This window comes from Anser cygnoides, chromosome 22 (assembly GCF_040182565.1).
Source record: "Anser cygnoides isolate HZ-2024a breed goose chromosome 22, Taihu_goose_T2T_genome, whole genome shotgun sequence".
Taxonomy (NCBI): domain Eukaryota; kingdom Metazoa; phylum Chordata; class Aves; order Anseriformes; family Anatidae; genus Anser; species Anser cygnoides.
Window position 1 is genome coordinate 6,057,107 of NC_089894.1, and position 134,570 is coordinate 6,191,676.

The 134,570-nt window shown below is 61.1% G+C and overlaps 8 protein-coding genes and 1 long non-coding RNA gene across 14 annotated transcripts; 4 read left to right on the forward strand and 5 right to left on the reverse strand.

Annotated features, from left to right (window-relative positions):
* Window positions 1-639: 639 nt before the first annotated feature.
* On the reverse strand, window positions 640-14,231 carry LOC136786843 (uncharacterized). The gene is made up of 2 exons (XR_010826297.1): window positions 14,100-14,231; window positions 640-2,504 (listed from the first exon to the last, which is right to left on the reverse strand). It is a non-coding gene; the product is annotated as an uncharacterized lncRNA (long non-coding RNA).
* Window positions 2,268-17,514, forward strand: COL1A1 (collagen type I alpha 1 chain). Its single transcript, XM_066981778.1, has 51 exons — window positions 2,268-2,409; window positions 3,902-4,096; window positions 4,180-4,214; window positions 4,313-4,348; window positions 4,437-4,529; window positions 4,630-4,698; window positions 5,720-5,764; window positions 6,059-6,112; window positions 6,272-6,325; window positions 6,452-6,505; window positions 6,640-6,693; window positions 6,889-6,942; window positions 7,036-7,080; window positions 7,317-7,370; window positions 7,455-7,499; window positions 7,671-7,724; window positions 8,173-8,271; window positions 8,360-8,404; window positions 8,485-8,583; window positions 8,890-8,943; window positions 9,033-9,140; window positions 9,424-9,477; window positions 9,704-9,802; window positions 9,977-10,030; window positions 10,115-10,213; window positions 10,457-10,510; window positions 10,833-10,886; window positions 10,990-11,043; window positions 11,165-11,218; window positions 11,330-11,374; window positions 11,464-11,562; window positions 11,669-11,776; window positions 12,122-12,229; window positions 12,342-12,395; window positions 12,527-12,580; window positions 12,697-12,804; window positions 12,890-12,943; window positions 13,352-13,405; window positions 13,645-13,806; window positions 13,948-14,055; window positions 14,172-14,279; window positions 14,451-14,504; window positions 14,602-14,709; window positions 14,985-15,038; window positions 15,147-15,254; window positions 15,354-15,407; window positions 15,535-15,642; window positions 15,720-16,002; window positions 16,499-16,689; window positions 16,781-17,023; window positions 17,125-17,514. Exons 1-51 carry the CDS (start codon window positions 2,328-2,330, stop codon window positions 17,269-17,271), a joined length of 4,362 nt encoding a protein of 1,453 aa, XP_066837879.1. The 5' UTR covers window positions 2,268-2,327; the 3' UTR covers window positions 17,272-17,514.
* A 216-nt stretch (window positions 17,515-17,730) lies between these two features.
* Window positions 17,731-24,434, reverse strand: SGCA (sarcoglycan alpha). Its single transcript, XM_066981811.1, has 10 exons — window positions 24,280-24,434; window positions 23,710-23,847; window positions 23,145-23,287; window positions 22,949-23,021; window positions 22,662-22,860; window positions 22,371-22,533; window positions 22,084-22,289; window positions 21,862-21,888; window positions 21,333-21,518; window positions 17,731-21,015 (listed from the first exon to the last, which is right to left on the reverse strand). Exons 1-10 carry the CDS (start codon window positions 24,422-24,424, stop codon window positions 21,012-21,014), a joined length of 1,284 nt encoding a protein of 427 aa, XP_066837912.1. The 5' UTR covers window positions 24,425-24,434; the 3' UTR covers window positions 17,731-21,011.
* Window positions 24,435-26,533: 2,099 nt separating this feature from the next.
* PPP1R9B (protein phosphatase 1 regulatory subunit 9B) lies at window positions 26,534-34,856 on the forward strand. The gene is made up of 10 exons (XM_066981785.1): window positions 26,534-28,167; window positions 30,779-30,911; window positions 31,033-31,153; window positions 31,308-31,412; window positions 31,718-31,853; window positions 31,985-32,137; window positions 32,245-32,298; window positions 32,543-32,772; window positions 33,191-33,287; window positions 34,510-34,856. The coding sequence occupies exons 1-10, from the start codon at window positions 26,875-26,877 to the stop codon at window positions 34,561-34,563; spliced, it is 2,376 nt and encodes a 791-aa protein (XP_066837886.1). The 5' UTR covers window positions 26,534-26,874; the 3' UTR covers window positions 34,564-34,856.
* A 2,535-nt stretch (window positions 34,857-37,391) lies between these two features.
* Window positions 37,392-43,857, forward strand: SAMD14 (sterile alpha motif domain containing 14). Of its 4 annotated transcripts, none has more exons than XM_066981812.1 (10): window positions 37,392-37,547; window positions 38,220-38,274; window positions 39,656-39,813; window positions 40,037-40,331; window positions 40,422-40,509; window positions 41,235-41,309; window positions 41,402-41,558; window positions 42,158-42,271; window positions 42,354-42,509; window positions 43,209-43,857. In XM_066981812.1, the coding sequence occupies exons 2-10, from the start codon at window positions 38,232-38,234 to the stop codon at window positions 43,362-43,364; spliced, it is 1,242 nt and encodes a 413-aa protein (XP_066837913.1). In that variant the 5' UTR covers window positions 37,392-37,547; window positions 38,220-38,231; the 3' UTR covers window positions 43,365-43,857. The 4 variants fall into 4 exon arrangements, with proteins under 4 accessions (XP_066837913.1, XP_066837914.1, XP_066837916.1 ...); XM_066981813.1 differs by having other exon boundaries at window positions 39,677-39,813; XM_066981815.1 differs by having other exon boundaries at window positions 37,393-37,547; window positions 40,232-40,331; window positions 43,209-43,853.
* Window positions 43,858-44,164: 307 nt separating this feature from the next.
* On the reverse strand, window positions 44,165-51,043 carry PDK2 (pyruvate dehydrogenase kinase 2). Of its 2 annotated transcripts, none has more exons than XM_066981818.1 (11): window positions 50,855-51,043; window positions 49,482-49,623; window positions 48,063-48,134; window positions 47,679-47,863; window positions 46,897-46,986; window positions 46,490-46,567; window positions 46,303-46,379; window positions 46,119-46,217; window positions 45,930-46,037; window positions 44,825-44,938; window positions 44,165-44,728 (listed from the first exon to the last, which is right to left on the reverse strand). In XM_066981818.1, exons 1-11 carry the CDS (start codon window positions 50,970-50,972, stop codon window positions 44,588-44,590), a joined length of 1,224 nt encoding a protein of 407 aa, XP_066837919.1. In that variant the 5' UTR covers window positions 50,973-51,043; the 3' UTR covers window positions 44,165-44,587. The 2 variants fall into 2 exon arrangements, with proteins under 2 accessions (XP_066837919.1, XP_066837918.1); XM_066981817.1 differs by having other exon boundaries at window positions 45,915-46,037; window positions 50,855-51,042.
* Window positions 51,044-51,839: 796 nt separating this feature from the next.
* ITGA3 (integrin subunit alpha 3) lies at window positions 51,840-66,157 on the reverse strand. Of its 2 annotated transcripts, XM_066981783.1 has the most exons (26): window positions 65,840-66,156; window positions 60,951-61,072; window positions 60,758-60,840; window positions 59,829-60,078; window positions 59,430-59,513; window positions 58,980-59,187; window positions 58,519-58,712; window positions 58,131-58,219; window positions 57,849-57,985; window positions 57,655-57,741; window positions 57,501-57,568; window positions 57,104-57,240; window positions 56,741-56,887; window positions 56,563-56,660; window positions 56,224-56,389; window positions 56,053-56,124; window positions 55,866-55,945; window positions 55,527-55,604; window positions 55,319-55,421; window positions 55,060-55,230; window positions 54,835-54,948; window positions 54,000-54,113; window positions 53,771-53,869; window positions 53,538-53,663; window positions 53,047-53,222; window positions 52,584-52,723 (listed from the first exon to the last, which is right to left on the reverse strand). In XM_066981783.1, the coding sequence occupies exons 1-25, from the start codon at window positions 66,013-66,015 to the stop codon at window positions 53,112-53,114; spliced, it is 3,114 nt and encodes a 1,037-aa protein (XP_066837884.1). In that variant the 5' UTR covers window positions 66,016-66,156; the 3' UTR covers window positions 52,584-52,723; window positions 53,047-53,111. The 2 variants fall into 2 exon arrangements, with proteins under 2 accessions (XP_066837883.1, XP_066837884.1); XM_066981782.1 differs by lacking the exon at window positions 53,047-53,222 and having other exon boundaries at window positions 51,840-52,723; window positions 65,840-66,157.
* A 6,087-nt stretch (window positions 66,158-72,244) lies between these two features.
* DLX3 (distal-less homeobox 3) lies at window positions 72,245-76,520 on the forward strand. Its single transcript, XM_048051796.2, has 3 exons — window positions 72,245-72,713; window positions 73,021-73,211; window positions 75,097-76,520. Exons 1-3 carry the CDS (start codon window positions 72,395-72,397, stop codon window positions 75,436-75,438), a joined length of 852 nt encoding a protein of 283 aa, XP_047907753.1. The 5' UTR covers window positions 72,245-72,394; the 3' UTR covers window positions 75,439-76,520.
* A 4,852-nt stretch (window positions 76,521-81,372) lies between these two features.
* On the reverse strand, window positions 81,373-84,797 carry DLX4 (distal-less homeobox 4). Its single transcript, XM_048051811.2, has 3 exons — window positions 84,346-84,797; window positions 82,972-83,165; window positions 81,373-82,082 (listed from the first exon to the last, which is right to left on the reverse strand). The coding sequence occupies exons 1-3, from the start codon at window positions 84,635-84,637 to the stop codon at window positions 81,831-81,833; spliced, it is 738 nt and encodes a 245-aa protein (XP_047907768.2). The 5' UTR covers window positions 84,638-84,797; the 3' UTR covers window positions 81,373-81,830.
* Between the last annotated feature and the right edge of the window lie 49,773 nt (window positions 84,798-134,570).

The following is a 134,570-nucleotide window of genomic DNA, read 5'->3' on the forward strand; positions in this document are numbered from 1 at the left end:
CCTTTCGGCGCAGGCAAACAAACCCCACCGCCCTCCTCCCCGCCGGCGCCCCCGGCCCCATCAGCTGTGTTTTTCGCTAGGTCCTACCCCAAAACGCAGCGCCGACCCTCCGACCCCCGCCCGTGCCCCCCTCTGCTGGGTGACACCGCGGCTGCCGAGGTTTTGGGGGTGGAAAAGTGACTTTTGGGGGCGTCTGCCTCCCTTCTCGCAGACAGGAGCTGCAGGCCCAGTTGGCACCAGTGCAACCAGTCTGGAAAGGGTCAGGGCTGGGGCTGGCGGGAGGGGGCTGCGACCCCCCCAGCAGGGCCAGCCCCCGCTCCCAGCTGTCCCCAAGGCGAAGGTCCCGGGCGGGTGTCACCGTCCCGTGCAGGACGTCCCGCAGCTGGGAGCCACAGCAGGCCTCCGCCTGCATCTCCCATCCCGCTTCCTAGGATCCTAATGGCTTTTCCAGGCTTTTATTATTATTATTCTAATTTTTTTTTTTTTCAAAAAGCGGGATTTCTGCCCTTTCCCTCCCCCAGCCCCCAGCCCCTGCACCAAACCCTGCATTCCTGGGGCGGGCGGCCCGGGGCTGATGAGGTGGCACCGTCTCCCCCCCTCCTCCCCTCCCGCTCTACATGCATATAAAAAACGATGACATTCTTTTCTTTTCTGTCATGCTGCAAAAATTAAAGACACATCTTCAGCCTGGAGCCCGGCCAGGGGTTTTCGAGTCGCCGAGGCATGATTGGAGGAGCCTTCGCCTGCAACGTGTCTCGGATGCATAGATACAGGCTTGAACGCCGGCCAGCTGCTCCGCGCGCGCGCCCGGCTGTGCAGCTCGCGCAGATAACTCCTGCTGCTGGCTTTTTTTTTTTTTCTTTGCATTTAATTGCAGCCTGGAAAAAAAGACCTGGAGAGGTCACCGGCGCAGGGTGGTTTTTTTTTTTTTGCTCGCCAGTTCGACGTGTCTCTTCCCCCCCCCCCCCCCCAACCTCCTCCCAGCCCCGCTCGCCTTCGTTGCGTTGTGGAATTGTGGAATTGCTTTCGTGCCCCCTGCAAGAAAAGTCACCGAGGGACTCGCTCGGAAGCGGGTGTCCCCAGCGGGTGGCTTGGCTTTGCAACGAGCCACCCAAAACCCAACGGCCCAGCAGCTTGCAAACCCACACCCAAACAGAGAAGCTGGTGGGACAGCCCCCCCCCAAAAACCAAAACACCAGCCCCCAGCCCCATTTCCCCTAAAAACAGCCCCTGCAAAAAAGGGGGTGTCCCCCGCCCTGTGCCACATTGCTTGGGGTGCTCGCTTGGGTCTTCTTCCCCCTCTGTCCCGGAGACCCAAGCGGCTGCCCCGGCCCTGGTGAAGCCGTATATTTTTTGGCGTGTAATTATAACCTCCCCAAATTGCACGGTGTATTGTGGATTATTGTCAGCGAGCATTTTCTTTTTCCAACCAACGTGGCTCTTCAAATGTGGAAACAGCCATGGAGGCGTGCCAGAGGGGAGGAAGAAAGGGGAGAGGGAAAGAAAGGAGGGAAAGAATAGGCGAAAAGAAAGTAAAAGATGGAAATAAAGCAAAAAAAAACACCAAGTTTGGGGCGCCCTGATGAGTTTCTTGGGGGGTTGGTGTTCCCCTGTCCCGCGCGGGGCTCATGGCATGGGTGCTGCTGGTGCAGCCCGTGCTGCTCGGCCTGTGGGGCTTGGTGGGCTCTGGGCACCGAGGGTCCTCATGGGGACAGCCCTGGGGTGTGGGTGGGGGGCACGGTGTGGGGGCGCAGCCAGGAGTGGGTACTTGCACCCCAAATTCCGCACCCCAGCATCCGGCGTCGCACCGGGACCGCGTGGCACTGGGGTCCCCAAGGCAGCCACCTCGCCGTCCCCACCCTATCCAGCCACATCCTCACCCCGTAACTTCGGGACACCCCCAAAAAAACAACCCCAAAACCCAAAAAAACCCACCCCAATTCCCCCCAGACCCCCTCCCCGACACTCCCCATCCCCACATCCCAACCACGCTGGGGTCCCCATCCCAGCGCCCCGCTTCGGGGTGCCGTGTGTGCGTGTGCGAGGAGGGGGGGGGAGAAAGGGGGGGGTGCGGGTGCCCCCGACACGCAGGGCCCCGCTGATTGGCCGAGGGGCTGTCCAAAATTCCCCGTGCGCTCCCGCGCAGGCTGCGATGGGTCCCACCTCTCCCCGCCGCTGCACCGTATATAAGGGGAGGCGAAGGAGTGGGAAAGGCAGTAGGAAGTTTCTGCTGGGGTCTGGATTGGAGCTACAGAGTGAGACCGGCCCTGAATGACCCGAACCTAAGACAAAGAGGCCCAAAGAGTCTACATGTCTAATATTTAGACATGTTCAGCTTTGTGGATTCTCGGTTACTGCTGTTGATAGCAGCGACTGTACTACTCACCCGCGGGCAAGGAGAAGAGGACAGTAAGTAGCCGCGGGGTCTCGCGCCCTCCACGCCGGCGGGGACGGGTGGGCTTCGACGCCTTGGCCTCGGGACGGGGCGAAAAGCGGTTTGCATCCTGCAAAAAAAAAATATTAAAAAATAATTAAAAAGTATCTGGAGATAGAAAAGAGAGGGCTGGGTCGGCGAAAGGAAAGGCGAAGGGACGCTGAGGGGAGCGGGGCGCCGTGGGGTGCCGGGGCAGCCGGCCAAGAGGGAGGGAGAGGAGGGTGGAGGGAGAAGGGGCGGAGGAGACGGGAAAGGGGGGAAAAGAGCGAGGGGGGAGAGCAAGGGGAGGGGGGGGCCCGGCCGCCGGCTCTGCAAAAGCCATCAGGAAAGAATTAGAAAAGTCTCAGATGATTCATAAGGAAAATGTTTCGGCAGCCCGTAAAGTCGGGGCTGTCTAGACAGCACTTCGTGGGCTGGGGGACGCCACGCTGCTGTCCCCCCCCCCCCAGTCCTGCCCCTGCTGGGGACACCTCGGCGGGGCTGGGGGTGCGGGGTGGGCTGGGGGACATGGCTGGGGTCACCCCCCCCCCCCCCCCGCTGGCGTGTCCCCCCCGCACCCCGCTGGCGTGCCTTCGCCTGCCTGCGCCTGCCACCTGCAGGCATGGGGACACGGGGGACCCTGGGACAGCGCCAGGCCTGGGGCACAGCAGCCACGGCCCTTTGCATTTTTCCCGATTTTGTCATTTTGGGGGGTTTTGGGTAGTTTTCTTTTTTTTTTTCTTTTTTTTTTCTTTTGGGTCCTTTTCTTCCTGCATTTTGCATCGCGTTTTGCAAGGCGCCTTTTGCGTTTGGCAACGTCCATTTTGCAACGCGCGTTTTGCATTTTTTGGTTTTCTTTTTTTTTTTTTTTTTTTTTTGGTGGAGGGGGAGCGTTTTGCATTTTTCTAAACATTTGCTGCATTTTTACCCTTTCCTCTTGGCCACCGGCGGGGTGGAGCAGGGGGGAGAATCCCTGGCACGAGGCAACCCCGCATCCCCTCCCCGGCCCCCCCAGCCCCGCTGCGAGGCCGCCCCAAGCCCTGGCACCCCGCCCTGCGCGCCGCAGCCCCCCTCTGCCTGCAGCCTCTGGACGCTGCTCATTCTGGCCTGATCCAGCCCCATCCTGGCTCTGATTTCAGCCCAGATGTGGGGGCCAGCCCGCCAGCCTCGCCTCGCCCCCCCCGCTTTGCACCGAGCCTTTCCCCAGGCATCGCCTGCACGAAGCCCCCCGAGCCCCCCGGTATTTTCCTTGGCCCCCGCGGGCCAGAACGCAGCAACTGGCTGGGGGTTTTGTTTAAATTCCAGAGTAAGTGGGAAGAGTTTATTGTGGCGGTGCTTTTCCTGTGTCACCGAGACGGGCTGATGAGAACCAGATGAAGGGAGCGAAGCTGCAGAAGCAGGAGGCGGAGAAGGGGGGGGGGATCCCGGGGAAGGGGGGAGCGCGGACCCGTGCCCCTGACGCCCCCGCACCCTGCCCCGTTCTCCCAGTCCAGACTGGAAGCTGCGTACAGGATGGGCTCACGTACAACGACAAGGATGTGTGGAAACCCGAGCCCTGCCAGATCTGCGTCTGTGACAGCGGCAACATCCTCTGCGACGAGGTGATCTGCGAGGACACCTCCGACTGCCCCAACGCTGAGATCCCCTTCGGAGAGTGCTGCCCCATCTGTCCCGACACCGACGGTACCGTGCCCCTCTCAGCCCCCCCCGGGGATGGGCGCTGGGTGGGTGCTCAGCCCCTCTAAACGCCCTCCTTTCTCCCGCAGCCTCCCCAGTCTACCCAGAAAGCACTGGAGTAGAGGTAATCACCCCCACCCCCCTAAAAAAAAAAAACATATCCTTGATGTTTCCCCATTTTTTGGACGAACCCAACCACCCCTCTCGCCTCTCCCCCCACAGGGTCCTAAGGGAGACACCGGCCCCAAAGGAGACAGGGTGGGTACCGCCGCCAGCACCCCACTCCCTGGGCACCCCCTGCCTGGGGCACCCCGCTGGAGCTCAACCTCTCGTTCCTCCCCCCCAGGGACTCCCCGGCCCCCCTGGCAGAGATGGCATCCCTGGACAGCCTGGCCTCCCGGGACCCCCAGGCCCTCCAGGACCTCCAGGCCTCGGCGGAGTGAGTATGGGGGGGTCCCCCCAGCCGTGAACCCCCCCCGTATACTCTAAGGATGCTCGTGCCCTGCTCAGCCCCTTCTCTTCCTTCCCCCCCCCTGCAGAACTTCGCTCCTCAAATGTCCTACGGCTATGACGAGAAGGCCGGTGGCATGGCTGTGCCCGGTCCCATGGTGAGCACCGGGATGGCACGCGGCACCCATGGGTGGGGAGGGGTCGTGGGGGGGGGGGGGAAGCTGGGTGAAATGAGGGGATGGGGAGGGTGAGATGTGGTGGTGGTGCCCAGGGTGCTGCCAAGGGGTGGGGGGTGTTGGGAGTGGGACTGGGGAGATGGGGAGAGCAAAGAGTGGGGAAGGGGACAGGGATGGGGATGGGGGGTGATGGGGACTGGGATGGGGTGGGGATGGGGGCTAGGATGGGGATGGGGGGTGATGGGGACTGGGATGGGGACGGGGTGGCAATGGGGACTGGGATAGGGTGGGGATGTGGATAGCAAGAGATGGTGAAAGGGACTGGGATGGGTTGGCAACAGGGACAGCAAGAGGTGGTCATGAGGACAGAGATGGGGATGGGTGCCAGTGGGGACTGGGATGGGGTGGTGATTGGGATAGGGATGGTTTGGCAGTGTGGACTTCAATGGGGTAGCAATGGGGGCATCAGTAGGGTAGCAATGGGGACATGGATGTTATAGTGATGGGACAGAGATGGGGTGGTGATGGGGACATCAGTGAGGTAGCAATGGGTACATAAATAGGGTGGCTATAGGGCAGGGAGGGGGAAATCAGTTGGTTAGCAATGGGACAGGGATGGAGTGACAATGGGGACATCAGTAGGGTAGCAATGGGGACGTCAATATGGCAGCAACAGGGACATCAGTAGGGCAGCAATGGGACAGGGGTGGGGTGGTGATGGAGACATGCACTGCTGATGGAGGACAGAGATGGGTGGCAGTGGGGACATCAAGGGGGTAGCAATGGGACAGGGGTGGGGTGGTGATGGGGACATCAATGGGGTAGCAATGGGGACATAAATAGGGTAGTGACAGGGATGGGGTGGTGGTGGGGACAGGAATAGTGTGGTGATGGGGTCAGGGATGGGGTGACAAGAGGGACATCAGTGGGACAGGGATGGGGACAGGGATGGGGATGGGGTGCCTGGCACCCACTCAGCACCTCTTCCCTTTCTCCCTTCCAGGGTCCAGCTGGTCCCCGCGGTCTCCCTGGCCCTCCTGGCGCTCCCGTGAGTATCTCATCCTCCTCGTCCTCTTCCTCCTCCTCCTCCTCCCCCACCACCAGCTCCTTTCTGGGGACGAGCAGCCCCAGGGACCCTCCTGGCACGGGGCCCTGCGGTGGCGGTGGGGGGACTGGGTGGGTGAGGAAGCAGCATCCATGTGGATGCGTCAGGGAACACACAACGATACGAGTCCATGTGGGGGGGTCCAGCACTGCCGGTGGGGTCTTCGGTCCCATCTTTCGCCTTTTCTAACCCATTTTTTCCTTTTTTTTTTTTTTTTCTTTCCCCACAAAACCTTAGGGTCCTCAAGGTTTCCAAGGTCCCCCCGGTGAACCCGGAGAGCCCGGTGCATCTGTAAGTCTGGCTGATGTGCTGCAGCAGCACGTCCCGTGGGGCTGGGGGGCTGAGGCACCCCCGTGTGTCCCCCCCCCGGCATGGCCAGGAGCCACGGGAGGGGGCAACGGGGTGCCCTGCACCCACAGCACCCTCACCCCCACCTCACCTCTCTCCTAGGGTCCCATGGGCCCCCGTGGTCCAGCCGGCCCCCCTGGCAAGAACGGCGATGATGTAAGTGGCATGGGGATGGGGTCACCCCCCCACACCCCGAGTTTGGGGCCTGGTGGCACTGCCACCCCCCCAGGGCTCGATGCCTGCCCTGGGTACGTGTCACCTACCAGGCGTCCTTCTCCATAGGGTGAAGCTGGCAAGCCTGGTCGTCCCGGGGAGCGCGGCCCCCCTGGCCCCCAGGTGAGCTGCTCCCACGAGGAGACCCCATGCAGGGTGGCAAAGCCGAGGCCGTGCCACTTCCCTGGGGACAAGGGCGTGGGGACACCCCCATGCCCCCCCGAGCATCTTCGTCACCCCCCCTCCTTTTCCCCTAGGGTGCCCGTGGTCTGCCAGGAACCGCTGGCCTGCCGGGCATGAAGGGACACAGAGTGAGTCCTTCCCCCACCAGACACCTGATATAGGGAGCTGCGGGTGACCCAAATTTGGGATGAACCCTGAGGGACCTCAGCCTCGAGGCTGGGGATGAGGCTGGGGACGAGTGTCCCTGACAGCTTCGTCCCCAAGGGGCTGGGGACATGGCGAGGTCCCCTCCTGACCCCGCTCTTCTCTCTCCTGCTCCCCAGGGCTTCAGCGGTCTGGATGGTGCCAAGGGTGAGCCCGGTCCTGCTGGACCCAAGGTGAGGAGGCTGGGGAGGCCCAGCCCTGCTCGGGGTCTTGCTTCTCCCCTTTTGGTGCAGAAAACCCATTTTTATGCCTTTTTCTTTTCCTAGGGTGAGCCTGGCAGCCCCGGTGAGAATGGTGCTCCTGGGCAGATGGTGAGTGCTGGATGGGAAATACAGTGGGGGGGGGCGCACACACAGAGCCTCCACCAGCAAAGGAGGCTGGGGTGGGGGGCACGGCGCATCCCCAGGGGTGCAGAGCCAGGGATGCCTGGGGGAGGGGGGGCATCCCCTTGCTGCGGGCATGGGGAGCTGGGGGGGCGCACAGAGAGGTTACGGGAGGGGAAGGCGGCTGCATTGCTGATAAAAACATCTCCTCTTGTCCTCCCCAGGGTCCTCGAGGTCTTCCCGGCGAGAGAGGCCGTCCCGGTCCCTCCGGCCCTGCTGTGAGTACGCGCTCGGGGCAGGGCTGAGCACCCCTCCTGCCCTCCTGCCGGTGGGCAACGCTCAGGGGTCCCTCTGTCCCGCAGGGTGCTCGCGGTAACGACGGTGCTCCCGGTGCTGCTGGTCCTCCCGTGAGTAACCTCAATCCCCCCCCGACCCCGAGAACCCCCGTGGAGGGGTCCTGCACGGGAGATCTCCTCCTAAATCTGCTGTCGGCGAATCCTGGCCGGGCTCCAGGGCTCTGGAAAAGCCAGATGTGAGGTGTGTGATTGCTTCTGATGCGTGCCCCCTCTCCCATCTAGGGTCCAACTGGTCCCGCTGGCCCCCCTGGCTTCCCCGGTGCTGCTGGTGCTAAGGTAGGACCTATATACGATCCTATAGGTGGGGCTCCCAGCTCCTGGCTGGGAGATGCTGGGGAATATGGGGCAGGGAAATGGAGAACTGAGCGTCAAGCGGGCTTCACGTGGCCCGAACGGTGCCCAGAGGCGGCCAGGGCCAAGGTGGATGGTGCCAAGGTGGTCAGTGCCAAGGTGGCCAGTGCCAAGGTGGCCAATGCCAAGGTGGCCCATGTCAAGGTGGCGATTGCCAAGGTGGCCAATGCCAACGTGTCCAGTGCCGAGGTGGCTGCTCTTCCCATCATCGGGACAGAGGTGGCCCTTTGCCCCATCTCCGACGCCTCTCCAGGCTGCGGGGTGTTGCTTTCGTGAGAAACTAGGCCAAGGATGGAGAAGAAAATCGTCCGCTTCTGGGTTTTCATAGCAGCCCCCACGCTCACGGCTCTTCCTCTCTCCTCTTCCTCCCCAGGGTGAAACCGGTCCCCAAGGTGCTCGTGGCAGCGAAGGTCCTCAGGGTGCCCGTGGTGAGCCCGGTCCCCCCGGCCCCGCTGGCGCTGCTGGTCCTGCTGTAAGTGGCCCTCGACGGTGCCCTGCCCTTTGGCCTCACGTCCCCCTGGCCCCAGCGTAACCCTCCTCTTCCTCTTTCTCTCTGGCAGGGCAACCCCGGTGCTGATGGTCAACCTGGTGCCAAGGGTGCAACCGTGAGTGTCCCACCCCTGCCTCACCGCCTGGCTCAGGGACCTCCCTGCAGCACCCTCACCACCTCTTCTGCCTCTCCTAGGGCGCCCCCGGCATCGCTGGCGCTCCCGGCTTCCCCGGTGCCCGCGGTCCCTCCGGACCCCAGGGTCCCAGCGGTGCCCCCGGTCCCAAGGGTAACAGCGTGAGTATCCCCCGCTGCCTCCGTCCTCTTCTGCCCCTTGCCAGGAGCTTGGCCCTTTGCTCTGGGGCTGGATCCTCGTCCCTTTGCTCCCGGGGGACGGCTCCAGGGCTGCATCCATCCTTTGACTCCATCACATCGCTGTCCCACCTCCTCTGCATCCCTCCTTGCCAGCCCTGCTGGCAGCCCCCTGGGAGGCACTGAGCATCTCTCCCCCTGCAGAGGGTCGGGGCAGGATCAGGCTCACGGTTCCCTTTGCTCATCGGCCTGGTGCTAACCATCTTTCTTTCCTTTTCCTTCCACATCCAGGGCGAACCCGGTGCCCCAGGCAACAAGGGAGACACTGGTGCCAAAGGCGAACCCGTAAGTACCCCCCCCAGCAGCGCCAGGACTCGGTGCCTCCCTGGCTGGCTGCACCCTGCAGGCGCTCACCCCTCTGCCTCCTTCTCCAGGGTCCTGCTGGCGTCCAGGGTCCCCCCGGCCCCGCTGGTGAGGAAGGCAAGAGAGGAGCCCGCGGTGAGCCCGGCCCCGCTGGGCTTCCCGGTCCTGCTGGCGAAAGAGTGAGTGGGAGCCATCCCCGGCTTGTCCCCATCCCCACCCCCGTCCTCTCCCCGTCTCTGCACACCACATCCAGTGTCTGAGCCTGGGGGGCTCTCCCCAGGGGGTCTGGTGCTGTCCCCAGCGGCGCCCAGCCCATTTTGAGACCCCCCCGAGACCCCTGGTGGAGCATCTCACGAGCCACCGGGGCTGCTCCCGCTGCAGGCTCAGCCCCACATCGTCACCCCCTTCCCCGAGCCCCCGCACCCCCCACGACCACCCTGACCCCTCTCCCTTCCCTCGCAGGGTGCTCCCGGCAGCCGCGGCTTCCCCGGCGCTGACGGCATCGCTGGTCCCAAGGTAGGTGCCCCCCCCCCCCCCTCCTTCCTGCACAGGGACCGGTGCCGTGTCCCCAACGGGGTGGTGGGGACATGGTGCACTTGTCACCCCCCCCCCCCCCCCCCCCAATTTGGGCCACGCGGTGGTGAAGCCGGTGCTGTGCCACCGCCTCGCCCTGTAGCACGGCTCCTGTCCCTGTCCCCGCTGATGCCCTGCAGCCGGGGTGACTGCTGTCCCTTCCCTCCAGGGTCCCCCCGGCGAGCGCGGCTCCCCCGGCCCCGTTGGCCCCAAGGGCTCTCCTGGTGAAGCTGGCCGCCCCGGTGAACCCGGTCTCCCTGGTGCCAAGGTGAGCGCCGCAGGGGCATGGTGTGGAGGGGTTGGGGACAGCCTGGTGGCCCCCTTCCAGGGTCACTGGGCTATGGGGGAGGCTGCTCTCCGGGACGCTCGCTTGCTGGAGCATCTCCCACGGCCAGCAGCGACCTGGTGCCTGACGTCCTAACCCCCCCTTGCTCCTTTTTAGGGTCTGACTGGGAGCCCTGGCAGCCCCGGTCCCGATGGCAAGACTGGTCCCCCTGTAAGTAGCACCCACCACCTACTCTGCTCCCCCCTTCGCTCCCCGTGCCCTTTGCTAACGGGGTCTTTGCTCCCCCCACCATAGGGCCCCGCTGGTCAAGACGGCCGCCCCGGCCCCCCAGGCCCACCCGGAGCCAGAGGCCAAGCCGGCGTGATGGGTTTCCCTGGTCCCAAAGGTGCTGCGGTGAGTACGGATGGGAGCTGCATCCCTCGTGGGGCTGCTCGAGCCTGGGGTGCCTGCCCCATGGACACAGGGGTGCTCCATAAGGGCTCCCCACCCAGGACCGTGGCTGCGGGTGGGCACCCAGGGAGGGGTGGCTCAGGGGACATGTCCCCCCTGTCCCCATGGGGTTTGTGCATCCCGCAGGCTTGATCCCATGGGTGCTGTGTTCTCAGCGTGGGTCTCATCCTGCTCTTTTGTTTTTAGGGTGAGCCCGGCAAACCCGGTGAGAGAGGTGCTCCCGGCCCCCCTGGCGCTGTTGTGAGTATCCCCAGGGGCTGGGTATGCGTGGGGCTGGGGTCGTGTGGGGCTGGGAATGGCTCCAAGGGGGGAACTTGCCACGAGCCGTGATGGCTGGGAGTTGGGGCTGGCAGCTGCCAGCGCCCCTGGAGCGGGGACAGCGGGAAGGTGACGTGGCTGCGGGCAGCTCGCTGTAGCTCCTCTGCTCCTTGGAAGGATGCTATGGCCAAATCCAGCTCCAAACATCAGCCAGGGTGCAGAGCGCGGCGGGTTCATCTCTCTAAAATCACCTGGAGGTGGCGGGCGAGCTCTGAGCGCCCTCTTTCTTCCCTCCCCTCCGCAGGGTGCTGCTGGCAAAGACGGTGAAGCTGGTGCCCAAGGTCCCCCCGGCCCTACTGTGAGTACTGGGGTGCCCGATGCCACCCAGGGCAGGGCTCGGCTGCTGGAGCGGGAGCTCTGGAGCCCCCTGCCCGGCCTCACGCTTCTGCCCTCTCCCCCAGGGTCCCGCTGGAGAAAGAGGTGAACAAGGTCCTGCTGGTGCCCCCGGCTTCCAGGTGAGGGGGTCCCCTCTCCCTAAAAGGGGACGACTGCCGTGTGGCGGTGGCGGTGCCACCTCCATCCCTTGGTGGCTCACCTCACCACGTCTCACCTCCTCCTCTTCCTCTTCCTCCACAGGGTCTGCCAGGCCCCGCTGGCCCCCCCGGTGAGGCTGGCAAGCCCGGTGAGCAGGTGAGTGCGGGTAACACCATGCCCCCCCCCCCCCCATTCCCCCTGTCCCCAGGGTCACCTTGCGTGTCCCCATCCTCGCGCTAACTCCTGCAACCTCTGCCTCCATCACAGGGTGTCCCCGGAGATGCTGGTGCCCCCGGTCCTGCTGGTGCCAGGGTGAGTTGACGCCCGCTCGTCCCCCAGATGTTTTTTGGCCCCCAAGTGCCCTGCTGATGGGCTCAGCTCCTTTTCTTCCCCTCCTGCAGGGTGAGAGAGGTTTCCCTGGTGAACGCGGTGTCCAAGGCCCCCCTGGTCCCCAGGGTCCTCGTGGTGCTAACGGTGCTCCTGGTAACGATGGTGCTAAGGTAGGTGCGAGGTCTCTGCCCTGCAAGACATCTCCAAGGAGGAATTTTCTCCACCAAAGCAGTGCCAACTTCTCACTAATTTCCCTTTTCCATCTCTTTTGCCCAGGGTGATGCTGGTGCTCCCGGTGCCCCCGGAAACCAAGGGCCCCCCGGTCTGCAGGGGATGCCCGGAGAACGTGGTGCTGCCGGCCTGCCAGGTGCCAAGGGTGACAGAGTACGTGTCCCTGAGATCCCGACGTGTCCTCTCCATCCTCTGCTTGCAGCCTCTTCACCTCCTGCAGCCGCTTGGCTACCCGGCTGCTGGGGCTCCCCCGAGCAAAGTCAGAGCCACGGGGATGGGATGCTCGGGGACGCTTGTGTCCCTTGGGGACAGCCCCTTGCTGTGAGCTGTGAGCTGAGCCCCGCTCTTCTGCATGGCCAGGGAGGAGGAGAAGGATGATCCCAGCCCCTCTGGGGATGATGAAGACCCTGGGGTGCAGAGCAGTGTGATGCAGGGCAATGGGGTGCCCCCCCTGGGTTGGAGCTCCACAGGTAACCCCGCTGTGTCTTCTCCTCCCAGGGCGACCCCGGTCCCAAAGGTGCTGATGGCGCTCCTGGCAAAGACGGTCTCCGAGGCTTGACTGGCCCCATTGGCCCCCCCGGCCCCGCTGGTGCTCCTGGTGACAAGGTAGGGACGTCTCTTGGCTGGACCCTGCACCGGGAAGGTGGCCCCGCGCCCCCTGTGCCACCTCCTCGCCACGGCTTTAACCTCGGGGTCTTTCCTTGTGTCCCTCTGCCAGGGTGAAGCTGGTCCCCCCGGTCCTGCTGGTCCCACTGGTGCCCGTGGTGCTCCCGTAAGTGTCCCGGCACCCTGAGGGATAGCCTGCCATCAAGTGGCCACCCCTTGCCATCAAGTGGCCACCCCTCGCTGGCGGTGGCCGTCCAGTGCCCGGCGTGACGGCTGCTCTCTTGCCTTCTCCCCTAGGGTGACCGTGGCGAGCCCGGCCCCCCCGGTCCTGCTGGATTTGCTGGCCCTCCCGTAAGTGCTTCTCCCTCCCCCGTGGGCCTGATCCTGCACCACCACCACCGCCGTGAGCGGGGATGATGCTGCGCCCCCCCCCCCACTCCAGCTCACCGCGCTGCGCTCTCCCGCAGGGTGCCGACGGCCAGCCTGGTGCTAAAGGTGAAACTGGCGATGCTGGAGCCAAGGGTGACGCTGGCCCCCCCGGCCCCGCTGGCCCCACTGGTGCTCCTGGCCCTGCCGTAAGTCGTGCCCCCCCCCACCCCATGTCCCCCCTGGATCCGGCCCTACGTTGTGGCTCACCCTCCTCTTCTTCCTCTTCCTCAGGGTGCTGTTGGTGCTCCCGGTCCCAAAGGTGCTCGCGGTAGCGCTGGACCCCCTGTAAGTACCAGCCTGGCTCTTGTATGGGGGGGACGGGGCTGCGCGGCCCCCAGGGGATGGGATTGGGTGTGTGGACCCATGGGTGGCTCAGCCCTTCCTGCCTCTTGCTCCCCAAAACGTGCGTGAGTGCCGCTCTGCACACCGAAGCCCTTTGGGAAGATGGTGCCTGAAGAAGGGGGGGTGTCGTCTTATAGGGGATGGAATGGATGGAAAAAGGCGGGGGTTACTTTCACCCCCCCCAAACCAGCAGCCACTCCTCACCCCTGGGCGTGAGCCCTCTCCTCCTCGCCACCGGCCCCGGGGCTCCCTGTAGTGGCCCTCAGCCAGGGGATGGTCCCCTGGCCCCGGACCCCACGGGAGGTGCCAGGACGCAGCCCCAAGCCTGACTCCAGCATCTCTCCCTTGCAGGGTGCTACTGGTTTCCCTGGTGCTGCTGGAAGAGTTGGACCCCCTGGCCCCTCCGTGAGTACCGTGTCCCTGCCCGTGTCCCCCCCCCCGAAGGGGTGAGACGTGTGGTGGGAGGGGGGGGGCAGGAGGGTGCTGGCACCGTGGGGATGCCAGGCACGGCTCCAGCCGGCTCCACGCGGCCGCCTTGGCCCACTTGGCACCGGGACGCCCTTGGCCGCCCTTCAGCCAGCGGCGGCGGCGGGGGGGGGGCCTGGGCTGAGGCCTGATGGTGTTGCCCCCCCCCTCCTATCCAGGGTAACATCGGCCTTCCCGGCCCCCCCGGCCCCAGCGGCAAGGAAGGTGGCAAAGGACCCCGCGGTGAGACCGGCCCCGCTGGCCGCCCCGGTGAGCCCGGACCTGCCGGCCCCCCTGGACCCCCCGGTGAAAAAGGCTCCCCCGGCGCTGATGGCCCCATCGTAAGTCACCCCCCCTCAAGCGGTGTGACCCCTTCACGGATACCAGGCAGCATCACACCCGACCTCCCTTGGTTGTCCCCTCCATCGGGAGGGAGGTGACAGCCGCTGCCACCCCCCTGAGGTGCTGTTTGTCCCCCCCAGGGCGCTCCTGGCACCCCCGGACCCCAAGGTATCGCTGGCCAACGCGGTGTTGTCGGCCTCCCCGGACAGAGAGGCGAGAGAGGCTTCCCTGGGCTGCCTGGCCCCTCTGTGAGTACCCCCCTGCGGGACCCCCACCCCAGTCCCCGGCTCACCGGTGTGGCCCCCCAAGGTGGGGAGATGCTCCCCGGCGTCCGACGCATCCCCGTGTGCTCGGCCTTCCGCAGGGCGAACCCGGCAAGCAAGGTCCCTCTGGTTCTCCTGGCGAGCGCGGTCCTCCCGGCCCCATGGGCCCCCCCGGCCTGGCTGGCCCCCCTGGTGAAGCTGGACGTGAGGTGAGCATCGGTGTCATGCTGGGGGGTGAAGGGGAGGGGGGGAGGCGGGGGTTTGCTGCGCCGAGCACGTGCCGGCTCATGGCACCCATGGGTGCTGAGGTCAGTGTCGGTGCCACCCAGGACCTCCTTAGCGCCTGCCTGCCCTAACGAGGGGTCTCTGCTCTTCCACAGGGTGCTCCCGGTGCTGAAGGTGCTCCCGGTCGCGATGGTGCTGCTGGTCCCAAGGTGAGTGACCACGGCTGGGGTGCTGGGACGGGGTGATGGGGCTGCGCTCGCCCATGTTGAGCTCTCATCTTCCTCCTCTTCCTCCTCCTCCTTGCAGGGTGACCGTGGTGAGACCGGCCCCGCTGGCCCCCCTGGTGCTCCTGGTGCCCCCGGTGCCCCCGGCCCTGTCGGTCCTGCTGGCAAGAACGGAGATCGCGGTGAGACCGTAAGTGATGCTCAGCCCAAGGAGACCCCCAGCCACGTTCCCCACCCCGGGCTCTGATCCCCCCGGTGCAGCAGGGTCTGGCCGCTCGGTCCTGTTACAGAGCAAGGGCTCCTCTTGCAAGTCCATGGCGGGGCAGAATCCGGCCCTGGGCTCTGCTCCCACCGCTAGAGGGAGATTCCCAGCCGGGGAAGGGATCGCGGGCATCCTGCTCAGGGTGATGCTCCTCCACCAAAGGTGGGGAACGCTCTGATCCGTCCCCTTCTCTCCCGTCCCAGGGCCCCGCTGGTCCCGCTGGCCCCCCTGGTCCTGCTGGTGCTCGTGGTCCTGCTGTAAGTTGATGTCCTCCTGCATACTCCTTCATGCTTCTGCATCCCCTTGGATGCGGGGGCAGTGGCTGGCCTGGCCCCCGCTCAGCCCATCTCCTCCTCCTCCAACAGGGTCCCCAAGGTCCCCGTGGTGACAAAGGTGAAACTGGTGAGCAGGGTGACAGAGGCATGAAGGGTCACAGAGGCTTCTCCGGTCTCCAGGGCCCACCTGGTCCTCCTGTAAGTACCACGGGGTGATGGCGGCCGCGGGTGCTGCCCCACGTCCCGGAGCAGAATGAGGTGCCAACGGGCCCTTTCCTTGTCTCTCGCTTTGCACAGGGCGCTCCTGGTGAACAAGGTCCTTCTGGTGCTTCTGGTCCCGCTGGTCCACGAGTAAGTCCCCTCCTGAGCCACGACCCCCAGCCAGGGTTGGAGCATCCTCCTGGGGGCTGCACGGGGACATGGTCCCCGATGTGATGCTGGGGACACCTCCATGCTCATGGCCTCTCTGCTCCCGTAGGGTCCTCCTGGCTCCGCTGGTGCCGCCGGCAAAGACGGTCTCAATGGGCTTCCCGGCCCCATCGGTCCCCCCGGCCCCCGCGGTCGCACCGGCGACGTCGGCCCTGTTGTATGTATCCACCCTGCTGCTGCTCGCCCAGAACTGCCTGTCTTCGCCTCATGCTCACCATCCTCCTCCTCCCGCAGGGTCCCCCCGGCCCACCTGGCCCCCCTGGTCCTCCTGGTCCCCCCAGCGGTGGCTTCGACTTCAGCTTCCTGCCCCAGCCGCCCCAGGAGAAGGCCCACGACGGCGGACGCTACTACCGAGCCGACGACGCCAACGTGATGCGTGACCGCGACCTGGAGGTGGACACCACCCTCAAGAGCCTGAGCCAGCAGATCGAGAACATCCGCAGCCCCGAGGGCACCCGCAAGAACCCAGCCCGGACCTGCCGCGACCTCAAGATGTGCCACGGAGACTGGAAGAGCGGTCAGTGTCCCGCATCGCCCCGGGGGTGCTCTCACCGCTGTCTTTCCTACCTGCTCCTCACCTCCGTCCTCCATCTCTCATGGCTGCTCTCACCTCCACCTCTCATGGGTCATCCTCACCTTCCTCACCTCCATCCCCCTGACCTGCTCCTCACCTCCATCCCCTGTGCCCTCTACCTGCTCCTCTCCATCCCCTATACTGTCTACCTCCTCAACTCCATCCCTCCATCCCCTGCACCCTCTACCTCCTCACCTCCATCCCCTGCACCCTCTACCACCTCACCTCCATCCCTTGTACCCTTTACCTGCTCCTCACCTCCATCCCCAGCGCCCTCTCCCTGCTCCCCTCCATCCCCTGCGCCCTCCACCTCTCAAGGCTGCTCCTCACCTCCATCCCCTGCCCCTCACCTCCATTCCTCGCCTCCATCCTTCCACCTACGGTGGCTGCTCCGCGCTTACCCTCCCTCGCCCCCCCTGACCCCGTCCCTTCCCCGCAGGCGAGTACTGGATCGACCCCAACCAAGGCTGCAACCTGGACGCCATCAAGGTCTACTGCAACATGGAGACGGGCGAGACCTGCGTCTACCCAACCCAGGCCACCATCGCCCAGAAGAACTGGTACCTCAGCAAGAACCCCAAGGAGAAGAAGCACGTCTGGTTCGGCGAGACAATGAGCGACGGCTTCCAGGTGAGATGGGGGGCGCCGGGGGGGACACACAGACACCCACATGGGGTGGGGATGATGAGCATTGCGATGCCTAACGCCTCTTCCCCGGCAGTTCGAGTACGGCGGCGAGGGCTCCAACCCGGCCGACGTGGCCATCCAGCTGACCTTCCTGCGCCTGATGTCCACCGAGGCTGCCCAGAACATCACCTACCACTGCAAGAACAGCGTCGCCTACATGGACCAGGACACGGGCAACCTGAAGAAGGCCCTGCTCCTCCAGGGCGCCAACGAAATCGAGATCAGGGCCGAGGGCAACAGCCGCTTCACCTACGGCGTCACCGAGGACGGCTGCACGGTGAGCGGGGACGGGGGATCTGGGGAGGATTTAGGGGGGATTTGGAGGGGCTTCAGGGGGATTCGGGGGGATTTGGGGGTCCTGACTGCCCCTTCCTGCAGAGTCACACCGGCGCCTGGGGCAAGACAGTCATCGAGTACAAGACGACAAAGACATCCCGCCTGCCCATCATCGACTTGGCCCCCATGGACGTTGGCGCTCCGGACCAGGAATTCGGCATCGACATCGGCCCCGTCTGCTTCTTGTAAACCGGACCCCCACCCCACGCGTAACAGGAGAGAGTAATAATAATAATAATAATAATAAAAAAAAAAAAAACAGCCAAAAAAGGAGAAAATTTCACATGGACTTGAATTCGTGTCGGTTTCTATTCCAGCGTCTCTAAAATTATTTGCGTTTCCATAAAAAAAAAAAAACTAAAAAAAAACACCAAAAAAAGCATTAAACCAAAAAAAAAATAAAAAAAATAAATGACTTTTCAAACAAAATAACCAGGAAGTGGGTTCGCTTGCTTGCCCTCCTCTCCTCCTCCTCCTCGGCGTCGGTCTGCCCTAAGCCCCGCGGACGGCACTGCTCAGGCTCTCCGACAGCGCCGAGCCCGCGATGCTCACACCCCGCGGGGCCGCCCGTGCCGAGCCCCGGAGCCGGGGAGCACCCGAACGCAAACTTGGGCCGACCTTTCTCCACTGGGCTCTTTGCTACTTGCATTTCATTTTTTTCTCCTTTTTTTTTTTTTTTTTTTTTTCTGAAAGGAAGATGTTTAACTCTTGGTTATAATCTGCTTCTTGTCATTGTTGGTTTTTTCCCTCTCTCTTCCCCCCCTCCTTGTTTTTTTCTTTTTTTTTTCCTTTTTTTTTTTTTTTTTTTTTTGTTCAGGCAGCAAAAATAACACAACCCCGAGCAACCCACGGGGACCTGGGAGCCCGGAGCCGCCACCACCCCGCTTTTTGCAGCCGAGCCCCGGTTCCGCAGGGGGGAGCTCCCCGAGTCCACCCCGACAGCCAAAGCCCTGGAGCGGAGCAAACCGGACCCATCAGTGCATATTCTCCTTTTCTGGAAGGCTACCTCACAGCTGTGGTTTTGGTTAATATTTTTAAAATTTTTTTTTCAAGTAGTTTTAGTAATTTTTTTATTTTTTTTCAGCCGTGCCGGGACTTTCCTGCCAGGTTCAGAGCAAAGGTGCTAAGTTTTGTCTATTTTTTTTTTCCCTCTCCATTTTTGCTGTTCTCTTTTTTTTTTTTTTTCCCTCCGTTCAAGGTCCCCTTGGAGTTCTGGGGTTTCCCCCCCCCGGGACTTTTGTCCTGATTATCGCTCTTTTATTTCGGTCCCATTTCAGAGGCTCAAGTGGCACAAAGCCACCGAGCCAGGGACTGCGTGGTGCTACAGACATGGGGCTGCCCGAACGGATGCAAGTCTTGCGTTGATTTTTGAATTTCCCTCTATTTTTATTTTTTAATTCCCCCTCATCCTTTTGCTGCCCGGGTCGACTTGTGAATTTTCTAAAGGTGCTATTTAACCCCACACCCCCACGCATCCTGACAGCGAGGCACGGAGGCAAATGCAAGGTCGAGCCAAAAAGCCTTGGAAGGGAAAGGAAAGCACGGGGAAAGCAGCCCTGGCTCCCGGGCTTCGCAGGTGGACTCCATCTCTGCTCTCATCTTCCAGCAGCTCTTTCTCCATCCATCCATCCATCCACACATCCATCCATCCATCCATCCATCATCATCTCCCCCCGCTTCTCTGCCCCCCGCACCCCCCAAGCCTCTCTCCTCCTCTCTTGCCGCACGGAGGGGCCGAACCCACCCCGACTGCCGGCCCATCTCCCGGCGAGGCGGATGCTCCAGGAGTCTGTACCTAGTTTGTATATGTATAATAATTTGAGATGTTTTTAATTATTTTGACTGCTGAAATAAAGCATGTGAAATGATCCGACAAACCTGTGCTGCTCGCGCCCTCGTCTCTCCCGCGCCGCCGGGGATGCTCGGTGATGGGGTTTGGGGACGGGGTTGGGGACGGGAGCCCCTCGCCGTGTCCTCGCCGCTCTCCTCCTGCCACGCTTCTGCGCTCCCGTCCTCATCGCCCGCCCCTGAGCAGCCCCCGCCGCCCCCCCCACTCTTCCTCCTCCTCCTCCCTGCTCAGCCCAACAGGCTGGGAGAGGGGTGGGGGGACAGTGGGAGCCACCCCCAGAGAGCAGGGGGCTGGGATGGGTTTGGGGTGCACCCGTGGCCAAGGGGGCTTTGTGCTGTGCCCCCTCCTTCAGGATGGGAGGAAGGGAGGGGCGAGGGGGAGCGCAGAGAAAGCTGGGGGGCTGCTGGCACAAGGTGGGGTCCCACAGCTCAAGGTGCCCCCACCCCACACACCCAGGAGTGCTCAGCAGAGCTGGGGGGGGTGGGGGGGGGGGCACAAGGACACAAAGATGCTGTGAGCAGGGATGGGAAATGGGTGCGGGGGCTCTGTGCTCGCTGTGGGGTGCAGGCACACCATGGGGTGCAGGAAACGTGCTGTGGGGTGCAGGCAATGTGCCATGGGGTGCGAGCACACTGTGGGGTGCAGGCAACATGCCATAGGGTGCGGGCACACCATGGGGTGCAGAAAATGTGCCATGGGGTGCAAGCAACATGCTGTGGGTTGAGAGCACACTGTAGGGTGCAGGTAATGTGCCATGGGGTGCAGGAAACGTACTGTAGGGTGCAGGAAACGCACCATGGGATGTGAGCACACTGTAGGGCGCAGGCAACGTGCCGTGGGGTGCAGGAAACGTGCCATGGGGTGCAGGCAAGAGGTGCCCCCATTTGCAACAGGAGCTGGGTGCACGCTCCAGCTTGCAACAGGAGCCGGCCACCCACGAGCTGTGCATGCACGGGGTGCCATGCGCCTCTGGAGGAAGAACTGGGGGGGGGACGGGACACCCCCAGTCCGGGTGCAAGTGAGAGCAGCACGCGCCGCAGCCTGAACACCGCCTTCCTCCCTGCCTGCCCCAGCCCATCAATGGCTCCTCTTGTTCCGCCGTGGGGCCCCCGTGTTTTCCTAACCCCCACCCTGGCGCCTGCCCCGGCTGCCGTGAATGAGGCTCTGTCTTCGGGCAGGGCTGCGGGGCCGGGGCACCCATCAGGGGGGTGGGCAGGGGGGGGGGTTAAACCGGCTGGCGGGTGCTGAGCAGGATGCGTGCCGAGCAGGATGCCTGGGGGAGAGCGGTGGAAGAAGCGAGCAGAGAGAGCGGCGAGGGCTCTGGGGTGCTGCAGGTGAGCCGGGGGATGTCGGGGTCCTACGACAAGGCCACGGGGCTGCAGCCACCCAGTGGGGTCCCTGTGCCCCCATACTGGCTTTCTGTGAGCCCCCCACCCTGCTTGTGGGGTCACTGTGCGCCCTGGGGTGCAAGGCTTTGGGAGGGGGGAGCATGGATGGAGGAGGGTGGGGGGTGGGTGCCCCCTGTGAGCAGATGGGGCAAAGCAGCTGAGGAGGGGGCAGAAGGGAGCAAGGACCCCCAACCCCATGGTCAGCGACCAGGACCCCAGCCCCACAGCACCCAGTGTGTCCCCCCTCCAGCCCCGGGGGGCAGCCAGCACAGAGAACCAGTAAACCTAGTGCAGCAGCACCACTGGGATCTGCTCTGGCTGGGACAGGGCAAAAAGGTCATGACAAAATAGCTCTTTCAGCTAAAACCTCATTAAAATAGCTTTAAAATAGCAATTCTAGATAAAAAGTGGGGGGAGATGACAGTGGGAACAAACCAGGGGGCACCCTCACTATCTTTGGGGCCACCCCCAGCCCTGCAGAGCAGCTGTGCAGCGATGCACAGGGCTGCACCCCACAAATCCCACTGCCCACCCCCCAGGCCAGCCAGGTTTGGCTGCTCACATGGGGAAATAAAGCAGAGAAATCACATCTCATTGCTAAGGAACCACTTTACCAGGTAAATGCCCCCCCACAGCAGAACAGAGCTCAGAGCAAGCTCGTCCCGTGGAGGTGACAGCAACACAGCCACCAGTTACCTGGAAATGGGGAGAAAAGGGGTCATTCCTCCCTAAAAAAAGGAAGGGTGCTGGTCCCATGGCCTCTATTTAAGGGTTTTGGCCACTCCCTGAGCCAGCTGTGGCAGATTAGGTTGGATGGGATGCGGGTAGGACCTGCTCTGCCCCCCCAGCACACCTGGAAGGTGATCACCACCCCAAATAATTGCAGATCCCCCCCCAGAATACTCCATGCATAGCCAGGTGATCCCATGCAAAGTCACCCCAAAGCCCTGCACCACCCCTAAAGTGCCACCCCTAAAGCGCCACCCCGGTGCCACCCCGGTGCCCCCGCTCACCGCTGCTGCGGGATGAGGGGGGTGCGCGCCCCGTCCCCGCGCCCCGGCATGGGGTTGATGCGCTGCCCCGTGCGGACGTTGAACATGGGCAAGGTGGAGAGCGGCCGCGGGACGTCCCGGCTGCTGGCCATGCTCCTCAGCTCCTCCGTGTCGCCGTGGATGGTGCTGTGGTGCACCAGCTGGATGCTGGGGGGGGGAGGGGAAGGGGAGTGGGGTGCAGAGACGCCCGCGCCCCTTTGGGGAATGGGGTTTTGGAGGGGGGAGGTTCTCCTCGCCCGGTGTGAGCCCGGGGGAGGATGGTGAAGTAAAGCGGCTCCTGGTGCTCCAGCCTTTGTCTGTGTGGGGTTATTGGGGGCGGGGGGGGGGAGGAGTGGGGGCTCCTTTGGGGTGGGGGGACCTTGAGGATCCAGCACCCCCATCAGCTGGCAGCGGCTGCTGCTCCCCGTCACCTCCCCGTCCCTGTCCCCCCACCCTGGTCACAACCTGAGCCCCCCCCGAGCGAACCCACAGCTGGGGCACAGGGACTTACTCAGATGTCTCCAAGTCCCGTTTTTGCCTACAAAATGGAGCAGAAATGGGAAAAAAAGCAGATGGTGAGAAGTGTTGCCACCACCCCCAGGTTGTCCCCAGGCCACGAGAGCTGGGGAAGGGGACACCAAACCGGGGTGCCCATGCCCCGTCTGGGGGGGGACCCCCGTGCTCTCCCCTTGGGTTAGGGGTCTTGGGCTGTGCCCCCCCCTGCCCGACTCACACTCCCTCCCTGCGGCAGCACATGAGGTGGCCCAGGAGCAGGCAGAGCAGCGCGGCCACCGCCAGCGGCACCAGCAGCGTCAGCAGGAAGCCGGGCAGGAGGTCCTGGGCGGGCGACTCGGTGGGGGGCTGGAAATCACCCCCGTCCTCCAGCACCCCGGGACCCCACACCGGCCCCGGCGTCGTGGGGGTGGGCAGGACCTCCAGCTGGAATTTAGGGGGGGTGGTTAAGGGGCAGAGGTGGGGGGCGTTGCTGGGGTGGTGGGGACACAGGCGTGGGGGTCTCACCAGGGTGAGGTTGCACCAGCGGATGGCGAAGTGGGGCGCGAAGGTGTCGTAGCAGGAGGCGAGGGGCTGCTGGCCCAGGCGGCAGAGGAAGCGGCTCTGCGGCGAGGCGGCGGCGGCCAGGCACGGCGAGAAGGTGGTGTGGGAGCCCACCTTCACGTACACCCTGCGATTTTTGGGGGGGGGGCTGCCTGGAGGGGACCTCCAAAACCCCTGCATGGTTGCTTGGGGGGAGTAGGGGAGAGCTTCCCAAGTGCAACCCCAGGCCAGGCAGCCGGGTGATGGCCCCCATACCCCTCCTTGCGTCCCTCGATGGGCAGGGGCACGCGGCCACCGCGGTCCAGGGCGGAGGTGACGTTGATGATGCTGAGGTCGCTCTGCTCCCAGACGCCAGCCGCTGCCTGCCCAAAAAGCTCCCGCGCAGGGGCTGGCAGCAGCTCCTCCACGTTCCTGTTCCCCACCAGGAACTCGCCCTGGTACGGCGGCTCCCCCCCTGTGGGACACACACGAGACACCCGTGGGGACCACCCCGTGCGGGGCCTCAGGGGCAGTGCGTTTTGGGGGGGGCGCACAGCTCTCACCTGGAGCGGGGACGACGGCGAGGACGAGCCGCTGTGCCACCGTCTCGTAGGTGAGCCGGTTGTACGCCAGCACCTGCAGGAGGAGGAGATGTCCCGGCCTCGAGGATGCCAATTCCAGCCCCGTGGCGCACAACCCAGCACCCCATGCCGCCCCCTTGCACGGGGCCGTGCACTTTGCACAAGGACGGGCACTTACCTCGATGACGTGCGTGCCCACCTCGGCGGCCGTGGGGCAGCCGTAGAGGAAGCCGGGCTGGTGGGCGCCGCGCTGGGCAAAGCGCAGCCACCGCGGCAGGTCGGGGTGGTCCAGGAGGTGGGCATGGAAGGTGATGGGGGCGGCTGCCGGGCGCCAGGACACACGGACAGGGGGACATGGAACACACACGTGTCATCAGGTGGGACCCCTGCCCCGCAAGCCCTTCCCAACAGAGTGCTGCCCATGAGGAAACTGGGTCCAAGGAGCGTCCTGATCCCCTTCTGGGGCTGAACGACCCCAGATGGAGGTGCCCGCCCCCCCCCCAACCCAGCGGTGCTTGAGGGCAAGAGGTCCCTGAATAGATGTGGGGGAATGGATGGACAGATGGACGGATGGATGCTAGGAGGGAGGGAGATTGGGGTCACGGCTGTCGGGGGCAGGAGTAAGCCACTGCCCCCCATTAGCTGGGTTTTCACACAGATAGGGGACAGTCCTACCCCCCCCCCCCCCCAGCCCAGCCCCCACAGGACCCCCTTGTCCCCACTCCCTTCGGCCTGACCCTCACCATCATCATCATCCTCGGCCTCGTCGAGGAAGGCCTCCTGGAACAGCTCCCGCTCCAGCTCGTGGACGAAGATGGCTCCGGTCTCGAGGGAGACGTGGTGGTCGGGGAGGGTGGCCCAGGTGCCCCCCAGGACCAGGGCTGTGGCCAGGCACAGGGCTGGAGCCAGGGCGGGGGATGTGGCTCCTCCCTGCCTCAGTTTCCCCATTGCCCAGCGCCCCCATGGCACCCACGGTCCCCCCCAGGACACACGTCCCTGTGGTGCCAGGCACTCCGGGGACAGCGGGGCCTGCTGTTTCTGGGAGGTGTTGGGGACAGGGAAGGGGACAGGAATGGGGACAGGGACAGCACTTTCCTCTTGCCCTATACCCCCACACACAGAGAGCCCCCCCCTCGGTCCCCAGCCCGCCTGGCACCGGGGACAGGAAGGATTTATTTAGCTCTGCCCCCCCATCCCCTCTCATTCCCTCCCCATTCCCTGCCCCATTCTGGGGGTCCCCCCCATGCCCTCCTTGCTGGGGGCCCCCCCAGCCCGGCCATGTCCCCACGGTGGGTGACGGGGCCGCCACTCGCCTGCCAGCACCCAGACCCGCAGCAGCTCGGGCGCCTCCATCTTCGCCGGGAGCGGGGCCAGTGCCTGAGTGACAGCGGCAGCGGGGCTGGCCTGCCCGGGGGGGCCCAGCTGGGGGGCACGGGGACACGGCGGGGACCCTGCCATGGCCACCTCCTGCCAGCCTGGCCTCGTGCCACCGAGCCCCTTTTGCCCCTAGGGAGCAGCGGGGACACCAAGGGGTCCCCAGGGTGGGTGGTGGGACCCCGCTGCGCCCTCTGCTCTGGGTGGGTTCGACCTGGTGCCACCGCTCGTGGGTGTTGGGATGGCAGCTGGGGCACGATGGGACATGATGGGGCACAACGGGACATGATGGGACACAACGGGACATGATGGGGCACAACAGGACACAGTGGGGTACAGGGGGACACGATGGGGCACAGCAGGACACGACGGGGCATGACGGTGCACGGCAGGACACAGCAGGGCACCGGAGGGGACAATGGGGCACGATGGGGCTCAGTGGGACATAAAGGGGTACGGCGGGGCATAGCAGGGCACAAGAGGGCACGGTGGGGCACAGGAGGACACAATGGGACACAACTGGTCATGGCTGGGCACAACAGGGCACGACGGGCACGAAGGGACACAACAGGGCATGATGAGAAACAGCAGGACACAATGGGACACAATAGGACACGATGGGACACGATGGGACACAATGGGACATAACAGGACATGAAGGGACACGACAGGACACGATGGGACACCACGGGACATGATGTGACATGACAGCACACGACGGGACATGACGGTGCACAACTGGGCACGACAGCACGGTGTGGCACATAGGGGTGTGGGGACATTTGGGGACAGCTGACCCCCCCGCCAGCGTGGCACGTGGCCGGCCAGCACCGGCACCCCGCACACACATGTCCGTGGGGTGCACGCATGTGCACGCGCGTGTGCGTGCACAAGTGGGGCGCAGAACCAAGGCCCCCCCCCAGCCCTTGGCAGGACGCAGCGGGGGGGGTGGGGGGTGCTGGGAGACCTCAGGGCTGGTGGGGGGGGGGAAGGAGCTGGGGGGGGGGACAGGCTTTGCAGCGGAAGGGGAAGGGGGGGGCCGTGGGGGCCGTCGCGCCGCACCGCGTCACGCCACGTCACGTCTCGTCACGCACAAAGGGCCGGCGCGCTGCGTCGGGCGGCAGCGCAGCAGCTGCAGGGTCCTGGCGCCCCCACCTTCACCGGCGTGGGGCCCCCCCCACGGGCCTGTCATTGGGGGGAGGACACAAGTAGGGGTGTCCCTACCCTGTCCCCCCCCCTCCCAGTCCACATTAGGGTGTGGCTCTTTTGGGGCGCTCGTCCCACAGGCACCCCAAAATGATGCCATGCTGTGCGCCCTGGTCCCCCTGGTGCCCATACTTCTGGGAAGAGAGGAGACCCCAAATAACCACCCCCCCCAGAATATTCCTCCTCCTGCCCCCCCCCCCCCCAGTGGAGGTGTGGGGCAGATGGGCAGCACCCTGGGGAGGGCACGGGTTTGTGGGGGCAGAAATTAAATGGGGTCCCTGTAGGGACACACTGGGACACCCTGGGGAGCTGTGGGTGTGGGGATGTGGGGACCAAAGGGAAGGGAGCAGGGGACGTGTGGACAAAAATGGAGGGGCACAGGGGAGGGAGCAGGGGGACACGGGGACAGCGCCAGGAGGGGTGCAGGAGCAGGATGGGGGGACATGGACATGAAAGTGGGGGGACACGGAGCAAGGAACTGGGGACATGGGAGACGTGGGGGACGTGGGTACAAAACCGGGGGGACATGGGACAGGCTGGGGATAAGGCTACAAAACTGGGGGGATATGGGGACAGGAGGGGGGGATGTGGGGATGGATAAAGGAGATGAGGGGAAAAACGTGGGGAGCACATGGCCAGGACTGAGGGGACACAGGGACCATCCTGGGGGCCATGGGGATGGAACTGGGGGGGCAGAGGGGCAGAAACAGCGTGGCCACGGGGTCGGGGCTGAGGGTCCCCAGGGATGAAATCAGGGGGCCCTGGGGACACATGTGGGGTGGGGACAGACCCGAGGGGGGCCGTGGGGACAGAGCTGGGGTGGGGGAACATTGCACAAGGCCGGGGGGGGGGGGGACAATGATGGGGGGACACGGACACGACACATCCCCAGCCACGCGGAGGGGACGCGTGGGGACAGCTGGGGGCTGCAGGGGACCATGGCGGTGCCGCCAGGCCCGGTGCTACCGGTGGGCACGGGGGGGGGATCGGGGTGACGGCGGCGGCGAGGCTGAAGCACGGCGGTGAGGAAGAGGAAGAGCAAGAGTGCGTCGCTAAGACCCAGAGGGCTCTGCGGGCAGCGGGGCGGGCGGATCGCAGGCAGCAGCGGCTCCATCACCAGCGCAGCAGCGGAGAAAAAGGGGAAGAGGAGGAGAAGGGAGGAAGGAAGGAGGGCCGGGGCGGAGGGGGGGGGCGCGCTGGGCCCCCCCAGGCTGGCGATGGCCTGACCGGGTCCCCGGTGGCCCTCCGGCAGCGGCCCCCTCCCCGCGCCCCAGCAGCCGGCGGGCGATGCGGCGCGGCGGTGGCGGCGGCGGCGACGACGGGGCAGGATGCTGAGGACGGAGGCAGCGAGCGGGGCGGCAGCCCCGGGCGGCAGCGGGGGGGCCCCGGGCGGCGGAGCGGGCAGCGGGGGGCTGAGGAGCGCGTCCCCCCACCGCAACGCCTACGAGGCCACCATCCAGGCCCTGAAACCCACAAAGGATGCCGAGGGCGAGGACGGCAAGAAAGCCCGTGGCAAGAAGTATGGCTCCAACGTCCACCGCATCAAGAACATGTTCCTGCAGATGGGGACGGCGCCGGGCCCCGAGGGCACCTGCGACTTGGCCAAGGGCAAGGAGAAGCCCGTCCGCCTCTCCTTGCCCCGGGCCAGCAGCCTGAATGAGAGCGTGGAGCAGGGCAACCTCCTCAAGCTGGGCACCAGCGTCTCAGAGCGGGTGAGCCGCTTCGACTCCAAGCCCGACAAGCCCTTCTCCAAGCTGCAGGAGACCCGCAAGATCTTCGAGCGGAGCCCGCAGGAGAAGGAGGCCACCACCAAGCTCCTGCTGCGCAAGGAGCGGGCCGGCTTCCAGGACCGCAAGCTGGACGTGGTGGTGAAGTTCAACGGCAGCACCGAGTCCTTGGACAAGCTTGACACCGAGGCGGTGTCGCCCACCGTCAGCCAGCTCAGCGCCGTCTTCGAGAAGGCCGACCTCCGCAACAACCTCCACAAGACGCCGGGGCGTGCGGGGCCGCTCAACTCCAAGCTGGTGAGCAAACGGTCCCGCGTCTTCCTGCAGGGAACGGAGGCTGGCAAGGCCGAGAGCCGGACGGGAGATGGCCCCGCTGCCCCAGCACGGCCACGGCCGGCCGAGGAGGAGAAGGCAGCGGGCAAGGCTGGGAGGCCGGCGGAGAAGGATGGGAGCGTCCCGCGGGTGCAGGAGGTCTGCAAGATCAAGCCGGTGGAGGTGGAGGAGAGCGGCGAGTCGGAGGCCGAGGTGGAAGCCGGCGAGCCAGTGCCAGTGCCTGAACCGGCCAAGGGGGCCGAGGGGCCGGCGCCCCCCGAGCCACGCCTGGAAGGGGGCGAGGAGCCCCCCTACGCCGAGGAGGGCATCAAGGGTGAGCGGGCGGACGAGGGCGACCTGTACGACGAGTCCAAGAAGGAGGACTTCTCCGAGGCGGACCTGGTGGACATAAGTGCCTACAGCGGGCTCGGGGAGGACTCGGGGGGCAGCGGGCTGGATGAGGACGAGGAGGCTGATGGGCTCTACGAGCCCGAATCCAGCTGCGTGGAGATCCCTGGGCTGTCCGAGGAAGAGGAGCCCGTCCCCAATCGCAAGATCCAGTTCAGCACGGCCCCCATCCAGGTGAGCCCGGCCGCGGGGTTTTGGGGGTACCCGGGCAGAGCTGGGAGGAGAAACTGGGAGTTTTGGGGTGCCCCCTCCAGCCTCCAACGAGGCTTGAGGACATGGAGGCGGCGATGGGCAACCTCCTGCCCCACTGCTCATGGCCAAGCTTGGGCCACCACCATGCAGCGCTGGGGAGGAGCTGGTGGCCCAGCCTGGAGAAGGGCAGAGGGGCTCTGATGCGCCCTTGCACCCCAAAAGGACCCCTTTGGGGAGCACCCGGTGGCTGGGTGCAGCTGGATGGGAGATGGTCCAGGCACACCGGTGGGGTTGCAGCCCCAGTATGGCCACACAGGGAGGGGATGGGGATGTGGTGTGGGGTGGGTACCCCAGCCGTGGGACCCTGGGGATGGTGGTACATCGTGGGGGAGTGACATCGGAACCTAACGGGGTGGCACATTTGCACCATGTGCCCCAGGAAGGGCCGGGAGCCACTCAGTATTTAGGGTGGGGATGCCCAAAATATCCGGCTGGGCCCTGGGTGCTGCCGGGTGCCCCCCAAGGCCATGCCACCACCCCTCTGCATAGGTCCCCAGGGACCCTCAGTGCCGGGACCCCTCCCGGAGCCAGGGTTCTATGGGGGAGGATGTTTGCCCCCCTCCTTTCCCCCTCCCTCTCGGGCCCAGCGCGGGACCATTTCGGGAAGTGGAGGAAGGGGAAGTGTCTCAGCAGCACGGGCAGGCGGGGGCCAGCCACGAGAGCTGCCCGCCGCCCCCCCCCCCCCCCCCACCCCGGCAGCCTGGGGACGCAGGGACAGCTCTGGGATTTGGGGTCCCCATCTCGTGCCACGGTCTCTGGCCGGTGCTGGCGGTGGTACAGCGGGGAGAAGGGGCCGTGCCGCTATTTCGGGGCTTTCTCTCGTGCTCCTATCCCCTCAGCTGGAGGAACAGAAATTGCTTTGTGCCGAGCGGGGTTATTTTTAGCGGCACGGCCTATATTCTGGCTCTGAGTCAGCGGCGGGTGGGTGGCCCCACCTGGGACGGGGGACAGGGACCATGGTGGCCCGGTGTGGGGATAGGGTCCCGCGGTGGCCGTGCACTGGCTGGACGCACACCAGGGTTTCGGCGCCATGGGGACCGGCCGGCCCAGCTCCAGGAAGGGATTTCCCCCGTGGATGCGCAGTCGAGCTTTTTGGGGTGCTCTGCACCCCCAGATGCTGCATTCAGGCTCCGGTGTTTGCCCCCTGCCCTGTCTCTCCATGAGGTCCCGTGGGCATGGGTGGGCAGGGCACCCATATGTCCTGCACCCTGAGCATCCTGAGTCCCCTGTGACCAGGAGGCACTGGGGACCCTGGCACCAGCACCCACCCTGCACCCAGGGATGGGGGTACCCACTGCCAGCCCCCTCCCCAGGCCATTTGCTGCCCCCATCTGCTTCTCCCTTGGGAATTTCTCTGGGTCCCCTGCGCATCCCAAACACCCCGAGGGCCTCCGCACAGAGCCGGGTAGCACAGCGGGATGCCCATGCCTGGGCCACCCCTGGGGACCACGTGGAGGGGGACAGGGGCAGGTCCCCAGTTTGTCCCCTTCATCCCTGTGTGCCACCCAGGAGGGTCCTGCCCGTCTCAGTGTCACCGGGCTTTGTGCGATGGCCATTGACACTCATCCCTAAATGCCCTTTGTTGCAGGGCTTTAGCGGTGTGGTGTTAGCCCTAATCCACTGCGGCCCCTCCGGGGACATCTGCTGTGCTCAGCACCAGGACTCCCACACCTGGGTGACCCCCCCTGGGGAGCCCCTGGCTGGGGAAGAGGGGAGGGTGAGGGGAGGAGTGGGGGAACGAGTCAGGTCTGCTCCCCTGAATCGTGCAGCTCCGAGCGGCCACTGCTGGTGCACCCCATCTGCCTGTCCGTCCATCATCTGTCCATCCACCCAGTTATCTGCCTGCCTATCCAGCCACCCCTTGGTCCATCTGTCTGTCCGTCAATCCACCTATCTATCTGCCATTTCATCCACCCATCTGTCCGTCCATCTATCTGTCCATACCTCCATCCATCCATCCCTCCATCCATCCATCTGTCCCTCCATCCATCTATCCGTCCATCCTTCTATCTGTCCATCCATCCACACATCCATCTACCCACCCACCCACCAACCCTCTCCTCTCTCCCTCCCTTGGTCCCTCTCTCTGTCCACCAGTCCGTCTGTTCATCTGCCATTTCATCCCTCCCTCCCTCCCTCCCTCCCTCCCTCCCTCCCTCCCTCCCTCCCTCCATCCATTTGTCCATCCTGTCCATCCCTCCATCTGTCCATCCATCCATCCGTCCATCTGTCCGTCCGTCTGTCCGTCCCTCCATCCATTCCTCCCTCCATCCATCCCTCCATCCATCCATCCATCCACCCATCCATCCCACCATCCGTCCGTCCATCCGTCCATCCCTCCCTCCCTCCCCAGGACACAGGGCATGGAGTCACCTCTACTCCCAAGGCCACCCCAAGCCCCCCTCTGTGCTTCCTCAGACTCTTCCTCATCCTGCAGCGCGACGTGGGGCTGGGGGATTTTCCAGTGGCTCGTAGGATCAGTAACCCCCCTCTGCATGCCCCCGCCCCACCGCCCGTCTCCCTCCCACACCAGGTCTTCAGCACTTACTCCAATGAGGACTACGACCGCCGCAATGAAGACGTCGACCCCATGGCCGCATCGGCTGAGTACGAGCTGGAGAAGAGGGTGGAGCGCCTCGACCTCTTCCCCGTGGAGCTGGAGAAAGGTGGGTCCTGGTCTCATCCTGCTCCCCAGCACCTTGGGGATGGATCCGAGGTGACCCCATCGGTGTCGGGCGTTTGTAGCCGCCGCTGCCGCCCCCAGGACACGGCTCTCTGTCTCCGCAGACTCCGAAGGGCTGGGGATCAGCATCATCGGCATGGGCGCGGGGGCCGACATGGGCCTGGAGAAGCTGGGCATCTTCGTCAAGACGGTGACGGAAGGGGGGGCGGCCCACCGGGATGGCAGGTACGGAGTGCCCGGCCCCAAATCCCCCCCCTGGACTCCTGCTGCTGCACCCCCGTGGGCTTTGGGGGGTGATGGAGGGGCCAGTCCGGGAGCTGGGAGACGCTGGGGAGGTGGGCAGGGGGTGGCAGCACAGTGATGGTCCCCTTGTCCCCAGGATCCAGGTGAACGACCTGATCGTGGAGGTGGATGGCACCAGCCTGGTGGGGGTGACGCAGAGCTTCGCCGCCTCCGTGCTCAGGAACACCAAGGGCCGCGTCCGGTAGGGCCCGGGGCTGGGGACACACGGGGGCACGCTGCCCCCACAGCACCCCCTGCCCCAAAATACCCCCTGATCCCTACTGTCCCCATGGCCACAGCCTGCCCTACACCACCTTGCCTCCCCAAATCCCCACCGTGAGCATAATGCACCCCCAAATCCATCACTCCCAGGAGCATCCTAGCAGGGATGCCCCCCACCTGAGCCTCCCCTGGCTGTGCCACCTGGGTGCCCCCCATCTGAGGCCCCCTGCCACCTGAGGCCCACCCCCCCCCAGTCCCCAGCTGAGCCCCCCGCTGTCCCCGCAGGTTCCTCATCGGGCGGGAGAAGCCGGGCGAGCAGAGCGAGGTGGCGCAGCTGATCCAGCAGACGCTGGAGCAGGAGCGGTGGCAGCGGGAGATGATAGAGCAGCGCTACACCCAATACACCGAGGACGACGAGGAGGTGAGGGAGGGGACAGCACCCCCCAGGAGGGGACAAATGCAGGCTCTGCCCAATTCGGTGACTCGGTTTCCCCGAGTGGGAGTCCCGGGGGGGAGCTGCCGTGTGCCAACCTTGCTCCCTGCCCGCCGCAGACGGGGGAATACGCCACGGACGAGGAGGAGGAGATGAGCCCCATGTTCCCCAGCGGCGAGATGGCCATCGAGGTGTTCGAGCTGGCTGAGAACGAGGACACGCTCTCACCGGTGGAGATGGACCCCGAGAAGCTGGTGCACAAGTTCAAGGAGGTAAAGAGGGGCTGGAGGGAGAGGGGGGGTAGCGGGTGCACATGGGGACAGTGCGGGGATGTCCCACCATGTCCCCGCACCCCACGAACGCCTGGCTCCTCTCGCAGCTCCAGATCAAGCACGCCGTCACCGAGGCTGAGATCCAGCAGCTGAAGAGGAAGGTGAGCGGGTCCCTGGTGCGCCCTCCGTCTCCCCAGATCCCCTGCATCTCCTGACCCCTTCCCAGATCCCCACATCTGCCCCCCAACCCACCCAGAGGTTCTGTGCCATGCCATGCTGTGCCGTGTCATGCCGTGCCATACCTGCTCTTTGGCCACACCATGCCGTGCCATCCCGTGCTGTGCTGAGCCATCCTGTGCAGTGCCGTGCCGTGCCGTGCCGTGCCCTGACCCTGTTGTCCCCCAGCTGCAGTGCCTCGAGCAGGAGAAGGCTCGGTGGCGGGCCGAGAAGGCCCAGCTGGAGCAGAGCGTGGAGGAGAACAAGGAGCGCATGGAGAAGCTGGAGGGGTACTGGATGGAGGCGCAGAACCTGTGCCAGGCTGTGGACGAGCACCTCAAGGAGACGCAGGCCCAGTACCAGACCCTGGAGCGCAAGTACAGCAAGGCCAAGAGGCTCATCAAGGAGTACCAGCAAAAGTGAGGGCAGGGCCCTGCGCACGGAGCCTTCCCCCGGGCATGGACACATCCCTGGGGCACCGACCCCTTCCTGGGCACCCCTGGTTCCTGGGCATGGACCATCCCCTGGGCACGGTCTCATTCTCAGGGCACCAACTCGTCCCTTGTCCCTGCAGACAAATGACCCCATCCCCTGGGCACGACCCCATCCCTTGGGCACGGCCCCGTCCCCTGGGCACCAATTCCATCCTGGGCACCCCTTGTTCCCAGGCATGGACCATCCCCATGGAGACCCCTGGGCACCACCACCCCACCGGGCACAGTTTCTCCTCGATGCCCAAACCCCGGGGACCCCCTCACCTGGCCCATCTCCCCCACCGACAGGGGGGCACAGCCCCCATCCCCGGTGCCATGCACCCACACCTTTGTCCCCCCGCAGGGAGATCGAGTTCCTAAAGAAGGAGACGGCGCAGCGGCGGGTGCTGGAGGAGTCGGAGCTGGCCCACAAGGAGGAGATGGAGAAGCTGCAGGAGAAGGTGGGCACCGGGCGCCGGGACGCGGGCTGCCCCTGAGCCCCGGGGCCCCGCGGGCACGGCCGGATCCGGCCATGGCCCCGCCGCCGCCTGGCCCCGCTCCGCCGCCGCTCTCGCCACCGCGTCGCTCCCGGGATGGATCGCAGCAGATCTGCTCTCGCTCCGGCCGCCGGATCCCACACCGGGCGGCAGAGGAGCCGCCTGGGTGCCGGCTCCCTCCGGACTGTGCGCCCCGGTCACTGGATCCCACGCCGGGTGGGATCTGCCCCGGGATCTGCCCCGGGATCTGCCCTGGGATCTGCTCCCGCCGGATTCTGCTCCCACCGCCGCGCCCTGCCCCGGATCGCAGGGGATCTGCTTGGGGTGCTGGTGTGCGCCCAATCCTCCTCCTGGCACTGGATCCCACGCCGAATTGCAGTAGATCTGCCTGGGTTTCGGGTCGCGCTGGATCCTGCCGCAGGGTCCGACAATTCCGTAACGGAGCAAAAGAGATCGTCTTGGGCGCTGGATCCCAGGCTGCTTGTGCGGGATCCCCCAGGGGTTCCCGGTAGATCTGCGCAAGACATTGGGTCGCGCTTGATCCTCAGTTGGGAGCCGGATCCCATGCTGGTCATGCAGGATCCCACCACCGGTCACACTGGATTCCATGCTGGCTTACACTGGATCCCCCCCAGCGGGTCGGGCCAGAGCTGTGCTGGGTCATAGCAGATCCCCCGCGGGGTCACCGGATCCCCCGGGAGCCCGGAGCGCCCGGGAGGCTGCCGTGGGTCACAGCGTGGGGCCGGGACCCGCCAGGCTGGGGGTCACCAGGGCCCCCCCCAGGCACCAAGCAGAGCCCCCCACGTGCCCCCCGCCCCCCTTACACCCCAGTCGCCCCCAGATGTCCCACAGCCACCCCCCCCCCACCTGCCTGCAGCCCCCAGCCCCACACCGTCCCTCCATCACCCTGACCCCCCCCCAGGTCCTCTGTGTCCCCCCCCCACATCCCCATCCTTCCCCTCTGCCCTGTGTCTCCCCCACCTCAACACCCCCACGTCCTGTCCTGTCCCCCCCCGTGCTGTCCCCCCATCCCCGTGTCCCCAACCCCGTCCTCCCCCCTCCCACGTTCTCCCCCCCACACTTTCCCCGTGTCCCCAGCCTCCTGTCCCCGTGTCCCCAGCTCCGTGCCCCCGTCCCCGTGCCCCCCGCCCCCCCGCTGAGACCTCTCCCCTTTGCTGTTTTTCAGATCTCCGAACTGGAGGCCAAGCTGCAGACTTTGAAAAATTCCAACCCGACTTAACCACCCTCAAACCGCAGCGATTATTTTTTTTTTGGGGGGGGGGGGCCGGGGGCTTTGCCCCTCTCCCCCCAGCCCCGTCCCCTCCCTCTCCACCCCTTCCCCACCTGGGGGGGGAGGTGAGACCCTGCCAAGGCCTCCTGGTGCCCCCCCATCTCCCCTTGGGGTACAGACAGTAGGGGGGGGCCGACCAGGGGGATTTTTTTTGGGGGGGGCGGACACCCCACGTTCGTATCTGTTTCCAGTGTGAGTCTCGTGGTAACGTGATGGACAGATGGGGGGGGGCACGGCCCCCCCCCAAGGCCTCCCCCTCCCCAGGCACGCCCTCCTTTCGACGTGACCCCCCCCCCTTGGACACAGAGCTGGCACCCTGGTTGGACATTGGTGTGTGTGTGTGTGTGGGGGGGCAATCAGAAATGCCCCCCCCCAAATGTGAGCCATACTGGAGAGCAAAGAGGGGGCATCTGGAAGCCCCCCCACGCCCCCTGACCCCAGCTCCTCCTCTTGGGACTCAGCTGGAGCGCTGGCGGGGGGGGGGGGGGGCAGCACTTGCCTTTGGGTGCACGGCGCTGTTGGCCCCCCCCACGGACTCAACCCAGCGTTCGGTGCTGGGACCCCTTGGCCCTTCGACATGGGGGGGGGGGGGACACCCCCACTGCCCCCCCCATCACCGCCCCCAGTGCCACCACCGCGGGGACGCTCCCGGCCTTTGCCAAGCTCAGCCTTTGCCAACCTCTGCAGTGGGCACGGCGGGGGGGGGCACAGCTGGGGGTGCCCCCCCAGCACCGCCACCGACCTCCCCCAGCCCGGGGCTTTCGCCTTCCCTGGGCGGGGGGGGGGGGGCAATGCCAGGAGGCGGGGAGCCCCCCCCCCATTTGTAAATACACCCCCCTCCCCCCCCATAAATCACAGTATTTCTCTGGGGCACCCCCCCACCGGCCAACCCCAGCCGGGCCCGCCCCCCCCCCCCGCCCCCCCTTTCTCAGCCCATTTTTTTTTTTTTTGTTTCTATTTGCCCCCCCCTCGAAGTACTGAGTCTCCGACAGTAACTGGATGTGGGGGCAACTGGGAGCCAGAGCTGGTTATACTGGGAGGGGGAGGCGGGGGGCACGAGGGGGTGATGGGGGGGGGGGGGGGGGGTCCGACTGGATTGGAGCCACTTGGGGGGGGGGGGGGGGAGTATTTAAAGGGGGGGGGGCGGGGAGCAGAGCCCCGGGGGGGTGCTGGGGTTATTTAATCTCACACGTATACCTGTGGGTGTATATACTATATATATATGTACGTATGTATGTACTGGTCCTTGTTTTGTAACGCAACGTCCTCGCATCCCACCCCCCGCCGATAAACGCACCTCATTGTCCCCCCCCCCGCGCATCATTGCCCCCCCCGCCAGCTGGGGGCACTGGGGGGACTGGGAGGGGCAGGGGAGGGGGGCACTGGGGGGGTCGGGGGGTATTGTGGGGAGCACTGGGGGCGCTGGGAGGAGGGGGGTACTGGGAGGGATGAGGGCACTGGGAGGGGTGGGAGGCACTGGGAGTGGTGGGGGGTCACTGGGAGGGATGGGGGGTACTGGGAGGGATGGGGGCACTGGGAGTGATGGGGAGACTGGGAGGACAGGGAGTGGTGGGAGGCACTGGGAGAACTGGGAGTGGTGGGGGGTACTGGGAGGAGTGGGAGTGGTGGGAGGTACTGGGAGGACTGGGAGGGGTGGGGGGGCATTGGGAATGGTGGGGGGTACTGGGAGGGATGAGGGCACTGGGAGGGGTGGGAGGCACTGGGAGTGGTGGGGGGTACTGGGAGGGATGGGGGCACCGGGTGTGATGGGGACACTGGGAGGACAGGGAGTCGTGGGAGGCACTGGGAGAACTGGGAGTGCTGGGGGTACTGGGAGGAGTGGGAGTGGTGGGAGGTACTGGGAGGACTGGGAGGGGTGGGGGGCCATTGGGAGGGATGGGGGCACTGGGAGTGATGGAGACACTGGGAGGACTGGGAGGGGTGGGGGCACTGGGAGAACTGGGAGTGCTGGGGGTACTGGGAGGAGTGGGAGTGGTGGGAGGTACTGGGAGGACTGGGAGGGGTGGGGGGGCACTGGGAGGGATGGGGGCACTGGGAGTGATGGAGACACTGGGGGGACAGGGAGTGGTGGGAGGCACTGGGAGAACTGGGAGTGCTGGGGGTACTGGGAGGAGTGGGAGTGGTGGGAGGTACTGGGAGGACTGGGAGGGGTGGGGGGGGCACTGGGAGGGATGGGGGCACTGGGAGTGATGGAGACACTGGGGGGACAGGGAGTGGTGGGAGGCACTGGGAGAACTGGGAGTGCTGGGGGTACTGGGAGGAGTGGGAGTGGTGGGAGGTACTGGGAGGACTGGGAGGGGTGGGGGGGCACTGGGAGGGATGGGGGCACTGGGAGTGATGGAGACACTGGGAGGACTGGGAGGGGTGGGGGCACTGGGAGCACTGGGAGGGGCGGGGCACTGGGGGCCTTTCGCGTTCCGAGGGGTGAGGGAGGACGGGAGGGAGGGGTGGGGGGCGGGGGGGGGGCTGCGTGTGCGCGCGTGCCCGGGCCGTGCGCGTGCCCGCGGGCGGGCCCCCGGGCGCTGTCCGTTCAGCACCACGCGCTGCGCACCGGCTGGACCGGGCTGAGCCGGGCCGGGCTGAGCCGAACCGAGCCGAGCCGGACCGGGCTGATCCGGGCTGAACCGAGCCGGGCCGGGCCGGGCCGAACCGATCCGATCCGGGTCGGACCGGGCGGGGCGGGGCGGGGCGGGGCGGCGGATCCCAACCCCCCCCCCCCTTCCCCTCCCCCAGCCGCTTCCGGGTTCCTGTTCCCCCCCCCTCCCCCCCTATCCCCATCCCCCCCCCCCGGCCCCCGACCCGGCTCGGCCCGGCCCGGTTCGGTTCCCCAGCGCCCCTGGCCCGGCCCGGCTCGGCCCGGCTCGGCCGCGGGCCCGGCGGCGGGAGGCGCCCAGGATGCCCGAGGAGCGCGGGTGAGTGGGGGGGGGGGCAAGGGGGGGCCAGGGCGGAACCCCCGGGAGGGAGCATCCCGGGACAGCCCCCCCGGTACCGCCCCATCCCCGGTGCAGCCCCCCTGGGACTGCCCCCCCGGGACAGCATCCCCGGGGCAGCATCCCGGGTACCGCCCCATCCCCGGTACGGCCCCCCCGGGGCCGCCCCATCCTGGGTACAGCCCCCCCGGTACCACCCCATCCCCGGTACACCCCCCCCGGGACAACCCCCCGGGATAGCATCCCCGGTACAGCCCCCCCGGTACCACCCCATCCCCTGTACAGCCCCCCCGGTACAGCCCCCATCCCCAGTACAGCCCCCCCCGGGACAGCTCCCCCCGGTACAGCCCCCCCGGTACCACCCCACCTCCGGTACAGCCCGCCCCCCCCCCCCCCCCCCAAATGGCCTCCCTGGGGGCAGGGAGGGGCATCGGGGGGTGGTGTTGGGGTATCTGGGCTGGGATCTGCCCCCCCTCACCCCCCCCAGTGGAGCCGCCAAAGCATGAGCAGCCCCCCCCCACCGAGAGACCCCCAAACATCGGGGGGGATTTAACCCCTTCCTGACCGCCCTGTAACAACTGGCCTCAGTACCTCCCCCCCCCCCAAAATTCCCCCCCCCCGCCCCCGGTCCCTGACTGCCCCCTGCGCCCCCAGCCCTGCCCCACCATGTCGGTCTCCAAGCTGCAGGACGCGGAGGATGAGGTTTTCGGTGAGTCCCTGGGGGGCTGGGGGGGGGGGGGCAGCACCCAGCGGGGGGTGCTGACCCTGCTGCCCCCCCCCGCACCCTCTTGGTGTTCTGGCGGTGATGGGGTCACCTTTTTTTTGGGGGGGGGGTCACCTGTGGGGTTGGACACGGGGACAGCAGGGACACGTGTGGGGGGCGTGCAGGGACGCGCTTGTGGGCGGGGGGGTCACGGGGACGGGGGGTCACGGGGACGTGGGGACACGGGGACGGGGGGACACGGGGACACAGGGACATGTGTAGGGCACACAGACACATGGGCCTGGGGACACGCACAGGACCACCTGGATGAGGACACGGGGACACACATGGGGCACACGGCACGGGGACAACCAGGGGACACTGCCCTGAGCCACCCGCCCCCGGGGTTGGGGCACAGCGGGGCGGGCGGTGGCACTTGGCCCCTCGGATATGGGGTGGCCCCATGCAGGCTGCGTCCCCAAGCGGGGCCAGGCCTGGGTGACGGGGACGCTCTGTCCCCAGGGACACCCCGCAGCTCCGCTCCCTGCTCCGGGCACCTCTGAACACTTCTCTCTGTCCCCCCGTCCCCGTCCCACCCCGCTGGGGTGCCCCCTGTCCCCGTGTCCCCAACGCTCCCCCCTCCCCCTGCCCTCTCCTCCGGGATCCTGCCGGTCCCGTGCTTCCCCTGCCCTGTCCCCGTGTCCCGTTGTCCCTCTGTCCCCTCTCTGTCCCCGGGCTGGCCTTCTCTTCCTGACCACCTGTCTGTCTGTCCCTGTCCGTCTGTCCCTCTGCTGCTCTGCCACCCCCCCTTCTGTCCTTCCCCATCCCTCCCTCCTCAATCCCCCTGTCCCTCCCCACCCATCTGTTCACCCACCTGTCTTGTCCCTACCTGTCCGTCCGTCTGTCTGTCCCCATCTTCCCTGATCCTACACGTCCATCTCTCCCTCCCTCCCTCTCCCATCTCCTTGTACCCGTCTGTCTGTCTGTCCGTCCATCCATCCATCCCCTTCTTCCTCTCCATCTACCTCTCCATCTGTCCCTACCTGTCTGTCTGTCCCTCTCCATCTTCCTTTCCCTACCCCTCCCTCTGTCCCTGTCTCCTGTCTGTCTGTCTGTACATCCATCCCCATCTTCCCTTCCCTACCCCTACCCGTCCCTATCCCCTGTCCGTCCGTCCGTCCGTCTTTCCATCCGTCTCCCTCCCACCTCACCCCTACCCATCCCTTTGTCCACCCCTCTCCCTGTCCGTGCCCATCCCTCCATCCCCATCCCCTTTCCCCTATCCCTATCCGTGCCCCCCCTCACCCATCCCATCTCCCCATCCGTCTGTCCATCCATCTGTCCGTCCGTCTGTCTCTCTCTGCCCCGGTCTCTCTTTCACCCCCAGATTTTACCGCTGTGGTTCCAGAGACGCCGCGCCTGGACAGCAGCTTGCAGAAGGCTCGAGCCCGGCTCCTAGCCAAGGGCCGCCGGCACCGACCCTCCCGCTCCCGCCTGCGAGACAGCGCCAGCTCCACCGAGGGCGAGGAGGGGCTCGACGCGGCGGTGAGACCCCCGGGGGGAGCACCCGGGGGGGGGGCGAGGGGATGGGGGGCACGCCAGACCCCCTGGGAGGGATTTGGGGAAGGGGTGGAGGGGGAGGAACAAGCAGGGGACAACCCCGGCGGGGGGATTTGGACAGCCCCCAGAGGGCCAGGACGAGGGGGGGCACAGGGATTTGACACCCCCGTGCCATGTGCCCCCCCCTCCCTCCGCCCCCCCTCCCCAGGGAGCCGAGGGCAGCCCCGTGGCCCCCGGCTGCTCGCCCCCCGCCGCGCCGCCGCTCTCGGCCCCTTCGCCCTTCTCCCGCGGCGCCGAGTTCTCCTTCGAGGCGGGGGCGGTGAGGAGGGCGCTGGGGGAGCCCCCCCCGGCCCCCTCGCCCCCCCTCAGCCGCTACCGGCCCCTCACCAACGCCTCGTCCCAGGAGGGGCTGGCGGGCACCCCCTCGCCCAAATCCTGCCACAGCTCCGACAGCTCGCCCGGCTTCGCCCGCCGCGACGCACGGCCCCAGCGGCACAGCGAAGGTGAGCCCCCCCCCCTTCCAAATACCCCCCCCCCCCAAAGGCAACCCCAGGCAGGGGGTGCTGGGTGACACCCCCGTCCTCATCCCGCAGACGACAGCAGAGACATGAGTCCCCCCGAGCCGGCCAGCCCCACCGTGGGGCTGGATAAGAAGACGCGGAGGAAGTTCTTGGATTTGGGGTGAGCCCCAGTCCCGGGGGGGCGGTGGGTGGGGAGGGGTGGACGCAGGACAGACGGACGGACAGGGGGTGAGGGGCAAGGGAAAGGTGGGGGGATAGATGGAGAGGGGCCTGGGGGAACAGGAAGGTGGAGGGGTCTCCGTAGAGGTTGGCGGATGGACAGAGGGTTCTCCGAAGATGATGGGTGGATGAGGCTGAAGATGGGAGGGTTTTCTGAAGGTGGATGGATGATGGGATGGATGGATGGACAGACAGATGGACGGATGGATGGAAGGAGGGCTCCCTGAAGATGGATGGATGGATGGATGGATGGATGGATGGATGGATGGATGGATGGATGGATGGATGGGAGGGTTCCCTGAAGATGGATGGATAGATGCTGGGATGGATGGAAGGACGGTTTCCTGAAGACAGATGGAAGAAGGGTTCCCTGAAGATGGATGGATGGATGGATAGATGGATGGGATGGAAGGTTCCCTGAAGACGGATGGATGGATGGATGGTGGGATGGACGGAAGGATGGTTTCCTGAAGATGGATGGATGGATGCTGGGATGGGATGGATGGATGGATGGGATAGATAGATGGAGGGTTCCCTGAAAAAGGATGGAAGGAGGGTTCCCTGAATATGGATGGATGGAGACAGAGGGAGTGAGGGCTGGGGGGGCTGGGGGGGGAAGCACAGCTACCAGGGCACCCATCTCTCCACCCCACTCCCCCCGTGCAGGGTGACCCTCCGCCGGGCGTCCTCCAGCAAGAGCCGCAAGGAGAAGGGCAGCAACCGCCTGTCCATGGGCAGCAGGTGGGGGTCCCCTCCCTGGCGTGGGGGGCTGCTGGGCCCCCTGCAGCGAGCGGGGGCAGCCCCGGGGTCCTAACACGTGGCTCTGTCCCCAGGGAGGCATCGGAGGGCCCCGGCCGCCCCTCGGGGTCCCCCTTCCTGCCCTTCTCCTGGTTCTCGGACAGTGCCAGGGGCTCGGCCTCCCCCGGCTCCGCGTCACCCGCTGGCTCCCCCCGGCACGAGGGGCTCAGCCCTGCCAAATCCGCTTCCCAGGTCAGTGCTCGGGGGTCTCCAACCCCCCCGTTGGGGCAGGTGGGCGTGGGGGAGAGCACGGGAGTCCTATAGGGCCAGGATGCTGTAGGGAAGGTCGGTGCTTCTATGGGTGAGGTCGCTATAGGGGAAGAAGTCAAAGCCCTTTTGGGTTTGGGTAGCTACAGGGACAAAGCCCCATAGGGTCAAGATAACTATAGGGGAGGGGGTCAAGTCTATAGGGTTGTGTGGCTACAGACAAGGGGATCAAAGCCCCATAAGGTCAAGATAACGATAGAAGAGTGGCTCAAAGCCCTACAGAGTCAAGAAAGTTATGGGGGGAGTCAAAGCTTCATAAAGTCAAGCTAACTCTAGGGGAGGGGATCAAAACCCTATAGAGTCAAAACAGTTTTGGGGGGAGGATGAGAGACCCATAGGGTTGGGTAGCTGTAGGGAGGGGGATCAAAGCCCAGTAGGGTCAAGATAGCTATTGGGGTGTCAAAGCCCTATAGGGTCTGGTAGCCACCTAGGGTGTCAGAGCCCTGTGGGGAGGACAAGAAGGGGGCCAGGGGGGCTGCAGGCTGCTCTGGGGGCACCAGCCCTCGCTCCTCCCGCTGCCCCAGGACTCGACGCTGAGCGACGACTCCCCGCCGCCCAGCTCCAGCCCGCGCCTGCCCGGCCCTGCCGCCACCAAGTGCTCCTACCCCTACCACACGCTGTCACAGTCCTCGGATGAGGTGAGACCCCCCCAGGGTGCGGGGTGGGGGGCATGAGGTTGGCGTCGTGCGTCCCTCGCTAACGCCTGTCTCCTGCCCCCAGTTCCTGGACGAGCCCCTCGGTGCTGCCGCGGGCTGGACGTGCCGGCAGGTCGGGCAGTGGCTGGAGAGCCTCAACCTGGAGCAGTACGTGGAGGAGTTCTCGGCCCACGGTGTCGATGGCCCCCGGCTCCTGCACCTCGATGGCGCCAAGCTCAAGGTAGGGGGGGGGCGGGGGGTGACAATCTCTGTCCCTGGGTGGGGGCCTGCTGGGGTGCAGGGGGTTCTAGGTGCCCCCATGGGCTCAGGCACAGGGCAAAGAGGGTCTAGGTATTCCAACAGGGTGCTCCAAGGGGCAGGAAGTTTGTGTGTTCTAGGTAGCTCAACTGCCGTGCCAGAGGATAACAGGCTCTAGGTAACCCAACAGGAGGCACAATGGGGCAGGAAGTCTGGGCGGGTTCTAGATCTCCCAATGGGGAACGTTTGGTTGGGTTCCAAGTACCCCATTGGGCAGCTCTGTGGGGTAGGAGGTCTGGGCGGGTTCTAGATCCCCCAATAGGGCACATTTAGTTGGGTTCCAAGTACCCCAACAGGCCGCTCCATGGGGTAGGAGGTCTGGGCGGGTTCTAGGTATCGCAATGGCCCCATCAAAGGACAACAGGCTCTAGGTAACCCAACAGGCCACTCCATGGGACAGATATGAGTAGGTTCTAAATATACCAACGTGCTCATCAAGGGACAACAGGTTCTACTTACCCCAATACACTGCTCCACGTGGCAGGGGGAGACTCCAGGTAGCCCAACACACTGGGTTCTAGGTCCCCATGAGGCTGGTGCATAGCCTGGGGGGGTTCAGGCACCCCAAGACCTGGGGTGGGGGGCTGTGTGGCCCCCCTAGCAGCACCCGGTGCACCGGCAGGCGCTGGGGGTGGGCAGCTCTCAGGACCGCGCCGTGCTCAAGAGGAAGCTGAAGGAGCTGAGCCTGGCCGTGGAGAAGGAGCGCAAGGCCCAGGAGAAGGCGGAGAAGCAGCGGGAGAAGCAGAAGAAGAAGGACCAGGAGCAGCGGCGGAGCTAGGGGGGGGGCCGGGAGCGCCCCCACATCCCCCTCCCCTGCCCACTGCCCTCCCTGGGGGGCGCCTGGCCCCGGACACGCGGCGGTGGCGAAGGGACCGCAGTGCCAGGCTGAGACGGGCACGGAGCAGCACGCGTGTTCCCCCTCTGTGTGTCCCCCCCCCACCTGCACCCCATGGGCACAGACTGGGCCCCCCCTGGGGCCCCTATTCCGGATGCAAACAGCACATTGGACCCCCCTCCAAACCTCATACCCCCTCCCCAACCCCGGCTGCCCCCCACCCCAAGGGGTCCAAGGTGTGGGGGGGGTCACAGCTGCCCCCCCAAATCCACCCCGGTATGGTGCGGCACCAGCCGAGGACAGTGCATGGCCTGACCCCCCCCCCCCGGACACGCGCACCCCCAGTCGGGGTGCAGTAAGCGAATGCTGACCCCCTCCCCTCCCACCCCCAGCCCCCCCAGGTAAAAGCCTCCTGGCATGGGGGCACCCCAGGAAATAAAAGGGTATCAAGGGCCAGTGCAAACCAGTGCGAGCCTGACTGGGATGTGGGGGACCAGGCGGGGAAGGGTTGGCTGTGCTGGGGGGGGGGGGGGACACGGACATGGAGCATGGCTCCAGCCCCCAAACCTGTCTCTTGCTCCCTAAGTGCCACCACCGTCCCCAGGTCCCCAGGTGCCACCAGGCTGCAGCCTCTTCCCAAGCCCAAGGGGTAAACTGAGGCACGGAGCAGGAAAAGGGACTGCCATGGAGGGGGGAACACGAAGTGGGGGGGGTCCCGGGGCCCCAAAAAGCCACCACAGGCGCTCAGTCAACATCCGATTTACTGACAGCATGGGGAGGAGGAGGGGGGACAGATTCCCGAGCAGGTCAGAGCATGCCTGGGGGGGGGAAACCCTATGTTGGACGGGGGGCAACCCTACAGGGTGCATGGGGTGTAGGGGGGCACACACGGGGGTGAGGACAGCTCAGTAGTGCAATGCCAGGGACGGCACAGGGAGCTGGGGGGGGGGCTCTGACCCGCTCCCCCCAACCTGTAATGGCTGGGGGGTGGGGGCAGCAAAGTGCTACTGGTCATACTGGGAGGGTGGGGGGCAGCCCCTCGCTGCCCCCATGGGGTTGTGCCCTCCCTGGGATGGGGGTGCTGGGGGTGGCCAACCCCCAGCCCCGTATCTAAGTGCCACCAAGGCTTGGGGGGGGGTGGGTCCCAGCGGAGCCCCCCCCCCCGCCTAGGGCACGCGGTAGGTGGAGGTGTTCTTGGGCTCGGTGCTGGGCACGCACCAGTCCCCGGCCTCCTGGCTGGCCTGGTAGTGCCGCCACGCCGACTTGTTGTACACCGGCAGCCGCTCCACCGAGTCCGTGGACAGAGCCTGCGGGGACAGCCGGGGGATGGGGAACGGCCCCGAGCCACCCCCCGAAACCCTGGGACACCCCCCCCGGGAGAAGGGGACGGGGAAGGACCCCACCTTTAGGTAGATGACGGCGTCGGTGCCGAAGCCCTCCATGGAGAAGAGCTGCAGGTCCCCCTGGAAGTACTTGGCATAGAGGCGGGAGATGGGCAGCCCGTAGCCAAAGCCAGCCTGGGGTTTGGGCGGGTTACGGGGTCGGCACTCCAGGGAGCCCCCAAATCTCCCCGCGCCACCCCAAGTAGCGCCACGCGCACCCACCAGCGTCCACGTGGCACCTCCAGGCGCCACCATGCCACCCAAAAACATCCCCGTGCCAACCCCAAGTGTCCCCATGTCACCCCCAAGCACCTCCAAATGTCCCCGTGCCATACCAGGCACCCGAAAATGTCCCCATGTCAACCCCAAGTGTCCCCATGTCACCCCCAAGCACCTTCAAATGTCCCCATGCCATTCCAGGCACCCCACAATTTCCCCATGTTAACCCCAAATGTCCCCATGCCGCCTAAAGCACCCCAAAACGTCCCCATGCTCCTCCAGGTACCCAAAAACGTCCCCACGCCAACCCATACCCCACCATACCACCCCCAAAATATCCCCATACCAACCCCAAATGTCCCCATGCTACAGCTGAGCACCCCGAAGTGCCCCCCTACCAACCTAAACCTGCCCATTCCACCCCAGGCACCCCCTAAATGTCCCTGTGCTAACCCTGAGCACCCCTACGTGTCCTCACACCAACCCCAAGCCCCCCACACCACCCCCAAACATCCCCACACCACCCCTAAATGTCCCCATCCCCCCCAAACTCCCTCCAACACCCCCCAAGTGCCCCCAAATGCCCCCGTGCTGCCTCCAAGCACCCCCAAACAACCCCACGCCACCCTCAAACGTCCCCAAAACCACCCCAAATGTCACCATGTTACCTGCAACCCCCCCATGCTGCCCCTAAACCCCCCGTGCCTCCCCCAAACGTCCCCACGCCCCCCCCAAACTCCCTCCAACAACCCCCCAAGCGCCTCCAAATGCCCCCGCGCCGCCCCCAAGCACCCCCAAACAACCCCTCACCACCCCCAAACGTCCCCCAAACCACCCCAAACCCCCCCCCAAACCCCCTCCCAGCACCACACTGGGACCCCGCTGCACGTACCAGGGGGGCACCTACCAGGGGGGCCCCCCCGGTGCCCAGCTGCGGGGTGGGAGCGGTGGAGTACATGTAGCTGAACAACCGCTCGATCTTGCGCAGGGGGACGCCCATGCCGCGGTCACTCATCTGCGGGGGGGGGACAAGGGGGGGTGACAGGGGGTGGCAGACGCCCCCCCCCATGTCCCCCAGGGGGGGCCGGTCACCCACCTTGATGGAGAGGTCCTCCTGGCCCAGGGCCACCATCACCCTGATGGCCGGTAGCCGCGGGCTGTTCTCGTGGCTCTCCACGGTGGCTCGCATGGCGTTCTGGGGGCGAGGCGTTTTAGGGACCCCATAAATTGTTCCCCCCCTCTGCCCCCCCCTCCCCAGTCATCGGGGTCCGCAGCGTTACCTTGAAGAGCTCGAAGAGCATGTGGTAGAGATGCGAGGGGACGTAGACGATGCTGATGGGCTGCTGGGGGCTGCTCGCTGCGGGGCACAGCGCCGTCGGTGGCCTCCCCAGCCCCGAACGAGCCCCCCGAGATCCTCCCTCCCCCCCCCCCCGACCCCATAGCGGGGACCCCCCCCCCGAACCTCACCGTTCACCTCCTCGATCTCCAGGTCGGGCGAGGCCATGTAGTACTTGTCGCACAGCAGCTTGGCCATGTTGTAGGCATCTGCGGGGGGGTAGGGGGGCGAGGAGGAAGGGTCAGCGTGCCCGGCACCAAGGCTTTGGGGCCCCCCTTTTCCCCAACCCCCCAAAAACATTTTGCATTTTCAGAGACCCCACAATCAGCTGGGGTGACCCCAAAACACAGAGGCACCCCTTGGCTGAGGCTCGCCCAGCTCGTGACACGGATGGCTCCCGGATTGGAAGCTCCCGGAGCAAGGAGAAGATCAGGGGGACTTTAAAGGACTGAACCCCCCCCTTCCCCCCCCAAATCCCCTCCCTGATGCCGCGCTCCCCCCCGTCGGGGTGGGAGCCGACCCCCCCGGCCCCACAGACCTCTCACCACGTTGGCCACGCTGCAGTGGGGGTCGATGCTCCCGATGTGCTTGGGGTGCGCCGGGTTGGTGCTGCCGTCAAAGAGCAGCGCTGGGGAGGTGCGGGGGGGGGGGGTGTTAGCGCTGGGGACCCCCCAAACAACCCCACCAAGACCCCCAGATCGGTGCCCCCCCACCCCCAGCTGTGCCCAAGGCTGGGTTTTGGGTCCCTCACGACCCCTTGTGGTGGGCGACACGGGGACAGGGATGGGCGCAGGGGCAGGGTGGGCACAAAGGGGACAGGGACGTGCGCAGGGGGGGGGACGTGGGGCAGCCGAGGTGTGCAGGCACTGGGGATGATGGTGGGGACACCTGGGGCTGGTGGGGACACCTGGGGACAACAGGGACACCCGGAGCAGGAGCAGGATGCTCGGGACTGCTGGGGACACCAGGGACAAGGTGATGCTGAGGACACCAGCAGGATGCCCGGGGCTGGTGGGGACGCTCGGGGCAGGGGTGACACCGGGGGCGACAGGGGACACCCAGGGCTGGCAGGGTGCCCAGGACGGGACTGGGACACCCAGAGCTGATGGGGACAACGGGGGCAGGAGCAGGACACTCGGGACTGATGGTGGGATGATTGGGACTGATTTTGGGATGCTTGGGACCGCCGATGGGATGCTCAACGCAGGGCGAGACCGGCGGCGCTCGGGGCACCGAGGGGACCCCGGGGGTGGCGGTGGGGACCCGGGGGTGGCAGTGGGGACCCGGGGGGTGGTGGCGGGGACCCGACAGGACCCTCACTGTGCTGGTTGATGAGCATGCGGATGGAGATGCGGCTCAGGTAGAAGCGGTCGAGGAAGTACTGGATGTTCTGGTTGGTCACGGGGTCGTCCCCGTAGGCGTCCTTGTACTCGATGACGCCCTGCGCCATGGTGGGCACCACGTCGTTGTGCCGGTTGCGGATGGTGACCAGGGCGTCCGTGAACCTGCCGGGGACAGGGAGGAGGGGGGGACAGGGCTGGGGCACCCGGTCCGGGCACAGCCGTGATCCAGGCCGGGTTTTCCCAGGGATGGGAGGCACCAGGGAAAACCCGACGTGGAATCCGGTGGCGGCCCCGGAGGCAGCTGTGCCAGAGGTGACAAGTGGGGGGGGGACACACACCGGGGCTGTCACCCCACACTTACTGCCCCAGGGTGGCCTGGTCCTCGGGGTCCCTGTCGTGGAACTCCATGATGTCCAGCAGGCTCTGCACGTACCTGGGGAAGGAACCGGTCACCCCCCAGCACCCCCCCAAATTGGGGGCACCGGGGGTCCTCACTGCAGGGCGAGGGGCTCAGCACCCCCCCGGAGCACACTCTGCCCCACGAAGCCACCCTGGGTGGTGGGGGGGGGCATGCTTGTCCCATAGCATGGTGGCCCTGGGGACGGTGGGGACACAGCCCCGGGGTGGGTGCGAGGGTCGCAGCGATGTGTCCCCCCCCCCCCATACATGTGCTCTGGGAAAGGGGCCGGGCCTGATCCTGCCACCCCCCCACCCCAAAGCTCGCAGGGCTGGCACGGGGACGCCGAGGACGCAAACAGCTCGTCACGTGGCCGCACTGGGAGAAGGTTCAAGCTGCCACCAGCTGGCAGGGGGACGTGGCCCTTAAAGGGACACCCAGAGCCTGCCCCGCACCCCCGGGGACATGCCACCCCCCCGCGGCCACCAGGGCTGGCTTGGCCCTTCCAGGGGGCAGGAGGCTGCGGCGGGACCGGGGACCCCCCCGCCCCGTGCTGGCAGCAGGTGGCGTGTCCCCAAGCTGGCCAGCAGCCCTTGTCACCAAAGGGCGAGAGCTGAGTGCTGCCCCGTGGGACGCCCGTGCCCTGTCCTCGTCCCCGTGCCACCCCCCTGCCCCCCCCCAGCAGCGCCCTCCGGATCTGCTGGGGACGAGAGCTGGTGGCAGCGGGACCAGTGGTGGCACTCAGGCAGGTGGTGGCACCGGGATCCCCCCGGGTGACAGCGGTGGGAGCTTGGGGACAGTGGTGGGACCTGGGGTGACAACGGTGGGACCCGTGGTGGGACCCATGGTGACAATGGTGGGACCCACGGTGGCACTCAGGCAGGTGGTGGCAGTGGGATCCCTCTGGGTGACAGCAGTGGAACCTCGGTGACATTAGTGGGACCTGGGGTGACGATGGTGGGAGCTCAGGGACAACGGTGGGACCCACGGTGACAATAGTAGGACCCGTGGTGACAACGGCAGGAGCCAGGGGACAGTGGTGGGACCTGTGGCGGTAGCAGTGGTGGGACCCACGGTGACAACGGTGGGACCCACGGTGGCAGGGGTGGGACCTGTGGTGGCACCCAGGCAGGTGATGGCAGTGGGACCCCTCTGGGTGACAACGGTGGGAGCTTGGTGACAACAATTGGAGCTTGGTGACAACAGTAGGACCCATGGTGGCACCCACGCTAGCAGCAGTGCGACCCGTGGTGGCACCCCCGGTGACAGCGGTGGGACGCCCACCAGCACGGTGACAGCGGGGGGGACCTCCCCGCGATGCCGGCAGGCTGGGCGGTGGCAGGGGGGTGGCGTCCCCCCCCCCCCGGGGGTGTCCCCGCTCACCAGCTCTGCACCAGCTGCACGGAGGGGGTGCGCAGGACGCGGTCGGGCAGCAGGTTGATCTCCTTCATGATGTTGGAGAGGCGGACGGGCAGCTCCTGCCGCAGGAAGGCGAAGGAGGTCTTCTCGCAGGCATTGCTGGAGCCTGGGGGGGGGGTTGGGGGGGTGGGTGAGCCCCAGTGGACCCCCCCCCAAGAAGCCCCACGGTGGGCTTCACCCCCTCCGCCAGCAGGAACTGGGCGGGGACCGGAGCAGGGCCCTGATTTTATCTCAAGGAAGACCCTAAAGGGGTTGAGGGCACCGGGACGGGGCAGGGCTCGGCAGGCTGGGCGACCAGTACGGACCAGTATGACCAGTATAGAGCAGGCTGAGGCTAGAAGCGCCTTGTCCCGTGTCTGGGAGGGTTCGCCCAGTGGTGGCACTAGTGTCCCCAGGTGGCTGTGTCCCCAACCAGGAGGTGGCACAAAGCCTGGTGGGGACACAGAGGGGTCCGCGAAGCGGGGGGGACACATCCTGGGGAAAGGGGGGGGACCACGGGATGGGGCTGAAGCCCAGGGGGACCTGGGGGGGGACAAAACAGAACCAGGGGACCCCAGGGTGCAGCCGCCAACTACAGGAGGGACGAGGCGGGGGGGACGCAAATAAATATAGCCCTGACATTAACCGCGCGGGGGGGGGACAGAGGGTGACGGAGACACAGAGACAGGTGGGGCCACCCTGCTTCCCTGGGGAGCATCACGGGGGGGGGGGGCACCATGGCATCCCCTGGGGAGCTGGGGATGGCGGGAGGGGGCAGGACAAGGAAGGGCTGGAATAATGTGGGGGGGCTTTAACTAAGGGGGGTTGGGGAGGTCACAGGGGGGCAGGATCCCCCCCACCCAGGTGGGCGCACGTCAGGACAGCGTTTTCCCAGCCCAGCTTTTTACCTATGGGGGTATTTCCCAGGAGGGGGGGGGAATTCTCACTACCGTAGATGAGGGTGCACGCAGGGACCCCCCCCCCCCAAAAAATAACAACCGGACACCCTAGCACCGGGAGGGGAGGGGGACAGGGCACGTTTCCCCGTACCCTAACACTGCGGGGGTCCCTCCTTAGGGGCAGCCCCCCCCGGCCCGGCTATCTCCTACCCTAGGGGGGTGCTCCCCGGGGGGGGGGGCGGTAACTAAGGGGTGGGCGGTTACTACGGGGGGGGGGGGGCGGGAGGCGGGACACCGGCTGTTTACCGGGGAGGGGAGAACAGAGCCGGCTATTTTCGGGGGGGGGGGTCCCCGGTAGTGCCCGGTCCGGGGGTACACCGGGAGGGGGCGGGGGGGAGATAACAACGGAGGGAGGGGGACAAAAAGGGGGGGGGGGGCACCCGCCGGGGGGGTATTTACCGAAGTCCAGGAACTGCTTCATGGAGAGCGGCGAGGGCGAGAACTTGCTGAAGTGCTCGATGTAGGTGGGCACCCCGGCCAGGGCCGCCCGCTTCCGCAGGCACCGCAGCAGCCGCATGGCGCCCCCCCGCCCCCCGCCGCCCGCCGCCCCCGGCCCCGGCCCCGCCGCGCCCCCGCCCCGCGGCCCCGCGCCCGCGCCCCCCAGTTCCCGCGCCACGCCCCCTGCCCCGCCCCCTGCCCCGCCCACCGGTCACGGCCAATCAGCGCCCGCCGCCAATCAGCGCCCGCCGCCAATCAGCGCCCGCCGTCCCGCCGGACCCGCCCCCTCCGCGGGGTTGGGCGCGCCACGCCCGCTGGCCACGCCCCCCCCTCGGCCGTTAACCCCTTCGCGGCCGGAGCCGTGCCGGGTTTAACCCCTTGGGTGCCGGCGCGCACCGTGCTGCCCTGTGCAGCGCTCTGAGCCCCCTGCCCACGCATAACCCCAACCGGAGGGAGCCCCCCCCCAGTAACTGCAACGGGGGGGAGCCCCCCCAGTAACCCCGACCCAGCAGCATCCACCCCATAACTCCAAGGGGGGGGTTCCCCCCCCCAATAACTGCAACCAGGGAGGAGCCCCCCTCCCCCTAACCAGGGGAATGCCCTCCAATAACCCCAAAGGGGGGAGGAAATGCCCCAAATAACCCAAACAGGGGGAAAGCCGCCCCAGATAATCCCTACCTGGGAGGAGCCCCGACCCCCCCCATAACGCCCAGCTGGGGCATTGTGCCCCCTCCCCCCCACTTCATTGGGACCTTTTCCCCCTGGGCCTACTTTTTCCCCATCCCCTATACTTTTTCCCCAGAAGACCCCTGCCCCCATGGGTGCCCTCTTCCCGCCCCCAATTCCCCTGGAGAGCATCTCCCCCCCGCCCCCCCAACCCTTTTCCCACCACCCCAGCCTTCTGTGTCCCCCCCCCCCCAATAGGACCCACAGGCCAGACACGAGGTTACAAATCCCAGAGCGAGGCTTTATTAGGCCCCAGCAAGGGGGGGGGCATTTATGGGCTGGGAGGGGGTCACAGAGCCCCCCCAGCCCCCAGTACCGACCCCGCTCCGGGGCTCAACACAAATGCACACAAGAGACACGGAATAACTTAACCCCAGCTGCGTCCGTCGGGGGGGGGGGGGGGGGACAGAGGAGCCCCCCTGGGGGCTACAGCTGGGGGGGGGGGCACCACCTCCCCAGCAGGAAAATGCGGGGGGGGGAAGGTGCAGAATGAGCCCCCCCCGTACTGCTTGAAGCAGAGGGAGAAGGCACGAGCCCCCAGCCCCGCATAGCACAAAGCTGGGGGGGGGGGGGGCCCGCACCCAGAGCAAAGGGAGGGGGGAGAACTGGGGGGGGGGGGGCAAGTGTGTCCCGGCGTGCAAGGACGTGCCCCCACCTGGGGGACCCACGGGGGGAGGAGGAGGAGTGTCTGCACAGGGCCCCAGCGGCAGAAGGCACTCAGTGGGGTGAGGACGCAGTGGGGGGGGGGGGGGTTTCGCCGAGGGGGGCATTGCCCCCCCCCCCCCCCCCCCAAGCGTGCAAGGTGAGCGTGCAAAGCCAGCGCCGGGAGGCGGGCAGGGAGCGAGGGGCTTGTGCAAAGTAAACCCAAGAAGTCCTGGTGCTCCCCGGGGACTTGGGGGGGGGGATGTGGGGGGGGGCGCAGGGAAGGGGGGGGGGTCAGTAGTACTTGTCTGGCTCCTGCCAGTTCGTCACCCAGTGTTTCTTGCGGCGGTGCCGGGGGGGGGCCAGGAGGCCGGGGGGGCGGCAGCGCTGCTCCTGCCGGATCCTCACCGCGTGGTACTTGGGCATCACCCGGTAGTAGCGAGTCCGCTGGAAGAAGTCGCACTGGGGGGGGGGGGGGCGGGGGAATAAAATAAAAAAAAAAAATTAAATAAAATTGGGGGGACTGGGCGGGGGGGAAAGGGGGTCAGCGTGGGGCTGGAAGAGGGAGCGGAGACGGCGGAGAGAGGCTGCGGAGGCAGCGCAGAGCAGAGCCCCCAGCCTCCGGGGCTGGGGGGGGGGGCAGGTCCGGAGGGGCTGCAGGGAGCCCCCCCCACCCTCAGAGCCCCCCCTGCGCCCTGTAGGGAGGAGCGGAGAGGCTGGAGAAGAGGAAGAAGAGGAGGAAGAGGAGGACGGCCGCAGCCACCCCGGGGGCTCGGGGGCATTACCGGGCGGGTGGCGCGGGTGCTGGGGGGGGGGGGGGGGGCAGCGGGGTGGCTCCCCCCCCCCCCCGCTAGTAGTCATCCGTCAGCCGCTCCGTTTCAGACGGCTGGATCCGCATCTCCGCCTTCTGGCCCTTGGCTTCGTACATGGCCCGCGTGCTGGCCCGACGGAAGAAACCGCACTGCGGGGAGGAGGCGACACGGCTCAGGGGACCCGGGGGACCTGCAGACCCGGGGTGGGGGGGACACACACACCCAGGTAGCCCCCCCCCCCCCCCCAACCAAAGGACGAGGGGGTGCCGCGGCACCGGGCGATTTCGGCTCCCCAAATATTCGGCACCAGGAGAAGCTCGCACGGGTCCGTCCCGCGAGCGTCCCGTGGTGGAGAGCCACGAGACGAAGCCACGGGGTCAATGCACGGCTCCTGCACAACCCCCCCCCCGTCCTCCTCATGGAGGGGAGGGGAGCGGGGGTGTCCCCGGCGCCCCCCCCCTCACCTTCCACAGCAGCACGATGATCAGCCCCAGCAGCAGCAGCCCGGCCGCCACGGCCACCAGCACCAGCCACAGCGCGATCTCGGCCGGCTGCTCCTCCGTCAGCTCCGAGTCGACGTCCACGGAGAACTGGGAGAGCCCCCGAGAGCCTCGGTTGGGGTGGGGGGAAGCTCCCAGTGCTCCCAGTTCCCCCCCCCTCCCCTCCCTTCCCCAGCCCATCCCCGGCGAGGACTCACCCGCACCGTGTGGTTCCTCATGCTGATGGTGGGGACGTGGGTGCGGAGGAAGAGCGTGGCCGTGCCGTCCACTTTCACCCGGTCAAAGTTGCTGTAATCCTGGGGGCGCACGGAGCGGGGGGGGGGGGGGGGGATTGGGGCAGGGGACGGTGCCAGGGGCTGAGACCCCGAGGACTCGGTGCTGGGGGGGTGAAGGGGGGGGCAGCCCGGCCCCGCCGCCTGCACTGACCTCGATGAAGGTGCTGTTCCACACCCGGGCACGGACACGGAAGGTGGTGGGGCGCTGGGTGTCGAGGAGGGGGCACTCGAACCAGACGCAGCGAGCGGTGCCCTGGGAGCAGCTCTGGGAGGGGGAGAGGGGCGCTCAGCGGGGCGCGCAGCGCCAGAGACCCCAATCTGGTACGTGCCAGGTGTGCGTGACTACAGCGGGGTGCACGCTCTGCACGCGCAGTTTGGGGTCACCGCATGCGCACACGTGCAGTTTGGGGTCACCGCACGCGCAGTTTGGGGTCACCGCACGCGCAGTTTGGGGTCACCGCACGCGCACACGTGCAGTTTGGGGTCACGACATGTGCAGTTTGGGGTCACCGCACGCGCACATGTGCAGTTTGGGGTCACCACATGTGCAGTTTGGGGTCACCACACGCGCACATGTGCAGTTTGGGGTCACCGCATGCACAGTTTGGGGTCACTGCATGCACACACACGCAGTTTGGGGTCACCACACGTGCACATGTGCAGTTTGGGGTCACCGCATGCACAGTTTGGGGTCACTGCATGCACACACACGCAGTTTGGGGTCACCACACGTGCACATGTGCAGTTTGGGGTCACCACATGTGCAGTTTGGGGTCACCACACGTGCACAGTTTGGGGTCACTGCACGCACACACGCGCAGTTTGGGGTCACTGCATGCACAGTTTGGGGTCACCACGTGCACACGCGCGCACTTTGGGGTCACCACACGTGCACACACAGTTTAGGGTCACCGCATGTGCACACCGGGCTGCATCCAGAGCACGCCCCCCCCCCCCCTTCCTCTGCGCCCGCAGCCCCCGCTCACCAGCAGCACCTCCGACTTGGCCTTCTTGGCGGTGGCCAGCGTGAGGGGGGGCTCCATGGCCTCGGCCGCCCCCAGCTCCCGTCTCTGCCGCGTCGGGGTCCTGTCGTCCAGCAGCTGGAGAGGAACCAAAAAACCCCACGACCCCCCCCCACATCAGAGCCCGCCCCCCCCCCCCAGGCGTCTCCAGCCGGGCGAGGGGCCGAGCGGCAGCACGAGGCCACTCACCGTGAGGTTGAGGGGGTTGACGACCCCCCCGGGGGGCCGGCAGGTGCCGTTGCCGTCCATGAGGATCTCGGTGGGGTACAGGAGCCACTTCCCGTTGGGGACCTCGTAGGGCCACTCGAAGCCCAGCAGGATGGTGCCCAGGGCGCCCAGCGCCTCGCCCTTGGTGGACACCTGCGGGGAGTGCGGGTGGCACCGGGGGACGGAGCTGTCCCAGCCAACCCCCCCCCCAAAATGTGTGTCCCCCCCCTCCAAAACTCACCTGGAAGTCGAAGGCGAGGGCGCTGCCCACGTCCTGCTCGCTGCGCATGGCCGACTCGCCCACCACCACCCCGCTGAAGTGCGACTGGGCGTGCGAGGGGGCTCTGGGGACACGGGGGGGGGGACACACACGGGGGTGTGAGGGAGCGCCCCGGGGCACGGCCAGGATGGGGCGGGGTGGGGGGGGACAACGGGGGGGCTGCGCTCACACGGTCAGCGAGGACTGGATGCTGTAATCCACCAGCAGCTTGGCCAGCACGGGCTGCAGGTCGTCCTGGGTGCTCTGCCTGCCGACACCGCGCCGGGGTCAGCGGTGTGGGGACCCCCCCCCCTGCCAAGTGCCCAGCTTTGGGGTTCCCCATCCTGCCCAAGGAGCCCCCTCCGCTGCATCAAGGAGCTCCCCCCCAAACCCTGCCCGGAGCAGCAGCGCTGACGGATGCGATGCCACGACACCAGTGCCACGGGTGCGTTTCCACCAAGCGCAGGAGAAGCCCCCCCCCCCCCAATCTCTCCCAGCACCATTTCCCCCCCGCCCCTGGGACGCTCACGTGGACAGGTCGAGCCAGATCAGCACCTCCCGCGTGTCCAGCGCCATGCTGTTGACCTCGAAGGTGATGAACAGCTCCACCTGCAACACCGGGGGCCGTGGAGCAGCTGGGCAGGACCCTCCCGAGACCCCAGCCCAGGCTTGGAGGGGTTTTTGGGGGGGGGGGGGGGGGGGACAGACACGCTCACCCTCTGGTTCTTCTTGAAGGGGTTGCCCAGCTCGCACAGCACCGTCTCCTCCACGGAGGTGCAGGCACCACTCTGCGGAGGAAGAGAACATGAGAAAGGGCTCGGGACCCCCCCCCAACCCCAGACCCTTGAGCCTCCCCCCTCCCCGGGGATGGGAGGACGCCCCCGTACCGGGCGGACGGAGGAGAAGAGCAGGTTGGGGGGCACGGTGACGTTGAGCTGGGCTTCGTGGGCGTCCTCGCCGTTGGAGTCGGTGCTGGGCACGTTGGTGATGTTCACGCCCAGGTGGAGCTTGCGCAGGTCCCGGCTGTACTGCAGCACCTGCGTGCCGTTCAGCCTGCGCAGAGACCGGACCCGCTCGGCACAGGGGCGGCCACCAACCCCCCCCCCCCCCCAAAAAAAAAACACCCCAGGTGGGACGGGGAACCCAGCACGGTCCAGGACGGGGACGCCGCGGCCAAGAGGTGGCTCGGCGTGGGCAGGAGAGGTGCCGGGGACCCCGGTGTTCACCTGGGCAGGAACTGATTCTGCTCGTTGACGAAGCCGCTCTGCATCTGCAGGTTGCTGTAGCACTTGTTGTCGGAGCCGCACTCCTTCTGGAACTCGATCTGAGGGGCAGGGACGTCCCCACACGTCACGCCCCGTGCCCCCTCCCGTCCCCGCAGCCCGGTGGGCGCGGGCAGCCCACCTTGGTCTCGTTCTCGTGGGACTGGTCCCGGTTGAGGACGGGGAAGGCGTCGAGGGAGTGGGGACCCAGCTGGAAGCTCCTGGGCTTCTCCACCAGCGAGTAGTTCATGGAGAGCACGATGGGGTGCAGCTTGTCCCGGATGTTCTCCTGTGGGGGGGGGGGGCAGCAATCGCAGCAAAGCCCCGCCAGGCGCGGGCACAGCCTGCTCGTGAGACCCCACAGCCGCCAACATTTCCACCTCTCCTCCCTTCCCCACCCCAGCGTCCCTCATCCCATCTGCTCCTCGTCCCCTGGCTCCAGCGATGCGCGCAGAGCAGCTTGCGGCGCACTGCCGTGCACACGCGTGTGTACGTGCACGCTCACCAGCAGCAGGAGTTCCTTGGATTCGCAGCGGGTCTCGGGCATGGGGAAGACACCGCGGTAGGTGGCGGAGTGCGTCCCCAAAAACCTCACCCTGGGGGGGTGCCGCTCCTTGTCCGCCTCCAGGACGTACTCCAGGGCTGCGAGGGGAGCAGAGCCGTGGGTGCCGCACGCTCGCGTGCCCCATTGCACACACACAATGCCTCCAGCACAACCCCCGGGTGCATGCACAGCACGTGCACACCCCCCCACGTATCAGCACACGTGTTTTAGTGCGTGCAAAACACACCCAAAACACGCGTGCACACCCCCCCGCATGCACGTTCCCCTCCGGGCACCCTTTCCGCACGCACCCTTGCACAAACGCGCGTGCCCCCCGCGCGCCCCCACGTGCACTCACTGATCTTCTCGTTGTACTTGGGGTTGCCAGCGCTCTGGTTGTAGGCGAAGCAGACGGTCACCGTGATGCTGCGGTGGGAGGGGGGATAAGGGGTGGGTGAGCGGAGCCCCCGGCACCGTGCCGCGGCCCCGGTGCCCGCCGTGCCGGGGCTCACCAGGAGCTGGGCGTGCAGCGGGCGGGATCCACCTTGCTGGGGGTGACAGTGAAGGTTTTGTCCAGGATGTTGAGCACGGGGCGAGCCCTGGGGGTGGAGGCAGGGGGCTGCCTGAGCATCCCAACCCGGTCGCTCCTGTACCCGTCCCGCTGTCCCCGGAGATGCGCTGCTGCCCCCGGTCCCCGCGCCCCTACCTGAGCAGGGCCACCCTCTCCGCCAAGCTGCCCACCAGGAGGTCGGGGTAGGAGTTGCCGTCCACGTCCAGGCCCCCGCTGAGCGAGTACCCGAAGGTCTGCATGCTGGCGGGGCCCAGGTCCGAGCCGCTGACCACCTGGGGAAGGGGGGGGGCACCGGCACCCCATCAACCCCACGGATTTGGGGTTCGAGCCCCTCCGTCCCAGGCTGGAGGACAGGATGCTCAGAGGCAGCCCTGAGCCCCCTTCCATTTTTGGGGGGGCGGGGCGGGGGGTCCGTACCTGGCTGGGTTTGGCCAGCAGCCCTCCTGCGCTGCTGTGGTAGATGTAGACCTTGCCCGCCCCCTCGAACGGAGCCCCCACGGCGATGTCTGTGGGTGGCAGAGGGGGGTCAGCCCCACCGACGTGGGGTAGGGGCTGCCACAAAGCGCCTTGACACTTCCAAGCTCCCCTCTTTAATCCCCCCCCCCCATGCCCAATTCCCAACCAGCCCCTCCAGAAGCTCCCCTCCCCCCCCCAAAAAAACAAGGTGCCCCCCATCCCCTTCTGCTCACCCCCAACCTCCCTGACCACCCCCCGAAGGGGGATCTCCCCTTACCAGAGGACCCCTGCACGCCCCCATAAGCGACCCCACTGCCCCCCCAGCCTGGTGGCCCCCCCGTCCCCTCACCCTGGAAGCCGTCCTGGTTGATGTCCCCGATGCTGGCGATGGCGAAGCCGAAGGCAGAGTAGCTGGGGCCGGTGAGCACCAGGCTGGGGTCGGGCTGGAAGCCCCCCACCTCGTTCATGTACACGTAGACGGCTCCCCCCACCTCCTGCTTCCGCTGGAAGTAGTAGGGGGCTCCCACCACCAGGTCCTGCCACCTGCGGGGACAAGGGGACTGTGACACGGGCCGGTGTCCCCCCCCCCCATACCCCAACACCCCCCCCAGGGGAAGGGGAGCCCCCTCTAAAAGAGTTCAGAAGCCCCAGAAAGATGACTCTCCCCAAAAAGACCCCAAAGCAGGCGGGAAGACCCCCAGAGCCCAAAGCAGCATCCCCCCCCGATGCTGTGAGCCACAGAAATGCCTCCGAGCCTTGGGGGCTGCCCCAAGACAGACCCCAAACCCCCCCCGCCCCCCAAGGTCTCACCCGTCGTTATTGAGGTCTGCCAGGGCCACGGCGCTGCCGAAGTAGGAGCCGACCTGGTGGCCGCGGAGCACACTGCTCTTCTCCAGGGTGTTCTGGGGGCTGGTGCTCAGCAGGTACACGGCGCCCGTGTGCTGGTACCGGGGGGCACCCGCCACCACCGTCACCGCGTCCTCCTGCAGCACGCCGCTGCCCACCTCCGCCGTGTACCCTGCGGCCAAGCCCCCCGCCGTGAGCCCGCGGCGCGTCCCCAAAATCCCAGACCCCATGCTCCATGCCCCCCCCCCCCCCATGACGCCCTCCAGCCCCCTCACGCCGTCCCTGGGGTCTCCAAGCCCCCCTAAACCCCACAGTGCTTTAGGAACCTCCACAATTCCCCCCTCCTCCAGGCCCCAAACCCTCTCCAGCCCCAGGAGGAAGCGGGGGGGGCCCCGCACCGCGCTGCCCCCCCACCTATGTAGGTGTTGCCGTTCTTCTCGTTGGGGTAGGAGAAGTCGTGCAGGTCCCACGTCTCCCGCTTCAGCATGTAGTTAGTACCTGCAACGGGGGGGGGGGGGTATCAGGGGGGACCCGCTCCCCTTGCACACCCACAAGCAAGCACGTGCATGGCCATACGCGTGCAAATGCACGCAGAGATGCTTCTGTGCAGCATTGCAGAGGCATGCACACACGATGCACGTTGTACAAGCATGCAAACACGTGCGGCTTAGTGCACACGTGCGTGCACTTTTGTACAACGAGTGCGCGCACGCTCAGACACACGTGTCCGTGCTCCCCCGTGCAGGGATGCCACGTGGGAATGCGGTCCCGGGGAAGCAGGAGGTCCTGGCACGCCCCCAGCCCCACACGCACCTTGCCAGTTGTAGGCGCCGGGCGCCCCGAAATAAATGATGTTGGAGGTGAAGCCGGCGCTGGTGCCCATCTGGCACATGCCGGTCTCCTCGGCGTCCACGTTGGAGTTGCACATCTCGTTGTGGTACGTCTGCCACTCGTCGCTCAGGTTGAGGCGCAGGTCGTTGCCCCGCACGTAGCACCGGCCCACCATGCGCCGCTGGTCCTCGCTGCCCGACCACAGCACCCTGGTGTAGCGGTGGGCGCAAGCCTGCCGGGACACCCCGAAAAATGAGGCCCTGCCTTGATATAGGGCCGTATATATGGACAGCGCCCTGCTTCTGGTGCGCCATCGCAGCAGGATTGGGGGGGGGGGGGGGATGACACGCACCCAGCTGCTGCCCCCCGCCCTGGGGAGAGCATCAGCCTGGCGCACCCCAGGGGGACAGGGGTCTGCGTGCTGTCACCCAAGCCAGGGGGACAGCAGGGAGGTGACAGGGGGGAGGTGATGGGGAGCCCCTGCAGTGGGGCTCTGCAGCCTCTCCTGTGCCAGCGGGGGGGGGGGGGGGGGACATGGTTTGGGATGCAGGAATCACCCCCCAACATATACTACAACTCCCAGCATGCACTGCCACAGCAAGCAGCCTGCCCCCAAGCCCCCCCTCTTCTGCACTGCATGCTGGGAGCTGTAGTCCCAGCCCCACACAAGCCCCCCCCCATTGTCCCGATGCACCCCAATACACCCACCCAGGCACAGGGCACCCCAGCACCCCACCAGCTCCCGGGGGCTCCCAGCTCTTGCTCCCCCCCCCCACTCACCCCAAAACCATCCCACGGCCATACCCCCGTTTCCCACTATGGGGTGGGGGGTGGGAACTGGGTTCGTGTGTGCAGGAAAATGGGGTGCACATGCCGGGGGGGGGGGGGAAATGGGGTGGGCGCGCACTCACCAGCACCCTCCCGGCTGGCTGCCGCTGGCTGGCCACCGTCACCCCCAGCCACATGTCCTCGATGATGTACTTGTCCGGCTCACCTGGCCGAGGAAGACGCAGCGTGAGAAGGGGGGGGAACCCCCCCCCGAGGCAGGGGAGGCTGGCGGGGGTGCCACGGGGTGGTTTTGGGGTGCTCGGGGCGCTCACGCACTCTTCAGCTCGATGTCGAGCCTCTGGCAGTCGCTGGTGGAGGCGGAGAGGGGGCAGGCGTAGACGGCGCCCGTCCTCGTGCCGTTCTGCGGGTCCTCATCTTGGGGCGCCCCGACCAGCAACCTGGGGGGCAGAGCAGGGGCTGGGGGGGCTGGCGGTGATAACCGGGGGGGGCATCACACCCAGCACACCCCAAATTGAGCAGGGCGCACCGAAGACCCCAAAGGGCACGGGAAGCAAAGGGACGCAGGAACGCAGGACACCCTCCTTGCACCCCCATACTCCAATCCGAGCCCCCCCCAGCATATGGGGGAACAGCCTGCGCCCCCCCAGCCTGGCAGGCAGCCCCCTGCCCGTGCCGGGGAAGCCAAGCGGGGGCCCCACGCGGGTAAACAGCCGCAGCCCTCCCCGGCCAACCTTTGAGCCGCCGGGGCCGCGGCACCGCAGCTGCGTCCCATCCGACAGCCTCGCCGCCCCCCCCCGAGCCGTGCCAGCCCAGGAATGCTGCGATAAACACGGCCCCGGCTGGGGAGGGGGGATAGAGCTGGGGGGGGGGGGGGACACCAGCACACACAACCCCCCTGCCCCCCAAGCCCAGCCCTGCTTGCATGAGCCTGGGCTCGTCCCACCCCATGCGGGGGTCCCGGGGCGCGCTTTTGGGGTGACTCAGGCCCCCGCGGGTCACTGAGTCACTGCGGTGCCACACGGGGGGGGGCACACCGGCGTGCCAGGGTGAATGCGTGTTTAATAAAAATGCAGAATAAAATGGCCCCCAGCACCCACCTGAAGCACCCCTCCATGCTGCGCCCCCCAGCCCAAGCAGCCCCCAAAACCCAGCCAAACCCCATGGTGCCCAGGTGGGGGGGGGGGGGGGGGGGGGCACCAGGGGGGCTTCGGGGACAACGGGAGGACGCGGGGGCTGCGGAAAGGCCAGGCCTTTCCGCCGGGAAGTCCCGAGGACAATGGCGAGGAGGAGGCACGGCCACGGGTGCCAGGGCAGGAAACGGCGTCCCCGAGCCCGGGGAGGGTGGGGGGGGGACACGCATGGGGGGACGGCGGTGCCCAGGTAGCCGGCGCATCCCGGCTGTCCCACGGGGGCATTCGTGCACCGAGCCGGCCCGTCCTCAGCATCCCCACCATCCCGTGGCCGTCCCGAGCAGCTGCTGCGGGGATTTTTATTTTTTAATTTTTTTCTGGGGGGGGGGGACAGACACGCATAGAGAGAGGAGCGTGGCCCCAGGCTGGCACCGCGGCAGGGTGCCGGCAGCGCGGGCGCGTCCGGGCAGCGCTCGCTGACTCAAAGCCCAGGCGCAGGAGGAATGCGGGGCCCCAGGCAGCCCCAGCCCCGGCACGCCGGGACGGGCACCGAGCCAGCGGGATGCTGCGAGGGGAGGGGGATAAAGGGGGGGGGGGGGGGGGTGAAAAGCTGCTCAGCCGCAGGAGAACCCCCCAAAAAGGGATGGAAACGGAGCCGGGGGTCAGCCCCCCCCCGGGATGCCCGCGTCCCCTGGGGACCCAGCGGGTGCAGCGGCGTTTTGTCCCGGGTGGCGCAAAGGAGCTCGGCGCCCCAATTCCTGCCCACCCCCTTATTTTGGGAAGTGGGGGGGGGGGGGGCACGACAAGAGGGCACCGCCGCTCTCCGCTCACCTCCAAGGAAGTGACTCAGGGCTGTGACTCAGGGAGCCCAGGAGGCTCCTGCCAGCACCGTGCCCCTCCTGGGGGTGCCGCTGACACCCCCCCGGGGGGGGGGGGGGCAAAGCGCCAGCCCCCTGCCTCCAGCCCAGGCTCCCCTGCAGCCGCCCACCCGCCAGGGAAATGCTCAGAGCTGGGGGGGGCTCTTAGGATGCTGAGGGCTTCGGAGCCCCCCCCAGAGGAGGGAGGGGGGGCACGGGACTGGTTGTGGCAGCAGTCCAAGCAAAAAGGGGGGGGGGGGGTCCCAGCCCAGGCGGGGGCCGGGACGGGGCTCAGCCAAGGCCTCGTGCTCGTCCTTTCCAGCCGACGGAGCAAGCTCGGGGATGGCCAAAGAGCAGCAAGGGGGGAGGCTGGGAAGGGAGGCAGGAATGCGGGAGGCCGTGCCCCCTCCTAATCCGCCCTGGTAAATGAAGGGGGGGGGCCCTTTGGACCCCACACAACAGCACCAACACCCTGGGGGGGGGGGGGGGATAGGAGCAGTGTGGGGGCTGCAGCGGGGGGAGATGGGGCAAGCTGCGAGCTCAGCTGGGCCCCAAAGAGCTCAGCTCCCCCTTGACCCCCCCCCTCAAAGCTGGACACGCTATATACCCCGCTATAGCCCCCCCCCAAAGACTAGCTACTCTGGGCCAGCCCCAAATCCCCCCACCCCCACCCCAATACCCGCCTCCAGTGCCGTTACATTAGCATCAGGAAGGGGGGGGGGAGGCTTTTACAATCCCCCTGTGCCCCCCCCAGACAGCCCTGGTCAGCCAAATCCGCTGATGCAGGCGGCGCAGAGGAGGCGGGCGAGGGGGGGGGGGGGCAGCAGCTCCAGCAGCATCCCCGGGAGCCAGGACGGCTCCGGCCCCTGCCAAGGCGCCGCAGCCCCCAGCGCCCCGGCAGCTCCCGACAGGCCCCGGCTGGTGGGGTGGGGTTGATGGGGAGCGTGTGGGGGGGTTGAGCTTGGTTCTGGCAAGGAGCGGAAAGACACGCGAGCACATTTCCTGAATTAGCAGAAGTCCCCGAAGGGAGGTTTTGGGGTTGGAGGGGGGGGAAAAGGAGGAAAAGTGAAGAATTCACCCTGCTGCCAGCTGGGAGCCGCCGCTCGCGGCTCTGCCCCCATCCCCTGCTCCCCCGGGGGGGAAACTGAGGCACGGGGGTGGGCAGATGTAGGCACTGCTGCATCCCCCCCCCCCCCCGCCTCCGTGCCTCGGTTTCCCTGCATTGCTCAGGAACCGCGAGCCGGATCCCAGCGCCCGTGGGAGCGGCCGGGCTCAGCCCTCGGGGCCCGAAGGAGCCGTGTGCTCTCCGATAACGCCGCCGCTTCCAGCCAGCCTTCGTTCACCTGGCCCCAGGAGGAGCGAGCAAACAAACCTCGGCGGGGCTGCGGGGCCGGGAAAGGAAAAAAAAAAAAACAAAACCACGTCCCAGCCACCTCCGTGGGCACGGGGACGCGGGGTCCTGCCTGCCACCACCCCGCCGGGAAGGGTCCCCCAGGGACAACCCAGCTCCGCAGGGGGTCTGCTGAAGGTGACGATGGCAGCGGGGTGAGGACGGGCGGTGGAGCACCCCGAAACCTCTCCGGGAGCCCCGTGGCAGGGAGGAGCGGGGCAGGAAGCGTCCCCTTCCTGTCCCCACCCTGCACGCACCTGCACTTTGGAGCCGGCGGCAAGCAAAGGGCACGGCCGAGGCACCAACGCCCCGGTGATAACCGGCACCGGGGGGCTGGGGACGGGGTGTCCCCCCCACCCCCCCCGGCAGGGCTGCAGCCCCGACCGCAGACACCCCGGGAGGAAGCCGGTGGCTGTCACCGGGCTGCACGAAGGCAGGGAGCGGCGGCAACGCCTGCCCCGGTCCCACCACATCCGCACCAAGCAAAGGTTGGATCCTGCTGGGTGCAAGACGGGGAGGGGGGGGGGGCAGGCGGCACCCCCCTGAGCAGGAGCAGGGCTGGGGGCGGCTCTCAGGATTCGGGTATTTCGCTCAAGACGCAGGTTCCTCCCCAAAACCTGCCCGCACTCGCCCCAGCCGCCCGCACGTGAACACCGCGGGGAAGCGGAGTCGCGCTCGGCATCCCGCAGCGCCCTCCTCGCTCCCAAGGGGGTGGCAAAGCCCCCCCCCAGGGCTGCAAAGCCCCCCAGGATTTCACACCCCAAATCTCAGGGGGGACCACAAAACCGGGCTCCAGACCCCATACAAGGGACCCCGTCGGGGACAAAGTGACAGTCGCCGTCACCGCACGGGCCGCTCTGCCCCCACGTCCCCCCCCACCTCACCATTGGGGACCCCCCCCCAAGGACCACCAGCTCCTGCACCCCTGCCCCGCTCCCCCGGGACAGCGACGGAGCCATCCCACGGCGGGTGAGTGGCCGAAATGCATCCGTGGTATGCGGAGCACGCACCGCAGCTGGTCTGCCACCGGTGTCCCCCCCCAAAAAAAAATAAAACGGGCACAGGGAGCCCCTGGGTGTTACCCCATGGGTGCCCCCAGGTGAGGAAAACCCAGCCCGTGCTGGCTGCCTGCCCCGGGCGCCTGCAGCAAGGTAGCTGCCAGCAGGAGGGATCTGGGGACAGGGTCTGGGGGTTTGGGGATGGATTTAGGGTTTGTTCGGGGGCAGATGTAGGGTTTGTTTGGGGAGCACTGGAAAAAGGGGGGTTGCTGGGGGCTGAGCTGAGGGAATTGCAGCCCGCGGGTTCCCGCAGTGGGATGGGACCCGGCGTTGCTCCGTATGGGATGGGGGGGGTCAGGGAGGGGGCCGCAGGTAGGGCTGGGGAGGGGACAGTCCCTGCCCCGTGGCACCGGGCTGCTGGGACGTGGCCACCCCAGGGTCAGCTGCTGCTGCTCGGGGGGGGACCGGGACATCCCCACCCTAACAAAGGGGCACGGAGCCACAGGGGAGGGATAAGCCCCCCCCCCCCCCCCTGATCTCAAGGCTCTGCCCCCATAACACACCTGAACCCTCCTCCAGACACCCCAAATCCCCCCCCAAACCACCCCAGGACCCCAAAATCTCTGCACACCACTCACCCTCCCCACCCCCCCTTAGCACCTAGGACCCCCCCCAACGCCCCCCCCCCCCCCCCCCCAAGGGGCCCCCCAGGACCCCCTCAGGACCTCCCCCAGGTGCACCCCAGGACCCCCCCCACCCTCCCCCACCCCCCGGGCACCCCCTCCCCTATCCCCCCCCCAGCACCGTGCCGCCCCCCCCCCCCACGCACAGGTACCGCTCCTGCCGCTCGCTCTGCCGGTGCAGCGCCACGGAGAAGCCGAAGAAGCCGCTGCGGGCGGCGCCCTCCTTGAGCACCGGGAAGGCGGTGTCGAGGTTGAAGGCGGCGGCGGCGCGGAGCAGGGCGCCCAGCACCAGCACCCCCAGCACCCCGGGGTGCCGCGCCATGGCCGGCCGCGCCCCCCCCACCCCGCCAGGAACCGGCCCCGGGACTCGAACCCGGACCCCCCGGACCCCGACCCCCCGCTCCCGGGACGCGCCGGTGCCGGTGCGCTGCGGGCGCGGCGGGGCGGGGCGGGGCGAGGGCGTGGCCAGGAGGGGCGCGCGCGCGCGCCCTTCCGGGCACTCCCCTTAAAGGGGCCGCACGCCCCCGCACGCCCCCCACCCCCCTCCTCCTCCCGGCACCTGCGGAGGGAGGGGGCGGGCGGCGCATGCGCGAGGGTGGGGCGCGCGGGCACGGGGCGGGGAGCGGCGGGGGGGGGCGGGGAGGAGGGCGCGCACCTGGGTGTGCACACGGGAGTGCAAGGGGCAGCTGTACCGGCATGCACCTGGGCGTGCACACGTGTGCAAGCAGCCAGCCGTACCGGCATGCAGCTGGGCGCGCACATGCTGGTGCAAGCAGCCACCCGTACCAGGATGCACCTGGGCGTGCACACGCGTGTGCAAGTGACCACCTATACCAGCATGCGCCGTGTGTGGGTATGCACACGTGTGTGCAAGCAGCCAGCCATACCAGAATGCAAATGGGTGTGCGCACACGTGTGCAAGCACTCAGCACATAGCAGAATGCACCTGGGCGTGCACACACGTGTGCAAGCACACGGCTGTACCAGCATGCACTTGGGTGTGCAAGCAGCCAGCCACGCTGGCATGCGCCTGGATACTCACACACGTGTGCAAGCAGCCAGCCGTACAAGCACACACCTGTGCAAGCAGCCAGCCATACACGCACGTACCTGTGCAAGCACCCACCCATACAAGCACACACCTGGGTGTGCACATGCTTGTGCAAGCACCCACTTGCGTGTGCACAGCCCATGTGATGACACACCAACGTGCGCACACGCCCGCTCAAGCACACAGCTCGATGTGCGCACACACCCCTGCAATCACACACCTGTGCACGCACACGCCCCCGCAACATGCACGCACTTGTACAACCACACGCCTCTGCACGGCACAGGCCTGTGCATGCACACACGCTCCTGCACACGCCTCGGCGCACCCCCCTGGTGCAATCACACAACTGCGTGCGCATGCTGCAGCCCCGTGCACACCTGTGCCCTGCAGCTTTGCACGCGTGCACACGCAGGGACTTGCACACTCGGGCACGCGCAGCACAAAGAGGCAGGGCTGAGTGCAACCCCCCCCCCCCCCCCACACCCCGTGCCCACCCCCCCCCCATGGGACCCCCTCCCCCTCCCCCCCCCAGGATGAGGCTCCCCAGGCTGAGCCCTCCAAGTCGGGACCTGCCCGGGATGGGACCCGCACCCCCCCCCCAGGATAAGCCCCCTCCGGGCAGGGCCAGGACCACCAACGCTGGGACCCCCCTGGAGTGGGGACCCCCCCCTAAATCCCCAGCCTGGCCACAGGGCAGGAGCAGCAGTAAATTATGGGGTGGGGGTCCGTGTCCCCCCCCCCCCCTCCCCGCAGGGTCCTGCTGCTGCTGCATCCTGGGGGCTCCGTCGCGGCTGCAGGGGTGGGGGGAAACTGAGGCAGGAGAGGTTGGGGCTCTGCCTCCGCTGGGAGGTCCGAGGGGCTTTGGGGGGGGGGGGGTGGGGGGGGGCGACAAAATCCCGGGCCTCCCACGGCGGCTCCCGGCTGCCCAGGAACGCCGGGAATGTGCCGGCTCCGTGCCCGGTGCCGGCTCCCCTCCCGCGGGCTCCCTGCCCGGTACCGGCTCCTGGGAGCCTCCCACCCATGGGGGCTGCGGCACCGGCTGGGGGGGGGGGGGGGGGGGAGGTGGGGGGGCACCCAAGGGACCTTCCCCCGCTCCCGCAGCCTCGATGCGGGGGTCTTGAGGGGGGGGGCGGAGGGGAAGCGGCCCAGTCTTGTCCCCCCCCAGCCCCGAGGAGGACAGGAGCGGAGGCCGCCTTGGGCCTCGAGGCTTGTTTGTGCCGACGGAGGCCAAATTCCTGCCTGGGAATTGCTCAACACCCCCCCTCACCCCACCCCGAGCCCTTCCCGGGGGCGTCGTGTGCTCGGGATGGACGGACACAGGCCGGACAGACGGACAGACCAGACAGGACGGACGGACAACAACCCCCCCCCCCCCCCCCCAAGCCGAGGGCAGGAGGTCAAGCCTGAGCCTCCACGGGGCGGCCGTGGCGTCACCCCGGCGAGGCGAGGTGCCGGCGGTGGCCGTGTCCCCTCCTGGTGTCCCCGAGCAGGCCGAGGTCACCGGGGGGGGGGGGGCCCTGGCGCCGCTCCCACCCGTGCCAGGAAACCCGTCCCTTCGGCCGGGAACGGGGCGCAGGATGTCCTGTCCCCGTCCCGTCCCCCCCCCCTACGCCCCGTGCCCCTCTTGTCACCCGCTCCCCGGTGTCACCGGAAAGCGTGGCGGCACCGGGGACCGGCTGGCACCGCGGCACTGCCCTGCCAGCACCGGGACCTGGCACCGTGTCCCCCACCCCCCTGTCCCCCCTCCCCTGTCCCCTGTCCCTCGTCCCCGGTCCCTGCCTTTGGGTCATTTTGGGGTGCGGCGGACCCGAAGGAGGGCTGTTTGCACCCAAAGGGGGGTGTGAGCACCCAGGGGAGGGTGCTGGCACCCGAAGGGGGGATGCTTACACCTTGGGGGGGGGGGATATTATCCCCCAGGGAAGGTATTATGGCCCCCGAGGAGGGTGTTGAGTCTCGGGGGGGTGTCAGCACCCAAAGGGGGGGTGTCAGAACCCAAAGGGGGGTGTGAGCACCCAAAGGGGGCTGTGAGCACCCAAAGGGGGGGTGTCAGTACACCCAAGGGGGGGTGTCAGCACCCAAAGGGGGGGTGTCAGCACCCAAAGGGGGTGTCAGCACCCAAAGGGGGGTGTCAGCACCCAAAAGGGGTCAGAACCCTGTGAGCACCCAAAAGGGGGCTGGGGGGGTGTCAGTACACAAAGAGGGTGTCAGCACCCAAAGGGGGGGTGTCAGCACCCAAGGGGGGGGTGTCAGCACCCAAAGGCGGGTGTCAGCACCCAACGGGGGGGGGGTGTCAGCACCCAAAGGGGGGGGTGTCAGCACCCAAGGGGGGGGTTTCAGAACCCAAAGGCGGGTGTCAGCACCCAAAGGGGGGCTGTGAGCACCCAAAGGGGGGGTGTCAGTACACAAAGGGGGGTGTCAGCACCCAAAGGGGGGGTGTCAGCACCCAAAGGCGGGTGTCAGCACCCAAAGGCGGGTGTCAGCACCCAATGGGGGGGGGGTCAGAACCCAAAGGCGGGTGTCAGCACCCAAGGGGGGGTGTCAGCACCCAAAGGCGGGTGTCAGCACCCAAAGGGGGGGTGTCAGCACCCAAGGGGGGGTGGGGGCACCCAAAGGCGGGTGTCAGCACCCAAAGGCGGGTGTCAGCACCCAAAACGCCGCTAGATGGAGCCGTCCGACCAAGGATGCCGCTGGGGTGGGGGCAGCGCGGGTCGGCCCGCTCTGGCGCCCCCCCCCCCCCGCCGCTGGGACAGGAGGGGGGGGGACACCAGGGGACCCCCGGCGGCACCGCTGGGCTCGGGGGGGGGGGGGGCGGGGTCGTTTCAATCGGGGCACCTTGGGGACCCTCCCTGGCTTGTGGGGGTACAGGGGACAATATGGGGGGGGGGGGGGGGGGGTTGGCTCCGAGGCCAGCCCTGCCTGGTGTGTGCCCCCCCCCCCCCCCATGCACCCATTTTTGCAGAGACCCCCGGTGCCCCAATTAAGCCACTTGTAAGCCGCTTCCAATTAAGCCACCCACTTCTGCCAGGTCTGGGCACCCAAACTGGAACCCCCCCTCCACCCTGCCCCCCCCCCCCCCCCCCCCCCCCCCCGTGCTATCCACGAGCTCCCCAATTTGGGGCTTCGGCAGGAGCCAGCCTGGCCGAGCAGCCTTCGGCAGCCGCAGGCACCAGTGTCTCCCAGTCCCAAACTGGTTCGGGACTGAACAGACCTGCTCCCTGTTTGCACCGTGCTCCCGAGCTGCCTTCGCCGCTCGGCGTGCAGCTCTCCGAGCAGGTCTCCGACCGGCTTTTCCTGCCTCAGGACCCATTTCGGGGCAGAAACCAGCCCCGGTGACCGGCCGGCTGGTGGGACAGCCGGGCTGGGGACCTGGGGATGTCCCAGCGGCTCCCCCGGGACCTTGGGAACCTCCCCAGGGAGGCCCTCGCGCAGCTCCGAGCAGGACGGACGGCAGGGCCGGGCTTGTCCCAGACATTTCTGTCCCCTCGGAATTAATTCCTCAATCTCAAATTACAGTTCCCATGCGGGGAGGTGAGCCCGTGCCTCCAGACACAGCTTCGGGGTCACGCTTGTGCTTCCCATCACGGCCGGCTGCTTCCCCCCGGAGCTGATCCCTGCTCCTGTTGTACTCTAGTTTGTGCTATTTCTAGTCTATTCTTCTCCGCTTTACTTCTGTTCTACTGTTTTACTTCTATTCTACATCACTTCTGCATCACTTCTACATCACTTCTACATCACATCACATCACATCACATCACATCACTTCTATTCTATTCTATTCTATTCTATTCTATTCTATTCTATTCTATTCTATTCTATTCTATTCTATTCTATTCTATTCTATTCTATTCTATTCTATTCTATTCTATTCTATTCTATTCTATTCTATCCTATTCTTCTCTTCTATTCTATTCTATTCTATTCTATTCTATTCTATTCTATTCTATTCTATTCTATTCTATTCTATTCTATTCTATTCTATTCTATTCTATTCTATTCTATTCTATTCTATTCTATTCTATTCTATTCTATTCTATTCTATTCTTCTATTCTATTCTAAATTCTAATTATTTTCAAATCCTATTCTGTTTTTCTTTTCAAATTCTATTTTATTCTATGAATTCTACTTCTATTCCCACCCCATCCCATCCCATCCCATCCCATATCCCCATCCCACCCCATCCCATCCCCATCCCATCCCCATCCCATCCCATCCCATCCCACCCCATCCCATCCCATCCCATCCCATCCCATCCCATCCCATCCCATCCCATCCCATCCCATCCCATCCCATCCCCCGTCCCGTCCCGTTCCCAATTTCTATAATTTCACCAATTTTCTCATTCTCCCCCGCCCCCCCGTGCCCGACTCGGCGGCGGCGGGGCCGGGACTCGAACCCGGGGCCCCAGGACCGCGCAGTGCCCGCGGCGGCCGCCTGGTGGCGCCATTGGACCGCGCTGCGCGGCGGCGGGGGGGGGCACCCGGGGCTGGGGGGGGGGGGGCAGTGCCTGTGGGGGGGGGCCCCCGGGGGGGTTTTGGGGTGGCAAATATTTCATTTAACAACACAAAAGCCCCAGCCAGGCTTAAGAATCTGCCCCCCCCCCCCCAAGCCCCCCAGCCCCTTTTCTTAGGGTCAAGAACCTGCCAGGAGAGGTAGAGACCCCCCCACCAAAATAAAAGCCCCCCCAATCCCATCCCCCCTCTATTCCCCTTCCTGCTGGGGGGCTGGGGGGGCTGGGGGTAGCCCTGTGGGTGGACAAGGGTGGCAGGGCCTCGCCTGGGGGGCCTGGGCTGGGTGACGCTGCGGGGGGGCTTTTCGGGCAGCGGGGGGGTCAGGACACTGATTGGGACTGGGAGGGGGGCACGGAGCCCGCGGGTGGGCAGCTCTGGGATGGGGGCTTGGCACCGAGGTCCCCCTGGTGCAGGAGAGGCAGGGGGTGGAGAGCAATTTTGGGGTCCCGGGGGCTGTGCCCTGGGGAGGGGGCTGTACTGGGAGACACTGGGAGCTGCTGGGGGAAGGTGGGGGCTGGGGAGGAGGTCTCGCCCTCCTGGCACCTAACCCTGCAGCCCCCCAGCCCCAAACACGAATCCATCCTACTCCCTAACCCCAAGCCTTCCTACACCGCGTCCCCCAGCAAGATGCCCCCCACTCCCTGCCCAACCCCCCCTTAGCTCCAAGCACCCCCAGGACCACGACCCCCTTGCAAATCCCCCCCCCCCCTGCACCGCCCGCTGCCCTGGGGGCCCTGCCCGCCTCCCCCCTTCCTCCCCTGCTCCTGCAGCCGGGAGCCTGCGATCTTTATTTATTCCTTCTCCCTCTTTCACCCACTCTTTGTTGTTTCTTGAGAGAGGGAAAAAAAAAAAAAAAAAAAAAAGAAAGAGAAGGGAAAAAAAAAAAAAAAAACCAGGAGGCAGGAGCCTGTTTTGCCTCCCAGGCAATATTTCTGGAGCCAATAGGAATGCGCACCCACCCTGCCCTGCTCCATAATTAAAGGCTTTAAGCAGGCGGCCGGGGCTGGAGGTTTGGGCACAGTCGCTCGCTTGCTCCTCGCCAGAAGCCGTGCGGAGGGAGCCGGCTCTGGGCACGCCAGGCCTGACGCGCGGGCAGCCGGGGGTCCCCAGCCGGGCGGGCAGCCCCCCCGCTCCAGCGATGAGCGGCTCCTTCGACAAGAAGCTCTCCAGCATCCTCACCGACCTGTCGGGCTCGCTGAGCTGCCATGCCGCCTCCAAGGACTCCCCCACTTTGCCCGAGTCCTCCGTCACCGACCTGGGCTACTACACCGGCCAGCACGACTACTACCCGGGCCAGTCCTACAGCCAGCCCGTCGGCCACTACCCCTACCACCAGTTCAACCTCAACGGCATCGGGGCCGCCGGCACCTACTCGCCCAAATCCGACTACTCCTACAGCCCTTCCTACCGCCAGTACGGCCACTTCAGGGACCAGCAGCTCCCAGCTCAGGATGCAGGTAGGATGCCCGGGAAATGGGGGTCGTATCCTTCCCCCCTGCTCGGGAGTTTGGCGAGGTTGTGCCCCCCCCACTACTAAAAAAATAAAAGTAAAGTGTTCGTAAGTTGGGGACGGAGCGGCCGCGGGGCTGCGCCGGGGGTTCCCGGTGCGTTGTTCCCACCGGAGGACACGGGGAGGTTTTGGGGATGGGGCTCAGCCCCCTCCGGTGCTGCAGAGGGGGGCGACCCCGGGTTGGGGAGGGGATGGGGGGGCTGCACTGGGACCCTTTCTCCAGCCCCGTCCTCACCTCTGCGCTCTGTGCCCAGTGTCGGTGAAGGAGGAGCCGGAGCCCGAGGTGCGGATGGTCAACGGGAAACCCAAGAAGATCCGCAAGCCCCGCACCATCTACTCCAGCTACCAGCTGGCGGCTCTGCAACGCCGCTTCCAGAAAGCCCAGTACCTGGCGCTGCCCGAGCGCGCCGAGCTGGCCGCCCAGCTGGGGCTCACCCAGACCCAGGTAAGGGCTGAGCCCCCCCCAGAAATCCCAGCCACAACCAGAGGGGAGAGGCGGGAGGGGGAGATGGAGTGGCACCCCCCCCCCCCTTTTTGCAACCCCCGAGTCGGTGTGGGTTCGGTGCGGCTCTGGATGAAGCTGTCCCTTTGGGATGTGGCGAGAGACGGGGGGGTCTGGGGGACCCCAGGGATGGGTGCTCCCCCTTTGCAGGGTGCAGGGATCCCCGCTGCTGGGTTTCCCCGCAGGGAGCAGATCTGTGGTGCCGAGGGGACGGCGGAAAGGAGGGAAAGAGCGGAGAGAGGGGACGGATCCCGGCCATGCCCCTATCCGCAGTTTCAGGGTTTATCCCCTGGCTCCGCAGCCAGCCCCAGCTCAGACCCTGCTCTGCCCAGTCACCCAGGAGGGGCCAAATCCTGCCCCGGTCCTTGGAAGTGTCCTGGGTCAGCACTCGGCTTCCCAGCATGTGAAATCCCAGTCAGGACGGGGTGCTCGGGATGGGACACTCAGGACAGGGCGCTTGAGTTGGGTGCTTGAGTTGGGTGCTGCGGATGGGGTGCTCAGGACCCCACATCCTGGCTCATTCGCCCCAAATCCAGCCAGGTCCAGCCCCTGCCAGCCCCTGCTCCTCCTGCCTGGGCTTTCCACAGCTCCCCTTCTGTCTGTCCTCCTGGCACCCCAGCTCCCAGCTCCTGTGGGAGACTGGAATTGGGGACGGGAGCACCCAAAGGCGCTGTCCGGGGGCTGCCAGTTTTGTTTACACCCAACAAGAAGGGACGGGCAAGAGGTGCTTCTCCTTCCCCACTCTGCCTCCCAGCTTTGGGGCCAAACCCTCGCTTTTGAGGCTTGTCAGGCGCAGGCACAACCCCTACCCGCTGTCCTTGCTGGCGTGACAGGCTGCCACCGCCGCCACCGCAGCACGGCCACCCCTTCCCGTGTCCCGTCCCGTCCCCGTCCCGGTGCCCTCCCTGCCTGCGGGCCGGCGCCGGCGCCCTTGTGCCGCCCTTGGCGCGGCGCTCCCCAGCGCGGCCTTCCTCCTCCTCCCTTGGGCGATGAAGCAATCGGGGACACTCGGCAAAGGGCTGACGGAGCGCGTCACCCGCTCCCAGAGGGACATCCTGTTTGGGTGACAACCACCGCCCCCCCCACCCCTTCCCCAGGGGCCAAGGGCGCCCAGCGCCGCGGCCTCACCCAGCGCTGGGGACGCTCCCGACGCGCGACGTGCCGGGCCGGTGTCCCGTGATGCATGGCGTGACGGGCGGCCCGCGACGCCCACGTCCCGGGTGGCTTGCCACCATGCACCGAGTGTCCAGCGTCCCCACGACACCTGCACCATAGGTGGCTTCCCATGGGGTGTCCGGGGTCCCCACGACACCCGCACCAAAGGTGGCTTTGTCTATGGTGCGTGGTGTGTGGGCTCTCCGTAATACCCTTGTCATCGGTGACGTCCTATGGTGCACGGTGTGTCTGGGGTCCCTGTGACAACCACAGCACAGGTGGCTTCCCGTGGGGTGTCTGGGGTCCCTATGTCACCCATATCACGGGTGGCTTCCTGTAGTATGTCCGGGGTCCCCACAGCACCCATATCACAGGTGGCTTCCCATAGTATGTCCGGGGTCCCTATAGCACCCGTATCACAGGTGGCTTCCCATATTGTGTCTGGGATCCCCGTGACACCCGTATCACAGGTGGCTTCCCACGGCGTGTCCGGTGTCCCTGTAGCACCCATATCACAGGTGGCTCCCCACGGCCCCCCTACCACAGGTGGCTTCCCACGATGTGCCGCGTGTCCGGGTTCCCCACAACACCCCCCCCCCCAAACCCCGGGGTGCCTTCCCGCAACCCCACTGCAAGCCGACGCGGGGCACTCACCCCTGTCCCTCCCTGCCAGGTGAAGATCTGGTTCCAGAACCGCCGCTCCAAGTTCAAGAAGCTCTACAAGAACGGCGAGGTGCCGCTGGAGCACAGCCCCAACAACAGCGACTCCATGGCCTGCAACTCTCCCCCTTCCCCGGCCGTCTGGGACAGTAACTCGCACGGCAGCGCGCCGGGCCGGACCCCGCTCCCGCAGCCGCTCCCCTACAGCTCTTCGCCCGGCTTCCTGGAGGAGCACAACCCCTGGTACCACCCGCAGACCCTCAGCGGACCCCACTTACCCCACCAGCCGCCGCCGGCCGCCACGATGCATCACACCTCCCCGGGGCCGCCCCCCAACCCCGGCGCAGTCTACTAAGAGTGCGGCGCGGGAAAGGGAACAAGAGACAGTGGCAGGACTCCTTTTCCTTCCTTTTTTTTCCCCCCACTTTTTTTTTTTTTCTTCCTTTTTTTTTTTTTAAAAAAAAAGAAAGCGTTTCCAGGACACACATGTACACACACCCCTATATATACACTTATATATCCTATACTCTCATCTCAGGAACAACAGGACCGCAAAGGGTTAAACTCGTTAGCTCCACGCCAAGGGAAAGCGAGGAAAAGGGGGCAAATCCTTCTCGTGCATTTTTCTTTTTCCATCACCCCCCGACAGCAACGGCCCCCTGGGAGCCGCATTTTTCCCCACCGGCCATGGTGCCCCCCCCCCGGGCGAGCCGTATTGGGGGCGACTGCTCCGTGCCAGGGTTACCGAGGAGCACCTGGAGCCCCGCTTGGGATGGAAACACGGGGACCAAAGCCATGGCGAGGAGGAGGAGGAGGCGAGACGGCTGGGGGGGTGCCCGTCGGAGTCGAGGCACGGGACGCGTTTCGCCTTCGCAGCACCCAAAATCCAGCGCCGAGCGGGGACCGGCACCGGTCTGCGGGACCGTGGGTGTCCCATGGGTGCCAGCCGGCACCCCCAGCCCGGCTGGGGCTGCGGAGCCACGGCAGCTTCACGGGGATCACCCGGGACAATGCTCAGACAACGAGGTGGTTATTTAAAAATTAAAAAAAATAAAAATAAAAATGGGGGGGGGGAATATTTTAATATTTAAACTGTTCAGGAATGGCTTAAGTTATTTTTTAAAGAGAAAATTGTGCTAGTGTCTGTTTTCTAACAGTGCCTCCATCTGTCATTTAAGCTAACGGCGAAGCAGAATGCCTATTTTTTAAATAAGTCGACAACACATTTAAAAAAAAAAAAAAACAAAAAAACTCTTTACTATTTTTTAAGAGAGTGATGCTATTTTTTTAAAAGCAGAAAGTGCAGTTTTAAGAAGTGTTCATATGTGTTGTACAGTCCCGAGGATCTTATTTATGTTGCCTTATATAAATAGGGGTGTATGGGGGAAAAAAGAGAGTGTACATAAGGTTCGTTTGTATAAAGTTGATCAAAACCAAGCTGTTTCGTTCTGTTTTTTTTTTTTGTTTGTTTGTTTGCGTTTTTTTTTTAAGACCAACCTGGCTGGTGATTGCTCCCTCCGAGGACAGGGGCTTCCTCCGAGCCCCCTTTGCTGCTTTCTTAGCAAACAGGAGCTGATCTGCGAATGTTAATAAAAGTACTTTGAATTTTAAGGCTGTCCCAACGCTATTTTGGGGGTAGGTTTGCCAGCGAGCGGGGAGCACCCCGGCCGCAGAGGAGTTTTCTGGGATAGGGAATTTCGCGTTCAGCCCCGTGTCCCCTGTTCTGGGGACAGCTGGGGACGGCTGGGGACCTGGCGTGACAGTGGCAAGGTGACGGGAATGTCCACTTCTGGCTCCCCCTGGCTCCCATCTCTTTGTGGGAAGGGAACTTTTTCTGGGAAAAAAAAAATTGTATTCCTGCTCTGCAGAGCCGCCTCCAAAATGCCGCAGAGCCGCGCCGCTTCCCTTCCACTGCGCTTACTGGGAACCAGTAGGCTCTGAGCCGTGCAAACTGGGAGGGCAGGTGGCCTGTCCCGGTGTCCCCTTTGGGGTCACTGCGTGAGCAGGGGCTGGCGGAGACCCCTGCCCGCTGCCGTGCCGCTGTGGGACATCCGTGCCCGGTGCCGTGCCGGCACCACCAGCCCCTTGAGCCTCCGTGCGCCTGCCCTGGTCCCCGGTGGCCATGGATGGGGTCCCCCAAAGCCCCCACCCAGCCCCCTTAGTCTGGTCCCTCTGCACCGCGGGCATGGCCGGGACGCAGCCAGCTTCCAGCGCACCCACAGCAGTCCCCACGTCCCCCTTGAAATGATCGAGGACACGCAGGGGCTGTCCCCGCACCTTGCACCAGCGGGGACTTCTCCGAGCGGGCTGCACCCGTGAGGTCCCCAACTCATCCCCATCACCTCGTCCCCACCTTGTCCCCTCCAGCCATGGCTGCAGTGGGACCTCGGGTGTCCCCAAACGGGCGTCTGCGCGTCCAGGCTGGCTGCGAAGGGTTAAGGGGAGCTGCCAGCCCCTGGTCCCCGAGCGCTTGGGGTTGGGGTTGGGGTTGGAGGCTGCGTGCAAACCCGACCCACAGCCGGCAGGCGGGCAGACACGCTGGAGACACTGCGTTTTATTAGGGGTAGGCTGCCAGCAAGAGCAAGGAGGCGGCGGGCGGGTTGGGAGAGGAGGAAACCGAGCGGCGTTGCCTGGAGTGAGAAGCATGTCATGAGCTGGCCCTTTTTTTTTTTTTTTTTTTAATTTAGGGAAAAAAAAAAAAGAAAGAAGATTACATATTCGTGGATTATATAAAGGCTGGGCGCATCTCTGCCCGCGGACAGGCGCTAATCCTGCTCCCCTCCGGCGGCACTGCCTGCAAACCGGGCTCCTCCAGCCAGCCCCGACACCCCGGGGATGGGTGCCTGGCAGGAATTTGGCTCACAGAGGCTGTGCTCACGCAGCCCCTCGTCCCTCCTGCCCTGCCCCGACACCCCAGCTGCAGAGCAGGTCCTGCATGGGGCCGGGGGTGCCCGTGCCGTGGGTGCCAGGAGCTGGAGCCCCCTTTGCACCTGCCCGACGGAGCCAGGCACGGCGCCTCCTGGCTGCTTTCCCCCCTTTTCGTCCCCACAGACAAGGGGGGGACACCACCAGCATCAACTGCAGCTCCACCAGCCCTGAGCCCAGAGGTGGCCAAGACCCCCAGATCCCCCCAAAAGCAGCCACAGGACCTGGATGTCCCTCTCCAGGGACAAGCCCTCTCCTCCTGCCCCTGCATCCTCCCAAAAGCGGAAGAGCGTAGGCAGGTCATTGCCCCATGCCCCCCCCCACCACACTCCTCCCAGCATTTGTCACCCAGTTTGGGAACAAAGTGACCCTCCTTTACCCCAGAAACCCCAATATTGCTTATCCCAGTTATCCCAGTTATCCTCCACCACCAGCATAGGGGATGGAGAGCAGCAGAGGGTACCAGACAGCCCCAGCACCAGATGGTACCGGGATGGGGATGCTGGGCAGCCCCAACCCCACAGAGAGCATTTTGCCATTGGCCATGGGCACAACGAAGGCTCAGAGCTGGTTCCCAGCCCCCGTGGGTCCAAGCTGTCGGGAGCAGGGCCGGGTGCCCGCCGGTGTCCCCACACAGCTCTGCCCCACGACCGCGCGCACAAGCCCCGGCGCGCAGCCCTCCCAGCGCGGCGCGCGTTTCCTGCCCCGTTGCAACACGCAGCTTCCAGCCGCTTGCGTCACGCTGCTGCCAGCACAAAGAGCGGGGGCAGCCACCCGCCCACGGCCCGGCCTGGCATCCGCGATGTCTTCATCGCCTCCCTGGCTCTTGGCTAACCCGGCACGCGGCAGCCGGAGCGCCGAGGAGGGACACGAGGCAACCGCGGCATCGCCGCTGGCTGGGGCTTGGCCACCGTCGTTGGACCTGGAAAATAGGAGAGAAATGGTCCCGGGTGGCTTCAAGGACATCTCGGTTCCCTTTGTACCCTGGGTGAAGCACCAGCAGAGCCAGCATCACCCTGCGCAGGTGGGGTTGGGGACAGAAAGTGGACACGAAGCTGCCCAAACATCCCCTGGCAATCTGAAGGGGGCAGGTTGGACACCCAGCCTGGGCTGGTGGAGGAAAGAGGGACCCAAACAAGCCCAGAGATGTCCCCATTCCCAGGGAAGGGAATCTGGAAGGGATTTCTCCCAGTCAATGGCTTGATCCCTTTCAGAGCGGGATGTTCTCGGGCTCTTGGCCTTTTCAGAACCTTCCCAAGCCAAGGATGCTCCTGGCTGATGAGAGGAGCAAAGACCAGCTTTAGTGATGCTGTGCTGGAAACGCTGCCCCTCTCCTGGTGCGCAGCAGAAAGCAGGATCGTGGTCCTGCCCGAGTGCAGAGGAAAGGGCAGAAAAGCCCCCAAGCCCCCCCTCCTTGGGTTGCAGACCCCATCCCTTTCTCTGCAGGAGCATCCCGTGCAGAACCAGGGACACGAACAACTTTTTTTGCATAAGGGGACAAACTGACACTGTTTCACACATAACACAAGTCGCCTGCACCCATGGGTGCCCTGAGCGGGCTGCGACCCCCCAGGTGCCAGCGCAGAGGGGGGGTGACGGCGCTGCTATGAGCGAGGCTCGGTGCAGGGCAGCCGCGAGCACCGGGCGGGCAGGATCCCGGGAGCCAGCGCCTGCTGCAAGACGGGACCTGCGAGCGGCTCTGGCTGCAGGTCCTTGGCAGCACATCCGTCGGGAAAGCTGAGCGGGAGCCGTGGCCGCTGCCGCCCGCGTTCCCCCAGCCCGGGAACGGATATCAAAGAGGGGAAGCGGCAGCGCACGTCGTGGCACGGGGGCAGACCTCTCGGCCGGCCCGTACACGTCCCTGCGGGCCGGATCCTTCCCTTCCTGGGCACAGAAAGGTGCTGAGTTCCCTCCAACCCCACTGCCATCAGCGGGTTCCCCCCAGGTGCAAACGGCTGGTGCTCGGTGACCAGCACCCCGAGCTGCCGGTGCAGCCGGTGCCATGTTTCAGCCCCTTCCCATAGCCAGAAAATAACACTCAAAGGAAAGTCACAGAGCTCCTGCCCGGGGACAATCCCACCCTGCGAGGGGCTGGGTCTTCCCCAGTCTCTGTACGAGAAATTGTAACCCCCCTGGGGACACTGTCCCCCCGTGCAGGAGGCACCGTGCGTCGGGGCTTGGTCCCAGCCATGGGGCTGGTTGCACCGTGGGCTCCACATCCCCCCCAGTGCCACCCTTGCAGGGTGCTGGTGGCCATCCCAGGGCACAGCTTGGGGACAAGTGCACCCACGCTGGGGTTTGGAGCCCTGCGTCCCCGCGGGGTCACCAGCACGTGGCTGCCAGCAGCCCAAATCCCCGGCACAGGAGTCGATCTCGGTACCCGGTGCTGCCCCAGGAGCCTTGGGGCACGCTGTCCCCGCGCTCAGGTCCCATCCCGACCTGCCCATCTCCCAGCTATCGGCCGATCATTCGCAAACCCAGCTCCTCAGGTGGGAGCCAAGCGTTTTGGAAAAAAATCTGGCCCCAAGCACTGCTGAATGCATGGAGCAAACAGAGCCATGCACGGAATTGTGCCGTCCGCAACCTTGCCACCCCTGAACTGAAATGCTGCAGTGAAGGGAGCGGGACGAAGGGTCGGGAAGCACGGGTCCTCGAGGCAGGTAGCGATGCTTTCAGCGGGGAAATAAAATGTGGGGGTATCGGGCACCCAGCCCATTTGTGCCATGCAGCAAACCCAGGTACGGGCGTGCCGCAGCCCCAAATCTCTGCTGGGCAGAGCCCCACTGCGGGTCCCGTCTCATCCACAGCCGACACAGGCGGGGATGCAGCAGGTGGTCCTGCAGCACAAGCACCAAGCAGGACTGGGGAAAGCGGAAAATAACCATAAAACGTTTTCTAGCCAGGTCCTGGCCTCTGAAAAGGATAAAGGGAGAGGTGAGTCTCCGGAAAACCTGCAGCTGAAAAAGATCCCCTGCTCCCAAAGTGTCGGGGCCAGGAGGAGCGGGGCAGTAACCCCAGGGTCCCCAACCTGCCCCGTGCCCCCCACCCTCCTTCTCCCACCCCTATTAAGGGAGACATCTTCAACAGCTGCAAATTGCCCGTAATTACCCCAAGGAGGCGGCAAGAAGCCCCTCACTTAGGGGCCCCCAATTACTATAATTGCGCCTCCATTTCGGAGGAGCAGGGCTGAAAACAGCGGCGGGTCCCGCGCAGATGTGGAGCTGGGCGGGAGAAGCCCCAGACCCCTGCTTGGGTGCCCCCACCCCGTGGGGCCACTTCACCTGCAGACGGGAGCCTCTGAGGACAGGGATCGAAGTACCCCACCCCCCCTAAAGCAGGGAACCCCCCCAAATGTAGCAGCAGGTACTGAGGAGCAGTCTTTACTTTACAATTGTACAGCCCATTTATAACAGGGGGCACATACAGTAACGGACGGTGTTTATAAATAAAGCCAGGCTTTGTTTTTTTTTTGGGGGGGGGGTCTGGGGACTCCCCACCCTTCCAGCCCCTCTCAGGGTCCCCCGCCCCCCCTGGTGTCCATGAACAGAGGGACCCGGGGCTGTGGCCAAGTCCTGTCCCACCAGGACGGGCGCACCGGGGCTTTGTGCCGGAGCCGTCTCGCTTCAGACCGCGACGGGGCGGGCGGTCCTCAGTTCCCTGCAGACAGCGGTCACCTTCCTCCTCCTCCTCTTCTTCATCCTCCATTCGCTGGGGTCCCCCAGGGCATTGCTGGGCTCCCCGGCCCCTCGGGGAAGGGTGGCGGCACGTCCCCCCCCCATGCTGGCCCTCCTGGAGCCGGTGGGTGCTGGAGCCATGGCGGCATCACATCATGGGACCCCGGGGCATCGCGTCCTGCGGGTGCGGCTGGTACCAGGCTCCGAAGCTGCTGATGTAGTTGCTGGGGGCCAGGGGGGGCCCCTTGCCCGGCACGGGGATGTCCCAGAGCGGGGGGATGTTGGGGGAGCAGGGGGAGAGCGAGGAGGAGGTGTGGAGATGCTCCCCATCGGGCACGCTCGAGCCCTGCTTCATGATCTTCTTGTACTTGGAGCGCTTGTTCTGGAACCAGATCTTCACCTACGGGCGAGAGCGGGGTGAGCAAGGGATGCAGGGAGCACAGTGTCGTCCCCCCATAGACCCCTAGCGCCGATATTTTGCAGACCCCCTCTGCAGTCCTTGTCTCCCCCACCTAGGACACCACCTGCCCTTTCCCAGGCGCACAGCTGGCCCAGCACGGGGGTCTTATGGGCTGAGCCCAACCCTTTACAAGCCACTAGAGAATCCGCTACGGGGAGCCGGAGGAGAACGCGGCTATAAAACCAGGGTAGCGTGTGATAAACGGAGAGCAACCCACGAGTCTCCAGCCGTGCACGTCCGCCTGTGTCCCCACGTGTCCCCCTGGCTCGGGCTGTGCCCCCACCAAACCCAGCGCGGGTGCCGGGGCTGGGCCGGGGTGCGGCGCGGTGGGGCCCCGCCGCGCGGCGGCTGGGGTGGTGGCCCCGCTCATTCCTCCCCGCGGTCCCCCCCGCGCTGCCGGCAGGTTCCCACTTGCCTCCTCTTCCCCGGCTTTATGAGCTCGCTTCGCCCCTGGCTCCGGGCTGCACCGCTGCCGCCTGCCTGTCTCTCCCCATCGCCTTCAAAAACCCACTCGCCCCGTCCCGCGGCGCGGGGCCGCCCAGCGCCGGGCACGGCTGGGCCGGCAGCCAGGCTCCGGGGCTGGGAAAGTCCCGGTGCCTCTGGGAGGTGCGAGCAGGGGCGCCCCGGACCCGAGCCGCGGGGCCTGCCGGCGCCGGCTGCCCGCCGCGGCACGGCTCGGCTCGGCACGGCTCCAAGCGTGCAGCCTTAATCCGGAGTCGCTCCCGGAGCGGAGACGGGGGACGAGCCACGTGCGTGGCGCATCCATCCCCACCCCCCGCCGTGCCGTGGCAGTGCTGGCGGCAGGGTTTTGGGGACGCCGTGGCCGTACCTGGGTCTGGGTGAGCCCCAGCTGGGCGGCCAGCTCGGCGCGCTCGGGCAGCGCCAGGTACTGGGTCTGCTGGAAGCGCTGGTTGAGGGCCTGCAGCTGCAGGCTGGAGTAGATGGTGCGGGGCTTGCGGAGCTTCTTCCCCTTGCCGTTGATGCGCAGCTCCCCGTTGGCGATGGCCGGGGGCTTGTCGTGCTCTTGGGGGAGGAGAGGAGCAGAGGGTTACACCACCACGGGAGGACAACAGAGCACCCCTCCCGCCCTGACCCCGGGGGCTGCACCGGGTCTTGCTTTTTTGGATATATTTTTGGGGAGGGGGTGAGCAGCAGGAACTGCTTCTGCCCTGCTGCTTCAAGCCCCCACGTAACGCAAAGGGGAACCAGGAGGCACAGCGATGTGCAGTCAGGGCCCCAAAAGCGGGCAGGCCGCAGGGCCATGCACCCGCCGGGGGGGGGCCGGCAGGGCCCTGCAAGGTGATGGGGAGCAGAGGTGATGGGGGGCAGAAGCCGTGCTGTGGGTGTGCTGCTCCCCCCCCGGGCAGCCCCTGGCCACAAGGTCTGCGCTGTCCACCCCTGCTGTGGCTTTGAGCATCCCTGGGGCTTCTGGGGACGTGGGGCTCGGTGGGGACCAAAACATGCCAGGCATGGAGATGGGGGGCACTGAGGTGACACCGGGGACCCCGTGGTCCCTGGGCTCAGTGGGACACCGGGCAAGCACGGGGCAACAGGTGTGTCTGCACAGCCCCGTACGCCCCATACACAGCCCCACTCCCCCAGGGGAGGGCCGGGGGGGGGGACAGGGCTGGGGTCCCGGGGGCTGAGCCATGCTCACGACCCCCCCACGGTGAACCCGGGGGCCACTTCTCTCCGGGGTGGCTCAGCGGGCAGCGTCCTGCAGCAGCTCTGGGGGAAACCGGACCAGAGCGGGGCTGCGATGGGGCAGGGGGCTGCAGAGGGGAGAAGCTGGAAGGGGGGGGGTGCAGAATCAGTGCAGCGGGGGGGGGGGCTGAGACAGGACAGCACAGGACACGAGCAACGGGGGCTCAGCGCCCACGCCCCCGGGGGGGTCCTGCAACTACCGAGGCGGGGCTAGCACCGGGGGGGCATCACCCCCAGCCCCCTTTGGGTCTCCTCCGGGGGGGTATGGGGGGGGATCCCCTCCCTCCTCTCCGAGCCCCCACACCCACGCTGCCCACTGGTGGCTGCGCGCTCCCGGCGCGCTTCCGACGGCGGCGGCTGCGCTCCCGGCGGCTCCGCGCTGGCTCGGCGGGGCCAGGACCGGGACGGGGACCGGGACCGGGATCGGGAAGGGGGTCGGGACAGGGAGGGGGACGCCAGGACCGGGTGCGCAGCGCCGAGCACCCCGCGGCCGCCTTACCTGCGTCCTGCAGCCTGGCGCCGTGGGCCAGCCCGGCCGGGGGATGCTGGGCGCCGGCGGGCGGGTAGGGCAGGTAGGGGCCGCCGTGGGGCGGCGGGGGGGCCCCGCCGGTGTAAGGGTAGGACCCGGGCCGGCCGTAGGAAGCGAAGGGCGGCGGGTCGTGCTGGGGGTGGCCGGCGGGGTGGAGGCCGTGCAGCGGGTAGTGCGGCGGCGAGGGGTGGCCGAGCTCCAGGAAAGAAGCTTTGGAAGGGTCGGAGCCCAGCAAACTCTCGGCTACGGAGCTCATGGTCATGGTGAACCGAGCCGAGCCGAGCCGGGCCGAGCCGGGCCGGGCCGGGCCGGGGAGCGGGCAGCCCCCGGAGCCCGCAGCACCGCTCCGAGCCCCGCGCCCCCCCCCGACGGGCTCCGCGCTGCCGCACCGCGGCCCCGCGCCCGGGGGATCCCCTGCCCGCCCCGCCCCGCCGAGCCCCGCCCCGTGACGTCACGGCCCCCCCCGGGGGGGGGGGCAGCCCCCTGGATGCCCCCTAACACATCCCCTCGGGGGTACCCCCTCGGAGCCCCCCCTGAACCCGGGGTCCCCCCAACCCGGCTGCGCGGCACCCAGTGAGGAGAGGGGAGCTGGGGAGCTGGGGGGGGGGGGCGGAGGCACCGTGGTCCCCCCCCCAGTGTCCTGGCTGAGACCCCCGGGGGGGTCTTGTCATCAGCGTGCGGCAGTCTGCAGCGGGGGGCACTGATTTTTTTGGGGGAGCCCCCTCCTTTGAGGGCACAGGAGGCGGATGGCAGCCCCCCCGGGGGGGCGCACAGTCCCTTGGTGGGGCAGCAGGGCAGCCCTGGGGCCACAGGGGACAAAGGGGAAAAGGAGCACCTGGGGACATGGGGACACAGCAGGGCACAAGAGAAGGATGGATGGACACGGGACAGCTGGAAGGACAGACACCGGGCCGAGGGACGGACACGAGGCCCTGCATCTCCGTGTCTGCCAGCTGCTGGGGAGGGCACCCAGGGTGGGAGCCCCCAGCCCTGGCAGATGGGGGCCCCTTCCCATGGCGCCGCAGCGCCCGGACCCCGCGGGGCTCCGCTCCCAGCTGCAGGCACCGACCTGCCCGGCCGCTCCCTGCCACTGCCCCCGGGGAGCCCTGACCCCAGCAGGGTGCACGGAGTCTCCACGGGGCCACCAGCCGAGGGGGAGCACAACCCCCAGCACTGTCACCTCCACCACTGGGGACACCCCCAGTGCTTGGCAGCGAGGGTTTGCACCTCCCGAAATCCCAGGTCTCACGTTAAGCCCTGGATGGGGGTCCGGGTCCCTCCCTGCCACCCCCGGCTGCGCTGCGGTGATGGGTTTGGGGACACTGCGGGTGACGCAGCGGGGAGCCGGGTGGCCCACGCTGGCCACCAGTGTGCCAAATCTCAGCAGCTGCCCCATGCGGGGTTTGCCTGGGAGGGGCGGCCCCGGGGGAGCGGGGTGACAGCGGCCGGGGATGCTGGCAGGGAGGGTCCCCCATCCCCACCCTCCCATTAGACCATCTTCAAAACATGTTTCCATCTCGCCATCGTGCCGAGGCTGAGTCACTCAGTGCATGGGCCGGCAGCTCTGATATAAATAGCTGAGCTCCTCACTAACCCTCGGACACACTGGGACTGCTCTCCCATCCCAGACTCCAAATAAAACAACTCTGACCTGCGGCCGATCCTCTGATGGCCTCCTGCCATCCCTCCCCATCCCAAACATCTCCTTAAAGGCTCACAACCCCACAGGGATCGGGGCCAGCACGGACGGACCCACAGAGCAGCCCCTCAGTGCCGGGCAGGCTCTGGGCTCCCAGCACCTCTCCATCCCAGCGCGGAGCTGGACCAAGTGCCCAAGGGAGATCCTGGCTCAAAATCCCCCCAGAATCTCAATTTTGGCTCGGAGAGGGGCTGCTCTGACGTCTCTGCCCAGGCCACCAAACTCCGGGGGCAAACGTGGAAAATCCTCCAACCCCACCCAAGCAAAAGCGGGGGGAAAGCAGCATTAAAAAAAAATAAAATAAAAAGGAGAAATCCAGATGTTCGCCAGCCCTGCCCGGCCGAGTCATCCCTGGGAGCCTGGCGTGGCCGGCACCGGGGGCAAAGTGTGGCGGCCGCGAGTATCAAAGCGAGCCTCCGCCGATCTGCGTCTGTCCCGGCTCCGCACTTTCCCTGCCGGGGTGACTCAGCTCTCCCGGGGACGGGTGCCGGCTTGCCGGGGTGCGCTACTGGCGGCTCCGCTCCCCGAGCACTCGCTCCCCCCCGGTGCTCCGCGCCCCGGTGCCGAGGACGGGAGGGAGATGGAGGTAGAGGCTGCGTCCTCCCCGCTGCGGAGGCTGTGCGTGGTGGCCGGATGGCTCCCAGGGCTGGACAGGGGCACCAGGGGGTCTGAAGGCTCAGGGCACCTGGACCCCTTCCCACCCTTCTGCTTTGGTGTTTCCTAAGATGTTTTAGGGACAGGTTTGGTCCCCTGGCACTTCTAGGTGGCACGAGGGGACCACAAGAGCCTCGCACCCCAATGTGGCTGCACCCTGGCAGGTCCTAGGGAGTTCTCCGCACTGGGTGCTGGTGTCCCCCTGTGTGTTTTGGGACAATATATGGCTTCTGGTGGAAGGAGAGCCAAATCCCCACCTTGGGCAAATGCAAGTTTCACCGGCGATGCCACGAGGGATGCTGCGCTGGGGTCCCAAACCACTGTGCCTGGTGGAGAGCGCATGGGTCCCCTCAGCGGGGGGGGACCATGGGGCAGCACCAAGGCTGAGGTGACCCCGGTGCAGCCCATCTCCTCCTCCCTGGCAGCACCCAGCCTCCGCACCAGCCTCACACAGGAAGAGTTTCGGGTTGCGCATCTAAGGGTGTCGATTGGAGCATCCCCGAGCCCCAGCTGCCAGCCCCACGGTCTCCACCCGGGGTGGGCGCACGGACAGCGCTTTCTGCACCACGATCCCCTGGGAGATGGGGTAAGCAACCAGCCCCAACCCTCCAGGCTGTGACAAACGTCCCCGCCACCCCGCAGCCGGGTCTGGCTCCCAGCAGCTCCCGCAGCTCGAGGGCAGGAGCTGGTGGCACCCAGGCACCTGCCCACAGGGCAGCGCCGGGCGCACGTCCCCGGGTTAGACCCAGCCCCGGCGCTGGGCTCCGCGCGGGCTGGAAGGCGCAGCACATGCTGTTTTAGCAGGGTTTGGGGTTTGAGGGTAACCCGCTGCCAAAACAAATACATCGAGTCAACTCGTATTAAATTAAAAAAATAAATCAAGGCCGTGCTCGGAGACAATTAAAAGTCTCGGTCTCGGGGCTGGAAGGTGCTGACACACGCCGAGCCCCACGCGATGGGGGGGGGGGGGTTGCGGCCACGTCCCCCTGCAGGTCCCTCTGCTGTTTCCCTGCCCAGTGAGGGGACTTCGGTGTCCCCGCGGGACACGGGACGAGCCCAGCTTCGTCGTGGCTGCTGCTGCGGAGCTGAAACATCGCAGGCTCCGGGATTTTACCTGCCGGCTCGCCGCCACTGGCGGATGAAAGCAGGAAGGATTAAAGGGGTGCAGGGAGGGAGAAGGGTGCGAGGGGAGCGGGGATGGGGGGGGGGGGGGGAGCAGGAAAGCATGTGCCAGGTAACAAACCTCCAAGATCGCCCGAGATAAAGGGAGATCCCAACAGCTGTAATTACGCGCTGGAGAGATAGAGCGGCGCGGGGAAAGCCTGAAGCCAAGTACAGGAATTGTGGGTTAATGGCAGCCCAAGGAGAAGTTAATAACAAGCCGAACAAAGTGGGAGCAGACAGCCTGGCGTCTGCCCTCCCACACGCCACCGCTGCCGCGCTAACGAACAAGCGCGCTATCTCCAGCCCCGCGCCGAGCCCTCCGTAACCGAGGGGGAGCGCGGGGAGACAGGGGACGGGCTGCTCGCGCTGCCTTTCCTGGGGTTTTTCGTCTTTTTTTTTTTTTAGGGGGAAATGCAACGGGCACCCTATGAGCGGGTGAGGGGGGTGAAGGGGGTTTGCGATGCAAGGTGCGGATGATGAGGGGGGAAGGATGATTCCCCAGGGCCTGATCCTGCCCCACAGGGCAGCACTGACACGAGTGGGAGCAGGATTTGGACCTGGGCAGTGTGAGACATCCCCAAAGCAGCCGTGAGCTGCTCCACGTGCAGGGAATCATGGAGTGAGCGATGTGAGATGGGAACGCCTGGCAGGAGACGAGCCGAACACGTCCCCCTGGCCCCCGGAGGTGACAGTGAGGTGGCTGTCACACCAGGGCTGGGACCTGCTTCGACCGGGCAGCTTCGGAGGGACACGAGGGAAGAGAAAGTTCACATTCAACACTTCTGTTTCCCCTTTTTACCTTTGCAGGGAAATCTCCAAAGGGCGGAGGCTTTGAAGCAGCTTTTCTGCAAAGAAAGAAACAAAAAGATGCTGAGAAATTGCTTGTCCCAAATTTTGCAGCCCTCAGCCACTGGTCATGAAAACTTCCATTGCTCCTTCTAAACAGGACAGATCACACGCAGAAATGCTACAGAAATGCCCAGGATGCTGAAAACAAGTCTTTTTTTTTTTTTTTTTTTTTACCTAAAATCTTCGTAAAGCCCTCCCCAGCCTCTCTCCAGGAACAGGAGATGATGGAAGCGCCCCAGCCCCAGCCTGGCTTTTCGGTGCTGGTTGAAATAACATTGCCCAGCATCGTGGCTGTGCTCGGTGCGAATAAGAAGAGCCGAGACCTCCGCTGCAGCCGGGATTTGTGCCCTGCTCCGTCACTGCTTAGAGCTGGGATGAAATCATATATATGTTAAAAACTCTGAAAACGAGTAATCCTCCCCTCCCTCCCACCCTTAATAAAGTAAAGGCAATGTTTTGGGTTTGAACCGAAAATGTTTTCCAGGACCTGGCTCCGGTCTGGGTTTGATTTTCGTAGGGATCGCTGGCTGGAAATCAAAATTCAAAAAGGACCGGGCGATGTAAATCAGCAGCACTGCTCCGAGGGGCATGCTGTGCCACTGATTTACATCGCCTCAGCCCTTGGGCCCTCCCGAGACAGACAAACGAGGGAGCAAACACCCGGGGAAGTTTCCCTCCGTGGCACCCGGTCGGAGCAAGCAAAGCTGGCGCCGGCTTTGCTCCCCCATCAATGCACAAAGGGCTGAAAATCTCCACCGGCGTCGCGCCACGGGGTCACGGGAGCTGTTCCTGCCTGGCACCGAACCCAAAAGGGTCTCTCCCTGTTCCCGCTGTTCCTCGGTGAGTTTATGAAGTGCCTGGGATTAATTGTGGGAGCAATTTTCTGCTGTTGAAATTCCCCGTGTCACTGTTACCCCTCTTGCGCCCTGGCGTGTGAAGCCAGTTTGGGGGATAATTATGCCCCATCTGGAAACCTTTGGGGAAGGTGTGAACCTGCTAGGCAGAAATATGACATATTTAATCAATTATTCCATTCATTAGCCCCAGCCTCAGCGCCTTGCCCTGCTAATTTGACAAGAGCACCAGTTAAAGAGGCTTTTTAACCCTCATTCATTTCACATCACCCTACAAGCAGCGAGCTGCAGAGCGCCGGAGTCAGTGCATGGCTGGAAAGGGGACGGTGAAAATGATATTTTCATTGCAATGTGTTTCTTTTTTCCCCCCCTTTTTCCCCCAAACTGAAGAGTTAAAGGTTTGCTCACGCCGCGCTCCTAAAATCGCACTGCTTGATGCTCTTCCCCATCCCTGCCTTTGCTGGAGTGGTGCAGGATGCCTCTTTCTGGGTGGAGCAGATAAAAAAGGAGAACTGGAATTTATTGTGTTGCAAGCAGTGCATTTAAATGAGAAATATTGATTTAGATATATTATTTTTTAGGTGGCTGTTTGGAGGGGTAATTTCCCTCTAAGGTTGAGCCTAAAAGCAAGCCCAATTAAGATCTGGCCCAGCCTTTCTACAATATTTCCAGGGGACTCTTCCTTGCAGAAATGGACTTTTCCTTCCCCATCTCTGGCTCCTCGCTTGGGACGGTGTCATTTTCCCCTTCGTGAGACCCATTAAGGGTTTGTAACTTTAACAGCCTAACGAGGCAGCTAGTAATGGCTCGATGCAGCCTTTAAACAAGGAGATAATCAAGTGCTGGCCTCTCCATGGAGAACTTGATCCAATAAACCCTGATTAATTTGTTTTAAAATAATCTCTCGCAGGCACAGGTCTCTAAAGCAGACACTTTATGAACGTTGCGTTTGGTGCTGCAAGGGGCAGCACCTCCTCTACCACCTCACCAGCATCTGGACTGGCACACTGGGATGCGGAGGGGGATTTAATGCGATGCTTTTGGAGACATGGGGATGCCCTGACATGTACTGCTTCTGCTCCCAGCCATGCCCGTGGGCACCCGACCATCCCCTCGTCCTCCTCTTGCGGAGGCCAGAGGTCCCGGTGTGGATGTGGATCCCGTGGGGTGACACCATCTTGTTCCCCCTGGGAAATGCCCCGCACTGGGGCAAAGGAGCCCAAACCCTCGTGTCCCCCCCGAGCATCCCGCTCCAGCCCGCTGGCTGCAGCCTATGTTGACATGTTTCTCTGGAAAGGGACTTAGCCAAGGATGGAATTTAAAACCACAGATTTTGTTGTTGTTATTCATTTTCTTTCTTTCTTTCTTTCTTTTTCTTTTTTTTTTTTTTTTGGTTTGTTTTTCTAATGTCCTCGCTGGAGATTTGAAAGCTGTGGCTGAGACGTCCTCTGGCAGCGCGGGGCTGGATCCCTGCGGGTGCCCCACAGCAGAGCCACCGCCGGTGTCACGCGCACCAGCACCACACAGACACCTAAAGGTGGCTCTGGGTGCTGGGTGCAGACCTGCTGGTGCTGGGACAGTCACAGGAGGATGCTCCGAGGATAAGTGGGAGGAAAAATCCGAGAGGTGAAGTGGGAGGGAGAGCTGAGCTTCTGGGAAGAAGAACTGCTGTGGACACTTATCTGCACTGAAAAGATGTGAGTTTTCACTTTGAAAGCAAGCTACAAGCAAAAAAAAATATCAATAAGTGGAATAAAACCCTTCCATTTTCTCAAAGCGAAGCATTTTGTTGGGGCAGAAGGGCTGGGGGCGGCACCCCACCTGTTGGGTGGTTTTGTCCTGGTTTTAAAAGCACCAGGCAGAAGCGGCAGCGCTTCCCCTGAAACCTGGCCCCTGCCCGGGACGCCTGGGAGCAATGCAGGAACCTGGGGGGGGCGGATCAGGTGCTGTGCTGGAACCAAGACCCACAGAGGAGCCCCTGTCCTCGGGGTTTGGTGCCGGGAAATGGCACGAAATGATCTGATCTCAGGTCGGGGAAAGCTGGCAGCAAGCGGGGAGACTTGGGGCGGAGCGCACACTGGGGTTGCCCCAGTTGCTGGGGCTGTTTTCCCCATTCAGATGCCACAGGGTGACAGCTAAAGCCCCTGTTTAGGAATCCCTGGGACCCTCCAGCCTTGAAGAAGCTGCGCTTGCAGGCGGACACATGCATGGGATGGCGAGAGCGTGGACGAACTTGCATTCTCTACATCCGTTGCGTGGTGCTGGCTGTGCCATGGGACATGCCAAGGGCTTTGTGTTTTGGGGAAGAATTTGCTGAACATTTAAAGAGCCGACAGGAAGGGCTCAAGCTTGCGGCTGAGCGTGCTCGGTCCTCATCGGGGAGCACTTTGCAGGGCTGATGACAGAAAATTGCTTTGTTGCCCAGGTTGTGGGGACCGAGCAGCAGGAACCCTGCAGTGCTCACTCCAACTGTCAAAGAGGACACCTGGGGGGAGCCGAGCCCTCCCCCTGCACCTTCCCCCTCTGCCAAAAATAAATGAGCGATTTCCCCGTTCCCCTTCCCAGGATCTGGATTTATCAGAAAGTGCTTTCAGAGCAGCCGCGAGCCGGACCCGGATCCAGCCGTGGTTTGTGGCCACGGGGGATGCTCGCTGCTCGGCCAAGCCAGGAACCACGCCAGAGCCCCGCGGCTAAAAGGTCCACGAGCAGGTGAACAGAAGAAGGGGGAAGACCGCTGTGACGTTCTACTGATGGAACAGAAACTTTTCAGCAAACACTTGGAGAGAAAAATATATATTCTGCTGACATTTCCCATATTTGGCGAAAACCCAAGCCTTCCACCAAAACCCCAAGCACACGCACGCACCAAGTCCCTCGGTGCTTTAACTAAAAGCAGTGCTCCAAAGTGTCCTTTTCTTTTTGGTGGTTAAGGCTCTGAAAAAAAATTATTTCAGGAATTTTTAAGAGGGAAAAGAGCAATAAATCGGCAAAGCTTCAACATCTCCGGAGCAATGGGTGTTTTCCAAGCCATCCCAGCGACTTGATCCTGTGGGTTTGTTGCTGGAAGGTGCCAGAGACAGTGGCCGTGTGAGTCCTCGGGGGAATGAATGTCTCCAGCCCATCCCTCAGCGTGGAGCACAGTGTTAGGGAGAAGCTCCCAAGGTCAGACCCATTGCATCCTCCATATTCCAGCTCTATATTTTAGCACTGATGAGAAACACCGCGTTAACAGCCTTCTCCTCCTTTGCTGCCCACAAGGAGCTTCATCGGGAGCGGACTTGGGCCAAGCCTCAGACAAAACCATCAGCAGCATCCTCCGCTTACCCCCGAAAGAGGCAGCAGCACAGCGGATCCCCGAGCCCAGAACCCAGGCAGGGTTTGGAGCCCATCCTTCCCTCTCTGCCCCGTGACACCGTGGCTCCGAAGGGGACCCGTGGAGGCTCCACATTGTGTGGTCGCTCGTTGGCCCCAGCTGGGACGCGTGGGTTTGGAGAGGCATCGAGAGCATTATAATCAGCGACCCCACATTCTTGCTAATTAACAGAGAGAAAATTAGTGGTAAAAGAAATTGTTCCTCTCATATTGCTGTTTGCAGTTTGTTTGGGTTTTGGCTTGTTTTGGTGTGTTGTTTTTTTTTTCTTGTTGTTGTTGCTGTTCTCTGAGTGTACCATCTAGAAAGAATTATTTAAGCCTCCGGGGCCAAATTCCCAGGCTCGACTTCAGCAAAACTATCAGTGTGAGTTTTTGCCTGAAGAGGGGAGTTGGGGTCTTGCCCGGCAGCAGGAAAGGGCCCAATCCTCCCCCCTGGTTCACAGCAGGCTGAGCCCGCGGCGCTCGCTGGTGGAGCGGTGCCGAGAGATGCACAGCTGAGCTGGGAAGCTCCAGCCTGCAGCAGAGGGCTTGGTTCCCGCAAAGGGCTGCAAGGGAAGGACGTGTGGCTTTGGAAGGCGACCTGACAGTGCCACGGACATCAGACACCTTATGGGGCACGCGGAGTGGCTCTGGTAGGGATGGCTAGCTCACGCTTAGGGCTACCAGCCGCCTGGTAGCATCATCCTGCTGCACAGGACCAACCCTGCCTCTCAGTCGCCATGCAGCACCTGGGCTCTCCTCATCTGTCCCCCGACAGCCGTGTCCCCAGGGCCTGGAGGCACAGCCGCTCGTCCCAGGCTCACGGACACTGCTGCTGAGCCAGCTGGGGTGGTGTCACCTAGAGTGTCCCCACGCCACCGTCCTCCTCCCCAGCACACTCGCAGGTGGTCATTAGAGGAGCTGACAGTCCCCGCAGCACGCGCGGGGTATTTACGTAGCTGGGGAAGCTGAACTCAGGGGAGAGAGAGAGGGAGAAAAAAATGGAGATGGTAAATGTATAATTAAAGTCCTATTAAGAGGCGCCTAGGAGTCGCAGAAGGAGCAGGGTGGATGGGATCGCTGCCTCCCCGACGGCTCTCGGGTGCAAAAGTCCCCCTGGGCACAGCCAGGAGGGGCTGTGGGGAGCTGCCCCAGGGGGACGTGGCATTGCTGGGGTCTCTGCGGTGCTGAGTCAGGCTCCAGCGTGGGAAGACCATCCTGTCTCATGCCATGCCATGCCATCCTGTCCCATCCCATCCCCTGCAGCCTGGCTCTAGGTCCCGCAGGGACACCCTCTGGCACCCCAGCATCCAAACCCTCTGGGACCGGGCTGGAGCAAGGGGCCACCGAGCTCGGATGAGCAGAGGAGCCAGGCTTTGGGGCAGCGCCTGGCTGGAGCTGGGCAGCTAGGAAGAGCCGTTGGAGCAGACGTGTGCTTTAATGGGCAAGAAGGGGGAGCTGCTGCTGCCTGATCTTTTAGCACTATCACGGGCTCCGGGTTTCACCATCTGCAATGCCCCGGCTGCTCCCTTGCCATCTCACAGCTCTTTCTGTCTCACACCCCCACCCTTCCTTCATCATCCTTGTCTTCCTCAGAGACCTGCCCGCATCCCTGCGCCAAATCTTCAGGTTCCCTCACTCCCTGTCCCCTCGCAGGCTCCATGCCCAGGACGCAGCCTGGTTTTGTGACCCCGCTCAGCAATTCAGCTGCACCGCAGGATTATTTCCCCTCCTCTTCAAAGCATCCCCACCACGGGGGTGACACTATCTCCCCCCCCCCATCATAAACTCTCCCGACGCTGCCCAAAACTGCCACCATCACCCAGGGCTCTCCCTGGGTGCTCCTGTTCAAAGGCGAGAGCGAGCAGGTTTGCGGCCAGCACTTGGTCGAAAAACCTCCTTGCGCAGGTGGCTTTCCCGTCCCAAGCCGCCCACCTCGCCTGCCCTTGCTCTTTGCAGCTCCCCTATTAGTCGTGCTTCACCGGGCACTGAATGGGGACTGGAATTCCTTAATCCACCTGCGACCTGCTGAGGAGCTTTCCCACCCCAACCCTGTAACCCAATCCCCCCCAGCACAAAGCCGGGGCGGCAGCGCCCGCTGAACCAGCAGCTGAAGTCTCACCAGCTGCCACATCACCTTGAGCTCAGCACTGAGCAGTAAAAGGCACAGAAAGAGGGTTTGGAAGTGTTTTTTTTTTTTTTTTTTTTGGTTCATCCCACCGCATCTGGGAGATGATGGAGCAGGGACCACACTCTGCATTCGGTCTTTGGCCGGTGCTGGATGTGGTCCCGTGGCCGGGTGGCCTCCATCCCACAGCTGATGGAGCTGACTTCACGTACACGTTGGGACAAGGGATGGGAGGAAGGGACGCGGGGCTGCCCTGCTGCCCGTGGGGACCCTGCCGTGAGGCAAGGAGGCCGAGAACTAGCCCCGCAGGCAGTGCTGGGCAGCCTGCGGGACAGGGAAGGATCAGCCGTGTGCAGGGCGATGCAGCTGGATTTACCCCCATGTGCAGAAAATGAGTCGGGAAATCCTTGATGGCTCCAGTCTTGCACCCCCTGAGCCAGCCCAAATCCTTCGTGTCAGAAGATTTTACATGAAATATGTATTTTCTGTAAAAATATACCAACGTATACCAAAAATAAAAATAAAAATATGCCAAAATATACCAAAAAATATACAATTAACCTGCAAACAACAGCTAGCTTTCCTAGTTTTGCTCTGGTCCTTCCTGCCCTATCTGTTGCCATCCTCCTGGAACCTCTGGGAATAGGTAGGAAAATCTAGATTTACTAAAGGAGAAATTGTGAATCTTAACACTAGCATTGGGTGCTCCGAGTAGCATTTCAGGTGGGAAGCACCTCTTCCTCCAGCCCACAGGAGGAAATTGTGAAATCACGTGAAATTGTGGCACCATGACCTGAGTGTTCACTCGTCCAGCCCAGCCATTGCATTGCCACGGGGAAATCGGGATAATAGTCCCGAATTTTGGTAATTTGGGGCAGGAAAGCATCACCCCCTCCACAGCAGAGGATGGGGATGCTGCATCCTGGGCAGGGGGTGCTTTGTAGGTGTGTGCACGCATGCACAGACGTGGGGATTTCTCCGGGGTGTGTGTGTCTGTGCACACAGGAGCCCGGTGGTGGCTTTGTGCTCCCCGTCCCCTCGATGTCCCTGTCCCAGCTGCGGACGGAGCTGCACGCCGGGGTGGCCGGGGCGGCCGGCTGAGCTCAGCTCCAGCTGCGGTGATGGGAAGACAAGGCCAGCGGCAAGCGCCCACTTTCCATTTACTCCGACTTTCCGCCCCTGCATCCCCCCGCATCATCCCCATGAGTAATAGGGAGCGGCCGTTCCCGTCTGGGCCAGCGGGGACGGGGCCACTCGGGGCCACCCTTGGCCTGGGAAGGCAGCTGGCAGGCAGTGAGAAGGAGGAGGAGGAGGATGAGGAAGGAGACTCTGGGCTTTCCTGTTCCTCTTGGCTGCCCAGCTTTGTTTGGGGTCCCGTCCTGACATCCCTGGGAGCCGGCCAGCTCTGTTAGTCACGCAAGGAGGCGTGGAGGCTGGAAAGACCTGCAGCCCCGCTGCCAGAGAGGGCAGAGCGGGCAGGGCTGCTTGGCCAAGCGCAGTCACACTCTTCCCTGCAGAGGAGACGCGAGGAGGCACCCAGGACTCGAGACCTCCGGACCTCCAGGCACAAATTGGAGGCTCCATCCCTCGGCTCCCATCTCCTGGAAGGATCCTTGGTAGCCTCTGCTCCATCCTCTCAGGCCACGTCCTACCCTTCCTGTGGTGTGGCAGTGGCATCTCTCCTGGCACCGATCAGTGCACGGCATCCCACCCTCGGGGCTCCTCTCGGTGGCTGCAGCCTTCAGGGCACACTGGGTGAAGGTTTGTGGCCGGCAGAGCGTGGGCACTTTTGTGACAAAGGCTGCTTTCCAAACACGCAGTTCTGAGAGTTCAAAAGGCTGTGGGTGGGGAGGAACAAAAGCCCTAAAACCAGGAAGAAAAATAATACCAAGCACCTGGAGGCAGCGGGGACTGGGGGACTTCAGGAGGGTGGGCAGAGCCATCGGCAGGCTCTGCTCCTGCCTCCCTCCCCAGCCCGGACCACCACGGTCCCCCTTTGCCAGGCTCTTGCCCCCTCTCACCGACCATCCTCCGGGGTTTATTTCACCTGCTGCATTTCTACAAGCTCCAGCTTAAGACTCCCATAAATCTTTCCCCAGGTGCACAGCAAATCCCCTTGCTGCTCAGGGCCGCTCTTTCAAACCACGCCGTAGTTTCACTTCCTTGTGCACTGTGTCCTCAGTGCGATGGCTGATTAATTAATCAGCACTCCCATTCAGGCCGGCTGGCTGCCTTGGGGAGCCGTGCCATGATGTTCTTGCATCCTCCTCCTCTTCCTTATTTTAGGGGAGACAGAGAAGCCTCATCACATGGGGAAATCGAGGCACAGGCTTGAGGTCAGTAACTTCTGCGCATGCAGGGCACCGTGACGCGAAGCCCCGTGGGCTCTCAGCACCCTTTCTCCTGCCCTTCCAGGGGAACAAGCCCAAGCCTCAGGTGGGTTTCACACCTGGCATTCTCACCTGAGCACTTCTAAAGCCCTTCGTGTAACAGGGCTCAGCTAGGCGGGCAGCTGATATAACGCGGGCAGCGCTGGTAACGAAGGGAGCAAGGAATGGCACGGGTGTTCCCCGGCAGGTTACGCGCTGTCACGCATTCCTGCGCCGGCTGGGTCAAAGCCAGCTTGACTTGGTCATGCCTACAGTCCCTCACCGCAGTGAGATCAGGGCTCCCTGACTCTGGGAGCAGCCCTGGTAAAGACTCACAGAAATTGGGATGGGCACTGGAGGGTCTCAGCTTCCCTCTGCACCTGCTGCATGGACCAGAGCATCCTCTTGGGATGCATCCCTTAAAATTCAACCCCACCAGGCTTGCAAGAGGCAGTTTGGCCATTACCTGAGCAATTCTGTGGGTAAGCAGAGCCTTCAGGGACGGAAACACATGGAAGTGCAAGTGCTGTGCATAAAGTACGTGTACCCTGGTGCTGTCACCTCTCTGCCGGTGGTGGGATGCTTCGTGGCGCTGCAGCCAGCGTGCTGCTGGAGGCAAAAGCAATGCCCTGGAATCGAGGCGATTTGCAGTATCTCGCTAGGGTCCCCCAGCAGCTCCCCCCACCCGGGCAGCACCCCCAGCCCCGCTCGCATCCCCAGGAGAGGCGGCCAGACTGCAGGTAACGTTGCCATCTAGCGGCTTCCCCTCCCCGAGCCGAGGGAGGCACTTTGGGGAAGATTTGGGAAGAGGATGACGGGGTGAAGCAGCAGCACGGATGCTCCGGTCCCAGCTGGTACCCGGTAAAACTGACACGGTGCCCACACCTGGGGGCACATGCGGTACCCACACAGGCGAAGGGCGAGCTTCAGCCTCTCCGCTCCTGGCAGCAGCATCCTGCCCTGCTCCCCTGCGGCTCCCACCCACAGCCGGGTCCGTGCCCGGGCAGCCGGTCCCAGGGCGAGCAGCGGCAGCTCCGCCGGGCCGTGACAATGCTAAGGCCTAGGAATTAGGCAGGCGGAGGAGCAGGGAGCCCTGAGCCTCTGCACGCCACGGAAAGTAGCCTGCCTCCAGCCCCGGGGGCAGAAGGTGGAGGCTTGGCTCCAGCTTGGCAACACCTCAGATCCTGGAGCTGTCAGGGCTTGGTCACGGCTGTGACATCGCAGCCGCCTATGGATGGTACTTGATGGGCGAGATTCCTGCCAAAGCATCTTTCTTGACAGAGCTGAAGATCAAAGGCAGACGGGCCAAGGACTTGTGCGGCTTGTCTCCTGCGTTTGAACCGAACGCAGGATGGTCCCGGGAGCTCCCCAGCCAGGAGTCGAGCAGGACAGCATGCACGGGGGCGTAAATCCTCACATAACACAGGGCTCGACCGAGTGCTCACTTCTGGTAAATACAGTGAAGTTTTCCAGTGTCCTCAGCTCCACTCGGAGGCCAGAAGCAGGGCACAAGGAGCCTTCTCTGCTTTGCCAGCACCGGAGGCACGGGGTCCTGCCGAGCTGCCACCGCTGCTCTGCTCCCGAAAGTGTCGGAGGCGAGAAGCAGGGCTGGGTTGGCACCCAGAGGGGAAAGCCCCCAGGTGGGAACGGGGCCATCTCCTGGAAGTGTCAGGCCCCCAGCCAGCGTCACACACGGGCTCTGCAGGCTGGGGGCACCTGGGCTTTTTGCCCGGTTTCCAGAGAAAACAAAGCTCGTGTGCTGCCTCCGCAGTTGCTGGCCTGTTTCCTCGCAGGGCTTGCAGGCTCTTTGGCCAAACTCACCCGCAGCTGACAGCCGACATCCCGACAACAAACTCCCTACAAGTTTTGTACAAAAGCCTTTCCACCCTGCCCCAGAGAACCACGCTCTGCCACGTTGATACCAAGACCCCTTTCATCCCAGAGAAGCAGACAGATCCTTGCTCAGGCCGGGACAGTAATTCAATATTATCTCAGAAGAGTCTTACAGAGGAGGAAAGCTACTCCAGGATTAGAATCAGGATTCCTCCAGCTCCTTCTCTGGAAACCCTAAAGGAAGTGGTTTGGGGATTACCTGCCCCTGCAGTAAGCTCCTGCCTGTCCCTTCATCCTCTTGTGCTCCCAAGCATTAAGATTTTATCTGTACCCAACCCCTTTATCGTTTTACAACTTACTATTTTTAAACTCTTCCCATCCCAATACCTCTCTAAAAGCTTTATTAGTCCTGCTAAGCTGTCAGCAGCAGCAGTGTCCGGTGGCAATGAGTTTTGCAGATTAACCGGCACCACTTCCACGTTATTTCATCCCGGTTGGAGATGCTGAGACTGACCCTTCCTCTGGCCCTCTAGCTGCCAGTGTGGTGGCTGTGCTAGCAAAAGCTCGGAAGCAAAGGCATTTTGCAGCTGCCCTTCTATCTGCTCTCTGCATCTCACATGCACAGAGCCTGTGCCTGCATTCCTCACAACCTAGTCACCTTGTTTGGCTGGTGTCTGATCCCTCTTGGTTTCTCCCCTGCTCTGGAAAACACACCCACAGGAAGGCAGCCACCTCCCCTTTCCCCCTGTCATCTCCCTGTTCCCCATGGTGTACGCAGCGGGTGGCAACACTCGATGCCTTGTTTGATTGGGGAAGAGGACGCAACGGCAGGGTGTTCACCCCTGAGTGCCCAGGATCTTTATCTTTTCTAGGGAGAGGGGGAGGCGAGCGCAGAGGATTTCAATTGGGAGCTTAAAATTAGCTGAGGAACACGATTATCTCTGCGCAGCCTTGGGTATCAATCGCTTCATCTGCCCTAATCCTCCCTGCCTGCATCCTGCAGGGCTCTCCTGGTGGTATCCAGGCATCCTCCCGGGGATGCTGTGGGCTGTTCCCATCAGAGGTCCAGGCATCTCCTCTCCCCAAGCCCTGGGGCCCAAGGAGATTTTCATGTGAAGGTACCACACATCCCTTGGGCTTTGCAAACCACCTGCTCCAGCTCCCTGCCACCAAAGGCACATAGAAAATAACCAACTCTCCCCCATCCCTGCTAACTTCTGCTTCTCCCCTCTCAGTCAGCCTTGAGCCGATGGAAATCACCACGTCCGCTCGGCCCCACGTCCATGGCACCTCCTTTTCCCACTGCATGCCATATCCTTCGCAGCCTGGGGTGCTGTCAGTGCCCCTGCATGCAGAAGCAGCGTGGGGGAGCGCCGGGTGTGACATCCAGGAGGGCTCAGGGCCTCGTGTGTAGGCTGCTGGACGGGGCACGGGCAGGGTGCTGCAATCCCTGCCCTGCTCTGCCGTGTTTACTTCCCCTCCCAGCTTTTTTGCAAGCTCCTTGGGGCAGCGCCTGTTTCTCAACACAGAGCCTTGCTCTCTCCTGGGGCTTCTTTCTGCAACTGCCAGCTAATGCTTTTGCCAGAGATGATGCCCAAAATTAAAAAGTCTGGGCTCTAACCCCACTCGAGCCAGGATCCTGCTGATCTCTGAGAGCGCTTCTGCACGTGGAGACTCCGGGAAACCCCTGACCGAATGGCATGCTCTGTGTGAAATCAAGCTTTCCCAACCCTGGAGCATCACCGCTTCTGTCGCAGAAGGCTACGGAAAAGACCTCTCAGTACACACAGGAAGGCGGCGCAAGCCGAGCAGCCCAGCCCAGCCTCCCCGTTCCCTCCCCGAGCTCAGCTCAGCGCCAGCCCATACCCCAGCAGCAGCCGAAGCTCATGAAAGGAGCCTCGCTTCCATCCAGCCTGGGTTTTGGCTCCCGATCCTCATTCTCTGAGGGTACAAGCACAGCCCATGCGGATCTGTCACCAGCATACAAGCAATTCCCAAGTGTCATCTTCGGGTGCCAGCCCCCTCTGCAGAGCCTTCATCCTGCTGCCTAAAACCTTCCCGGGGTGGCCGGCGAGCCTCTGGAGCTGACAGCTCCTAATCTGGGGGTGGATGGGGACAGGCACCGATCACGCAACCACCATCATTGTCCCATGGTTTCTTCAGACTCCCTAGGAGGTACCCACTCGTTTTTCTCATTTTCTACCAGGCTGCAAAACTCTAGGAGCAGAACTCGTTTCTTGCTGCTTGCACAGCACCTATAGCAGGATGCTGGCTCATACCAAGGACTCCCAGCCTCTGCAGCACCTCGAATAAATCCAGGATGTTTATTAGCTATACGTAATGGCACCTTCCGCTATGTCTCTATGGCACCTATAGCCAACCTCGGTTGTGGCTGGGAACCCAAAGAAATAAAAATGGAAATGGCACGTCCGTAAAGGCCGAGAGTTAAGGCAGTTTTGCTGTAAGATAACCAGAAGAGTCCGAGACAAACAACTGTGACACGGTCACGCTTTCCACGCAGGCCCGGCTGTGATTAATCCCCGAAGCCTGCCAGGGAAGCGCGCAGCTAAGCAAACGCGGCCTTTGATGTGCAGCTTGGGGATTGATGAAACCGGAGCACGTTTACGGCAGCGTAGCTCTAGGGTGGCCAGAGGAGAGCAGGGGGAGGAGCGGGCAGATAGTCAACCTGTCTATTCAGCGTGTTATACAACTCGCCCCGATGGACTCAGAGCAATGCCTAAGGTATAGAATAATAATAATAATAATAATAATAATAAAGATGCTACCTAAATTTAATTTAATTTAATTAAAAAAAAAAAAAATCGGCCGACGAGAAGAAAGGGAAAAAAGGGCTGTCCCAGGAAACTTCCCCTTGCCCAAGGGAGGTAGCGTGGCCCTACAGGTGGCAAGCTTGCCCGGAGATTTGGGATTTACTCCAAGCAAGGTTGCTAGCCCCTGTGTGATCTTGGTCAAGTTCGCTTCTGCTGTCCCTCTGCCTCGGCGGACGTCAGCCTGCAGCAAAGGCTCGGCAGCTCGGAGCCTGCCGCATTGGGGGGGTGCTGGTCCCCACGGACCTGAGGCTTGCAGCAGGTAGAACGAGCAGCCGTCACAGGCTTAAGGTTTACAGGAGCACTGTCTGCCCCACGGGGCAGAGGGAAGGCGGCGGAGGGATGGAGCTGGACAGGGAATGCAAGAGGTCGCCTTGCCCATCACGAGCCCTGAGGCAGGGACGACTCCGCCTGCATCATCCCTGACATTTTTTCTAAAGCCTCATAGACTGCCAATGGTGGAGTCTTTATGCTCTCGCTACAAAACGGACCCTTTTCCATCCAAAGTCAAACGGCTCCGACTTCTAAACACAGTTCCTCAAGGGAGAAAGGTGGGACATGGAAACTCTTTCTGAAGCAATGCAAATCCGGACATTTTTCCACCCTGTCTTGCAATGCTCAAGAGGCAGGACTCAGCAGGCAGAGCCAGCCCCCTGTGCTCTCATCCAAGCCTCCAGATTGGATCCTGCTGCTGGGCCCAATTCACTTGTTTCTGGATTTATCCAAGCTCAGACGGGGGATCACAGACTGGTTAAAGGTGGGAAGGGACCTCTGGAGGGTCAGAACCTGAGCACAGAGGATGACCTGAGCTGAGGATTTCCTCTGACTTAACCTCACACAAGGAATTGCAGCAACTCCGTGATTAAGGCTTAGCAAAGATAAAACAGGGAAAGTAAACTATACCTGCACTTTGCAGGGAGCTGACGTTAAATCCAGGTGCAGCTCTGTGGTTTTGATCTTTCTCCTGATGTGCCCCAGCACTCTTCACCTGGCTGCCTCAGTTCTCCCAGTGTGATGCTCTTGAATCTTCAAAATAAAAAGAAAACCTAGACTGTGAGGACTCAAATCCCAAACAAAACACACAGAAAGTGGCTACTGGATCTTCACTGTCCCCAAACTAGAGGTTCAGCATGCACTTGATGGAATAAAATGTACGTTGTAGAATGTCTACAAGTGTCACCTCTCAGGGTGGCAGCAAGGCACCAGCATATTCTTAGTCTGTCCCTTCCCAGCCCAAAGCTGATTTCTCATGCTCGAGGCCTCAGCAGGGACAATGGCAGAGAAGGATCCTCCATGGGCTTTGGAGACCGAGGTGACCCGATCTGAAGGGTTTTCCCCTTGGCTGTTTTTCTGTGGTTTGCTTTTATTTGACTAAGAATGTCTGTTGCAACAAAAGTGATCCCCAGAAGGTGCAGGCAAACTTCAACTTGCATTGGAAAAAAGCACATGTTTCCTGATGTAAATGGTCCGATTAAACCATTTTCAAGCCTCTTCCTCTTCCCAAAGTGAAATGCTTCCATGCAATCCCCTCCCCACAACCACACGATTTTCCAGCTGGTCTGCCCATGGCCCTTAGCCTCACACAGCCCTGTACCCTCTAGTAAAAGGGACCGACAAAACCTCCCTGGAAGCGCCGGTCTGCGTGAGAATGCAAAGGAGGACGTGCCCTCCGCAGCGATGTTATTCCATCCTCCCACCCACCTCTGACCCTCTGGGGGCTCCAGAATAATCCATTGCACAAAGCGACTCCATTCGAGCCTCCTGAAGCATCCCAAGACCGCTCTCATGGCAGGAGAGCACTTCAGAGCCATGACTCATCTCTCCGTAAGACAAAACCCAACTCTTCTCTTTTGGGGGGCATACTTACGAGCTGGGATGCTGCAAACTGGTTCAAGAAAAGACATTTGCTCACCCCATCAACACTCGAAGCCTATGCCTGTTTCCAAAACAGAGCCTTTGCGGTTCTACAAAGGCTAGATGTCCTCTTAATTTCAAACGTTCTTCCAGTTTTCTTCCAGGACCAACAGGAAATGTGCTGAAACACCGTGAGAAAGCTTGTTCTTGTGGTTATGTCTGGCCCTAACCAGAAACAGAAGCGCCAGGAGGTGGGATGAGAGTGCTTGAAATCCCTCCAACTTCCCGTTACAAACGCTAAAGGTCTGCATGCTTCAGATGAACTCTTGGATGCTCCCATCAAGCTTTTGATGTCTGCCCTTCCCTCACAAGTCGCTGAGAACAGCAAAGCATCGGCAAGTGAAACAGTCTTGAGCAGCGTTCCCCAAGGAGACCGCGAGGGACCCTTGTCCATGCGTGTGCTGCAGAGCCCGTCGATCCCCAGCAACATCTGCGGCTGCTCAGCTCAGCCTCCGACAGCCCCAGCTCACTTCCCTGCACGCTGGCCCAAGAGGCAATCTGCTGGAAGAGCTCCTAGGATTGCTACATCGTGCCTCAACCTGAGCATTTGCAGCAGCTGCATGTCTGATGGGAATCTCACCGTGCTCCAGCAGGGATGATGTTCAGATATCACTCATCTTTCCACCCCTAGGATCTAGAGTACCTCCCCTCCTTAGATCCAGTTCTCCAAGAGATTCAGGCAAGAGATTCATCTTTAATCTGATGAGGAAGAAGGGGAAGAAAACCCAAGCAGAGAAGGGAACTGCAGATGTTGGAGAGCATCTCTTTAACACCTTCCCTGGTTCCCTTATCCAGCCCCCTGCATCACAAGATGCTGCAAGAGCCGCATGGCAAGGAGAGGCCAAGGGCCTCATGGGTGGCTCCAGAAGCCCAAGCCATGCAGGTATTTCGGCATCTCGCTCTTATGTAAGCACCAGGGCAAGATTTCATGCCAGATAATTCAAAGCACCATCAGCTCCCTCTATGGGCTGCAGAAAGAAAGAGAGGTGGCCTCGGCCAAGGAGGGTGGTTGAGAGCCTAAGTGCAATGAGTCATGTTTTGGAATGACTGCTCTCTCCATCTGCTCAAGAGGAAGGCTCTGGTGACCATCCTTCCCTTGGCACCTCCAGCACTCAAGCATGTAGGCTGAGCCCTGGCCCCAAATCCCATAGGGCTCCTGAGAGCAAGGAAGGTCAGCACCTTTGTGGATTTAACCCCAAAAACCTCAAGTAATGACGCTGTCCCTAGAGCAAAAGGACTATCAACGCTCTTGGAATTTCTCGTTCAAAACAATGCGTCACTGCCGGAGCGGGAGAAGGACCAGCTCTAAGTGACTCGTCACCTGCCCAACACCCCTGGGCAAAGGTGGAGTGGCTACCAGTGGTCCGTCCCTCGGCTTCCTGTTTGCTCTGCCCACAGCACGCTCCCGGAGCACCCGGAATGGCCGGCAGTGCCCTTTCCTGCGCACCCAGCTGTCTTGTTTGATTAGGAATGGGTTACCTGGATACGACGCTTCATCAAAGGGAATCCTGCGTTGATGGCATCCCAGAGATGCTTGGGTAATTGCAGGTTCCTGCCTGGTTGGAGCCAGTTCAACCCCTGCCTCGGCTCTGCTGGGAGTTGTTATGCCGGAGAGGAGCGCTGCATGCAAAGAGCAGGGGGAAGAGCAGCGAGCTTCCCTGAGCTTCCACCGAAGAGATGCTATCATTAAAATAGTGTAAATAGGTGGCCCCAAAACCCACTTTTCCTCTTGAATCCACACAGTCACCTAGCCAAGAGAATAGGGAACAGGGCAGAAAAGGCAGCATTATCCAGCTGATGGAGCCAGGAGACCTGAGGTCTCCTTCTGGCTTTTCCACTGCTCTGCCGCACAGCCCTGGCCAAACCACCCCCCCTTGCTGCTTGCACTGCTTCTGGCCTCCAAAGAGAGCAGGTCTCCGGCTTGTATGGCACCTTGCAGAACGGGGCTGCCAAGCATTTCGATAACCTGCCGGGTGGTTTGGCTTACTGGCTCTAATTCACCAGTCAGAGGCTTTCCCAGGTGACCCCTCCTCCTCCTGAATATTACTGGACACATTACAAGAAAAGAAAGTGAAATTAATCAGACTTCACAATTTGGAACAGCTCATACAGCCTCGTCTAATTTTACTTTTTCCCAGGCCAAACCTACCCTGCCGAAGTACTTATTTAATTACTGTATTTTCTATAATCATCCACTAGCAGCCCATAAATGCAAGTAAGACACCAGGCTCCAGTTAGCAGTCACCAGGGAATTATGATGTGCTTGAAATAAAGAATCACTTAAGACCAGGATGGCTGGCACCCTTGAGACATCAGCTATTATCTAATTTTCACCTCTTTGGTAATAACCTCAACCTTTTCTACGAATGCAGAGAAAGCCCTAATGCTTGAGGTGTGAGACACTAATAGCTTGATTCGCCTTCTTTTTACACCAGTATAAACGAGAAGCAGCTCCGTGGAAGTCCACAGGGACAAAAAACACGGGGTCAGAAGCAGCTCTGGTATCTGGCTCTGCCACGCTGCCCTGTGCGGTGCTGGGAACTGCAGATTTTTGCAGATGAGCCAGGGGAATGGGATGTTCTTTTTGGCAGGGACAGGTTTACCAGCTGACAGCGGGAGCGAGCCCTACTTAGGAAGAAGCTGCTGGAAGTGGCCCTTTCCAGCACCTGGGGATCAGCGCGATCCCGGCATGTCACACCCTCCGTGTAACTCATCGGGAGGGCGGAGGTAGGAACAGAAAGAGTTGAGCAATACCCAGCTGTTTCATTTTGGGAAGAGTTTCAGGATTTTGAAATTTCTAACTCTTTCAGAAAGGAAGGAAAACAAAAAATGATGTTGATGTTTCCCACAATCCAAGGCTGAATAAACAGCAAAAAAGAAATCTCTCTCCTAACCCCACATAGGAACCCAGATGCTCAAAGGCTGTCAGAATATTCCTTTTCTGCAGAGTCTGTCCAAATTCAATGCCTGCCTCCTTCTACCTTGTTATGTTTTCACTTCTAGAACAATTTCTTCTCAAAGGTCATCTGGTTTTGAAAAAACATTTTATTTTCAGCTTCTCAGCACTTTTTGCATCGTGAGGTTCTTAAAGACCTGGAATTGGCTGAATCCTATTGATTTTCCTCAAGTTGTTGGGTAACTCTTGAGATAAGACTTTCCACCCGAAGAGAGAAGCTGTCCAGGCATATGGCTTAGGTCAGAAAGACCGAATGTTTCAGGCTGGGCTGGATAGCAATTGCCTCCAGCAGAGAGAAACATCTGAGTGCATTATTCAGCCCTAGGATGACCATGAGTTGCCAATGCGGTGCAGCAGCGTGCACGCACGTGCGTAATATAACCCTAGGATCATCACGCTCAACATTTCCACCAGGAGCATTCCCTTGTATTGGGTTTACGTGGCAAGGGTTGGGGGGGAGGGGGACTGCAGGGGTGGTCTGTGGGAGAAGAACCAGCTGCAGCCCATGGGGTATTGTGGCAGAGCAGACCTCCACACTGCAGCCCGTGGAGAAGAGCCCACGCAGGAACAGGGGGCCTGGGGGGACCCGCTGCCCGTGGGGGACCCGTGCTGGAGCAGTTTGCTCCTGATGGATGGACCCCATGGTATAGACCCATGTTGGAGCAGTTCACGAAGGGCTGCTGCCTGTGGGAAGCCCACATAGGATGGCTTTGGGAAGGATGGCATCCCGTGGGAGGGACCCCACGTGGAGCAATGACCACGGAGCTGCAGCTGACGATGTGTTGTGGGCTGACCGCAGCCCCCATTCCCCTCCGCCAGTCGTGGAGAGGAGGTGGATGGAGGGGAAGATGTTTTAAGCTTGCTTTTAGTTTCTCGCTGCTCTAGTCTGACCATAACAGGCAATAAATTATATTTATCTCCCTTCATTAAGTCTGTTTTTCCCATGACGGTAACTGGTGAGCGACATCCCTGTCCTCATATCAACCTTCAAGCCCCTTTGCCTCATATTTTCTCCCTTGTATTTGGGGGGGATTGAGAGCTCAGTGTGGTGAAGTTAAGCTGGCCAGCAGGGTGAAACCATCCCATCCCTCAATAAGGCTTTGAGGGATCTCATTGGGAATACAGTATATTACTTTAATCAGCCCTGATCAAGAAACCAGGGGTGGAGAAGCAGCACTAGGCCAACCAGAGAAATGGAGAGCCCTTCTCACAAGGAAGAGGCCAGAAGACCTCGGCTTTCACAGAGATAAAAGGACATGGTCTTGTTCTGTCTGGAGGCACTGCCTAAATAGCCAGGGGGTGGAAAAGCGACGTGGAATTGAAGGACACTCTTGCTACAAGGACACATTTGTATAAATTGGACATTAATAAATTTAGGCTAGAAACTAGCAGGTTCCTTATCAGCCACTTTGCCTTTAATGTATGTGAGAAATGTGAAGGGTGGTGGTTGTTTCACCCAGCTTTAGATGTTCAGAGGAAGGACGTCTGCATCTGGGAGCGGAGCACCTGGGGCTCTGTCTACAGTCCAGAGAGAGAAATGGGCTCCGGTAATTCCTCCAGTCTAATGCAGGCGCCCTGCCTAGGGAGAGCTGAAACCCTGCAAATGCTGATCCCTCGCAGCTGCCTCCAAAGGCAGGCAGGGCAACTCGCTGGGACGCAGAGACGCGCAAAAGAAGGGAGGTGAATCCAGGCCTGGTGTCTCACAGCAGGTGATGGAGGAAAAGCCCAGTCCATTAATTTGCCCCATGCTTTTTTCTGCTAAGCCCAGCTCTCTTTAGCCATATGCCAAGCAGGCAAACCTGCTGTGGATGTAACAAATATAAAATAACAGCTGCCAAATGACTGAAAATTAAGTTGCTGGGGAAAGATGGAAGTTGTAGCACCCTCCTGCCAGCAGAGCTTCTTCACATCATATCTCCCTTTTTCAGGGCACGTTCCCACTGCCAGCATCCCCCTCTGGATCTCCAAGCAATGGTACACATGCACAAGGCACAAGCAAACAGCAGCACAAGCTCCTCTGTGCCCAACGCCCACTGCTGAGGTGTCCCTGGGAGACACCCCTGGTCCAGGACAAACATCACTTTGGAGGGATAAGGCCAGAAGGACAAACCGAGTCCAAACATGGCCTGGTGATGCTGAGCAGAAAGAGGCGGCCTTCTGTTGGCTTTTTAAGGAGAAAAAGGAAGGGCTCAGAGTAAGGACATAAAACCCTGAAGCATGCAGGATGTTAGCTCAGCAGACCTGTCTTCTTCCTAGCCAGAGAACTGGAAAAATTGCAGATTATCTGAGACGGGAAGCTTTCTTCCAAACTCTTGCAGGTGAATGGAAAAATCCCCCAAAGCTTTGCAGAGACTGTCGGGAACCCCACTGGGTACTGCCTGGTGCCAGGATGTGGCATGAACCCTCGCCTCCCTTTTCCTGGGCCCACGGTGACCAGTTGTCCCCAGAGAAGTGCCACATTGCACACAAGCAGGTGTCACCGAGCCACTTCATCCTGTGCGGAACGAGTTTACGGGCTTGATGCAATCTCCAGCGGGCGATCCATCTGTGGCAGCATTCCTGGGCACGGAGTCACTGGGTGCTCACACGAGGCCATTGGAAGAGGGCACTTGGCGTGGGTGAGCGCGCGTGTGCTGGGGATTGGAGCCTCGCGCACCCGTACACGGGCAGAAGGCTGCCAGGGAGGGTGTGCATGTGCCTGTGCTTCGCTCACACCTGCGAGCGGATGCATAACATCCTCCCTCTTTAGAGAAAGGCACTGGTTAGGAAGCCTCTGGATGACTTAGGGACAGGGTGTCTGGTCCAGCTCCATCCCCAGATACTTGGGTGACCCCAGAAGCATCGCTCGTGCTGCCTAACACAAGCACCGCATATAGAGAATGAGACAGGAACACACTTTCTTGCACGCTTCCCCCAAAACCCTTCTGCAGTCAACCATAGGAAATCAGAGGAAACTCCCATTTCATGAACTGAACAGCAGCCAAGAGGATTTTAAAGAGGTGGAAGACATTAACGTGGTCCCAATTTCAGAGCCAGTCATATTGCCTCATTCCTAATAATCTGAATTTGGTCCCTAATTCACGCAGCTCAGGCAGGATTCCCGAGGATGTTAGTGAAGCTGTACCCCCAGATACCACCGCAGAGCTGAATCCAATCCATAAACTGTTTTCCTAGTTAAGTATAACAATCTTACTAACTGGCTTTGTTAATAACAGCCCACTTGGTGACCCCTCTGCAGATGGACAAAGCTGCCTGCAGAAGTTAGTTTACTGAGAGCAACACAAAACATCGGGCTAGGGCAGCAAATTTAACACCAGCTTGTGAGGCCAGCACATTAATTTTATGCCCATGCACTTGCCACCGTTTCATTCTGCACGATCATCAGGTCCCCAGATTTTTAGGAAGCTTGGTTCCCACTAAGGTTTTGAAGAAGTCGCTGCAATTCATCAGGTGCATTTTGAAAAACATGATGGGAGTTGCCAGGACCCAAGCTCTTTGGAAAACCTGGTCCCACCTTGAAAAACCAGCTCCGATCTCCTGAAAATCTGGTCCACACAAAGCAGCGATGGCTCTTCCCCTTGCAAGGCGCTCCATGGTGAAGCAGACTGTCTGGCCCCCTGCGTCTCCCTGCCAGAATTAAGCCTTCAAAGTTGATCTAAAAAAGTAATTTCTAGGCTGACAGATAAGGAGTGTGAAAATGCCACAGGGAATGATTGGCATATGCCTGGTGTCTCCACTGGAGCAAGGTGAGCTTTAATTACAGGCTGGCCTGGTGGCAGTACCTGTCAGATGACTCACTTCCATCACATCCCGCGAGGTTTCTCCTTTTCTCTCTCCCCTTGCACCTCTCTCCACTGGGCTCTTTCATCAGATGCTGGCTTGCTGGCTTCCTTACAAGCCTTGAGGCATTGAGTCACCTGTCATCAGGCAGGAACCTGGCGAAAAGCAGCTCCTGGTCCACCTGACACCGGTGGCATGCACCCATTGGGCTCCGCCGGTGGAAGAGTCCCTGCTGGGGACCACTGAGGAAACAACAGAGACTCAGGGAGGAAAATGAAAAAAAGGGGAAGGAGCCTGCAATCTTTACCAAAGCAACTAGAGGGGCTTCTTGCTTGAAATAATTCAATGCACAGGTCAAAGGGGAAAAAACATACTTGGGGTTGGTGGGAAATCTCCGGGAAGCATCCTCATGCTGCCAGTTCATGGCTTCCTCCTCCTCTTTCTGCCTAAGAAGCACTGAAAATCACTGAGGCTTTGTGCAAGACTTGGTAGAGAACCTAATACTACTGCTTTTTTAAAAATTATTAATATATATATTATTTTTTTTGCTTAAATTCTTCCTATTACAGCCCCTGGCTATGGCAATACGAGTTGGTATTTTAGGAAGGAAGAGAAGTTCCTGTCTTGAAAACAATCGCTACTTGTGCTATAAAGGGATGAAGCTCTTATTTCCTCATGGGGAGTTGCATGAAAGTGCGTAGGGAAAAGGCTTAGATAATCCTGCCCAGCCACCTCAAAGAAGTGGTTTAGGAATAAGCAGGGACTTCTATACATGCACAAAGAGAACAGCTGGGAGGAAATTCTGCTTAGGAGGTTGGGAAGAACAGGGATTTTGAGAACTGCCAAGCAGGAAGCAGAGTTAGGCCTTGCAGAGAAAAAATAGCAAGGAGATTCTGCAGGTATATCATGGATTTAAAAAAAAAGAAAGAAAGAAAGAAGAAAACACTCCAAGAAAAGTGGAATCACAGCACAAAGAAGAACAGAAGAGAATTCAGGTCTTACGCCTAGTAGAAGCCATTAAGTTACATCAGGAAAACATTAAACAAATTAATACTGTGAAGAAAAAAATGTGAATGGATATATGGATAAAGAAGCAATATTCAGTTTGCGACTCTTATTTCAGGAGGAGTAAAATCCATTAATGGAGGCAAACACTAGCCTACTATCAGAAGAATAATCCAAGACAGCATAAGAAATGGAAATTGGAACAAAAAGCGACAGGGGAAGATGGTGCCAGATTTACCAGAAAGCTTTGATAAAAATCACAAACTCTAGGCAAAGGAAATGCAGACAAGCTCTCATAGACCACAGTGAGTAGGGCAATAATTGCCACATGGCTTTGCACCAGCTGAGTCAAAGACGGGGATTAGCACAAGAATCCTACCATGGACCTGGAAGTGGCCAGAAGTGAGACAACAGGGAGTGGTGGGGAAGGAGTCTCGGGCTGAGGACTGGGCAGTGAGCTCCTCAGGAAGACATCTTGGGAGAAATCCTCTCTAATCTATCGTTATTAATGGCAAGGTTAAGAAAAAAAAAGTTGATGGCACCATGGCACGTATGGGAAGAGACAACTTGCCATCAGAGATGGGAGTTCAGACCAGGACACGTAAAGAGAAGGAGCACGGAGACGTGGTCATACAGGACAAAGCCAGACCAGCTTGGTTTTCTGACCTGAGCAAAGCAAAAGTCAAAGGAGGACATGCTACAAGGCAGATCAAAGTTTCAAAGAGTGAAGATGCTCAGAGAGAGAATTATTTGATTTTGACAAGCTACGAGGTTAGACAAAAGAAGGGTGCAAGTCAAGGGAGCTTCTCTTGGCATGGAAGTTTCTGAAAAGAAATGGGGAAAGTCTCCATGACCCAGGATATTTTCAAGGGAGATTGAAAATGATGCAAAGGATCAACCAGTTAAGAATGGCCCCGGTGTAGGAGAGAATGTTTTTTTCCTTTCAACAGTTTCTCATTTTGCTAGTTATTCCATTTCATACATCAAAAAGATCAGCCTCAGTTAAACATTTCAAATTTGTTGAACGAAGGTCGCTTTCACTGAGCCAAAATTTTCTTTTCTGCAATTTTTTTTTTTACAAGAGATTTTAGACCTTTTTTTTTAATTATTTTTCTAGGAGTATTATTCAGACAGCAAATTCAGTTCCCGTGGAGATCCTCTCCAGGACCCCGTTTGTTGTGCTAACAGACATCCCAGGAGAATTTTCCACCTTCAGAAAGGGAGAGGATTTTATCCTATTATCCTATTATTATCCTATTTTCCAGTTATAGGTGGGACTAATCCAGCATCTCAATAAGCTGGGAATGCCATGGCTTCCAGTTCTATCAGTGCCCCAGACAGAATCAGACTTTTTTTTCCCTGTTCCAGCTGAGAGGTCTTCTTTTCTAGGTCGAACCATGGTTCTGTTGAAGCTCGCGGAATGTTTGCCACGGACCTCAGCAGCACTAGTTTGGCCAGCTATTTCTTTTGTTTTTCTCCTTCTTCTGAAGGGTCAAGAGTCAATGGGAAACAGATCCCCTTGGCGCACAGAAAGGAACAAAAATTAGAAGCACATGTTTCCCGCTCCCAAAGAGGTACACATGGCACTGCTCCCTTCGAAGAGTTCGCCTCCTCTGTTCCTCCCAATGAAGGAATGGCAAATTCCTTTGAGACTGACCCTCCTTCGCACACTCCCATTGCTGTCCCCAATCTCCCTTTCCATCTGTCTTCCCTCTTGTCCCCAGACTGGAGCTTAAGGGCAGCTCAGCTTCAATTTATGTCCCCTAAGTGGCTAGCTCTTCTAGAAAGCTCACTCTTGGAGTCCAAGCACTTTAGAAGAAGCTGGCATTCCTCCTCGACAGCTGGGTTTGCAGGCTCCTAAGTGGGAACCGAGCCCTGGAAAACTTCTTGGTTGCGACTGCTAACTACTGGCACTGCTACTCACCCCCTAACTCATCTCCTACACTGCCAAATTGCAGACCAGTTTGTGGGATTCTCCTACATCCATTGCCATGGAATTAAACAACCGTGCAAGCCTATGCACTGCAAAGTCATCCAGTCCCCGCACAATATCCTTCCCACTACAGTTGACAGCAAAACATCTACTGTCATGGAAGAAGCAGAGCCAAGGCCAAAGCATCAGATCTAAATTGAGATTAATTAACATCTCTCCAGTGGCTGCTTTGTCCAAGACTAGGGAGACCCTGTGTGGAGACATGGAGCAGCACAAGCTCTGCAGGTCCATGTGGGTGGAGAGGAGAACCACAAGACTCACCTGCAAGCAACTGCCTGCTGAAGGATGCACTAGGGTTTTGCACATTTTGCACAGCTGAAAGGAGCTGGCTGGAATTTTTGGTTTAAAACCTCTGGTTAAAAAAAAAAGTAGAAAAAAATCTAAAAATGGTTTCGGTTGAAATTTCTGTTTAAAATGTGACAAAACCAGAATTCGAGCTCCTCAACTTTGACTTTTTCTTCCTGTTTCAACTTTATCACTAAAATTGTAGCAGACATGGGAAATGGAGGAAAGGGGGAACAGTAAAGAGACACTAGCTGCTGGTATTAAAATATTTGGCTTCATTTAAAAAAAAAGTGGGTAAATTGCATTTTACTTATATATTTCAAACATTCTACACTTCTTGTGGAGAAGTGTCATTTTCAATAGACAATCAAAGCTAGCTTTGAGTGCAAGAAACATATCAAAGGCATCAAAAGTAAAACAAATTTTTTTCTCCATTCCACCAAAACTAAAATTTATGAAGGGGGAAAAAAAAAAAGAGGAGATTCTCAGATAATGTTATGATTTTTATTACGCCAGGAGTCAGAGGACTTTCAGCAAAGCCACCAAACATTGCCAGGATCTCTGGCAGCCCAGCGAGACGTAAAACCATGGAGAACTGGAGCAAACTTTGGTGCCATTTTATCACTGCAGCCCTGGAGCAACCGCTACAGGATCCCCCGGGAGGCAAATGCTTCACAGGCAATACTTTTCAAAGGCGTTATGCTTTCATGCTGCCTCCTGCCTGTCCCTTCAGAAGCTGCCTAAATGATTAAACCAGATTCCTGAAAAGGTGAGTCAGGCTCACAGGACCGCAGATGAATGTTATGGGGGAAGCACCATCATTTTTTCTCCTTTCGTGCCTCCACGCTGAAGAGCTTCAGTGCTGCTTTGGAGGTGAAGAGCACAACGCATCCAAAGGGGAAGCCTGCAGAAGCAGCAGGCGATGGGTCAGCACTCTGGCATCTCCTCACAGATTGCATTTAGGAATGCTTTAAGCCAACACAGTGACACAGATCACAAAGTACCTGACCTATTTCCCCTTAGGGCCATTGTCAGAATCGCCTAAGGAACCAATGGAGATGTTTAACCTGAATAGCTTTGGCAATACCCACCAAACACCTGATCTTAAGTGGGTCGCATCCTCAGCAGAAGTGGGAAGAGGTCTGTATTAGGACCTTCAACCCCATTGCCCAGATGCCAGCACAAAATTCAAATTCCCATCGCAATAAATAAATCCCACCTGACAAACCAGGACACAACCAAGGAGAGCATCTCACTCAAAGCACTGACCCTGCATGAACCAAGAGGGGCAGGCAGCAGTTCCCCCAGCCAGTCCAGCCCTTATCTATGTTCCCAGGAGCAGGATTCAGCTCTTGAACCAGATTCAGTAAGATAGTGAGGAGGGGATGGGAAGTAGACAAGTGAAAGAAGGAAAGAGGTAATGTTTTTCATTTCCACTCATGTTGCTGAAGTGATAATCCTCTTTTGCAACAAGCAAAGCAGCCCAGGCACCATTCAAGTCTGCCAGTCCTATGCAGGCAGAAGTGGAAATTTTGATCTTCTTCCCCCTCACGACGATTTGTTCGAATATTGTGAGATTCAAAAATGAGTTAAGAGCATGCAGTGCTTGTGCCGGAACTCCACTTCTGGTGCCTTCAGAAGTGGTGATTTTCCTCTGCAGTTGTCAGGAGCAGGAGCCTTTAACAAAAGCTGAGATTTTGATGTGTTCACCCAATTCCAAGAACTAGGACCTTTTTTAAAAAAAGAAAACAAGTACAACAGTACAAATGTGATGAGAGAGCTAAAATCATGAAAGTTCGCAACGCTGGTGTTGAAAGAGGAGCCCTTTGTATGTTAATGATCTTTCCCCTTCTGTGCCCAACTGCTAAAGGGCGATTCAAGCGCTTCCAGTGCTGAGAAGATGGGAAATTAAACATGTCCAAGGACAGCCACATATTCTGGCACGTTGTTAAAACCTGCCCCACCCCGGGAGGCCACCACGAGGGAGCTGCATTGCTCCAAGCCTCCTTCCTCTCCTCTGTCTCAGAAGGAGAGGAAACAGCTACTTTGCAGCAGTTTCTAGGCAGCTGTGGCACCAGAAAGGTTCCCAGATGCTTACGAAGGAAAGGGTTTGGATTTCACATGGGCTGGGTACAAGAAGGACCCCAAAGCAACATCATACATGGAGACAACTTGCATGGAGACAACCATCACTTGTCCTGGATCTCTCCTGTTCACCAGTTAGGAAGAGGCTACACACACCCACACCCTACCCTAGTTAGTCCTTGGGATTCGGAATTAGTCGTTTATGCTCTGTTTTGCTGCTCCGAAGCACCACAGCAGCAAAGCCCAGAGCATTTTGCTCAGGGTCAGAGCAGGCTGACATTTGGTCCCCACTACCAGCCCTGCTGACGATCTCACATCCTTGGAAACGGGGACATATTCAGCCACAAGGTCTTCCTTCAAACCCAGGCAGCTTCCAAGACAAGGATCGTCCCCGCGGAGCTTCTCACTGACAGATCACCTACTTTTTCTCCTCCTCCTGTGGATTTTGGTGTCAAGAAAGACCAGACTCCCTCCACAACACATGAGCAACCTGCCTTGAGGACAGCCAGGAAGCCAGCAACCTGCATGTTATTGCCAGCTCCTCCACGTTGTGCAATCTTGTGCAAGACACTTCTTATTCCTCAGTGTCCTTTTCTGCACGAATACAGACATGTGGGGCTCCTCCACCTGCTCAGCACAGCCCAAGGAGAGGCTTGGCATGGTGGTGGCACCTTGAGATGCCTGGAGCCGAGAGCTTACAACTGCAAGCCTGGCTGCAGTGCCATCATCTCCAGTGAGCTGCTCCTCCTTACTCCGGTGTCATAAAAATTGCAGTCGTGCCCCATGATAAAATAACTAGGGCTCCACACCCATGGGAGTTCCAGCAAGGCAGCACCATGGAAGCGCGGGCTTTGGGGACACCAGTGGTGCATTCCTTCCCTTTTCCCACCGCAGTCGTCGCAGGAGTGAGCACAAACAGTAGCTCCAAGCCTGCTTTTAATTTGCACAGCAAGCCCAAGAACGAACCCCTTTCCTCTGGGCTTGTTTGGCAGAGCCCGTGCAGATCGCTGGGTGGTTTCTCCCCACCTCTGTAATTTCAGTGGGGACCAAACAGTCAAAACGAGACTCCAGGCTTTTCAAACCACAAGCCCTACAGTAAATAAGGGTTAAAGGCATTTCCAGGCATGTCTATCAATTTTCTGGTGACTGTTCTATCCTTGATGTGTTTTTTCTTTTTTTTTTTTTCTTCCGTCAGACAAGCTCTCTGCCCAGCTTCATATGCACAAATAGGTCCCTGTGCAAATTCTTCCCCAGGCTTTCAGCATGAAGCTTTGCACACTTGAAGCATTCTGTTCAACTGGGAATAGGAAAAAGAAGAGGTGCCACCAGGTTGATTTTGAAGCAATAAGTGAATTTTGGTTGTGTTTTACTATGTTAGATTATTATAAGGAAACACCAGAGAACTGATCCCTTTCAGGGAATTTTCACATGCATTATTAGAACAGTGGAGCCTTGTCCAAGCATTATTGCTTGTTACAATACTGCCAGTATAATTTTGGCTTATTTGATGGTAGAGAGCAAGACTCCTTCCCCCTAACATCAAGCTATGTGCAGAAGCCACATCTGTTAAGTGCCTCAGCCATACAGAAGATCAGTGGCAAATCTGGAAATAAAACCCAGCAGTCCTGAGCCCTTGGGCTGTATCTTATCCATAGTACTTAGCTTTCTAAATGTTTATGTTAAATAAACTCTTTCTGGAATTATTCAACATAATAATTATTGGTAGATAATTGCCTGTAATATTATACAAGTAATAATCATCATAGATACAAAATCAGTTTTAAATAATGTCAGGTCATGACACCACCCAAGGAAAAAGCTTTCCTAGTTTACAAAGCACACGCTCTTGTGTCGAAGGCAGTCAGAGCCAGACCTTAATTACCTGCAGAACACAGGTTTCTCTGCAAAATGCCCCAATGACATTGCAATGCTACACGCCACTGAGGACCCATTTTGCACCCCAATTGCATTCCCTGTGGCCCCTCTTCACATACAAAGGGTCACCCTGCGATGACAGCAGGAGAAAAGAGACCCCATGTTCAGCTCCCGGGGAACACCAGGACAACAGAGACACTGCAACGAGCTCCCTGATGCAAGTCCATCTGCATTTGAGTTTCTCAAACTCCTAAGAGGGATATCCTCGTTTGGCCCTTTGGTGTGAGCCCTAACACCGAGCCCACCTCTTGAGCTGGGTGTTGGAAAGCTTCGCTTGGTCCTCTGTAAACCCTGGCTTGATTTAGCCTACAGGTAAACTCGTCACCACAGGACGCAAAATGACCAAAAAAACATGTACCAGAGCCAGTTCTTGCTACACTGCCTGTGTAGATTGCCATTTCTGAAGGCAGAAGGGGAAGAGAGGGATGAGTGACAGGCAAGAAGGGGAGAAACGAGCCTCTAATTAGATGCAAGACAAGTCTACACCACACAATGAGCCCCAAGCTAGCTCCAAGCAGGCTGGTACATCCACACAGCCCACACATGGAGGCATAAAATCCTTGTATTCAAGGTCAAACACCCCTTTCCCCAAAAATACGCAAAAACGAAGGGCCATGAGTGAATGCAGTCACCAGGGTCCTGACAGCACCAGAGGACCAGGGCTGGCTGAGCAGCTAGGCATGCTGCGTGGCACAGGACCATGCCAAGGCAGACAAGGGCTTCCAGCCCTGGGGGGCTTGAGATCCCTGGAGGAGGTCTTGGTCCATGGGATGCCAGCACAAGGCAAGGCAGGATGAATAAAGAACCAGCTGAACCCTCTTCAGTGCACCACCATGAATAAAATCCGATAAAGCTTACTGGAAAAGAAGCACTGATGCCCCACTTAGTGCTCCTGACAACCCAGAGGTCTCCCAAGGCTGCAGCTGGCAGTCAGAGGAGAGGATGCCCAAGGTGCCATCACAGTGCCCTCGCCACCAGGGGAAGCAGGCTGATGAGACACGGTCACGCCTGCAGATGCTGGGTTTGTGGGTGGTCCAACATGACCTCCCCTGGGATGAATAGCCCACTTGTTCTCAGATAAAGAAAAGAAACAAAGCAAAAGAGTGCAGAGAGGAGAAAGGGCTCCTTGTGACTGCCCGAGCAGTTCAAGGACACCCCATGCCATGCAGTGGGAGTCGTAGGCACCAGGTAGCAGGGAGAGGAGACCCCCATCCAACAGCTCCTGACAAGGATGCTGTACCAAGCCAAGGGACATAGCAGAAAGCCTGGCTGTGAACTGAGGAGAGGCTCTTTGTCACGAGGAGTCGCCAAGTCCTATCACCAGAGACATGCAGGGCTCTCTGGGGAACGCTTTGATGCGAGCCGATGACCCTTGAAGAGCTGTGCACCGCCAGTACTGCTTGATTCAGCATGATATTTAATAAAGAGAACAGGGATCCCCCGAGACAAGCCCCGGACTTGCAAGCCAGGAGCAGTGATAGGGTGGCTGGCATTGCATACAGAGGCAGAAACAGCAGCTCAGCACCGATGGGTGCTCTGCAACCACTGCTCCCAGAAGGTTCAGCCACGAGACACTTTCCACGATGGGACCACCGCCGGGTGAGCAATGCCAGAAGGCGGTAGGCGAGGAGTCACCCAGCCCGAGCACGACTCCTGCCTGCAGAACCACAGGCAAGGCAGAGAGCTGAGCAAACTCAGCTGCCCTTGCCCCGTCCTCCAGCCAAACACCGGACTAAGCACTTGGAGGCTCCAGGTGGCGAGGACAGAGCAGAAACCCAACCTGCAGAGGCACAAACCGCCAGGCAGCTCTCAAACCGGTGTGTCAGCACCGAGCAGAGCTCAAAAGGTGCTGCTGGAGCAAAGGCAGGCTCTGCTGCCCTGGTAGCCTTGGCAGGGCCCCTGGCTGACATCATGCTTCCAGCAGCGGGCAGAGCACCCAGCCCCGCTGTGCCCAAGGAGCGCGGTGCCCACGTGGCGCCGAGCTGCGTCAGCAGGAGCGTGTTGTGGCGTGAGACGACATTGCCGTGTCCGCCGTGACATCACCCGGGCCCACGGAGCAGGTCGTGCCACGAGGAATTACAACATCCCCACCGAAACCGGCCCAGAGCCAGGGTCACCCCACCGTCAGGAGCAGGGCAGCTCAAAGCACCCATCAGGATGGAGCCAGCATCGCCGGCCGCCTCTTTCCTAGGGGAATTACGTGTCTGCAGACGGACAACAGAGGTCACTGGTTCACTCCCACTAACCCTTCCCACCCGCTCCCAGTCCAATATTTCTTGCTCTTCCTTAAAATAAGCAGGGTCTCCCAGGGGCATGGCAGTGCTAGCAGTGGAAGCCAGGATGGAAGGAGGTAAAAGGTCCCTCTAACAACCTCCCCATGGACTGGAACATCCCCAAGGGTGGTTTGTAATGGCCTGCTGTGTTGGTGATGGGTTTGATTTATTTTTTTCATTGAAATAAACATCCTTGCAGATAAACAGGTTGATAACACTTGCTGAGCACACTAGGGATGGAGAAAGTCTCATCCACAAGCTCAATAAAGCTGCGTTTAAAAAGAAAATAAAAGGGGTGTGTTGGGGGGAATCTCTGCTCTGTGAGATTTTCCATTGGGTTCTGAGCAAGGCAATTCAGCACATGGGAAACACCCTCAGGACACCACTGGAGAGGCAGGGGTTGACCAAAAGAGCAGGAGAACTGCTACCACATCTGAACTGAGACTCCAGCACCCATGCCAGCCCCAAGGAAACTGTTCCTGCCTGTCCTCTGGCAGTGGGCACACAGATAAGTCCGACAGCTCTGAAGCCATCGAACATTACAAATCCCCCTTTTTCTCCTGAGGACTTTCTTGACCTGTAAATCTTGGCCTTTGGGCAATGGAGGTCAGCACAGCGGGCACAGGGCTGGGAGCACGCGCTGTGTACCTGCAGCAAGGGGCCCCTCACCCAGGGAATCTCTACAGACCACAATATTTACAGGCACAAAGCAGGGGACATCAGTGCATCGAGATGACTTCTGTGAGTAGGATACAGGAATCCCTTACTTTGGCTGATGATTTGCCACGAGGACCAGAGAAAACCTCACCAAAGGCACTTTGGGATACAGCACCAGGCAAAGACACTGCAGCACCTGACAGCAACAAGCCTCAGACCCATGGCTTCAAGTCCCTGAACAACACCAATTGCCCTTTCTGCGTCACCTCGCTGCTGCAGGCTGGAAAATGCTCCACAAACACCAGCAGAAGCAACTTCACAACCTGGATGGAGACAAACTGGTGCATTACCCTCTCAGCATGGGAGGGAGCATCACCAGGCAATGGTGAACAAGCCTGTAAACTCAGAACAGGTGAGAAGGGCGCAACAAGGAGGATCTGTACCCTTCCCTCAAACAAGCAGTGATGCGTTTTTAAGTGGATTTAATGTGCTTGGGAAGGGCTGACACAGCCACGGTCTAGACAAGACATCATCTCAGAGCACACTGGTGTATCAGGCAGCTTTAGGGACACACCACAACCCTCTAGCCACACTACAAAAATTTAGATATTGCAGCAACCTTAAGCAAATACATAAAGAGAACAACCAGGAAGACGAGCCAAAGTTTTGAACTGAGCCCTCCTAACACTCAGGATCTGCAGGAGGGAAGAACCAAGCAGGAAACCTGCCCTGTTCTTCTCCATGGAGGAGAGAGGAATGCTAAGTTTATCCTTCCACATTATTAAGCATATAGAAGCTACGTAACTGATAAAACACAACCAACGGGACATTGATGCCAGTAGAATTCCTAGGCCCCAGCTGAGGGCTCGTACTGGTATGACACTGGGTAGAACTTAGCATCTAAGTAGGGCAGACAAAAATCATTCATGCTGTATAGATGGAGAGCCGAGGCTCTGAGACAGGAGCACGAGGCCACAACGCTTTCCCAAAACAAACCCTGGCACTGCAGAAATTCACTCTCAGCATCCAGGGCTGCGTGCTGGCAGCTGGGCTGCTGGTGCCAGCCCCAGCCTTGCCCACCACCAAGCTTTTGTCTGGGGCTGTGTGGGTACCTGGGGGCCAGGGGGGTGTTGCCATCACAAGGAAGGTGTAGCTGAAACTTGGGTTACTGAGCTAGGGAAATATTTACATGGTCAGACTTTCCAAAACTCCTAGGCCAGGACTGTCATCGAGGAAGAAGGTACGCATTGGGATTGCCCACTTTATGGGCAATTAATGCCAATAAAATACAGTACTTCTAGGTTAATAATCTGTTTTGACTCCTAGCCTTCCAAGGAGGCCTTGACAGAAAAATCAATATACAACCCCAGCATTAAAGAAAAATGAAGATATTCACTCATTATCACCCTACAGACTTCCAGCATAAAACAGCACAGGGATCTCCTCCCTGCAACATAAACCTCCAGCTGGGAAGTGTCCTTTAGACCCAGGAAGCAGAGGAAAGAGGACTGGGTCCCTACTTATCCCTGGCTTCCCATTAAAGATCCCCCATCCAACAGCTGCTCCCACACCAACCATCGCCCCAGCACGGGGCAAAAGCGAGACGCGAGCACCACCTGGATATTTGTGCAGCAGGAAAGGAGCAAACCAAAGGCAGGCAAGCAAGGAGTTAAGAAACAGATCAGTGCCTGTCATCAACAACCCTGGATGCGCCCCAAGTCTCCGGTGTTGGTACCTGGGCGCCTACCTCTGTCTCTGGGGTGGAGTCCTCCTAACCACAGGGCAGCCTCGCCTGCATTCCTGCTCCCTGAGTGACAGCTCGGGAGCAGCTCGCTCCAGCCTGAGCCTTGGCAGGAAAAAAAGATGCCTCCTGCAGGGCCAAGTCAGACTCGCCCTGGAAATCTCCTTACTTAGTAGAAACAGGTTAAGGAGCCAAGGGCTTGGCACTGGCGGGTGTTTTGCTGGAGATGTTTAGGAGCGCGTTGAAATTGCCAGCTTGCATCTCCTCAGATGTCTGAGCAATATCCTAGCACAGAATTAGGCAGGTAATAAGGGCTTGAAAGCTGGAACGACCGCAGCTGGATTAAGATATAGGCACTGTAGGCCTTTGCTCAGTTCCCTGGCTCACGGAGCCTTCGGATGACATCAGTCTTAGCTTTCGCTTAGCAAAAGCGTTTCTGGCACTGTTTGCCAAGAAAAGCTGGGAGGCAAATGGTGAGAGCCGCTGCTCCAGCGACACTTGCCCAAGTTCAAAGACAGGTCCAGCTGAGGGAACAGCAGCAGTCGCTATTGCTGGAGCCAGGAAAAAGACTCACGGGCACAGGTCCCCGATCCCCTTGTTACAAAGGTGGCTTGGCTGGCAAGGGCACCAGAACAGCTCCTGCCACCACGTGGAGGCACCACACCGGTGGGTGGAAGCTCTGGGCCAACCACAGGCAGTCTCGAGGGTACCAGATGGTTTCCATCAGCCCTGGGAATGACCAGAGGTGAACAGGGCTGGACCCACCTGCTGGTACCCGTCCAGGTCTCTGCCCTCGCCTTTCATCTGCTCGTTCATCGAAACCATGAGGCTGGCTCTGAACCACCTCCCCAGCAAAGCCGGGAAGCCTCCCACCTCCAGCCCTCTCTGGTCCAGAGAAGAGGGAGGGCTCAGCTACTGGGTTTACAGCCTACAAACCAGTTGAGCACACGCAGCCAGATTTTTAGACAACCTCTACAATCACACAACTGCCTGCTGCTCATCCCCATGGAGCTGAGCGAGGATGCTGGTGGTTCCCAGCCCCAGCCTGCCCGCTGGCACTTCCCCAGCAGTTCTAGCACTGCTCTGCTTGCTTTTTAATCAAATCTTGTCCAGCAAAACCCACTTTGCCACTCAAATGAGTCCAAGAGGAGCTTTATCTCACCTGTCTCAGCTGTCTGTTGTGCAGGTTCCATTCCCTGACAGAAGCCTGGCTTGAGCAGCATCGTTGTGCCCAGATAAACCCAAGGAGTCAAGGTTCAGGTCGTGCTCCCTGCAGAAAAGCTCCAAGTAAGCAGATCCCTGCAGCACCGTGCTCTGCCAGAGCTCTGCCCTCAAGCACCAGCACCCCCCATCCATCCCAGCTGCCAGTCCATCAGGGCAGCTTGTTAATCCCATGTGTAGCTCGCAGATGACATTAAGGGGTCCCAATTGAAAAACCACTGGTTTAAGGGTATGGATGGATGCTGACACACGATCTTGTTAGTGCAGCTTAATGAGTTACTGATCATCAGCCAGGCCATGGTAGCTCAGTTCATTAAAATGCAAACTAGGAACAACTGCAGTAATTTGATCACTTGTGATCTTCCACACATTGCCTTAAACATGTTTTGATTCAGTTTCCTCCATAAGTAATGCAGTGAAACTGCTGCCAGTTTTCACAAAGTGCTTTGATTTATACATATGAGGAGCATAAGTTCAGAGCATATTTCCTCTTCCTGCCTTTTGACTTTCTTATCTATTTAAGCTTGTGCAATATTCACAGTCAGAACTGAATGACAAAAGGAGCTCCTAATCTGGTTGGTCCTTCCAGCCTTATCTTTTTCATAACTGCTTCAGTCCCAAAAATTGTTTCTTCTTTGTCTCAGCACAACAGCAGCTGAAGAATCTCCAGAGAATGCAGACCTCATCCGTGAAGCAGGAGTTTAATTCAAAACTTTCCACTCATCCCCATCAGAGCCACATACCTAGAGCACCAAGTTCTTTGACTGCGTGGCACTATAACTCTGCTAACTCCAGCAGCATCAGTCTTCCTTGACCACCATCCATCACAAAGGGGATGCTGGGGAGGAACAAGAGCATCCCAGGGGCTGAGGATGAGCACAGCAGGGTACTGGCAGCAGGGGTTATCAGCAGTACTGAGCAAGGCAAAGCAATCACTCGGGTCCCAGGTCCGCCCAGGAGCAGCAGGAAACAGAGACAAACCCACAAGGTAGCTTTAAGGAGTTCACCCAGGCAATGGGTTATTTCTGGCATAGGAAACAGAACTTGTTACACACACATCTACAGCACTAGCTCAGAGTCTGGGGCCTGAGCTTAAATAGATTTCCTGGGCCTGTGGGCAGATGGAGAGGGTGGAGACCCCAGCTGAAGCTGCCTGGGGTCATTAAGGTCTGCGTGTACCCTGACAGCAGGCTTTCTAGATAAGGTGAACGTTTCTGCAGTTGAGCTCTTTCATGCTTGTTGGAGCCACTCACTCACAGGAGTGAAGAGGATTCCGAGGCAATTCAGCTTCCCACCTCCTCGATTCTCTCTGACCAAATTCCCATTATCGTTCAAACTACACGCGCAAGAAACTCCAAAGGCCTGCTCACAACGTTCATAGAAGCGGTTCCTGGCATTTATAAGGCACAGCCCTGACGTACACCATGCAAACCCTCCATGTTCCCAAGGCAAGTTTGAAGATATTCTTAATCCAAGCAGCCTGAGTTGTGACTGGCAAGGACACCTATGTGCTTCAGTCCTGGTTCAAGCAACGTGGTCCTGGCCTTGGGGATGCTCAACCCTGGCCCTGTAGGTGGACAAGGACCCCATCAGACCTGTAAGGATGTGTCTGGTGCAGGAGCTTTCAGCAAACCATGCTCTCTCATCACATCAGGCTTGTTTGCTCTGCCTACATCCACCAAGAAATTAAGGAAGAAATAGCCCTTGAAGTGCTAAAGACTGTCTGCAATCCGATGTGGCTTCGTGAGGATTTCCAAGAGATGAAAACAGTGAAACATAGCCTCCTGGGATCCCAGGCAGGAAAGTGGCTCTGGGACTGCCCTGCTGGTTTGAGGTCCGGATCTCAGAGAAGACCTTCTCCCTCGGACTGTGATAAATGACCTCCCTGGTACGTTCTCTGCCATAGAAAAGTGCCACGGTCCTCTCTGGAAGGAGCTGCCCTTGGCTGGCAGCCACCTTCTGACCCCGCAGCGTCTTCTGCTCTAGCCCAGCACGGATGGGGAAATCTTCCGTTTGCCTTGGTCTTGCACAAAGCAGCACAAACGGCTTTCACCACCCTGCCCGAACAGCGTGACCCTCCCTCCAACAGCGGACCAAATTGCTGTCTTAATTTTATCTCAGTGCTGCACCCCTGACAGATGGAGAGAATCAGAGCTTAAATTGCTGGTTCCATCCTTTGCCAGCGAAGGCAGAGATGCGTATTCCCCTCTGGCTTCCCTTCACTTTTCAGACCTCAGTTCATTCATGTTTAGGGAAAACACTTTGCCAAAGGGACTCACAGGGGCTATAGAGTAGTTTTATCCAATTACTTTTTAACTACACCTGTGATTCCCAGTGAGGTCTGGACACTGTCAAGGAGAGCAAGGCTGGCTTTGTGTTCATAAATTAAATCATTTGCTGGGAAGCAACCCAAGGAGCACAGGCTTTTTCCTTTTATGCCTCTATCCCCCATTCCAGATCAATGTGGACATTACAAGAAAAATGGAAACATTCCAAAACAAAATTTCACCCCCAAATCTGTTTCTGTTGAATCATGTCAAGACCTGATGTTACAAGAAGAGTACAGCACAACCATATATATATATATTTTTTTCTGATTTAATGGAAAACAGTGATACTAAAAATGAATAAATAAATAGTCTTCCTAAGGGGAATGAAGGCAAGAAACCCTCAGAATTTCTAACAGAATGGAATAAAAAGGCAAACTGATTTTTCCCTAACAATGTGTTTTGTTCTGAAATAGTTTGAGGATGTTATTGGGCTCTTCTGGGTACTCAGACACTGTACCAGTAATAAGGTCTCTAAGAGGTCTCTAGAGGTCTCTAGACGAGAGTAACAAAGCAATACATGTGGGAAAAAGTAATCTAAACCATGCCTACACAGTGCTGAAGTCAGAACTGGTAGATACAGATCAGGCAAGAGATCCTGGAGGCATCACTGGCAGGTCTCTGAAACCATTATTTCAGTGTCCGGTGGCAGCCAAGAGAGCTGACAGAACTGGGGATCTCCAGGCAGGGTACCGAGGGCAACACAGAGGGTGCTGTTTTGCTGCTGTATAAAACCATGATGTGCTCATGTTTGGAGCACCACGTGTCACTCTGGCCTCACGTCCCACGATGTGGAGTTACAGAAAGTCCAGAGAAGGGCAACCAGCACGACCAAGGGCATGGAAAACTGCCTTACATGAAGAGATTTCCTCAGAACCGAAACATTTTTCAAGCCATCAATGGAAAAACATCTCTCATTTTTTGACCAAAAAGTAGTTCCAGTGGCAGCCTCTCTGGGTCGAGGCAATGTCACAGCAACTGGGACATTACCTGAGGAAGAAGGCGCTAATTTCACCTCATCTTCTTGTGCAACTGAGGGTGGCTGCTTGGGAGACGCCGGGCTGGAGCGACATGGGGAAGGCTGGGCTGCACACCCGTGATCGAAGTGCAGGTCAGATCCTCAGCTGGGAGCACGTTTTTATTTGCTTGGCTGGTTTCGCTTACTTTGCTTCTTTGTTGTGCACATCACCCTGGAAGGGCACAGCGAGTGCGTGATCTGCTGCTGAATCATAGCAGAGGCTTATGAGTCCAAGGGCTGATGAGTCTACGCTAAGGGAAAGGCTACTGCATCTTATGTCACTTCTGGCAGCAGGGAAAAAGAGGACACAAGGTGCCAAACATCAGTGCCCTGGTTAAGTCCATTTGCAAAGGGTGCCATGAGAACACAAGAGGGCAGGAGAAAAATCAGACCCGCGGATGAAATCTGGGCTCTTCTGAAGTAACTGGCAAAAACCTGGAGCCTCTGGTGTGGTGATACCTGACAAGTACCACCCAAAACCTGTGTATGAAAGAGCCAAATACACTAAAGGGTAAGACAGTGGCTGAGGCAAGAAGTTATTCAGTTACTCAGGTGATGTATATAAAGATGCTGTCTGCACACAGCTCAGTGCAGCAGAAGATAGCAAATATCTAGAGCATACCTCCTTTTTTTTCCTTTTTCTTTTTTTTTTTTTTTTTTTTTCTTTTTTTCTAACCAACTGGAGGATCAGCATTAGTTGTGCCTCCTCTGAAAATTTCATAGCTTTGAAGCAAAAGGCAGACACGTGTTATGAGTCCCCCCACATGTTCCACCCTCCCCAGAACTGCTGGTCCCTCTGCTCCCTGCTCTTGCAGTTCTCCAGCAGCATTACCCAAACCTTGACTTTAGAAATTCAGATGCTTCTCTGTCTCTGTAAGATCTTTTTGTCTTGCTGCAACCCACAGGGGTTTTTGTTTGTTTGTTTGTTTGTTTCAGGCTCTCCTAAAAAGAAAGAATTGCCTGACACTGTGCCACCAGGAAACAGAAGTGGACAGGAGGTCCTGGGGAGGCTAGCAGGCTCAGCGCAGTTTTACTGTGCTCTCCAATGCAATACAAAACAGTATTATTAATCAGAACAATAATAAGGAAAAGGATGACATCGCATCATGGATATTCGGTGGGCAAGACACAAATGTGTTGATGAAGTCTGCTAGGGAGATTAGCGAAGGCAGAAATGGCATTTCAGAGCCTAATTCCCATCTACAAGCCCTTAAATCCACTTGTGTATTTGAAAAACCTTTTTGAGTAGCTGCAGGCTGGACATGTCTAGATTTACGGCAGATTTAATCTCAAAGTGGTCACGAAATTCCAGCCTGAATTGCTGAAACTTACCAGTTTTGTAATTTGGGCAGAAACATCTGAGAGGGGATTTGGGGATGCTGGGGGTCAGCCTCCTTATATCCACTGAGATTATTGCTGTGCGAGATATTAAGCAGATGATGGACTTGGACCAGAATGAATGTCTCTTTTTTCCCTTGTTCCACCTCTATTTCTGTGTTTAAAACAACGCTGCGTGGTGGTTTGTAACGCTGCAAGCTCCAAGTTCATCTGTCCAGCGGGAAGGAGAGGCGCTGAGCCCTACACAAAGGGGGAGGCCAGTCCTACAGGTTGCCATCTGGCTCCAGTTCTCCCTACAAGCAAGACAGGTGAAGGCTGGTTATAATTGACCCCAATTCCTCAAATAGCCCCAATTGCCGAGGAGATGGCTAAATAGCAGTCTCCAAAACGGCTCAGAACGGACCCAGGTGTCCTGGTGCCCTATGGCCCGGGACAGAAACCTTTTAGCACCCCTGTCTCCCCTCCAAAGAGCTGCGACAGTGCCTTGCTTCAGAGAGTATCTGTCAGCCCAAGAAGTTTAAAAGCTCTGGATCAAATTCTTAATTACCCTGGACGGACACAATAGAGGCTGTCAGCACACAGCAACTCATAGGCTGGCATTGTCAAAGGGACCGGAGTGTTAAAATACCGCTCAGCTTTGCCAGAGAAAGTTGACTACTGGGGAGGGGGATAGTATTGGTCTGTTTTTTTCCTTTATAGAAAGGTTAAAACCAGGTCAAACTTCATAAGTGCCATTTCAAAGGGGACCTGGGCATTGGTAGGAGGCAAAAAGGTTCGTCTAAAATGCATTTTTCCTCTTTTTTTTTTTTTTCACAAATAATTGCAAATTCCAGTCAATGACAAGGTTTTATGGTAATTCTAGGTGATCACTTTGGTCAGAACAATAATTTAAAGAATGAAAATATTTCATTTATGATACTAGAGCTTTTTTTTCCCATCCCAACTCAGGTGTGATTAAAGGATTGATTTTGAAATTAGAAATGAGGTACTCCTCAAAATCTTCATTTTTGACAGAGAAGTCTCACTTGGCACCATTTTATTTATTTATTTTTTTATTTTAGTCTCTCTGAAATTTCACTTTGGGTCAACCCAAATCAATCAAAAGAAAAGTCCTTGATCTGCCAAAGAGTGAAAATATCAGTCGTGTGCAAAGCCCTAATTACGGACAGTGTCTCCACACTGGCTCATCCTTCTCCGCATCACATATTCTGTGTCTCTAAACCCAAACCTTTAAAATGCCCCTGTACCTAACCTGGAACTGGATTCGTCTCTCAGCCCTGTTGACAGTTCCGAGCTGTGCCACCTGTGTCAGTTACAGGGTATGAATTTTTCACCTGTATAGTCATGTGCGTTTAATCACTAGCATGGTTATCATTACACCAGTGTAAACACACCTTAACCAACCTGGCCTATTCACCTCCCTTTGCCAGAATAATTAAGGCAGCAGAAAGCATCTTTTCGTGACTAGGAGTGTACCCGCAGTCACCTGGTTCCACTGTTTGACTCCAGTGACAGTGAAATATGTTTCAAGGGCACTCCTTAGCATGCTCTTTACTTTTTTTATCTCTTTTTTTTTTTTTTTTTTTCCCTTCCACGTTTTGCTGGAGCTGCAGGGAACGTGGAGGAGCGTGCCTGTGACAAGCTTGCTTGCTTTGATTTTTACCCAGCAGAGCATCCATCAACCCTCAAGGCCCACAGGCTTCCATATTGTCTTCCTATCCAAGCCTCCTGCTTGACGCCCATATGCATTAGGGCACATACAGCACCGGGGAAGCGGGGCAGTCTGTCCCTGTAACCCCAGGTCTCATCCGCTGCATGGCTGCGTGCTGCCACTGGCACCCAACTGCAACCCCAAGTGGCAACTCCTCCTCTTCCTTGGCAATTCCCCTTCAAATGGCAATTCCTCCTCAAATGGCAATTCCTCCTCTTCCTTGACAATTCCTCTCATATGGCAATTCTTTCTCAGATGGCAATTCCTCCTCTTCCTTGGCGATTCCTCCTCAAACGGCAATTCCTCCTCTTCCTTGGCGATTCCTCCTCAAACGGCAATTCCTCCTCTTCCTTGGCGATTCCTCCTCAAACGGCAATTCCTCCTCTTCCTTGGCGATTCCTCCTCAAACGGCAATTCCTCCTCTTCCTTGGCGATTCCTCCTCAAACGGCAATTCCTCCTCTTCCTTGACGATTCCTCCTCAAACGGCAATTCCTCCTCTTCCCCTTCCTTGGTCAGGCCCCCCAGCCCTGCCTGGCACGGCTCCGTGGGACATCCATCAGCTGGTGTCAGCCTCGATGTGTGTCTCAGCCTTGCCCTCTTACCCCTCAGCTGATGTCAGGGAGAGGTTGGCCCGTTGGGCAGCCAAAGATCTGTCACCGGCCGTGCCAGAACTAACAACAAAGACAAATGGGCCCATCACAGTAAATGGCTCTTAATGGGCTGCAGGAGGCAATTGGTCCGCGGTGCTGGCTGGGCACCATATGTGAATTCTTCACTAATCACTCCAAATTGGTCCAATTTGTTCGAGAGCTGTGTAGGGACTTGTGCACTAGCAGCCATAGAGTTTTAGCATGAGCAGAGGATGGAAATAATTTTACACTTGTGTGGATGCTTCCTGGGGCTCCAGCAAAAATGGGAAGGGGGGGAAAGCAGCAGCAAAGAGGAAGCAGGAGCTTTCGGTTGTATGGCTGGGGCTTTTCATCATTTTTTACTTAATGCTCCTTGTCTGGGGGAGGGAAACGAGACAAGGATCTAAAGAGATTGGAAGTGAATGAATGAGACAGTGAGGTTCCAGGTGATGGCTAATAATAGCCGTGATCTAGCATTGGAAACACAGCATGCTTTGCTGCTCAGAGACACTGCCCATGAAAGCTCTGCGTCAAATGGAGCTGGGACAACTGTGAAGTGGGAGCTGTAAGCGGGAATACTGGGAGAAATGAACTTTTAGGTAAAACTCTTGGGCACAAGGATATCTGTGAGAAATCGGTGCTAGGACAGAGACGCACAGGGCAGATTTTTGTGACTTCTTGAAATCGTACCATGAATCTCATGCTGTCTCTGAAAGCCCCAGCTCCTGGAGACACTTGCTGAAAAAATTTCTGTTCCTGGCATCTCCAAAGCTTGGAGATGAGACTTATGCATGCTGAGAAGACAAAAAGAACCCCAAAAAGTGGATTTGTAAAAGATTCTGTCCCTGTGGAAAGAAAGAAAGGATTTATAGGTTTCTGAATGCCTGATACTGAGACAGTAGCACGAGAAATTTGGGTTGAAATTCCCATCTGTGTCAGGGTGGTGCAGTGAGCCCAGGACAAACGCAGAGGCCCCGTCTGTGTTAGCATCCCCTTCTGTAAGACGTGGAAATCAAAATCCCCCAGTTTGGATGGAAAGGAGATGTTGTTCACCTGCGGGGGTCTCCTGCACGCCTCAGGACCACGGCTGCTCCCCAACGCACCCATCTGCCCCAGCCGGGAGATTAAGTCACACCTGCAGTCTGAATGGCACTAGGAAGATAACAACCAGCTTCCTGCACCCTTTATTCTAAAATAAGCTACTTAACCCCCCTTGTAAAGCCTGCACTCCTGCCCCCTTCCCCAGCCCCTCTGTGACCATCGCAGCGGTCACACCCGCTATAGAAAAGGAGCATTGTTCTGCCCCTACCTTGGCTTCACCTCTCTCCTGTGATCAGCCGTTATGGCTCTAATTATCTTGCTCCCTGCCTTCTGGACTATCAAGACTTTCAATCAAAGGTCACCTGGGTCATCTTTCATTGGGAAGAAGAGACGTCACCAGGAAGGTAAAATTTCGGAGCATCCTTTGATGCTAAGCTAGCAGGAATTACAGTCCAGCTCTCCTGGGATATTCACCCTTGTGGCTGCTGTAAGGCGCAGAAAGGTTCCTCTTTTGGACTTTTTTTTTTAAACTTTCTTGTTAACCATCAAATAGTTGAAGACTCTGCAAGTCGCACTGCAAACAAGACCAGTGTGAGAGCTTAGGAAGCCACTGGGCTTCCTGGAAAACCAGCTGTCATCCTTCTGGGGCAAGCACTGGGCAGGTGTACCATACCATTGCAGTCCTGGCTAATGCCTTGTGCTCTGGTGCTGAGTTTCCTGCTGCTTTATCACCCTGTGCTTTTAAACTCCAGCCATGGCCGGCTCGGGGTTTTTCAGTTTGGTGGGATCTGCTGATCTTTCTCCCTGGAGGAGATCACAGATCGTGTGCTCCAGAGTCATTCTGCAAAAACCATCACAGGCAACTGGGAGGGAGGTCTTGAAGACTGCATGGGAGAATCTCCCACTTTGTCTTTTTTTTTTTTTTTTCTCATAGTCCCCTGATTAAACGGGGAACAGCAGAACACACTTTTACAAGCGTGGTTCCAAAGAAAACCTCCAGGACCTTTGGGAGAGAAAGCTCAGGGCTTAGACCCCTCTGGTCTGAGCTTATGAGCGAAAAAAGTGCTCAAGAGCACCCGAATTGGGAAGCAGATTCTCATAAGAATTCAGTGCAATGGGAGCTGAAGACTTTGGAAAGCACAGTGCTCATTTACTGGCTCTACAGTCTGAAAAGCCTCTTGCTGGGTGCCCACAGTGGATCCCTCTGAGCACTCTGCAGTGAGGGTCTCTGCCTCTCTCCTGCCCAACCTTCCTCATCCCAGAAACCTGAAATGTGTTAAGAAAGCAGCCAGTGTTTTGGCTCTAACCAGCTGAGGAGGAGATATGGTTTCTCCTTGTTTTCATGCTGATGACACTGAGACCCACAACAGAGGCACCCTCAATACTGATATCTCCTGTGTCATTGCATGGAGAAAGATGTAGGAGATTTCAGGCTGGCTCCAGCCTGGAGGGCCTTGCAATTTGAAAGGAAGGACAGTCTGACTGTGCTGCATCATCCTTCCCTAGGGCTCCAGGTGCTGCAGTTTGAAGAGCTTCTCTGGCCACCTGGAGTTTGAAGCTGAGGTTCATGACCAGGAGAGAAATTGCCATGAAATTGCCAGCTTTTCTGTGCCCTGTCTGGGTTCAGGCTTGCACCTTGCACTCTCTGGGATGAAGCCTTTCCTATTTGGCTCCTTACTCTTTGCCAGTTTATCTTCCTTTCCTTCCACCTTTATCTTCCTCCTCTTCTGAAATTCACAGCTTTCAGGTGCCAAGGCTTGGCACACTCTTTACAATGCTTCCCTATATTGTCTCCTTGTCTCTCACATAAGCACCTACTACATTGAGTAGAAGAAGAAAAGAAAGAGCCAAGAGAAAGAAAAAACCCTCTGGAGAGACTTGCTTATGACCCCACTAATCTTGCAGAAAAAAAAAAAAATGCTCAGACATTAAAGTAACAGCAAATTGGAAAAAGCTAGACAACATTTTTTACTGGTAAAGCTTCTCCAGATGACGTGTTTACCTCAATACCGGTATTTTTCCCAGCAAACACTGATTTCAAGAGAATGTCTGAATTCTCAAAATGGGAAACACTTACTTAAATCTCATCGCATCCGCTTCTGGGCACTGCAATTTAAGAGCCTGTATAAGTGAATCCAAAAAGACAACACAAACAATAAAGAGGATTAAGAAAACACAATATACGAGGAAAGATTTTGTGTGTCCTCATGCCAAAAACTGCCACTTAGCCTTGGGCAAAGAGGCTGAAAAGTGCTATTGTTGCAGAGGTGCAAGAAAGCGAAGAATCGTGTCCAGCCTGTGCAAAATGCAGCGGACTGACGTGGCCCAGCCTCGCCAAGAGGGTGCAGAAACGCTGGCACAGAAAGCAGCCCTGGGAACCCCCCAGGAGGACTGGAGGAGGTCAAGATCCGTCCCACCTGAGATGCCTAGAGAGAAGTGGTGCCATCGCTTCCTCTAGTACCTGGTGGAGAGGGTATAAAGCGGGCTGACCCACCCTCTGAAGGTGCTTTTTTCCATCTGTGGATGCTACAAAGAGTCGACAGAGACTCGGTCACC

Bases quoted from the DNA above. Each gene is read 5' to 3' on its own strand.
- ITGA3 (XM_066981782.1), bottom strand. From the start codon at position 66,015: ATGGCGCGGCACCCCGGGGTGCTGGGGGTGCTGGTGCTGGGCGCCCTG. The intron at 56,661-56,740 runs GTGGGCTGCCCG...CCTGCCCCTCAG, and splicing joins CCCACGAGAACGAGACCAAG to ATCGAGTTCCAGAAGGAGTG. The intron at 55,422-55,526 runs GTGAGCGCAGCC...CCGTGTCCCCAG, and splicing joins ATCCAGTCCTCGCTGACCGT to AGCCCCCTCGCACGCCCAGT.
- SGCA (XM_066981811.1), bottom strand. From the start codon at position 24,424: ATGGCAGGGTCCCCGCCGTGTCCCCGTGCCCCCCAGCTGGGCCCCCCC. The intron at 23,022-23,144 runs GTAAGTGCCCGT...CTCCTCCTGCAG, and splicing joins TGGGCACGCACGTCATCGAG to GTGCTGGCGTACAACCGGCT. The intron at 22,290-22,370 runs GTGAGACCCCCA...CCTAAATTCCAG, and splicing joins GCTGGTGCAACCTCACCCTG to CTGGAGGTCCTGCCCACCCC.
- PDK2 (XM_066981817.1), bottom strand. From the start codon at position 50,972: ATGCGGCTGCTGCGGTGCCTGCGGAAGCGGGCGGCCCTGGCCGGGGTG. The intron at 49,624-50,854 runs GTAAATACCCCC...CCCCCCCCCCAG, and splicing joins GAAGCAGTTCCTGGACTTCG to GCTCCAGCAATGCCTGCGAG. The intron at 46,218-46,302 runs GTAACGCTGCGG...CCTCGCCCCCAG, and splicing joins TGCTCTTCGAGCTCTTCAAG to AACGCCATGCGAGCCACCGT.
- DLX3 (XM_048051796.2), top strand. From the start codon at position 72,395: ATGAGCGGCTCCTTCGACAAGAAGCTCTCCAGCATCCTCACCGACCTG. The intron at 72,714-73,020 runs GTAGGATGCCCG...CTCTGTGCCCAG, and splicing joins GCTCCCAGCTCAGGATGCAG to TGTCGGTGAAGGAGGAGCCG. The intron at 73,212-75,096 runs GTAAGGGCTGAG...CCTCCCTGCCAG, and splicing joins TGGGGCTCACCCAGACCCAG to GTGAAGATCTGGTTCCAGAA.
- PPP1R9B (XM_066981785.1), top strand. From the start codon at position 26,875: ATGCTGAGGACGGAGGCAGCGAGCGGGGCGGCAGCCCCGGGCGGCAGC. The intron at 30,912-31,032 runs GTGGGTCCTGGT...CTGTCTCCGCAG, and splicing joins CCCCGTGGAGCTGGAGAAAG to ACTCCGAAGGGCTGGGGATC. The intron at 31,854-31,984 runs GTGAGGGAGGGG...TGCCCGCCGCAG, and splicing joins ACACCGAGGACGACGAGGAG to ACGGGGGAATACGCCACGGA.
- SAMD14 (XM_066981812.1), top strand. From the start codon at position 38,232: ATGTCGGTCTCCAAGCTGCAGGACGCGGAGGATGAGGTTTTCG. The intron at 39,814-40,036 runs GTGAGACCCCCG...CCCCCTCCCCAG, and splicing joins AGGAGGGGCTCGACGCGGCG to GGAGCCGAGGGCAGCCCCGT. The intron at 41,559-42,157 runs GTCAGTGCTCGG...CCGCTGCCCCAG, and splicing joins CTGCCAAATCCGCTTCCCAG to GACTCGACGCTGAGCGACGA.
- COL1A1 (XM_066981778.1), top strand. From the start codon at position 2,328: ATGTTCAGCTTTGTGGATTCTCGGTTACTGCTGTTGATAGCAGCGACT. The intron at 8,944-9,032 runs GTAAGTACCCCC...CTCCTTCTCCAG, and splicing joins CTGGTGCCAAAGGCGAACCC to GGTCCTGCTGGCGTCCAGGG. The intron at 14,710-14,984 runs GTAAGTGATGCT...CTCCCGTCCCAG, and splicing joins ACGGAGATCGCGGTGAGACC to GGCCCCGCTGGTCCCGCTGG.
- DLX4 (XM_048051811.2), bottom strand. From the start codon at position 84,637: ATGACCATGAGCTCCGTAGCCGAGAGTTTGCTGGGCTCCGACCCTTCC. The intron at 83,166-84,345 runs GTAAGGCGGCCG...TCCTCCCCCAAG, and splicing joins CGCCAGGCTGCAGGACGCAG to AGCACGACAAGCCCCCGGCC. The intron at 82,083-82,971 runs GTACGGCCACGG...TCTCGCCCGTAG, and splicing joins TGGGGCTCACCCAGACCCAG to GTGAAGATCTGGTTCCAGAA.